The sequence below is a fragment of the Trichosurus vulpecula genome, chromosome 8 (genome assembly GCF_011100635.1).
Source record: "Trichosurus vulpecula isolate mTriVul1 chromosome 8, mTriVul1.pri, whole genome shotgun sequence".
Taxonomy (NCBI): Eukaryota; Metazoa; Chordata; class Mammalia; order Diprotodontia; family Phalangeridae; genus Trichosurus; species Trichosurus vulpecula.
Window position 1 is genome coordinate 170294750 of NC_050580.1, and position 144179 is coordinate 170438928.

Consider the following 144179-nt stretch of genomic DNA (forward strand, 5'->3'; position numbering starts at 1 on the left):
CCTCCCCAAGGGAAAAAAATCATCATAATGATTAATACTTTTACTATTTTTCTTATAAAGAATGACATAACTATGATTTCCAGAAAATTGATGTTTTTGCTATTCAATTGTTTCAGTTTGTCCAACTCTTCATGACCCCATTTGGGATTTTCTTAGCAAAGATACTGGAGTGGTTTGCCATTTCCTTCTCCAACTTATTTTATAGATGAGGAAACCAAGGCAAACAGCATAAAGTGACTTGCCCAGGGTGACACAGCTAGTAAGTGTCTGAAGCCAGATTTGAACTCAGGAAGATGAGTTTTCCTGGTTCCAAGCCACTGCTAGTACATATAGAATGAATAAGTTTAAAGACAGAGATGAAAACTAAGGACCACAAAAGTTTTTTTGTTTTTTTACTTAAGATTCATTTTGTGGTCTCTGGTGGGGTTTGTTGATTTTTTTTTACTATATTGGAGAAAAGAAGGGGATCAAAGAGAGGATATACTGCTGCTTAAGGATGCGCATACTGTTGTAAAGAGAATTCTCATTCAGGTAAGGGATTAGATGGTTCCTCCAACTCCTTCCATATCTGACCTTCTGTGATCCTATAAAACCTCAGCCTGAAAAGGAGAGACGTAAGTACTTCATCATTACAGAAATAATCATTCTTCTTTAACAGCAGAGTGAACTGGAAAGAACTCTGGGACCGAAGTCTAGAGATCTGAATTATAGTCTTGGCTCTGCCACAAACTGAGCTTGAGCAAGTTACGATCTCTCTGGATCTGAGGATGTGTCCCACAGGGATGTTTGACCAAAAGATGATGAAGGTCCCTCCCTGTCCTAACCTTGGATTCTACGGGAATACTAATAATGGCATCAAGGTGAATAGTTAGTCTTGGAGCACCTGACTCTAATCAGTTTGATTTAATTTTGTTCCCTTCATTACCTTTATTTACTGACTTACTTAGTCAGAGGTGTCAGCATATCTGCTATGTGTTGCTGAGAGCCTCCCTTCCCCTGCTATTAGATTAAAATGTGATTGGAAAATATGTAACCAGAGAAATAAAAATATAATAGAACATAGATAATGATAACAAATGGTTTCCTAAGTCAGTATACAGCCCTTGGGGATCTTTATATCCTGGAGTAGTCCCATTGGAGTTGACACCACTACCTTAAATAACTATTGAGGTTGCTCACCCTTTTATCCAATTTTGCATATCTTAGAATTATTGCTGGATGAATATAATAAAAAACTGACTTTTAAGAAGAAGCTTCTTTCTCACTTAATTTTTTAACCTATCTTTGTATGGCCAATTTTCATTTGAAAGGTGTCAGAACTCAAGTTATGGAAGAGATTATAATATAGCATTTGAGACATGGCATTCAATTAATTCTGTTAATGTCCTTTTCTCTGTCAACACCATTCAGTGGTGGTTGCCTGGGTGGGTTCCTCCACTAGGATGGCAAACTTTCTCCAGCCAAGTACCCAAATTCAGAACTTCTCTCCCCATCCTTCCCCTCAGTGAAAATGAACCTATTATCTGCCCTCCTTCCCTAGAAATTGCTCTCACTTGTCACCACAAAGTATCCAGTAAACAATGAGATGTTAGTAGCTGATAAAATATGCCCTCAAAGGGTTACTTAAATTTTAATAGAGAATATTTAAACAGAACCTTCGTGTGTGGAGAGGGGTTGGATGGTAGGTGGTGGTGGAGAAGTACATCCTCCAAGATGATGATCTATTGGTGCCTTCTCATACTGTGCAACATTAAGCCACGTTCATTCAAGCAGCTAGGTGGTACAGTGCTGGGCCTGAAATCAGGAAGAACTGAGTTCAAATCTAGCTTTAGACACTTTCTAGCCATGTGACTAGGGATAATATCACCTACTTTGTAGGGTTATTGTGAGGATAAAATGAGACATTATTTGTAAAGCTCTAGCACAGTGTCTGGTACATAGTAGGAACTATATAAATGTTTATTCCCTTCTCTACTACAAATCCCCCACAGAATGTCCACATGCTTGGAAGCTTCCTCTACATTTCTGAATATTGCATGGGTACCAGTGGAGTACACAGTCTATCCATCATTATCTCTCACTTTCGCTATGTTACCAGCCCACCTTCTTTTCCAAGTGGGAAATTTCTCTGTTAAGATGTTGTTACCTTTCCTCTGAAAATTTTCATTGATTATATGATGTAGCCCACCTACCATACATCTCTCCATTGACCTTTGGGTGGCCTCCAACATTTTTTCTTTATAGGCTGTGGTATTCCATGTTTTGCAATCATATATCATTGACAGAAGAATATTGGTATTAAAAATATGGGCTTTTATTTTAGGGGAAAGCTTGAAAGCACCATGCAGCTTCTTAGAAACAATCCCCATAAGTCAGTCAACCAATGAGCATTTATTAAATGTTTACTATGTGCCAGACACTGCAAAGTGCTGGGTATATAAAGAAAGTTAAAAACAAACAAAAAACCCACAGAGTCTCTACCCATCGGAAGCATAAATTCTAATGAGACAGGCAACATACAAAGAACTATGTACATACAAGATATATACAGTATAAATGGAAGGTGAAGTCAGAAAGAAGCTTTAACAGCAAGCAGTTTTACTAATTGTCTTCTACCTAATCATTTCTGAGCCCAGTTTACTCTCCACCTATAGAGTGTCTGTTACATATATTTTGATGAATCAGCTCTGTAGACTGTCCATCTAATTAACTGTATAATAGATGAGTTTTTGTTTTGAGTGGCTATGGTTCTTATTGTACAAGATTTAATAGACAATTCATCTGAACAAGATATACCAGTCAGCCAGTCTACAAGCATTTATTAAGTGCCTACTATGTACCAAACACTATGCTAAGTGCTAGAGACACAAAAGAGGCAAAAGATGGTACCTGCCCTTGAGAAGCTCACAAACCGCAGAATCATTATAATCCAGATAGACAGGACCTCAGTGGCTATCTAGTATACTCAACAAGTTATCATCTGTCTATCACTTATCATCATCAGCTTTGTATATAGACCTCCAATGATGGGAAACCCCCCTCTTTCCCAAACAGCCATTCTACTTTTATATGGCTTTACTTATTAGGAAGGTTTTCTTTATGTTTTCTGATGCCCGAAAAAAAATCCCACACTAAACTTAACTGTTCCCCTGCCCCTCAAGTAGATAGTTCTGTATCTTCTGGGTCAGACACTATTTACGCTTTTATTCTTCTTGTTCTTAAGCTCCCTTTCAATGCTCATTGTGACGATTCTTTTTTTTTTTGGAAGGGGGAAGGCAAGGCAATTGGGTTAAGTGACTTGCCCAAGATCACACGGCTAGAAAGTGTTAAGTGTCTGAGGCCAGATTTGTACTTAGGTCCTCCATGATTCCAAGGCCGGTGCTCTATTCATTGCACCACCTAGCTGCCCCAATTGTGATTATTTTTTTCTGCTTTTATCTATGTATGAGAGATTAGAGTTCTGGTAACAGCTGATAAGGGACTAAGCATTTACATAGCACCTACTGTATGCCAGGTACTGCACTAAGCACTTTTTACAAATATTAGCTCATTTAATCCTCACAACCGCCCTACGAGGTAGATGCTGTTATTATCCCCGTTTTAAGTTGAGGAAACTGAGACAAACTGAGGTTAGATGACTTGTCCAGCATTACATAGTTAGTAAGCGTCTGAGGCTGGATTTGAACTCAAGTCTTCCTGACTCTTGATTCCACTGTGCCATCTACCCATCTGTGGTAGAACAGATCATTTGGCACTTAAGGAGAAAGCAAAAACACCACTGAGAATAAAAATGAATGTCTGTAGGAAAGGCTTGGCAGTGTCCACGTTTTGTCTACTACATAATTCTGCATAAATTTATCAAAGTAAATATAGGTGGTTATCTGCTATGATCAGTCATTTCCACTCTCGTGTGAATAAGTTTGGGTTCAATATGTTATTTCTCCCAGGAGTATTTGCATTTTACATTTTAACTCTGTGGGATGAAAAGGTTAGTCCTCTGGCTGAAGGAACTCAGGTATCAAGGAGAACCTAGAAGATTGTTTTGGGCCAGGGAAGTAACACTCTCTTTATCTCTGGAATTACATTATGTCTTTTCCTAAGGCTAGACCTGAAAGTTCATTTGCCATATGCTTTTATTATTTATAGTAGGCTAGGAGTCAGAATCATAGAAACACAAAATTTCAGGGTTGTGAGGTACCTCAGTGGCCATCTAATCTAACCTGGACACAAAAAGGAGGGCCACATGACCACATCCAAGAGAAGTGATCATCTAGCTGCTGCTCAAAGACCTCCAGTGAAGAGAAACCACCAGCCCCTGAAGAAGTCCATTCCACTTGTGGATGGTTCCTTTCATTGCCAGGAAGTTTGTCCTAACATCAAGTTTCAAGTTGCTTTTTTTTCAGCTTCCTTTAACTCTACTCCTAGGACCAAAGAAGACAAGCCTAATCTGCCTTCCTCATGACAGCGTGTCATGTCATTTGTTTCTTTTTTATCTGAAAAGAGAATGACCTTTAAACTGAAAATGACAGCTCAAAAAATTACTGACAAGAGCTGATACCCAAGAGAAATAAGGAAGTAGCGACAGAGCACCTAGCTCACCTTGACACATCTAAGTCAGCTGGTCCACGTGAACTTTGTCTTCAGGCTCTGAAAGAAATGCAGATGTAACTGGCAAGCTACCATCAGGGATATTTGAAAGACCGTGGAAAGTGGGGGAAATAACACAGGATTGGAGAAGAGCAAAGGTTGTCCTAAATTTCAAAAAAAAAAAAAGGAAGAGAACAGAGTTCAATCCTACAGAACAAGGATCTTGACTTTAATTTCTTAGAAAACTCTGGAATGGGTCGTTAAAGAGATGGTAAACCTCTAGAAAACGGAAGTGATTACAAAAGGCCAGCATGGCTCCATAGTCGTGACAAAATAACCTCATTTCATTTTTTAACATGATTATTAAGGAGAATGCTGTGGATCTAGCTTACCTCTATTTTAGCAAAGCTTTTGAAAAAAATATCTCATAACGTTTTCATGGAGAAGATAGACAAGCATGGATTAGACAATAATACAATCAGATGGATTCAGAATGGGATGGATGGCTGGACTCAACTCATAATGGGTCAACACCAACAAGGCAGGAGGTCTCCAGTGTGGTACCCCAGGGATCTATATTTGATCATGTGCTATTTAATATTTATGTCATTGACGTGGAAGAAGAAAAAAATGTTGCAGATGACATAAAGCTGGGAGGTATAACCAACACAATGGGTGACAGAGTCAATATTCAAAAGGATCTTGACAGACCAGATCATTGGGCTGAATCCAATAAGATGAAATTCAGTGGAGATAACTGTAAAGTAGTAGCAGTTTCCAATAGGGAAAAGTAGCCTGTGATTCTTGTCTTACCTTCTCTGGTACAAAAGAAAAATCAACTTCACAGGCATAATATGGGGAAAACATGGTCAACAATTGTTTTGAAAAATAGCTGGGGTTTTAGTGGACTGGAAATTCGATGTGAGTCAAGAGTGGAAGGGAAGAAGGGAGGAAGGAAAAAAGGCTGGGTAAGAGTACTAGGGCTTTTCCTTTGAAATCCAGTGGATAATTTTTGTCTGCTTAGCCCCTCCAGGGGTCTAGGATTATGAGTTATGAAAACAACCTGATCCTATTTTCCTACTTCTAGTCCCATTTTATCTTCTCTTGCCCCTCCTATCTATTACCATCTCTTAAGAAAGGTCTTGGTGCATGTGAGAGGCATCCATAAGCCAAGGGAATGTTCACAACATTCAAATATGTCCCTATTTGTTCTGCACTCCGAAAAGTACCACATCAATTTATTCTTGCCTAAAGAATCATTTGCCTGAAATAGAGCTTCCTTGATTGAGTTACTGGGGCCAGGGTTGTGTCTTGGCTGCTTTGACATTTTCAGTTAATTAGTTAATGTATCACCAGCCTTGGCCTATAGAGCTCAGAGCACCCACATGAATTGACCCTTAAGTTATTGTGTAGCTTTGGCGTTCCTCCTCACTAGAGGCAGAATGACTGCATTGAGGACCTTGTAAATATTATTCAAGATTCAGGTAAGGACTGGACTAGATGACCTCTTAAGTCACTCCCTATGTTAAGTTTCAATGGATGTTTCAAAATGATGGTTGGTTTATGAAGTAGTAGCAGTTAGCAATAGGGAAAAGTAGCCTGCGATTCTTCTCTTGCCTTCTCCCAGATTGTATCTCCATTTCTTGATACCTACCTGAGTGTGTGTGTGTGTGTGTGTGTAGCTATTGTAATGGAAAATTATGACAAGGCTAAGACACATCATAAGCAAAGCTGGAATGGGACAAGACAATGTGACTTTTGAGTACAATGAATTCTATGGATAAATAGTAGAATGAACTTTTTGTAGGACAGTCTTAGAGTCTCTTCATCTAGAATATGGTTCTTAACCCTCAAGGATCTATGGATAGATTTCAGGGGGCCTGTAAATTTTGATGAGAGAAAAATTTGCATCTTTATTTTCACTAACATTTAGTTTCCTTTGTAATTTGGTATATTTTATAATTTAAAAAAAACATTATTCTGATTAGGGTTCTGTAGATTTCACCAGACTGACAGAGGGGTCCATGACACAAAAAGAGTGAAGGAGCCTTGATTAAGAATGCTGAAAACATAATTTGTCCTTGCCATCTGAGGTGCTCGTCATCAACCGAATGCAGATTTCCTCTAGAATTAAAAGACCTTTTTGTTTTTATTTTTGTTTTTAATGAAATAAACAGACAGTGGATAGTTAAAATCTGCCTTCTAAACAAAAAGGCAAAATATCTCCCTTTTTAGGATTGGAATGTAAGCAGTTATAGAATTTCAGTATCTGGAATGCCTCAGGATTTACAAGCCAGCTCCCTTCAGCCAGTGTATTATTAAATTATTTACAAGACTGCACTTTTAAATGCTCATTTCTCTTATTGTAGTCTATTACCACATTAAGACTTTTTAATTTTAGAGTGAAGATAGTATTTTGCAAAGTGTAGTTTTCTTAAGTCTTAACCAGTGTTTAGCTTTTAGCACTATAAGTAAGAGACCTTTGGATAAAACCAGACACACAAAAAAATATTCCAGATACTCTTGTTATATTTTAAGCCATAAGTCAGGTAGGTGTGTTTATCCATAGACTCGGTTATCAAGCCCTTAAGAAACACGTATATGCAGATGTTTTTAGGGAATAAATACAGAAGATATAGTCACTACTCTCAAAAACCTTTAATCTGGCAAGACATATATGAAATGAATTGTTCTAAGATAATCAAATCATTAATTTTCATTCATTGAGGTTTGTCAATTGACCTGTTTCAGGGATATTTCAAAGGACCAACAAAAAGGGCCAAGACACTAAATATTATGAGGTTTTTAAAAAAAATCTTTGTCTTCTGCTCCCCAAACAACTTCTTTTCCCTTCCCACGAGGTTTCCAACATTCCAATGAATCTATCATCCCATCAGTATGGGAATTTCCTCCTCTTTTGTCAATCACGACATCATGTAGGCTTATCATGTATAACTATTGTGTATGTCTTTCCATAAATTCACCATAGGTGGTCCACCCAGGGTGCTAAAGGCCTTCCTCATGTTCTCCTCATGTTGGGGGTTGGGGGGCGGATACCAGTGGATCACACAAACTATTGCTGGCTAGCCTTCGAACTTGCTTCGTGATCAGCCTATCTTCATTTTTACTCGTGCATTCTCTTAAATGATATCCCTCACACCACTTCTTCTGAGAAATTACTTGTTCATAATATGTTGTAGCATACACTGTATATGTCTCTCCATTACTCTTTGAGTAATTCGCTGCCTCAGTTTTTAAGAGGATAATTCCATTACTCACAGACATACAACACAACCAAAATAATATCAATACTAAGAAAATGACCTTCTGATTCAGGAGAAAGCTCAGGGTTATTAGAGACTTTCAAATTCCCAAAGGCAATCTGGCCCTCTCTGTTCCTCCTGTTCAATTCCGAGGGTTCTTAACCCTCAAGGATCTATGGATAGATTTCAGGGGGCCTGTAAACTTTGATGAGAACACTTTATTGTCTATTTGTAGTATCTATACAAGGCATATATATTGATGGATGAGCTCTCTAGGTTGCCCCATCCAACTGCATTTAACTTGGTAGAGCAAAACACTATTTTAAAGGTGCTTCCCTATCAAGATAGTCTGCCAAGCATATGTCAAAATTATACAAAATTTCTTGAAAGGTAATAGCAAAGAAAACCTTGTTCTATGACCCTCTGATTATTGGTATCAAGCAAGACATAGAACAGGGAAACGTGCTAGCCAAAGATTTTCAGAAGATCCAATGAGGAGTGCCTGCCAAAGAGGGATTCCCACCATAGATAATGAGTTTTCCAGATTTTCATGTTTTGGATGCCATTGTGCTGACTGCATCAAGCTCTGGGATGTTATAGAACCTCCTAAATGAGAACTGTCATCACCTAAGAGAGTTTGGCCCAAATATCCACAAGGTCTACAACCAACATAAAAATTTTCTAGTTTGCCATGGGACTGTGGAATAGGATGTAGAGAAGTGAATAGTCGCATGCCCTAAGTGCATACCTGAAGCTAGGCAAATCCTGGGTTGTATTTGGATATAAAGTTCACATTAGTACAGATATATTCATCAGTTCTAGCCTAAAGCTGACTTGACAAATCTGACCTAGCCCTGGATCATCCCTATTCTGAAGGACTCAGGGAGAAACTGTGATGACCCCAAGATTGAAATCTAGTCTGGGATGACCAGTCCAGAAGTATGGTTGTATAGAGATTTTTTCAAACCTGTCATAGAGTGGGCCAAAATTCTGAGTCATTCTCAGAAATTATCTGATCTCTTTGGCATTGTTTTGATTCAGGGTTTCTACAACTAAGTCATACCACTCAGAACTACTCTTTTAAAAAAAAAGTGTAATTCTTGAATTCACATAATTCATACTGCTTGTCTTAGGACAAGTTATTTAACTTTTTTATATCTATTTATGTGTCATACTCCCCTACTAGACCATAAACTTAATGAGTTCAGGAGATATGTCTTATCTAAAAATTCTATTCCCTTACTGTCTAGCATAGAGCTCTGTACACGTGTGTTTAACTGAATGTTTCAACAATAGATATTTTTCATCTGCTTTACTCTCCAGTGTAAATGTTTAGGTTGATCTCTTGAATTACTTAGATCTCACTAAGGAAGCTTAGTAGTATTTATGGAATGAGTTCACATTGAATTGCTCTTCTATCAAAGATTTATGGGGAAACATGTCTCCTTTAAATGACATGTTGAAAATCATGTCATCGATTGGAAATCCATTTATTTGAACTTTATACAAGGTATCTTTCACTCTGGGGAAAAAAATCATTGGCAGACAATTATTAGCTTCGCTATTTAACATCTCTTTTGAGGCAAATACTTGGCAAGTCATTGAACAATTGTCTTTGTAGCTTTCATATCTTATATGATTTTGTTGTCTTGTGAAAGACATCTCGTCTGTGGAATGTCATCTCGGTTACATTTTGCTCTAGCTAGTCAAGTACTGTATTTAAATCAGCAAGCAATAAATGGAGAGATTTATATCCTCCTCACCTCTCCATCAGATTGATGCGCACCTTTAAGATACGGACTCCTTTGGAAAAATTTACAAGAGCTTGCCTTTCCACTTTGTGTGTTTTCATTGAAAATTCCTTTAATTCAAGCATAGATAATTTTTATAAATATTTTGTAGAGATCAGAAAGTAAGGGTGTTGGTTGAAAATTTACCCATTTCATTTTTTCAGTAGTATTACAGTTTATGATTTTTGTGATTCTTTGGGAGTTTACTCCTTCAGATAACTCGAGAAGTGATACCTGCTTTCAAGAAATATACATATGTTGTGTGTATGTATATATACTTGTGTCTGTAGGCATACACGTGTGTATATAATATATGTATATACATATATGCGTGTATGTATTTGGTCAGGACTAGCCACCTTCATTTATCTTAAATACCATTTTTACTTCATATAGTAATTAAATACAGAGGCTGGAAGGGACATTAGAGGCAATAGCATCCGACTCCTTTATTTTGCAGATGAGTGAACCAAGCCATAGACATTAATTACTCGCCTAGGGTTACCCAGCTAGTATGTATCTGAGGTAAGATTTAAAAATCATATCTTTCTGATTCCATGTAGAGAGTTCCATCCATTGTGCTGCCCGTGTCAGGGACGCCATCATTGTTGTAGATAGAGTAGATCACCCTGAAAGCACTGACAGATTGTTGAATTCCATTGTACTTTGTTGTCTTTTGCCTTCCCTCGATTACTAATCATAGCTACTGCTTTCCAACTCTCTTCCCAAAGACAATATTTGTAATATATAGACATAAGCTGAGCAAACTTTGACTTCTTTCCTTAATCCCCAATTATGTTTTCTCAGAGTGTCTTTCTATCTTCCTCTTATGTCCACTTTTGTATGAAGTACATGAAAATGGAAGGATCATAGCCACAGAGCTGAAAGGACCTCAGAGCCCGCCTAGAATAACTCTCTCATTTTAAAATTGAGAAAACTGAGTCTCAGAAAGGTTGTGACTTGCCTGAGAAAATATAGGTACTAAGTGGCAGAGCTAGGATGTGAACCTAGTGCATCTGACCTTCAGCTCCTGTGCAGTTTCCATCGTACCACACCACCTTCCAAATTGTCAGTATATTGGATGACCTTAATCATTTTTCCTCTACTTCTTCATCCTCTGCAATGAAGTTGGTGTATAGGCTATAATTATGTTTATGTTGATCTGATTTCTTATGACTATTGTGAATATTGCGTGGCAATTGCACGGCAAGATGATCTAGAATCCCGTGAGGTATTTCTCATTTCTGTTGGGTGAACAACAGAACCAATTCCATTAATTTGTTTATCACCTCTTTACAGAGACCTTTTCAGCTGCTATGATAATATCAATTGAGTAATTACCTATAGACCTGGTCATAGTTAGAAAAGCCTAATGATTTAAGCCAGGTCAAATGACACAAAAGAATTAAAATCAGAGCGTTATTCATTTCATTTCCCAGAAGTCTGTGCATATGAGGTGAGATAGACAATCTAGGTGTACAAGCGTGGTCTTATACATGAACCCTAGAAAATATGATGGACCTGGTATATCAGAACTGTTTGTCAGCCCTGCTTTATATATATATATAATATTTTGATATGACAGAATATAAAATGTATCAAAATAATTTATTATCAGTTTCTAAATAAAATAGCCAGATATTTTCACTCATAGCCAATTAAAGCTGAAGCTACTCAACATTATAAAAATTATAACCTATAATGATAATAATTGGAATAGAAGGCTTATCACTGCAATTTCCTTCTTTCCATTGCTGATGTTTGTCTATGCTTATGCCCACCATGATGATAATTAGCCAACAATATAAATTAATATTTCAAACAGAAGAAAATGAGTCTTCCTTCTATTCTCATGACACATATAGCCTTTTCCACAATGACCTTGTCGAAATGATGTCCCAAATTTTTTTTGTCTAATCTTAAATTTAATTCTGTTGATGGGACTTTCAGGCCAAGAAAGAATCATGCAGTGTTAGAGCTTTGGGCATTGTAGACCATGTAGTCTAAAATCCCTTCGTTTTAAAGATTTAAAAACTGAGCCTTAGGTTAACCTAAGGTTACATAGCTAGATACTGCCTGTTGAATTCTAGTCTCTTGACTCTAAGTTCAGTGTCATTTCAAGTACAGAAAGCTGGAGTCCAGGAAGACAGTTCTTTGGGCAATCATTACTCAAGTAAGGGTTTGTGGTGTCCCTAAAATCATATCATTTAGTTGGTCACATATTCTACTTGCTCTTGGCACTTCTTCCGTAATGGATCTGAGAACTCTATGTGAGACGTTAAAAGTCCTACTTCAGAGGAAAAGATTTTTTTGTTTCTGTAGGCCACCTCTAAGTCTTTTGTGGAAACTGAAGACACATATCGGGTTTTTGTTTTTTGGTTATGTCTTTGTTTTTAAAATAGGTTACTCTTTTCATTCTCAAACTTTGAATCAATGATTACTTCTAAAGTCTAATTTCTTTTATCTGCTGTGATTTCGGCTGAAATATCCAACTTCATTGGCAAGAGTATGTGGCAAAATATTTTTCACATTTTTGTCTTGTTCCCTGTGAGACATCCATTGTAGGAATTGCTGCAGGCTGTCATTTTTGTCTGCCATCCAGTGTTTGCTGGCATGAGTGTTGTGTACTAGACTTAGTGTCTGGTCATAGGGGGGAAAAACATGCAGCTGAGCCAGACCGTTTTGTTATTCCTTTAGAATTAAAAGCATATGAAACAGATGCAACTTAATAAGTTTTTTTTATAAATAACATAAACTTAAATAACTTAAAACAATAACGTTCAAATACAACTTAAGATAAAGTTTAATGCTGGTAACAACAGAAAAAGCATGAGTAACGGTGGGAAGAACAATATTCAAAAAGCCATATGCCCTAAGAGGAATTATACAAAAGATAGATTATGTTACATAAAAAAACCTAATTATGTCTGAATCTTAATTTTTGAGTTTATAATATGCTACTTTGTAGAAAGTGAGATGAAGTACATTGGTATTATTACTGTTATGGTTTTATATACAAGATTGCAAAACAACCTCTAAGAAATACCCTTTTAAATTGAGCAGCATTACTGTTTGTATTCATACATATGAGCATTTTTTTCTATTGGTACAATCTTTATTTTTCAAACTAGGTTTTTGATTTAATACTGCAATTCTAAGAGCATTGATTTTCCTCTGGGTAGAATATAGGGGATTTCAAATTTCTTCACTGGAAAACATCTCAAACCTTGCTCAACTTCCACAGGTAGCATTGACTTGATGATCTGACAAATCATTCCAGCAGCCTCTAAGTCCAACATATTTTACATAACACCCTCTGCTTTTTTAATTATTATAGCAGCCATTTTTAATAAGCAGATAGAGATTTTTTAAATAACAATCATCAGACAATCAAGTCGCAACTTACTCTTAAGGGTAAATTAACTTAAGAAAGAAATGTTACTCTTACTAACATCATGATTGTACAACTTCGTTTAAAATTTTTTACAACTTTTAGTTACTAAATCTGATTTTGTGTATAATTTCAAATCTTTCTTTTAATGCAGTCTCTTAAAATAAACATAAACGTGCAAGTCCAGCTTGTTCAGTTTTTGTTTTTGTTTTTTTTCAGTAGTTTTCCAGCCTTTCTTAGTTACTTTTTACAAGTCTACTTAAAGAAATCTTCCTGCTGGAACTGGTTCCTTACATCCTGTATAGTGTTAGGTGATTGCTATAGGAAGAAAGTGGGCTGTTTTCTGTTCTTTCTTCGTCTTTTTGCCCTTCACAGGGGACCCTTTCTGATTTATTGCAACAAACATTTCTCTTCCACTGTGTGTCCATTTTGCTGAAGCATATGTGTTGTAATGGTTTTCTTGAATGAATTCTCTGAAGTTACAATCTTCGTTGCAGACTTTCTGTTTTAAAAAAAAGTATAATGAGTGCTTTATATAATGAGAAGAGGCATAAGTAGGAGATATCAAGTAGAATGAAAATGCATCAAAACTCATCCTTAAAGGTAAGGAATTCTCATCTGATCTGCAAAAATGATGGTTACTGCCAAGTAAATCAACTCATGAAAGAAGCACTTTTTAAATCATATGACCAAGTTGACTTTTTACTTTTTACCTACACAGCAGATTTTTGAATTTAATGTCTTTTTAAACTAGTAAACAATCAATGATCTGTACTGATTGGGAACATCTAGCAACAGTTCCATGAGAGGGCAACCTATTCTTTACTGTGGTAATGTTTGTTGTAGGGAATAAGGTCACTCCCTTCATCTATCTAGGGAGATTGTTCACAGCTTGCCACCAAGCTTTTTCTTTAGGGAAGATTATCATTCATTATATTCTATATTAGAGGAGTGTTTAGTAGTAGAGTGGATTGCCATCAACCTCATACTACACAATTATATGACTTTTTTCATTCACAAAGCTCTCTGTTGACATTATCGGCAGTGAGTCTATTTCCATTTTGTGGATGAAAAATAGAGGCTCAGAGACCTTGTGACTCAATGTTTCAAAGTCAGCAGGTTGGAGGGCTGGGACTCTAAGTAAGGACTTCTGACTCTGAATTTAGCCCTCTTTTCACTGGATCTCATTGCCTTTCTATAGTTCACATGGTGTAATAGAGCCTTTGCATAGGTCTGTGAGGTCGTTTCTTTAGTAGCTTAGGGCTAACAAATCATTGCTGAGAAATGAACTCATAGATTTAGAGTTGGAAGGGACCCTAAAGGTCAAATGGTCCAACTGCCCACTCCATTTTATAAATGAGGACACTGAGGCCCGGATTGTTTAAGTGACTGTCCAAGGTCACTAAGACAGAAAGTAACTGAGTTAAGATTCAAACCAAAGTTCTTAGACTCCAAATTCAGTGCTCTTTGTACAATTCTATTTTTAGAATTTCTTCACAAGCATTATTAATGTAATAATATATAATTGACAAGTGCAAGTCAAATTTTCCTATATGTAGCCAAAGTAGGATTTTTGTTTGTTTTTCTTTTGTTTTTTTACCAGTGGCTGATGTTATATTTTAGGTTTTCTTTCTTTTTTTGAAAATTCATTGTACTTTTTAATTTTTTTTAATTTATGGAATAAAACAAACATTTCCATAACATAGTACAATAAAAAGATGATTGTACGTGAAACTGCAAGTCTACCATGCACAACTTGCTATTCCTTTCAAATATGCAACAAAATTATCATGTAAATTTCTTTTTTTCTTCCCTCCCTCTTCTCCCCCTACCCTAGAGATGGCTACCATTAGGCACAAATACGTATGTGTATATACATGTGTGTGTGTGTGTGTGTGTGTATGTATGTATGTAAAATTGTTAGGTTTCCAAAGATAACTTGGCAAATGGACAAAGGGCAATCCTTTGAGTCGGGAGTACCTAAGTTCAAATCCTGCCTCTAACACATCCTAGCCATGAACTCAAGGGTAAATTATTTCCTTAACCTCAGTGCCCCAAGCAGCTCTCTGAGATTATAGGATACAAATTAATTGCCTAAAGACACTGAGGTAAGAATTTCCATATGATAGATAAAGTGATTAAATAATAGGTCTGACCAAAAAATGGTTTTACTAGCATGCTCAATTTTTAAAATATTTATCAAAAATAAAACAATAAAAATATACAAAATGGAGAGTGAGAATATCAGCAGCAGGTATAATCATAAAAATTAGATAAGCTGTTTTCTAATAAAATAGCATACATGATTACTGATGTTGTTCATACCTTTGCATAGAGTTTTCCTTCTTTATCCATTGCTAGAAAGTATTCACTTTCCACCCCTTTGATTGCCACTATTCCAACTGCCACTGTTCTGATCTCCATAATATCTGCAATGAATCACAGAAAGATCTGTAAGCTCTTCATTTAGTTCTGCAGTCTAGCCATGAAAGGCTACTTGTTCTTAATCATTTCAGTTTCATTTAAAAGCTGTTAAAATGATTAGGACAGTTTTTATTAAAAACATACCCCCCCACTCCCACACACAAAGAGCCCAATGTAACCCTTGTAATGACACATATGGAGTGCAGACTACTTTATGTTTTCTTCATTTAAAAAGGATACCTGTATACTCACAATTTCAATTATTTTATATCCTTGTTTCTAGAACTGAGTTCCTAAGTTACTGTGATTTTATATGTGTATATGTGTGTAGATACACGTAAATATGTATGTATAAATGTATATACATATAGAGCTAGCATCCCTTACTGTTGAAGTCATGTTAACCTTCAGTATTTTGAAACAATAATTGGAAGCAGAATATATTTGGGGTATATGAAATGGAGTAAAGACGCCAATTAAAGCATTTCTTGAGAAGTTTTCCTTGTCACCTTTTTGGAGTAAAATACACTTAAGGAGGTGCAAATGATGGAAAACAGACCAGAGTTTCTTAAAAAGATAAAGGACTTTTAAAAACCCATAGGAAATTGGCAAGATAGGACACAAAAATAAACACAAATGAATTTTAAAGTATTTTCATATATATTTTATAGCAGTATTCAAGCTATTGAAATTGATTTTATTTGTAGTAAATGTTTCACAGTAGAAACATATGTTGTTGTTTCATGTGTCTTCTACTTTTAACCTTTAATTTTCCCTAAATAGCATAATCCTTAGTAAATATTATATATTTAGTGGCTCAATATATACACACACATATAAATAGATTAAGCTACATGCTGCAATTTTTTTCTGACTCAGAAGTGATGAGAACTTTAAAAAGGTCTAGAACCTAAGAAAACAATTAGATATGATTAGATATGGGGGAAAAGTATATATGAAGGAAATTAAAATGAATTGATGCTATTTAACCTCAAGTAATATTCCAGTAGTCTTAAAGGGTATAGAACTGAAAAATAATTTGGGACTATGTGTACTAAAAGGTCCTAATTTCTAAACTCTCAGAATTTTTAGTACAATAGATAAAGCAAGACAGAGAAGCTCATCAATAAATATTTAAAGTAATTTCAAAAGCACATTGAGGGGAATATGAAAGGTTAAGGTTAGGGCACAAGTAGACAAATTGCAGGACAATATATGACTAAAAATGAGAGTTCAGGGAAAATTAAGTAATAACTTTTATATGTGTGAGATTTATCGATAACTAATGGGTCTTAATTTCTACTCAGGACAAGTAAGGCAAAATTAGTTCTTTCTGTATACAGAGAGATTTAGGCTATACACAAAGATGAAATAAAATTCCGAAAGTGAAATAGCGTTTTGGCCTCTACATTTCTGGAATTTCCTTAAAATAGAATATACTCATTTATTTAGTGATTTAGATATCTTATCTGGGGAAAAGATCCTCTAGCTACCTTCTTGAAGTCATTTCCAAGCTTGTACATTTCTGAAAAACTCTTGACTTTCGCTTTGAGCCCTAGGGAACTCTCCTTCCTGGTTGACTGCCATTCTCCATTCCACTAGAATTAAGATTTGTCCTAGTAATGGAAGGAACTATGTAAATTCCTTAAGGGCATGGATTGTTTCACTTTTGTTTTTGTATCCTCCAATGCCTGGCACATACTAGGTACTAAATAAATGCTTACTGAATTGAATTCTTGTGTGTTCATAGCATCTTCCATGTTCTCATTCAAAACTGGTATAATAGGATCATTGCAATATTAACTAACTTCATACACTAGAAGTCATCATTAATTCTTTTCTTTCCTTCATCCCCATATCAAACTCGTCTCAAGTTCAGCTGACAGCTATTCCCACAACATCTTTCCCATCTGTTCCCTCCTTTTTTCCTCATCATCTCTCATATGGATTATTGTAAATCTCCTAATAGGTTACTCCATTCAATCTCTCTCTTATCTAATCCTTCCTCTGCTGCAGCAAAATAAATTTCTCCAAATAAATACTGCACCATGAAATTTCACTGCTCAAAAACCATCATGACTCCCTATCGCCATTAGAGAATAAAATACAAAGTATTCAACTTGGCTTTTTCAGTGTCACTGGACACATCACCATCTGCCAGGATGCTAAACTTCAAGGGAGAACTTGAACAGTATCTGTCCCGCCTTCCTCCCCTGCTTCCTTTCTCTCCCACCTCCTCTCCCTCCCCCTCATCTACTGGCTCCTTCCATGCTGCCTACAGACACACCCACGTCTCCCCCATCTTTCAATAGTCCTTGTTTGATCCTACCATCCCTTTCTACCTATCATGCTATCTCTCTTTCCCTTCTAGGCTAAAGTCCTTTAAAAAATCTGTATTAAGTGTCTTCACTTCCTCTTCTCTCACTCTCTTTTAAACCCTCTACATCTGGATTTCATCTTCTAAAGTTACCAGTGCTCTCCTAACTACCACACCAAATGACCTTAATCCTGAGCCTCCTTGACCTTTCTCTGCAGAATGTGACAGTCTTGATCTTTTCTCCTTTAGATATTCTCTCCTCTCTAGGTTTCTGTGATAGTACTCTTCCCTGGGTCTCCTTCTACCTGTATTTTTGTTTCTTCTCCGACTCTTTTACTAGTTCTTCATCCACATCATGCCCTCTAACTGTGTGTGGCCTCAAAGGCTCTGTCCTGGACCTCCTTCTCTTTTCATTCTATATTGTCTTACTTGGTGATCTTTTCAGTTCCCATGACTCCAGTTGCCCTTTCTCCCTCCCACTCTCCCCCCTCCCTGTCTCCCACTCTCCCCCCCCTCCCTCTGCCCGTCTCTCTCCTACTCCCCCTCCCTGTGCCAGTCACCCAAGTCTGCAATCTTAGGATCATCCTCAACTCCTCATTCTCACTCATCCCACATATCCAATACATTGTCAAATCTTGTTGTCTCTATCTTTACAACATATTTTGTAGGGATCCCCTTCTCTGCATTCATATACCCACAATTCTAGCCTGGGTCTTCATGATCTCTCTCCTGGACTATTTCAAGGAGCCTTCTAATTGGCCTTCCAGTCTCAAATCTCTCCCCACTCCAACCATCCTTCACTCTGCCATCAAGGTGATTTTTCTGGAAAGTGGCATGACCACATCACACATAGACACCCCCACTTAGCAAGCTTTAGTAGTTCTTTATTACCTTTAGAATAAAATATATAATCCTCTTTTGTCATTTAAAGCTCTTGACAACCTGACCCCTTTCTATCTTTCTGGTCTTCACATATATATATATTCTTTCCAAGTAGTCTATCATCCACTACCACTGCCTCCTTGCTGTTCTTCACACAGAACCCTCCATCTCTGTGCCTTTACAATGGGGGCTCGCATGCCCACAATACTCTGTTGCCTTACCTCACCCTTTTAGTTTCCTTGGCTTCCTTCAAACTTAGCTTAAAGACCTCCTTCTTCAAGAGGACTTTCCAGGTCCCCAGCTGTCACCAATCCACTCTGTATATATCTATATCTACCAAATTATTTACATGTGGTCTCTTCTATTAGAATGTATGCTTCTTGAGGGTAGGGACTATATTTTGCCTTTCCTTGTGTTCCCAGAACTTAGCTTAGTGTCTAGCCATAGTGATTATAAATGCTTGTTGACCGACTTCACCACCTTTCTCCTATATGCCTTTTCAGTCTTTTCACATTACTGTTCTTCATTTTCTCTATGTTCTGGTCAAACTGGATTACTAGCTGCTCCTTGAACTGGATGTGAAAAACCCTTCTTCTGTAGCTCTCCCTCTCTGAATCATTATCTTCCTTCAAGACTCAGCTTAGGTTCCATCTTCTCCATGAAGCCTTGCCTGACCTACCTCCTTCTGCTAGCAATTTCTCAATCTCCTGTTTCAGATGTGATTAAAAAAATATATAGTTCATTTAAAGCTCCTCCCAGACTCATATGGTCCAATGGTGGACCACTACTACATAATGTTACTACACTCTTCTATTGAAGTTATCTGTATCCTCTACATGGAATGGTGTGAAATGTTTCCAAAACATGTTTCTGTACCTTTATAACAACCTTTTACAGCATGAAAATTTATATATGTATGCATATATATATATATATATATATATATACACATGTGTGCGTGTTTGTGTGTTTATAGATGTGTGTGCGTATTTTTTAGAAATAGGCTTGACTTAATGTGTCAATGTTGCATAGTACAGTCGAAAGAGTATCACATTTGGAACCAGATTACCTAAAAGGCTATCTATTCTGTGTGACCTTGGACAAATCCCTTTACCTCTTTGGGCCTTAGTTTATTTATTGATAAAACGGTATCTATAAATATGTGAAGACCTAGGCCTAAAAATCAAATTTAAACTAACACAGGCTTTAAAAAGCTATCAGAAATGTTGCTATTTACATTTAATTTCTCCAAGTTCCTTGAGAGAAAATGTGAACACCTCATTTTTAGAAGAAAAAAAATGGACAATTAGACAAACTGCCAAATTTTCATGCAACATAGGTTGAAGCGAAGTAAGCAGAAAAGGAGAATTTATCTCTGACTGCTAAACCATAATATAGGTCGTAACCTAGTATCTAGATTTGGAATCCAGGAAGACATGAGTTCAAACCCAGACTCAGATACCTACTAATTGTATGACCCTGGGCTAATTATTTATCCTATGTTTACCTTAGTTTCTCAGCTGTAAAATTGGGAATAAAAACACCTAATTTTCCATGTTGTTTTGAAGATCAAATAATATATTTTTAAAACACTTAGCACAGAGCCTGGTACATAATAGGCATTTAATAAATCTTTCCTTTCTTTCTTTCTTTCTTCTTCCCTTTATCCTTTCCTCCCATTTTCTTTCTGTCTTCCTTCCTTCTTTCCTACTCTTATAACATTTAACTAAATCCCAAATTTTAAGAGAAATTAGCTATAACTAGAATGTTCAGAAATTTATCAATTACTAAAAACTCCAGGAGCTAAAGATAAAACAGGATATCTATATCCAATCTTTCTCTGTTTAATTACCACATTTAAAAAGTGCAGAGTCCAAAGAAGAAAGGGGATTCTATTATACACAAACTCTTCTCCCCTACATTCCCACATATTATTGTATGTAAAGTTACTTTATGGATGACTTAGAAAGTTGGATGGTTGCTTCCTTGGAGGAAGTGAAAGGAAGAGGGGAGGAACTTTGAAGGACAGGTGCCCCTTAAAGGATCAACAAACAAACTGTAAAAAAGTTCAATTCTCCTCCTTCTCCCTGTACAGTACGTAATTCACCATTAGTCATTTTTCAATAGAAATAGTAACTACCAGAAGTATAGAGATAAGAAAAAACATTTGTTGGATCTGGTGATTTATCATTCAGCAATTCATTATAACCAGATGAATGAGGTACTATTTCTTTAGGCCTTCCACTGGGATATGAAAATAACTTAATAAATATATGGACCATTTCATTTTAATGGCATTTGCTCTCTTAAGATTTTTACCTTCAAGACTGTAATGCAATTCTACTTAGAAAATTAACATTTTGCATGATTGGAGATTAAAAGATTAAAACGTTATTTTGCCCACCTCCCGTCTTCCTAGAAGATAAAAGCATGGTGAATCCAGAGAGGGGGTATATTCCAAATACAGCCCTGGAGGAGGTTTAAAGGCAAGAGTGAAACAAAAAAACAAAAACAAAAAAAGCTAATCTCACCAAACCTCTATCTCCCTTTATTTGTTATTTACTTTATTTTTAGTTCTCCATCTTGCTTCAGGGCATTAATTTATTTTGTTATAATCTTTAGATTTCAAAGTGAAACTTGATAGTGTTTTCAGTAAATTCCCCCTTTAAAATTGTTGTAGCCCAACGAGCTCACTCAAAAGCACAACTACAGAACTGAGCTTCCAAGGCCCCTTCTCTTGGGAAATGCCACCACAATGAAATCTGACACTCCAAACTTCTGAGTTTCTTATTTTAGCCAAGATGAAAAATGCAGTTTTCCCATAGGCTGGGTTAGTTTATGGATTTCTTTAAAATCCCAGTTCTGTAGTTATATTTTTATACATCTGTTCATTCTACCTTTAAAATGTGGTGAGTATGAGGAGGAAGGGGTGGCCTTACTTTATCTTGTACTCAAATCCAAACCAGGCATCAGATTTCAGTGAAAATGAAAAGCAGATTTTATGATATATCTTTTTGTTAGTAGATTTAGAGGTTTATATCCCTACATAACATTCAGGGACTATGCCAAATGCTGAATATAGTCATTAATAGAATGACATAATACAATGTACTATGTATTTATAATTATATCCAGTTCTTCCCCTTCAATTACCACACTGTACAACTACAGACTTCCAAAGCCATATAGAAAAGAAAACCAATCTTGTGACTCTACAAATGCTGCTGGCCTTATGTCCAGTTGACCATAGAGTTGACCTCACCTTATTTGTCTCATGTACCCCTTTGACAGTCTGATGATACCTGTTAATATCCTCCTTCTCCTGCTGAGTGACCACCTCTCCCACAATACTATTTCAGAAAAACCCAAGTGGTCCCTTGCTCTCTCCTTTCCAATCACAACATTTTTATCAATAAGCTCGTCTGAGTTGCTGTACTGCCCTCTGCTTCTGGAGCCATGAACCATGATTCAGTCAACTCTGCCATTGTTCCTGATGGGGATGTGAGTCAATATGTTGTTATTGTAGTTGTTGTTCAGTCATGTCTGACTCTCTATTACCCCATTTGGTGTTTTCTTGACAAGGATTCTAGAGTGGTTTGCCATTTCTTTCTCCAGCTTATTTTACAAATGAGGAAACCAAGGCAAACAAGGTTAAGTGACTTGCTCAGAGTCACAACCTAATAAGTATCTGAGGCTGGATTTGAACTCCGGTCTTCCCACTCTTGACTGGGAGGTCTGTTCATTGTGCCACCTACCTGCCCCATATGGCAATATAGTCTCCTGTGATCCTACTCAGCATTCCTGTAAGTATTTGGACCAAAATACCCCTCTTAAGTCTCCCGTCCTCTATACATATTGTCTCTCCTCTCCCCCAATAAGAATGTAAATTCTTTGAGAGCAAGGCCTGTTGGTTTTATATTTGTATCCCCAAAGCCTGGCATGAAGTAAGTGTTTAATAAATTTTTTCATTCAAAATATGAAATGTATGATCATTTGTGAATAAACCCATTCATTATTTTGCTGGCCTTCAATAGCACATTGAACTGGTGAGGTAACGTTCCACAGTGATCAAAAAAACAGTGTAGCATCATGGAAAGAACCGTGGAATAGTGGTCAGAAGTCTTGGGTTAGAATTCCAACCCCCATCCATTAATTATGGGTGGTTTTGCACAGCTTCCTTTGCTTCTCATGGTCCCAGTTTTTGCACGTCTAAGTCATAACTAATTTCCCTGGCCTCCTTCAAGCCTCAACTAAAATCCCATCTCTGCAAAAAGCTCTTTCTAAGTCCCCTTAATGTTAGTGTTGGTCAGTCATAGTGTTTATTAAGTGCCTACTGTCTGCTAGGCACTGTGCTAAGCACCAGGGATACAAAGAAAAAGAAAAGACAACCCCTGACCTCTGTTGATTATCTCCAATGAGCAGAGGGAAGGTGATAGCGTTAAGGGGGATTGGAAAGTCTTGTTGCAGAAGGTGGAATTTTAGCCCAGACTTGAAGGAAGGCTGAGAAACCAGGAAATGGAAATGAAGAGAATTCAAAACATAGAGGACAGCTAAAACCTACAGAGAGTCAAGAGATGGAGCTTGTGTGGGAGGAGCAGCAAGACGGTCAGTGTCACTGGGTCACCCTGAATAGAATTGAAAATAATAGATTAGAAAAATTAAATTTGGTAATAAAAACATTTTCACCAGATTTCAGTATTGTCCGATTAATATTGGTTAGGGGTTACTTATGACTATTTGTCTTTAAAATTATTTTAAATAAAATTAAGTTTTTATGATCTATGAGGGCAGCTAGGTGGCTCAGTGAATAGAATACTGAGCCTGGAGTTGGGAAGTTGTTTTTGTTCAGTTGTTCTGGTTGTGTCTAATTCTTCCTGACCCCATTTAGGGTTTTCTTGGCAAAGATACCGAAGTGGTTTGCCATTTCCTTCTCCACCTCATTTTACAGATGAGGAAACTGAGGCAAACAAAGGTAAGTGACTTATCCAGGATCACACAGTTAGTGTCTGAGGCCATATTTGAACTCAGATCTTCCTGACTCTTGGCCAGGTACTCAATCCACTGTGCCATCTAGCTACCCAGGAGTCAGGAAGACCTGAGTTCAAATCTGGCCTCAAACATTTTACTACCTGTGTGACTGGACAAGACACTTAACCTCTATTTGCTTTAGTTTCCTAATATGAAAATGGGGATAATAATTGCACCTACCTCCCAAGGTTGTTGTGAAAAGCTAATGAGATGATATTTGCAAAGCTTTTAGCCCAGCGCTTGGTATATAGTAAGCATTATTTAAAAGTTAGGTATTATATATGTAATATATATTATACATATATAATATATATATTTTATGGCATTAGTATGTTGGATCAGTATAACCCAAAAAAATTTTAAAGCTTTCCATTTAGTAACTTGACCTTGATGCTGCTATTTATTCTAGCTATTTCATTTCATCCATAACCAAACCCACCTGCTCAGCTACATGATGCTAGGGAACTGGATAATGACCAAAAAGATTTCCTTTAAAATGTTTTATGACTTGTTGTCAAGCCTAGAGAGTTCTATGAGAAGGATTATACATTATATATTCAGGAATGAGAAAGGCTATTGATGGTGCTGAGCCAAGATGGTGGCCAGAAAGCAGAGACTTGTGTAAGCTCTCCCCCAAATCCCTCCAAACACTGGTACTCAACAAATTCTAGAGCTGGGGAACCCACAAAATAGCAGAGGGAAACAGGTCTCCAGCCCAGGAGAGCCTGGATGGTCACTGGGAAGGGTCTATCACATGGTGCTGAGAACGGAGGGCAGCCTGGCATGGGCCACGACAGGACAGACCAGACCCAGAATCAGCCAGCTGGAACAGGCCTTGGGGCCATGAAACAGTAAGCTGTGGCAGTTACAAGACTTCTCAACCCACAAATGCCAAAGAGCAGGTTAGGGGGAAACTGGGGGATCGAGTTCAGAGAGGTCTGATCACCGGACCTGGGGGTGGCGGAAGTGGTGCAGTGGTGGCAGTGGCAGCAGCAGGAAACTCCTGAGGCTGCTTCCACAGCTCCAGCTTCAGCTACTTCCCCAGTCCCTGGCTCACAGGGTGGGAGGATTCTAACAGCATATCAGAGCGGGAGTGCAAGGACCACCTTGTGGGCACAAAGGCAGATTCTCTTCCTGTGCCCTGCTTGGATCTGTATTGCGGTCCTAATTGGCGGTTCTTGGGGAAGAAGGAGCACTGCAGTGACAGAGCCTGGGGTGACAGTGGAGTAGAAGTAGCTCTGAAAACAGCAGCACTTGGACCCTAAAGCTTGGGACAAAGTACTCTCTACTCTACAAGCAGTCATATCCTGACAAAAGCCCAAGGGTCAAGTAGCTGACTGGGAACATGAACAGGCAGCGAAAATGAACTCAGACTCAAAAGCAGACTCAAATGCTAGATTCCTTTTTTGGTGACAAAGAAGATCAAAGCACACAGCCAGAAGAAATCAACAAAGTCAAAGAGCCTACATCAAAAGCCTCCAAGAAAAATATGAATATATCAGGCCATGGAAGAGCTCAAAAAGAATTTGGAAAAGTAAGAGAAGAAGAGGAAAAATTGGGACCAGAAATGAGAAATGAGTGATGCAAGAAAACCATGAAAAACAAGTCAATGACTTGCTAAAGGAGACCCAAAAAATACTGAAGAAAATAACACCTTAAAGAACAGACTAACCCAAATGTCAAAAGAGCTCTAAAAAGCCAATAAGGAGAAGAATGCCTTGAAAAGCAGAATTAGCCAAACAGAAAAGGAGGTCCGAAAGACCACTGAAGAAAATAGCACCTTAAAAATTAGATTGGAGCAAGTAGAAGCTAGTGACTTTATGAGAAATCAAGATACTATAAAACAGAACCAAAGAAATGAAAAAATGGAAGACAGAGTAAAATATCTCATTGGAAAAACCACTGACCTGGAGAATAGATCCAGGAAAGATAATTTAAAAATTATTGGGCTACCTGAAAGCCATGATCAAAAAAAAGAGCCTAAACATCATCTTTCAAGAAATTATCAAGGAAAACTGCCCTGATATTCTAGAGCCAGAAGGTAAAATAGAAATTGAAAGAATCCACCAATCACCTCCTGAAAAAGATCCCAAAAAGAAAACTCTGAGGAATATTGTTGCCAAACCAGAGTTTCCAGGTCAAGGAGAAAATACTGTAAGCAGCCAGAAAGAAACAATTTGAGTATTGTGGAAACATAATCAGGATAATACAAGATCTAGCACTTCTACATTAAGGAATCGAAGGGCTTGGAATATGATATTCTGGAGGTCAAGGGAGCTAGGATTAAAAGCAAGAATCACCCAGCAAAACTGAGTATAATGCTTCAAGGCAAAATATAGATTTTCAATAAAACAGAGGACTTTCAAGCTTTCTCAGTGAAAAGACCAGAGCTGAATGGAAATTTTGACTTTCAAATACAAGAAATCAAGAGAAGCATGAAAAGATAAACAAGAAAGAGAAGTCATAAGGGACTTACTAAAGTTGAACTGTTATGTTTACATTCCTACACAGAAAGATGATTTGTGTAATTCATGAGACCTTTCTCAGTATTAGGGGAGTTGAAAGGAACATAGAGGGCACAGATGAGTTGAATATGAAGGGATGATATCTAAAAAAATGAAATAAATTTAAGGGGTGAGTGAGGAATATATTGAGAGAAGGAGAAAGGGAGAGATAAAATGGGGTAAATTATCTCACATAAAAGTGGCAGGAAAAAGCAGTTCTGTTGGAAGGGAAGAGGGGGCAGGTGAGGGGGAATGGGTGAATCTTACTCTCGTCAGATTCAACTTGAGGAGGAAATAACATACGCACTCAATTGGGCATCTTACTCCACAGGAAAGCAAAGGGAAGGGGATAAAAATAAAAGGGGGGATGATAGAAGAGGAGAGGGCAGATAGGGGGAGGAGGTAATCAAAAGCAAACACTTTTGAAAAGGGACAGAGTCAAGGGAGAAAAATGAATAAAGGGGGACAGGATAAGATGGAAGAAAATATAGCTAGCCTTTCACAACATGAACATCATGGAAGTGTTTCACATAATGATACATTTGTGATCTATGTTGAATTGCTTGCCTTCCTAGGGAGGGTGGGTGGGAAGGGAAGAGGGGAGTGAATTTGGAACTCAAAGTTTTAAAAGCAGATGCTTTAAAAAAAAGTTGTTTTTTGCATATAGCTGGGAAACAACATATGCAGGGAATGGGGCATAAAAATCTATCCTGCCCTACAAGAAAGTAAGGGGAAAAGGGATAGGGGTGGGGTGAAAGAAGGGAGGACTGACTGGGGAACAAGGCAATCAGAATATATGCCATCTTGGAAAGGGGGGAGGGTAGAAATGTGGAGAAAATTTGTAACTCAAAATCTTGTGGAAACCAATGTTGAAAACCAAAATATTAAATAAAAATGATAAAATTAAAAAATGCCATTCTTCACATGGCATTCATTTAGAAGTCAACACAGTATGATCTAAAATAGGCTATGTGACTTATTTTGATGATCCCAGTGAGTGAGTAACTTTTAGGACGCTCAGTAGTGCATAAAGCTTAGGCTGGGTATGTCCTCACACATGTTCTATTCACACTTATAGTCATAGCTCACAGTTACACAGGGCTTTAAGATTTTCCAGTTGTTATTCACTGTTAACTTAAGAGAATCGGTAACATTCTACAGGAGGCAGCTAGGGTAGCTCAGTGGATAGAACATTGGGCATGGAGTCAGGAAGATTGGAGTTCCAATCTGGCCTCAGATACTTATTAGTTGTGTGACCCTGGACAAGTCACTTAACCCTGTTTGCCTCAGTTTTCTCATTTGTAAAATGAGCTGGAGGAAATATCTTTTACCAAGAAAACCCCATGAAACAAAGGGTCACAAAGAGTCAGACATGACTGAACAGCAACAAAAACAAAAATGTTCTACAAGGTCAATCTTGAATCTAATTACTTGATGATATTTTATATCTTTGGGATATAATAAAGATCATGCTCATTGAATTCATTACTATGTTAGGAAATATAAACATGAAGATATAAATAAGACTTAAAATTAGAGAAACGGTTATAAATAAATAAGACCATTACAGGTGTTGTGTTTGTCATTCGTTTCTGAAGAGGACCACGTGATGACATGACTTGCAGTTGACTTTGATTTGAGTGAGGGAGGGCTGATTTATAGGTATTACACAGAGAGAGAAAAAATGTATTCGTGTGAAAAGTTATTTTCACAAGTATGCAATGAGGGAGGAAAAACCATAGGATAATAACTAATGTTATTTAGAAAAAAAGCTATCTAACAAAAAGCAATCTTTAATGTTGTGGCATTTTTAAAAGGAGTATTGTATGCAATGACTGTGTTAATCCTATCACTTCACTTAATAATCAGAAATTTAAAGTGTTTTCAAGAAATGAAAGAGAAAATTTTGCAATCATAAGAGCTCTTATAACACAGGGCAGTTTAATTTTCCAGCCTACTATAGAGCTCCTTGCCTAATTTGATGGTGGTGAAAATTCTTTGTCAGTTAGGCATCTTCCCAACTTAATGAGTTTTTCCCCAAAGAGAAAGTTTTCAGAACTTTTTATTTCAGCTAGAGTTTTCTTAAGCTTAAAGCCTAAATATAGAACTTACTGGAAATTTTCAGCTCATACTGAAAAAAAATTACTAGACTTAGCACTAGAAAGCTAACTAGCAATGGGACTTAGAGCGCTTATAGTACTATGTGCCTCATGTTTGGGGGAAAGCACTTTGAAAATTACTACATAAATGTTTTGTGATTATTAGTGAAACAAGTACCCACTATTGCTACTTGGAAGAGGCCTTCTACATGAGCCAGAATAAGGAAGGGAGAATTTTCTCTCATCTGTATATCCTAAAGAATTTCAAATTAAAAAAAGAAACTAGAGCATTGATGAAAATTCAGCAGTCCTCAGTATGTATTGAGTACAAGCCACGTGCTTACTATGGAGGACGCGCAGAAGTATGAGACAAAATCCCTGCCTTTAAGATTACTTTGTGATTTGTCAGACATGATATACGTGTTTGTGTGTGTGTATACACACACGTTACATATATTAAGTGCCAAAGAGTGTTATAGACTATAAGTACCATGGGGAGGTCAGAAGAGGAAAAAAGACACAGATTAGCATGGTCTGGGAGGGTCAGAAAAGTCACGAAGGAGGGAGATGGGATTTGAACAGAGCCTTGAAAGACAGATAAAATTCAGAGAGGCAGAGATAAAGGGGTATAGCATTGTAGGTAGATAGAACCAATGTGTGTTAAGGTGTGGAAATGGCCATGTGGAAGGCACATTTGGGAGACAGTGAACAGATGAGTCAGACTAAAACATAGATTTCATATATGGGAGTAGTAAGAAAAATTGGAAGATGGATTGTGGCCAGGTTGCAGAAAGCCTCAAAGGCCAAGATAAACGATTTCAACTTTACCCTATCAGTAGCAGGGAACTTATGTATGCTTTTGAACAGACAATTTATAAAACGAAATACTCTTAGTAAAGTTAATATTAAAATGGTATGGAGAGTGATGGGCCACTAGCAAACTGTGTAAATCCACCTTTCTTAAACTAGGGCACAATTTGTAAATTGAATAGTGTGTTCATCTTGTAGAATTTACTATCTTGACAAAAGTTTGATTTTCATATGTGATGATACCTCAAATACCAGGACAATTTTTTCCTTGATTTTGCTCAACTGAATTTCGATTATACTGCTAGGCATCTGATCTTTTCATTATAAATTCAGCATCTTTATTGGATTTATATGTTTATTCAAAACCTTTGGTTATCCAAAATGATTTGATTTTTCCCATTCTCTCTCATTGAGGCTTGACTGTACTTTTGTAAAACATGGTGTGGCCATACATCTGTGGGTTTAAATTCCCTTGTAAGCCCTATACATGTGGGTACATATAAATAGATACATGGCACACACATACTCAAATGTGTAATGTACCCCCATAATGTGTAGAGAATTTCTTAATAATTCAACATATCAAGTTACAAAATTTAACTGAATTCTGAGAACTCAATAAGTAAATAGTCTTATTCAGACTATTCATGCTTGGTTACTAACTGAATTTCAATATGGCTTTAATTTTAAAATAAGGCTAAAAATATTTCTTTACAGATGGCAATGATTTTAGTATTCTGACAAAATTGTAAGCATAGCAAAGGATTTTCATATGCAAATACCACATCTTTTGCTATCTAAAATTCAATACCTGACTAATTATGCTAGCTATGATGTAATGCAAAGTTTTTCTATAAATTTTCCCTTATGGCCTGCTATGGTGAATGCAAAGGAACTGCAAATGGAGAGGGGGAATTTCTTTTTGTGATCTATCCTCCCACGCATATCTCACATGTTATACTGCGTTCTTTCCTCCCTATGTGGGAAAGAGAGAGTTTACAAGAATTCCTAAGATGTCTTCAGATCATAGGGTATAATTCTACAGAGAGGGTATAAAATCACTATAAAGTAGACATACAATACAAAAAAAAGAATATCCTTTTTAAATCCCCAAGACTGCAATTTCCTCTCTGGGCCAAAGGGAAAACAATACTAACAAGCTATTGTCTCTACAACTACACATTAGTAGCATAAATATGAAGACAAAATATCGGTAATTTCTATCAACTGACCCTCCCTTGACTAATACCCCTCTCTGGGTCTCTGTTTCCTCAACTCTAAAATGAGGAGGTTGAACTAGATGACCTCTGAGGCCCCTTCCATCTTTGGATGCGTGATCCTGTTATTTAAGGTGGAGCACTGGGTTTTGTTATTTAACATATAGCAATGGGATTCTGAAAATGTAACTCTTCTGGTATCTGTAGAAGGGGAGACAGATGAAATAAGTTTCTTAAAGTTTACCTGGAAAAGAGAAGGGCTGAAAAGAACCTAAATAACTCAACTCAGAACTTATCTGTTACCTCTTCTCTGCAAATTACCTTAATAGTTGAGAAGTCCTCTGGTTTAAAAAAGGGGAGGGAGGAGACTTAGTGGGAAGTTCAGCAGGGGATATGAATTTTCGATAACAGAAGTTTGAGATGGGCCATGGCATTTACATTACTGACAGACTCTAGATAATGACCATTGATTGTGCACATGCCTCATGGTCTTTAGGAAGAACAAAGAACATCAGTATGCTAGAGACAGATACCAAATTTCATTTAAAGTGTAGTACCAACCTCAACAACAGACTTGTAAATTTTCTTCAGGCAGAGAGGAAAAAAGTTAAAAGTGAAATAAGATTTTCTAGATTTTGGAACCACTTAGATTTCTAGCGATTATAAAGTAAGCTATTTCAGAAAGGTCTCTAGGCCATGGGAACAATCTTTGGAGGGGTATATAGAGAAGTGCCTTTAAAAATAATTCTAGTTACCCATGTATGAGGTTAGGATTTCCAAAAGCTCTAGAGTCATAGACATTACCAATGAGACAGCAAGCAAGAGAGCTTTGAAATTACTTCAAGATTGTTTGAAGGTCATAGGAGGTAGGGATCTTAGGAGCTCAGAGAAAGAAGGGCCTTCCTTAAGCCAGGGTCCTCAGTTTCTGAAATAATACCAAAAGGTTATTCTAAAGAGAACCAAACATTTTGGCATCCTTGCTAGCTTGTCTATATTACAAGTCTGAACGCTTGAAAAGTTTTAGGTTAGTGTATTCCAAGGAAATAACTAAAAGTAAGAAGCCAGTCATTGAAGAGGTGGGGGAAAGAATGATGAAGGTCTAGATCTACCCTCATTTAGGTGGAAAACCAGGGATAGGCATTAAGATTTCATGTGATTTTCATGACATCATCCTTCCCATACACCCTCGAGTGTTTCACTCTACTTGTCAATAAATTAGAAAACCTAAAAGAGGGTATGTATTTATTTTTAGGGCAAGCAGAGTAGAGAAAAAGCTGAAAAGCCCCTGTTCATAAGGAGGTCTAGGTAAAAGGAGCCTAAGAGTGAGAGTGAAGAGAAGGTGCTGGTTACTAGGGCAGCTAAAAAGCCAAATTCTGGAGCTTGCAGAGTAATGAAAGTGGGAGGCATAGAAAGCTCTCCCAGGATAAAGAAGCACTTCTAGGTGCTTAACTTCCAGCAGCAAACCCCTGTAGTAGTGCCATAGAAAATATATACCTGCCCTGGCTGGAAAGGAGAATGACTGATATTTCATTCCTGGTCGTATTGCTCAGTTGAAATCTGAAACTAGAAAGAATTATGGGAACAGCCATAGTCCTGCCCCTTACACCTAATTCTACAGCTAGAAAGAACCTTAGGGCTCATCAAGTCTAAATCCCATATTTTGCAAAGGAGGAAACTGAGGCCCAAAGAAGTTAAGCAATTTGCCCAAGATCACATAGCTAGTAGGTCAAAATTTGAACTAAAGTCCCCTTATTTTGAAACCAATGCACTTAACACTCCACAGACCACTCCCTATGGGCGGCAAGGTGGCACAACGAATGGAGCGCTGGTCTTGGAATCTGGACGAGTCGTCCCTATGAGTTCAAATCTGGCCTTAGAAACTTACTAGCTGTGTGACCCTGGGCAAGTCGCTTTACCCTGTTTGCCTCAGTTTCCTCATCTGTAGAATGAGCCGGAGGAGGAAATGGTAAAATATTCCAGTATCTTTGCCAAGAAAACCCCAAAATAGGGTCACAGAGAGCCGGATACAGCTGGAATGACTAAACAACAGCACCAGTAACGCTCTCTGCCCTCTGGGGCCAAGAACAAATCGGATCCTTCGACATCACAACTCTCGAGATACATGGAGACAATCATTATGGCCTGCTATGTCCTTTCTTCTCCAGGTTAGACATTTCCGTTTGCTTCAGTCCTCGCCATGTTTGCAAATCCTCTCTCCACCATGCTCACCCTCTTCTCCGTTCACTCCAGCTCATCTATGTCCTTCCCAGAACTGAACCCAATACCCCAGTGGGGTCTGACCAGGACAGAGTACCGTGGGACTATGCTCCTCCTGCTTTCTGGATGTTATTCTTCTATTAATTCAGTTTAATAGTTGTCAGTGCAGAAGATCCAACATGACAACAGGAATAAGCCATGCTCTGGCATAATTATCCCCCTGTTCTAGGCCTTGGCAAATTTTTCTCCTTTTACATACTGTTTTAAGAAGGCAAACTAAGAATTTACTAAGAAGGCAAACCACACACTTTTCTATTTTCTGTTTATTTTGTTTGCTAATTTTAGCTCTCCTTTCAGGTGTCAAGTCTTCAAGTATAGGGACCATGCTTTTGTTTCTTTGGCATTTCCTATAGTGCCTGTTGTACTCTGCTGTGCATATAGGCCCTTAATAAACTTTTTTTTTTGCAGGGGGGAAGGCAGGGCAATTGGAGTTAAGTGACTTGCCCAAAGTCACACAGCTAGTAAGTGTGTCCAGTGTCTGAGGCCGGATTTGAACTCAGGTCCTCCTGACTCCAGGGCCGGTGCTCTACTCACTGCACCACCTAGCTGTGTCCCTTAATAAACTTTTGTTGAAATAACCTGATTTCCTATTAGGAGATAAAAAATGATAGAGGGTTATCTATTTGTCACTGTGCTTAATGAGCATGTTTTGGGTGACTAAACTTGTTGAAGATAAATAAAACATTCCCAAATGCTTAAATTGTATTTGCCTAAGAATGCTTCAGAAATCCACTGTAAATTCTTACTGTGTTTTATTTGCAGAACCTAAACCACAGCAAAAGAGAAGTGGGGTTTAGAATAAAATGTAATGGCAGCATGTGCAATACAGTAATTATGGGATTTTCTGTGCTAAGGAGAATATACTATCACAATAATAACTCACATTTATGTGGTGATTTCAGATTTAGAGAGCACTTTGCTTATGTGGTACAATTGTTGTCGTCCTCATTTTACTGAGGATCAGAAAGATTAATTGAATTAAGGTGACGTAACTGATAAGTATCAGTGACAGCAATGGAATCCAGCTCCTCTCATTCAAATCTTCTCCTCTTTCCACCATACTCAAAGGAAGGCAATAAGGAACAAGCATTTATTAAGCACTTCATATATGCCAAGAACTTTACAAATATTGTCTCATTTGACCCTTACAACAACCCTACAAGGCTAGACATTATTTTAATCCCCATTTTACAGCTGAGGAAGCTGAGACAAACAAAGGTTAAGTGACTTGCCCAGGGTCACACAGCTAGTAAGTATCTAAGACTGGATTTGAACTCAGGTCTTCCTGACTCCAAGCCCAGTTCTGTTCACTGTGTCATTTAGTTGTCTAAAGAGGTATGCTTAAAATTATGTATCGTTTGAGAGGCAGCAAAACATGGCTCATTGCCAGTCTACTTGAGCACTGTGGTTGGGGGATGCTATGACATCTTTTATTTTAAAATATGATGTTACTGATTGGGATCTGTATGGAAAGATGTAGTTGAAATAATAATATATGAATATGTAAAGAGCTGTGTTTTTTTTGCTAGCACAGAGAACCTCCTGAGTGAGAATTCTAAACAGTCACTTCAGAACTCAGTCATGTATGACAGTGGATAAGCTGCATGAGCCACGCAGAGATTAAGCAATTGTGTAACCAGAGTCACATAGCTAATAAGTGTCAAAGGAAGGATTTGAACCCAAGTCTTCCTGATACCAGTTTCAGCATTCTATTCTATGACAGGCTACCTCCAGAAGAGGACACAGTGATGATGATATAATTAGAGTAATAACAACTTTAACTCAAAATTTTTTAAAAAATAAATGTCAAAAATTTTCTTTACATGTAATGAAGGAAAATAATTATTTAAAAAAAGGTGTTGCACGATTGTACTTGTATAACCTATATCAAATTGCTTTCCATCTCATGGAGGGGTGAGGCGGAAAAGGGAGAGAGAGAATTTAGAAATCAAAATTTTTTAAATGAATGTTAAAATAGTGATAATAATTTTTAGTGAAAAAATAAAGATCAACAATCTTTTCCATACTGAGTACATCAGAAAGTGTTCCTTCAATTAGCATCTCACGCTCTTATCCTCTTGCTGTTGATAATCTTGCCTTCTCATACATATGAGAGTAATAATGATAGCTGGCATTCATATAGCATTTTAACGTTTGAAAAAATTATTTGATCCTCACAACGATCTCTGAATCAAGCACTACAGTTATCATTATCCATATTTTACAAGTAAGGAAACTGAGGAATTGGCCAATTTGTCACTGGTCATACAACTATTTAGTGTCAGAGGCAGGATTTTAACATCGGGTCTGTCTTGACTCCATTTCTGACACTCTTCCTTTTATGCCACACTGCTGGAAGTCCTTAGTCAGAAAGGGAACCCCATTGCTTATAGCTGCACCTGCAAATGGTGTCGCTACCTGCTACCATATCCTAAAAATTCATGGTAATTCCACAGTGGTTGAAGCCGAGTTTCTGGCCATTTTTCAGGTGCTTATTCGGTCTTCCTTGCTTCTGATTGCACTGTGGCTTTCAATGCAACATTGTTTGGCATCCTGCTGCCATCCCCTTCAAACACTGGACTGGCTTATCAGCATTGTGATATAATGAGCATCATTTCAAAGATCATAGACTGGCTACATTGCAGGACTTCATTGTTGATGATCTTGTCAGTAGCAGAGGTGCAGTTAGTGAACCTGATCCGCAAAGTAGATGTGAACTTAGTAGTTTATCTAAGTCTCATGGTTCTAGAGTAGTCTAGAGAGTGCCACTTCTTTATTACATGTATAACATGGTAACATTGGCTGTTTGGGCTAAGTAGATAAATTCCATCATTGATGACTTTGAGTATTGCATAACTAATGAAAATTTTGGGTTCTCTACTGAGAAATAGAATGCACAGTTACATAATTCTGGAATCACAATTACCATTAGCCAAGAGGGACATGACTACTACCAGATAATTGTTGTGTGTTGTTTAGTCGTTTTCCAGTCATGTCTGACTCTGACCTTTTGGGAAGTTTTCTTGGCAAAGATACTGGAGTGGTTTGCTATTCCCTTCTCCAGCTCATTTTACAAATGAGGAAATGGAGGCAAACAGGGGTAAGTGTTCATCGACTTCTAGAGCCATCCCACTGATATAACGCCTTTCAGGTGAAGCCTGGTATGGGGCCATAGTGTTCCTCTGAATTGTCCTTATTCTGTAGCAATGATGTCAAACTCAGATTGAAATGGGGACCACTAAACCATAAGATCCTTGTGGGCCTCATATTGACTCAAAACCACATATTAAGATGCTTCCCATTTGACACTTCTGTTCTGTTGGACTAAACCAATTCCACAGAGTAATTCTCAAGATCAGTAGGGTCTGACACCATGAATGTACTCCAAGAGCATTGTTAGCCAACTATAGACTAGAATTCCTAGATGATTTTTCCATGACTTTTTAAATTAGGTATCTCTTGGCAACATCAAGCATGGATGCACACAAAAGGCTAAGTAACCCAACACACAATAATGCTTTACCCTAATTGATAATGAGAATGAATTAGACAAGACACCATCCCCTTTTATGCATCCAAATATAGGCATTAAAGCCCGAGATCTTGTACTTGCACCTCAGGCTAACCAAACCATGGCAGAGTCAACAAGGACTCTAATGATAAAAAAGAGATTCTTCTGGTACAGCCAGACATTCCACACTATAAGCTTATTCCCTAGGCCTTACCCTATATCAGGAAAACCCCAGGACTGAGACATAGGAATGTCCTCAATCTTAGAAAGGTGATTGCTCCAACAGCCCTGATAAGGAAAGAGAATAGGGCCTTCTACAAACATAAAGTGGGTCTAAGAACTTAACTCCTTTTTTTGGAGGGGGGAAGGCAGAGCAATTGAGGTTAAGTGTCTTGTCCAAGGTCACACAGCTAGTATGTGTGTCTGAGGCCAGATTTGAACTCAGGTCCTCCTGATTCCAGGGCCGGTGCTCTACTCATTGTGCCACCGAGCTGCCCCAGAACTTAACTCTTTAAGGTCTGAAGCTATTTCCAGGAAGAAAGGCTGTTGTTGCAGGGTGCCATAGACCACCTGCAGCTGGAAGTCATTGTTTTATCTCATTGTACTTCTGTACATTGATGATATATGCCCACGTGATGACTCATCTGACCTGGAACTACTAACCAGTACCATACCTTGTTCTTTCCAGATGATGCCTAACAAATTTAACTCACACAGCAATAACTGCACCCTGGGTCCCATCTTAGTTTTTCCTTTGATCACAATCCTTGTCCCATCCTTGATACCTAGCAATAACTAACAGTGGCCAACTATACCCAGGATCAATCTTACTTTCTCCCAGGAACTCTGATGCTTAACTCATCCAAACACTGTTGCCCACTAAACCTTCTTGGGAATAACTTTGTTATGTTGGTGAACCTGTCAGAACAGCCAACGTTGCTTCTACTCATTCATAGTCAAGTTCTTTTAATGACATTTAGTGGATTGGTAAGATCTACAAATAGAATATAAAGATTCGTTTCATCTTAACTTCATTAACAAACAGCTATTTGTCTACATAAAAAGCGTGTACTACAGTAGAGGAAGGGAGAAGATTTGAAATATGGTTTCTGCCCTCAGTGCATATGCATGCTACTTGGAAGAAACAAAATCTATAAGAAGATAATGATACAAGTTAGCATATGTTAAGCAAAAGATATGGACCAAAAAACTAGGAGGAACATAGAGAGGAGAGAGGTCACTGTGGACTGGGGTAATGAGGGAAGTTTTCATGAAGTCTGTCAACAAGCATTTTTGGACTTGAGCTAAACCTGGAAGAAAGGTTAGGACTATATACATAAGAGGAAGGCCAGTCCAGGTCAGACACATACAATGAACAATGATGCAGATATGGGAAGGTGAATGGCATATTCAGGTGATAATAAACTGGATTGGTTGGAACAGAAGAGTCATATAGGACAGTTGATAGGAGATAAAGTTGGAGAGGTAGATAAGAGGAGACAAAATTGTGGAGGGCAATGAATGCCAGGCTAATGGCATTGGACTTTATTCTATAGGTAACAGAAAGCTCGTTGTGGGGTGTAAAGAGCACTGAGCACATTGGATAAGAACCCATTTCCAGGCTCCTTTCCCCTCCCCCCCCCAAGCTTCTAAGATAGGCTCCCTTCTGGTGCGCCACATTTAGCACATTGTGATGCAGTTAGTCCTGTCTTTGGATAACTTTACCCTAAGAAAGTATATACTGTAGCTGCTGAATAACAAATCTAAGACAGAACTTTGGAAGACACCAAAAGAATTGGGAAAGTCATGAAATCGGAGCCAATAACAAAAAAAGGAACACAAACAGATAGATTATGATTGAAACCCAGAAAGTGTAATTCCCATCAAACCAAAATGAAATTCTAAACAGTTCAACATGATTGCATAATTGTGGTATCAAATGTGACTGAAATAGCCTGCAACATGAGAGTTGATCCCACACCACTGTCAACATCAGAAAAGATCATTTACAGCATTAATCAATTGTGGCTCTATAATGTAGTCAAAAACAGTTTAAATGACTTCCCAGGTGGATAAAGGAATCATTGACTATAATTCATTGAAGGACTTTAACAAGAAAAGGTAAAACGGATAGTGTACAATGTTTGGACAGGAAATCAGGATACAGTACAGTGGTGGTAATGTGTTCTTTTTAAAGTATTTAGGTTGCAACAGCTTGTTTCAGTGGGATTAGAACTGTGCCAGAATTTGAAGACAAACTATTAAGTTGTGTAATAAATAGAGTGAGTCCAATGGCACATTACTGAAGAATGTCATGGGAACTTAGCTCAAGTGTACTGTACAGAGTTATATTTCTGTACCACTTTCCTGACCTTGCTTTGTGTCTGAACATGTAAAGTCATTTATAGGCTTCTCTCAAACACGAGGCCTGTTTTTCTCCTTTTTGCCAGGGAGTACACAATTTCTAAATTCAGAAAGAGAGGAGCCCTCTGTTTTCTCTCCCACATTCTTTCCTAAATTCGGAGGTTCTTAGTGCTTGCTGTAAAGGCCCTTGAAATCTTTAGTTCAAACCTTCCATTCTACAAGTGAAGGAGATATCCCTGCCTGATCCACTAGCCTACGAATAGCTGCCCTTTCTAGTAGTTTTCTCTTTAGTTCTGAGAATGGCATTAAAAAAAGCAAACAGGTGATTAAAAGATGTCATGCTCCAAGGACTCTCTCTGTCTCTCCTCTCTCTCTCTCTTCTGTCGCTCCTCTCTCCCCTTTCTCCCCTCTCTCTTTCCCCCCTTTCTCTCCCTTCTCTCCTATCTCTCTCCCTCCCTCCCTCCTCCCCTTCCCCCTCTCCCTCCATATATATGTGTGTATATATGTACATAATTCTGTTATGAAAAGTGAAATGTATTTTCATCCACTAAGAAGTTTTTGCTTTTTCCTTGATGACTAACATTTTTAACAGGGAATAAAATCTTTTAGGCCACCAGTAAACATAAGATTTAATATGCAAATAACACTTAGAAGAAAAAACCCAAATAAATTCACACTAAAGTGTTAAGTGCCTCATGTTTTCTTAAAAGCTGTATTTGAAAGGGAATAAGAGGAAGGTAGATGGGCTTTGAAGTCCTAAAGAAATAAAGTGAGGCCTTAGAGAAAGCTTAAGGGTATCAAAGCCTAATCTATGTCAAATTTTTGCCTAGGCCTGATTTTGGGGATCATAATATATTATATCCGGTACTATTTTTATCTAGTCCACAAAGTATCCTGTTCATCTGGAAACCTACATTAACACATATTCAATATGTGAGAAGTTATAGATAGGCCAATATTTTTTCAAAGGTCATTCAGTCTGTAAAACTTGGCCATTTAGTGGTTTTCTTATGTAACTTTTATTTCTTTTCATTTCATTCTTGCTTTGTCCCTGATTCTATTCTTTGCCACTCAAGGAACAGGGAAACACTAATAATTTGGTTTTTGAAACCAAATGGCTATTGAATATTCCTTCAGGTCAGGTTGGCCAACCATGTCAATACTGGCTAAAGATTGACATATCTTTTTCATGAAGAAGCAATGTAGTCATTAAGTCCATTAGCATTTTTTATGTAGCTACCTTATTGACAAGCTAATAATTACTTCTAATGAAAGATGACAATGTTTGTCCTAGAAATCAAAATGAAAGGAAAAAGAGAAAAGAAACGAACTGGAAAACCTTTTGAGTTTGAGGAAGGACCAATTAAAAATATTTGAACTGATTACCCCTAGGAAGCCTACCTGTGAGTTCATTAGTCAAACAAAAGTAAAAAGTATCATTTAATTCTTCTGCTTCCACTCCTCTATTGCCAAATGTAATCCATCCCTTTCTTTTCATTCTGCCACCATTGCCATTCAGTCCCTCTTCACCTTGTACCTGAATTATATGCATTTAAGCAATCTCCCAACAAATCTTGCCTTCAGTAGCTGCTCACTTCCCTTATCTCCCACTCTTCTTCCTCCAGATCAATTATCTACTCCAACTAAACCAGCCTGTTCATTGTCTAATTCCCTTTCCCCCTCTCCAGACATGCATTCCCACCTTCACACCTTTGCTTGTGACATTCAACCTACTTTGAGTATCCTCCTTTTTATTTTGTCATAACTTTCCTTACAGTCCTAGCCCAGACTTGTCATTTCTCTTTTGAATTCTCATCTGCATCATCTATTTAGTACTTATCACTAGCTTGTATTATTTTACATATTTCTGTATATAGGGTCCTAGATTTAAAATCTGGAAAGAACCTTAAATACCTACAATCTCTCTACTTCATTTTATAGAGAAGGAAACAGTCCCAGGGAGATTAAAGAATTTTACCAAGGTTATAAAGGTTAAATAGCAGGATTTTAGCCTAGGTCCTCTTATTCCAAATCCAGCACTCTCTTCCTTGTAAATACATACACACATAAGTAGCTGTTGTTTAGTTATTTCAGTCAATGTCCAATTTTTCAATTAGGATTTCTTGGCAGAGATACTGGAATGATTTACCATTTCCTTCTCCAGCTCATTTTACAGATGAGGAAATTGAGGCAAACAGGGTGAAGTGATTTGCCCAGGGTCACGGTTAGGAAGTGTCTGAAGCTAGATTTGAACTCAGGAAGATGAGTCTTCCTGACTCCAGGCCAGACACTTTATCCACTGAGACACCTAGATGCCCCTACATATATACATGTACACATATATACATGCACGTACATTATATAATGTCTTCACAGCTGGATTATAAAGCTTCTTGTAAGCAAGGGGTAAATATCATATTCCCTTGTACCCCTAGTAACCAACATTGTGCTTTTCATAAGGTAATATTAATGTTAATAATAATAATTATAGCATTTATATACCACTTTAAGGTTGGCAAAGCACTTTGCAAGTATCTTATTTAATTCTCAAGGCAGCCTTGAGGGGCAGGTGCTGTTATTTTCGTAAGCATTTTACAGATGAGAAACTGAAACAGAGGTTAAGTGACTTGCCCAGAGTCACCTAGCTTAGTAAGTGTCTGAGGTCAGACTTGAACGCAATCCTTCCTAACCCTACGTCCAGTACTCTATCCACTGTGCCACCTAGCTGGGTAGCACTCCAACATTTTTTGATGATGATAAGACAAGGAAACTGAAAACTAACTGATACATCATATGATAAATTAACAAGTAGAGTTATTAGTGGTTACCTCATTAACGAGTCAATATGCTTTTAGGAAAGTAACGGTCAGAAGAAGTAAGACAAGGTGAAATATGTATATTAATCCTCTAAATAATATTTGGCATTTTCAGAGCACGGACTTTTAAAATGACATTGGGTAAGCAATGGTTCGTCCAGTGACTCATCTAAACCGTGCAGCCCTCAATGGTTCTACCACACATGATTACTAATGTATTACAAATATTCCTCACTTTCTTTATATTATGGGTTAGCATTCCCTGATTTTATCTAACGTTTTCTTGAACCTTTTTTAGAATTTTCAAATCTCTGAACCTTCTTTGGATAAGGCTTTTCCATGTAATTCTTGTCTTACAAAATAGAGCTTTGGTTCTTTGTTTTGTAACTAACTCTTTCAAGTTAGTACAGAGTTACACTGAGTTGTAAGAGACCCTGGAGACTGTTTAGCCAACTGTTCCTACAAAGGAGTATTTTCTACCACATCCCTAATAAGTGGCAATCCCAGCTTTCCAAAGAGATCTTTAAAGAGGATCTTCTACCTCCCACCTTCATCCCACCCTGAGGCATATCATTCTCCTTCTGAATAATTCTACTTTCTATAAAGTTCTTATATTGAAAAGACATCTTTCTCCGCAATTTGTTGCCACTGCCTCTGGTTCTGCTCTATGAGGTCAAACAGAATAAGTTTAATTGTCCTTTCTTGTGACAGCCTTTCTAATACTTGAAAATAAGTGTCATGTCCCTCCCCCAAGTCTTTTCTATTGAGTACAAACATCCTCAGTTCCTCTACTATTCATCATAACACGACCTCAAGTCCCATCACCATCTTTTCTCCCCCTATTCTGGGTATTACCCAGCTTGCCAGTGTCCTCCTAAAACCCCCTTCCCCGAATTGATCTCTGGATGTGGTGTGATCAAGAGTACTGCTACTTTTGTTTTTAATAGGATGCCTCTCTTAATGTAGCCTAAGATCCATTAGCTTTTTTTGGCTGCCATCTTTAATTCTTGACTCATGTCTAAGTTTGAAGGCTATGAAAAACTGCAATTCTTTTTCACACAAATGATTTTCCAATCACATCTCCTTCATATCTTATAAAACTGATTATTTTTTAAGCCAAGCATGGGTCTTTACAATTATATCTATTAAATTTCATAGATTTTAGCCCATCTTTCTTAGAATCATAGATTTGGAGTTGGAAGGAACTTTAGAGGCCATTGAGTTCAGCTTTTCCTGCCAAGATCTTTTGGGGGGTCCAGACTATTATCCAGCATGTTAATGATTCCCCTCAATGTTATGGCACCTGCAAAATTGCAAAGAAGGCTACACCCTCATCCAGGTCATTGATTAAAATGCTAAATTGCACAGAGCCAATGACAGATGTCTGGGTAGTAACCCTAGTGTCAAAAACAGAGTTTGATCCCAGATCTCTCTGGATTCCAAAACTAGTCTTCTTTTCATTAAACCACAGTCTTTTTGTTCAAAGAAGAGCATTCTTATATTTCTGTCTTAGTTAAAGCCCATAGTGCAATTTACATAATTTTCATCAAAATAATAATAGCTATAATATATAATGTATATAATAATTACATCTAATATATTATATAATATATATAATATGTAACATATTATAAATTATATGATGAAAATAGTATGTAATATAATGATGATGATGATGATGATGAGAGGAGCTTTAAGGTTTGTAAAACACTATATAAATATTGTCCAAGTTTATCCTCACAACAATCCTAGGAGGTAGATGCCATTATGATCCCAAAATGAAGAAACTGAGGGAGACAAAGGTTGTGACTCACCCAGGGTCTCTTAGATACTAAGTGTTTGAGGCTCAGTCTGAGTCTCCCTACTCCCAGCTCAAGGGCTCTATCCACTGTGCTACCCAGCTTCCTCATGCTGTGACTGGCTTGTGATCTGCACTACTGTGAATGCGTGAAATCATTACATTGGAGAGGTCACAGGTCCATGAAAGCTGGGGCGCTCTAGCTTTAGGATGTCAAGGACTTCTTCGCAGTGTGATGAAACCTGTGGACCCCATCTTGGAATGGTGTTTTTAAATGCATAAAATTAAATATATAGAATTGCAAAGGAAAGAAAAGGTTAGTGAAAAATGAAGATATAACATTTTTCCCATCCAAGTTCATGGAACTTATATACATTAAAACTCACTCGCCTGCTCATATAGCCATATAATATCTTCCTACAGCTTACTCCATTGACCAAAAGAAGGTGCTATGAAATGCAAATTGAAAATTTCATTATGTAACCCATTTTTTCAGATTATTCCTTAAAATGAGAGGAAATTATCTTAACTAGCTAGGTGAAGCAGTTGATAGAGTGATAGACCTGGAATTTAGAGAGCTGAACCTGGAATCAGGGTTCAAATCCAGCCTCATACACTTACTGTGTGACCCAGTTTTCTCATCTGTAAAATGGGTGTATAATAGCACCTACATCACAGGGCTGTTGTGAGGGTCGATTGAGATGATATTTGTGAAGTGCTTTGGTGACTTGGTAAAACACTCTAAAATGGTAGGCATTCGTGATTATTGTTGTCATATGCTTTCCTCCTGCCCCCAAGCCCCGAACCCTAAAGGGTAAGGAGGAGGATGTACCTTTCATATTTCTCCATTCACAGAATGACCCATCCCTTTCTTTTACATCGTCTCTAAGCCAGTTTCTTATCCATTACAGAACATCCTCCCTCCCGCAGTGTTATAGTAAACTTGGTAACTCCATCTTGTTAATAGGCTCGTCTGCGGAACTGTGTCAAAGGCATTTTGCACATCTAAAGAAATTATATCTGACATTTATCTCCTTGAAAAAAGAGATTTCTACTTGAGTAGTCAAGCATGCATGATCTTCCCCTTAGAAAAAAATCATGTGGCTTTTTTTCTAATTGATTCCTCTTACTTACGTGTATATCTGAAATGTGTACTCTGTTTAACACTAAGCCGTAACACTCAACTGAAATGCCTTCAAGGTATGACTTCTCTGCAGGTATCAAAGCATCCTTACTGACTGATTAGTCTGAGATTATGCTATAGGAAGACTATATCTCTACTATCAAAGTATAGAATATTTTAGTTAAATAAAAGCAAATCCAACAGTCCCAGAGAAACATATTAAGACATAAATTTCAAAGCCTCCTTTCCTTTATAAAAAAAAAACCCTAACGACCTATTTTTTGAATCAACACTAAAAGATATTAAACCAGCAGACATTTCGCATAAGTGTTAGAACACAAAATTCATCCACAAATATTCATTAAGGGCTCACTATGTACAGGCCCTATGTAAGACCCAGGAATTCAAGGTCAAAGAATGAAACAATCTTCCCTCATAATGAGTTTCTTATATTCTGCAGATGAAGTATATGGCATAGTCCCTTTTCTCAGCAGACTGAGAATCTTTAGTGAATGTGACACTCAGGAAAAGGCCTCAGAAATCACTTGGTTCAAACACTAAATTTTATAGGTGAGTAAACAGAGGTCATGAAAGATTAAATGAATGATTGACTTAATTTCTCAGAGTCTCATGCAGTTAGTCAGTAACAGACCTGTGACTCAGACCAAACCTTCTAACTCTGAGCTCTCTCTACCACATCACAAATAATAGGAAAAACTATTAATAAAAGATGCTCTAATTCAATCTCAAAGTATAAGACAATGGTAATAAGCACTATGTTCATTACAAAAAGACAGAACTGTAATAGACACTGGTGTTTTGCCATAATAATCAGGGAAGACTTCATAGATAAGGTGGGATTTGAGACCTTAAGGAAAGTGTAGGTGAGCAGATGATTGTGGGCATTCCAAGAGTGCAATGGAACCACCAGGAAAAAAGGGGGATGTGTGTATAAAAATGGGAATGAGCATGGTAATTGACAATAAAGAGATTGTCTTTACTGGATACAACCACTGCTGTGATCTCCATAGTGAAAACTATCTCTACATGTAGTGACATTCAGCTCATGTAATTGAGTTCCAAAATAATCTATAGAGGTAAAAGCTCTTAGACAATATTTGAAATGTACACAATATCAGTATTCCAAAATTATCCTTTTTTATCTAAAAAAGAATATAATTTCTGTGAGTTAATTTGTTTTGATGGGGTTGTTACAGTATAGCAACTATCTCTTCAAACTAAATATGATAAATCGTAATAGGAAAAATGTTCTTAAATAAGTATTGTAAAATGGAAGGTGATCAAGGTAAAGGAGAGCTCTAGACAAAATGTTATAAGAAGTAAGAGGAAGGAGGAAATCACTTTTACTTGGCGGGGAGAGAATGGTATCAAGGAAAACTTCATAAAGGAGGTGACACCCAAAAGTATCCACTATTTACAACACTGTGCTAAGTGTTGGGAAGTGTTTCCACAGGACATCGTTCTCTACTCTCGAGGATCTTAACATCTAGCTATATTTGTTGTTCAGTTGTTTCAGTCATGTCCAACTTTTCATTGCCCAATCTGGGGTTTTCTTGGCAGAGATACTAGAGCGGTTTGCCACTTCCTTCTCCAGCTCATTTTACAGATGAGGAAACTGAGACAAACAGGGTTAAGTGACTTGCCCAGGGTGACCCAGTAAGTGTCTGAGGTCATATTTGAACTCAGGAAGAGAAGTCTTCCTGACTTCAGACTCAGCATTCTGTTCATTGCTCCACTTAGCTGCCCTCCTAGCTGTACAGAGGAGTATTTTTGAAGGTGCTTGTGATGTAGTGAAAAGAATAAATGCTAGATTCGGAGCCAAAGTATGGGTTCAAGTCCTGACTCTGTTACTACTGTGTGGCTTTAGAGAAGTCTACTGAATCTCTCTGAAACTGCTTCCTAGTCTCTAGATTGATAGTACTTAGCTAAAAAAAAGTTATGATGAGGGAAAAAATAAGACAATAATATATAGAGAGAACTTTGCAAAGTGCTATATAAATAAGTGTTACCATTACGGTGATGATTATGCATAGAGATAACATAACTTTGAATGTTAATATCATTCTGTTCAGGACAGAAAACCATGTTGCCAATTTCTGCACGAATGCCTTACAGTTTTTGAACTGCCTTAAAACATTTAATATATAGTGACCAATACCAAGGCTTCTATTTTTATGCTGAATAAAATTAACATAATTTATGCCTAGAATTGAGTTCCGTCCACATCTCCACCTCCCGACATCTTTTTCTTACCTCTAGGCCCAGCTCAAAGGTAAGTTCCTTCATAAAATTTCCCCAATACCTCCCTTTCCCCCAACTAAAAGTGATTTTCCCCCTCTGATTTTTATAACATTTTGTCTAGAGCTCTCCTTTCTCTTTATCACATCACATTTTATGATATTTATTTGTGAACATTTTTAAGCCTTCCTATTATAAGTTCCCTGAGGATCTTTTAAATCTTTGTATCCCTAGGGTCCAGCATAGCACCTTATGTGTAATACGTGCTTAACAAGTGTTTATGGAATTATGAAATACTTATTTTGTGACACGATTGTCACAGGAAGAAAAATCAGTATTTGGTAAAAACTTTCCTCTTGAATGTATGTCTATATGTGAAGAAAATATCCAAATATAGCAAAAGCCTAAATATGGATTCTACAAATCTGGAATTCATGGAAATCTGGGCATGCATCAATCTCCCCATTCCAGAAGTAAGAACAGTATTTCATGTGAATGCATAAACACGCAGGTTAAAAACTGAGATGAAGTACATTTTATTTACCTAAATTCAAGCTGACCCTTCTCTGCTTTTGTGAACATACATAGGGTATCCCAAAAGTCTCAGTGCAGCTTTATACTTTTGATAATAGAAAACTGCACCGGGAGTTTTGGGACAACTTGCATAGATCCAGGTATATTTGCTCATATGTGAAATTGTAAATAAGAAACAATATGATGTAATGGAAAGAGCCCTGCACTTGGAGACATAGGATCATAGATGTAGAGCTGGAAGGGACTTTGGAGGCCATCTAACCCAGATCCCTCGGTTTACAGATGAAGAAACTGAGGCCCAGGGAGGTTAAAAAAGGTCACACAGGTAGTAGTATGAGTCAGATGTAGGATTTGAACCCAAGTCTTCTTCTGATTCCAGAGTCTATGCTCCTCTACCATGATCAAGAAATCATTTATAAAGCATTTATTGAGCATCTGCTACACGCCAGGTACTGCGCTAGATACTGAAGATACAAGACAAAAAGCAATCCCTACTGAGGTTGAGCTTAATATTATGTAAAGATAGATAACTTGTACACATATAGATGTGTACCAGAAGTGTACAAGGTCCTTTTACAGCAATTGTGGAGATCACAAACGGCCTCATGCAAAACATAGTTTAAGGAAGCTAGGAATTCTAAGAGGTAGGGATGAGGAGAGAGGGCATTACAGGCATGGGAAACAGCCAGGGCAAAGGCATGGCAGTGGAAAATGGAACATCATGTGTTAGGAATAAGAAGGCCATTTTAGCTAGACCAAAGAGTATGTGAAAAGTAATGATGTAAAGGGTGTCCCAAAAGTCTTATATAGTTTTAAACTATTAAGGGTTTTGGGACACCCTATATATAACAAGGCAGAAAAGGTAGGATGAGGCTAGGTTGTTAAGAGCCCTAAATACCAAAACAGATGAGTTTGTATTGGATCATGGCAGTAACAGAGAGTTATGGGAGTTTTGTGTGCATGGGAGTGATGGGTCCAACTGAGCTTGACTCCTGGTTCAATCGCTTCATATTGATGTGGTTGTAAGCAAGTCATTTGTCAATCCCATCCAATCATACATCAGGAGATTAAAGCCTACCCAGGTGCCTTGCCTTCTGTCCTGCCTCCTTGCACCCCCATCTGCCCAGACGGAATGCCCAAGCACCTTATGGGCCTAACTACCAGACCCCAACTCTTCCCTCCTAATGGAGTTCAGGCCTGGGGATGAATTGAGTGAGTACAAATTAAACTAACCCAGTATATCTACCTGACTCCAGACCGTGCTATTCCTCCCATCTAGCTCCACACCAGGAAATTAGGACTACTCAGGTGCCAACTTGATGTAATGGATAAAGTGGTAAGAGTCCCAAAGGATCTGAGTTCAAACCCTTCCTCAGATCCTGGCTCTATGACCTTAAATAAGCCAATTGACCTGTTTCAGCCCCAATTCCCTTATCCGAAAAACTGGATAGTAATAGCACCTACCTCTCAGGGTTGTGAGGATCACATGAGATAGCTGAAGAGGTTTTGAAAACCTTAAAGCATCATATAAACATCAGCTAGCTATCATCTTGCCATCTGCCCTGATAAAACATGCGTCTTCTCCCTCTCCATCATTTTATTTTTTGACCCTCTCTGAGCATCAATTCCATGATCCATAAAACTATAAATAATTACAGTTTTTGTGTTTTGTACAAAGAAGCACAAGTTATTATTACATCTCTATGGTTGAGTATAAATACAAATGGAGTTTGGTCCCCTTTCTGGTTATCCTGGGTTGTCCGGGGAGTACAGAAGGAGCTTCAGTAGCTACCAATAAACAGGCATCGCATTCTTCTTTTCATGTTTGCTGCCCACTGTCCAGACACAGAGCCTGACTATGCAGTGAGGTGGAGTGACCTTCACCCTGCTGCCCAAGCTTCAGGAGCAGAACCCTCACAGAAACAAGAAAGAGCAATGACAGAACCAGCAGCATGGTAAGGCATGGATGGGATCTCTGTAGACAAAAACCCCACTTGTAGGTGATGGTCCATGGGAAGCCAAGTGGGGTAGCTAGGTGATGCAGTGGATAAAGCGCTGGTCATAGAGTCAGGAGGACCTGAGTTCAAATCTGGCCTCAGAGACTTACTAGCTGTGTGACCCTGGGTAAGTCACTTTACCCTGTTTGCCTCAATTTCCTCATCTGGAAAATGAACTGGAGAAGGAAATGGTGGCTAGGTGGCTCAGTGGATAGAGTGCTGAGCCTGGAGTCAAAAAGTAGTTGTTGTTCAGTTATTTCAGTCATGTCCAAGTCTTCTTAACCCCATCTCTGCCGAGAAAACCCCAAACGAGGTAACAAAGAGTATTCACACAAGTGAATACAAAAAGAAGGAGGCCAAGTAGCACTTATCTGATGCTAGCTGCCCCCACGGCCTCCAAGCACTCCCTAGACCATGTGGACATATGCCGTGACCTCTACGAATGTCTATAAAAGGAGAGAAAGAAGGATCTCTATATGGCGCAGTATGAGATGGTGGCAGTATTTATATGGTCTATGGTGGTAGTATCAACTCCTGGATTTATCAGCAGTCTCTTAGAATCACCAAGAGTCTTGGAATTATCTAAAATGCCTCCAACTATGGAGCATAACCAGGGGTGTGATGGAAAATGTTTAATAAGCAGCTCTCTGAAAAAAAAACCACGTATGTTGGATACACTTTTAGATTTAATCTACATTATTTATGTTTTCTCTATCACTTTCTTAAATCTAGTCAATCAACAAAGCAATAAATGAAGCCCTACTTTGTAGCACTTGCTGATTTCCTGAGGTGTAAAGTGCTCACATTGAAGATTTAATGTCCATTCTACCCAAACTGTAATCAATTCCTATAATTCTGACTTCACAAATTTGGAATCAAGTTTATTACAAAAAGGATCATAGGATTTAGAGCTGGAAAGGACCTTGGAGATCACACAGTCAAACCTTCTTATTTCATCTTATTTTATGGATACAGAAATTGAGGCCCAAATACGTGAACTGGCTTCTCCAAGATCAAGGCAGTAAGCAACAGTCAGGATTCAAACTCATGTCCTCTGATTTCAGACCCAATGCTCTTCACATGAGCTTTACTGTACATGTAATTGTACTAAAGTTGAGTGCTCTTTAAAGGAACAGTATTTGGACAAAAACAATGAAATGCAGTGCAGGAGGGGGAGAAATATAGGCTAGATAAAAGTGCATGATCAAACGGCTATATTTGAAAAAAGCATTTGCAGCTGTTGATGAAAATTCACTAGCTCGCTGCAAGAAACCTCCTCCAAAGGCAATGAATGCTTGTCAAAGCAAAATAACCAAATCATAAAAAAATCTCGAAAATCAAAATAACATTTCAGACTTTTTGGAAATTATTATATTAATGTAATAATAATTAATGATATTAATATCCATAGAATACCTTAAGGTTTATGAATACTAACCCTGTCATATGTCCCAAGGCCTATTATTAGGAGGGGGAAAGGGCAAATGTTTGTGATTCTTTTCTCAGTTGGGGAGAAAGAGTTCTTTACACCATATGAAAAATGTAGCTTTTGATTATTTCTTCTCTAATTGTCCTCTAAGTTCTAAAAGAGTTGTCACCTGCATCAGTGAAGTCCTTACACTGACAAATCCCCCATCCTTGAACACTGAGAAAGCAGGTTCTTTTAAATAAACCAGATAAATAAAAGGGCCACTGGTATCCCAATGAACAGGATGGGCAACATTTAGAATAAGAGACCTAGAAAACAATTAACTCCTTCATTGTTAAATTTTCACTTATTACATCTCCTTCCCTTAATTTGATTTTCAGTTCCTCAAGGACAGAGATCATATCTCACACTTATCTGTATCCCTTCAAAGCTCAGCACATAGAAGATATCAAATAACAGATTTTTGATTTGATTTTCCTCTGAAGGGGAGGGAGCATGGAGTAGAAGGAAACAGGTTGTTATACTTTTCTTCCATTTCTCCTACTGAGAAGGAAGGAGCAAGTTATATTCTGCTCTGCTCTTCAGCATCACACGCTCTCCTAGTCTGGCCTGCTAGCATAACACACATGACCACACTACTATTCAGTAGTATGACTCCAAAGACCTCAAAAGAAAACCGATGTGTCAGGGGTGTGCTGAAGCCAGATGGAACCACCTCACAAGAGCTATACTTAAATTTTCAGTGTGAGCGTTTTCACCTTGAAAAATCAAATAAGTACCACAAAGCAGGGCTTCACTTGTTTTGTTAATTATCTAAACTTAAGAAAGTGATTGAGAAAATGTCAGTAATGTAGATTAAACTTAAAAGTATATCCAGAATACATTTATTTTAAGAGAGCTGCTTGTTAAACATTTTATGTCACACCCCTGGAATAATAAAACTATAATCCATAAGCAAAGTCAAAGGGATTCATTTTTCATTTCTATTGTCAAAAATACAACGTGGCGGGGGGCATCATATCCAGATGGTGAAATGCATGCAACTGGATAGGCAACCCATCGAGTTAGTCTGTTGCTGCTGCTGATACACATCCAGCATGCTATAAGTACAAGACAACCCATCTACTAATCAATATAGTCTTCACAGGCTTCTGTAGCTTGATCGTCATCCAGCAGCCAAACTTAACTAGGCTGGTCTTTAGAAAACAGACACGTGTAATCTATAGCTTGGTTTGTCTTTGAAGATTCTCAGCATGGAAAAACCTATAAATGCTTTCTAATGGACACTAGAGAAAGAGGGAAGTTTGTAAACACAAATTGCTCTCTTTGACACCAAATTATCTCACTAGTGCTATATGGTTACAAATCCCAGAACACTATGTCCTTGGAAGAAAAAAAGATTACAAATAACATCATTCTAAGGCGATGGAAGGCACGTAGTATAAATAGTCTACAACACAGCATTGAGGCGACTTGCTTCTCCAAGTCCATACACACATAACAGGAGAAGGAGGTTAGCTGGCCATGTAGTGAAAGTGAGAGAGAACTTCCATTGAGGATTTACAGAAAGACAGGAATAGGAATCACTTAGTGTAAGAAGATATGTGGCCTGAATCAGTGGAAAGAAGTACCCAACCCAGGGATAAAACATCTATCCAAGTGTCTGAGTAAAATGTAGCTTTTAACAAATCAGTAATGAAAGAAACTGTTAAAATTACATAGACTAAGAAAGAGTGGGCAAAATATGCCTCTAGGTGGGTACTCATCTTTGAGGGAGATGGGCCTTTATAGAATTCACTTCTTATACTAAATTTCTAAAACAAAAGTATTTTAAAAACTTCAAAGAAATTCACAATAACTGTAACTAATCACACTGCTTTATGAAACATTATCTTGAACTTGATTTTGAGATTTTGTTGCCTGCTACATTTGTACTTCTTATGAAAGTCAGCAAGCATGGGAACATAAAGTTCACCGTGATTTCCATAAAGACAACAGCTTGGCAGTGACACAAAGTGATGTCTAGGCACTTAGTTCATAAACAGTTTCTTCTCGTGAATATTATCTTTAAATGCATACAGTGTGTTGAATCTTATATTGGAAAAGAGGGTACAGGAAAAACTTGGATAAAAAAGAATCCAAATAAGCATTTTAACAATAACTAATTAGAAACACAAGTTAACTATGCTGGAAGTGCATATTTATGAGATTAATGACCTTTATAGATAACTCCAAGCCAAGAAAAAACTTATTTGCTGATTGTGACTATTTAAATATACTATGTTCTTTCTGCATTATTATAGGTATTTCCTAGTTGATGCCATTAGATTGTAAGTTCCTTAAAGGCAGGGAGCATCTTTCCTGTTACTTTAGAAAAAATTACAGAATTTCATAGTTGAAAGTGGCCTGAATGACTCTCATTTACAGCATATTTAACTAGTAGTCATTTAGTCTTTAGTTGAAGACTTTCCACTACTTTCATTCACAGAGGGAACCCACTATTTACTTCTGGAAACAACCCATTCCATTTTATATAGTTGTCATTGTTAAACTATTAGACTAGGGGCAGCGAGGTGGTGCAGTAGGTAGAGTACCATACTTAGAGTCAGAAAGATCTGAGTTCAAATCCGACCTCAGATGCTTACTAGCTTTGTGACCCTGGGCAAGTCACTTAACCCCTATTTGCCTCAGTTCCTCATCTGTAAAATGGGGACACACTGGAGAAGGAAATGGCAGATCATTCCATGTAACAACAATGTTGCTACTTGATGCTACTCTGGCTGTGTAAGGCCATTAACATGAGCACACAGTGGGGCTACTAGCACAGGTTCTTTGATCTGCTTTTCTAAGGAAAGCAACTTTAAGGGGTTTACAATCTCACTTTAATCAAAAATACATATATCATTCACTTAGTTCAGGGGGAAAAGTTAGCACCCTGAACTTCAGAGCAAATACAAACAGAAATTACAAACAGAGAAAATATAAACAAAGAAAATAACACAAATCAACAGACAGACTTCTAGCTGTCTGACCAAAGCTATACATATATAGTTACCAGGGAGAAAAACACCGATATCTGGGTTTTCAAAGCCAGAGTGAGGCTCCTTAAAGGCTACCCAGAGTCTCCACACCAACATTCTTCCAATGAGTGAGCCCCAAACAAAATGCTAACCTCAATATATACACCTCTTAAGGGTTTCACACCTCTCCTGACCTAACTAGCAAAAGAGTGTGGGCCTTCTACAAGCAAAGGCAAGACTCAGTCGAAGGCATTTAATTGCCTGCACTCCAAAACAAAAGACAACAAAAAGTTCCACTTTTCCATTACACTCCAGTATCTTTGCGAAGAAAGGACCAAAGTCCATGGGGTTGCATAGAGTAGTACACAACTGAACAACTGAACAATTGTTATCAGGTTCTTCCTTACATCAACATCTGTAACTTTCATGCATTGCTTCCAGTTCTACTCTCTGGGTATAACAAAAGTCTAATCCCTCTTCCAAGTGACAGACCTTCAATGATACTAAGAGTTCTGTGTTCCTCCTTAGTTCTCTCATCTCCAGGCTAAAAATCCCCAATTCCTGCAACCAGTCTTCATGTGGAATGAGCATGAATTCCCTGTCCCATCATGGTTGTCCTCCTTGGGATGCTCTCCAGTTTGTTAGAATCTTTCCTAAAATGTGGCACCCAGAATTCAATACAATGCTCAAGGTGTAATCTGATCAGAATTACGTAGGGTAGGGTTTTTCAATATTCCTTGAATCTTTGCTTCCCTTAATAAATCCTAAGATCTTTAGCTTTGGTGGCGACCACGTAACACTGTTGTCTCATATGGAGTCAGTCAGTCACTGTGTGCCTACTATGTGCCAGGCACTGTGCTAAGCAAAAGGAATGCAAAGAAAGATAAAAGACAGTCCTTACTCTTGAGAAACTCAGAAGTCAATGGGGGAACCTCCAGATCAGCATAGTGGATAGACTACAGGACACAAAGTCAGGAATACCTGAGTTAAAATCCCATTTCAGATGCTGATTGTGTGACCTTAGGCATCTCATTAAATCTCTCTAGACCTTATTTTTCCAATTTGTGGAGGTCCATTCTTACTCTTAAGTCTATGATCTTTTTCTAGATGAGCTATTGTCTATCCCTGTCCCGACCCCACCTGATATGTCTAAAGTTATTTTTTAAACTCAAAGCATAAAATTTTTCATTTATCCTTTTAAAATTTCATCTTATTTGATTTGTCCCAATGTTCTAGATGTCAAGATTTTTTTGAACCTCAACTCAGTTGTTCCATGCTTTAGCTACCCTTCTTGGCTTGTATCATTTGCAAGTTTGAGAAGTATGCCGTCCCTGCCTTTTTCTTGGTCATTGACCAAAATATGAAGTGACACAGAGCCCAGGACAGATCCCTAGGGCACTCCACTGGAGACCTGCTTGAAGCCATTCAACAAGACCCAAATAGACGTTACTTGATTAGAGTCTAGCCCACGTCACCCCATCTTTTCCACAGGAGTAGCATGAGAGACTTTTTAACAAAGTCTTTGCTAAAGCTTAAGTAAACTATATCTATGTCATTGCCCTAGTCAACCAGTTTAGTTAGGCTGTCAAAAAGCAGTGTGGAGGGGGAGAAAGAGCTACCTATTATGACTTATTGTCGATGAAGCCATGCTCTTTGTAATCAAATGCTTCTTTCTCTAGATGTTCACTAACCACTTCTCTGATAATGCGTTACAATTTCATCACCATTCAAAGTCAAATTCATTGGCCAGCCCTAGAAGACATAGGTTCCATTCTTTTTGATTGCTTTGAAAAATAAGACAACATTTACCCTTTTTCTAAACTGTGATACCATTGATAGCCTGCATAGCACCTAGCATAGCGGCCTTCCATGTCATAAATGAATGGAAGTGGAAGGCTTTAAAGATATTAATATCATTTTTAAGAAAAGCCTATTTAGTAAAGTGGTTTGGGAAAGACAGGTTGAAATTTCTTGATACATCTATTATGTGACATCATAGAATTGTATTACTCAACTAAACTCAAAGAGTTTAATTGAAAAGTGCTATGATTCCTTTCTCAAAAGTGCTACATTTTAACCGACTACTGTCTACTACACAAATTTCTTTAATACCATTCAATTAATAGGCATTAGGTGGTACAATAGAGTCCTGAGCCCACAGTCAGCACTACCCAAGTTCAAAATCTGACCACAGACATTTACTAGCTATGTGACCCTGTTTGCCTCAGTTTTCTCATCTATAAAATGAGCTAGAGAAGGAAATTGCAAACCACTCTAGTATTTTTGCCAAGAAAACCCCAAATGGGGTCACAAAGAGTCACACACTGAAAACAACTGAACATACCCTACTTTTGATGCTCTTAATCATTTTAAAGGCTTTTTCCCCTGACTTTTTAAATGTTTGTATATTCTAGATTACTGAGATTGATGTTAGATAAAAAATGGTGAAGATGAACTGGCACTGGACAGTGCACATCCTCTTGTGAACCTCTATCCATTTGGTTATTAAGTGAAGCAGAAGTTCTAGATAAAACAGGAAAGTCTCAGAACACTGGGGCCCTAGAACCCTATTTTGTCACAGATGTGGCTATATTTTCCATGATATACTTAAAAGATTTTTTTTAAATAGGCATTTTACTGCTTCTTTCTTTCCTTTTTTTGAGGCAATCAGGTTAAGTGATTTGCCTAGGGTCACACAGCTAGTAAGTGTCCAAAACCAGACTTGAACTCGGGTTCTCCTGACTCCAGAGTTAGCATTTTGTTTATTTCTGAAGACAATATGACTTTAGGATGTCCTTTAATATGCCATGTGCCCAGACCAATTATTTTAAATTCCTTTGGGTTCCATATGAATCAGTGGAAAGAGAATTTGCTCTTGACTCAGAGAACCTGTGTTCAAATCTCACTCACTGCCTGTGTGACCTTAAGCAAATCATTTCAGTTCTCTGGGTCTCCATTTCCTCAACTGTAAAATGGAGTTTGAACACATCTTTGATCATTTACCCCAGTAATCTTTTCTCAGCTTGTCTTTAATTTATGGTTCTCTTTGTTTATATTTGTCAATTAATTAATTCCTTTTTGCCTAGTCAGTGGGATGGAGTGGAAAGAATGGGGGTGTTGAGACTGTGATTCTAATCACAGCTCTCTGGTTTGTTTTTAATTCCATTTTTCTATCCCCTCTGCCTGGTGCCTTGAACACTAAAGCAGATTTATAAGTCTTTGGCTTTTGTGGTGTTGGTGTGGTAATGGTATTCTATATGGTTGGACAAGTAACTTTTTATGCTTCAGTTTTCTCATCTGTCAGATAAGAGGATTAGACTAAATGATCTCAGTTTTTTTTTTCATGGCTAAAATTCTGTGATGTAGGAATGCAACGAATTTAGAATCTCATAAAATATATTTATATAATGTTCATTGTGTGTCAGGCACAGTGCTAAGTACCATTGACACAAATTCAAATGCAAGGCAGTCTCTGTCCTCAAGGCGCTCTCACATTCTATTGGAAGAGATAATCTATGGGAGTAGTAGCCAGCAAAGGGATTATGGCCTGGAAAGTGATAAAGTTGGAAGTGGAGCAATGGACAACCAAAGAACCTACCCTTCCCAGAACTAATGGTGGGATAAATTTGTTTACAACTGCATAAGAATAAAAAGCTAGAGTGAGGTGGGGGTTATGCTTTCTAAGGCAGGATAGAAAATGGCCAAGATGGAAAGGAGGCTGCTTGCCCAAGGTATTGCAGAGCTAAGTGTCTTAGCTTTTCCCAGGAATGTTCTTTGGTGGAGTGGCAGCAGAAGTAAGACAGAAAAAAAAAATGAATAAAAGATTCTTGAATAAAAGTACACTATGAGAAAATATCCCAGGCTCTACTAAAAAGACCTTTCTCTGAGATATGATGCCTCAGGAAATTGCATTTCACAGAAATCCTGCAGTAGGACTTGAGTTGGTTGACAACACAAGTTAATTTTAGTCAAGGCTACTTCATCTAGGCACCAAAAAAAAAAAAAAGCCAAGAAAATCTGTGTTTACATTACACTGTCATCAAAAGGTGCTAGACTTCACAGCCAAGTTAAGCAATCAAACTTTAATCAAACCTAACATTTATTTATAAAATTAAACTCTCCTTTAACCTACACTTTTATTTGCAATGGGAAATTTCCTCTTTAATTCCAAAAAGTATTTCTGTGACATTTTTTAAAGAGTCTCTCCTGGTTTTATTTTTCTAGACTGAGTTTATTTAATGTCATCTGTTATTAAAGAAAAACAATATTCCATTATTCAGTATGTTAACATTAGTGAAAAGAGCCCTGCCACTGACCTTAAGGACCATAGGCTCTTTATATCCTGCAGCCAATCCTTCTTTATGTGTTGTCTTCCCAACTGCAATGTGGTGTGGGATGTTTGATAGCAAGACTATCTGACTTCTCTCTTGCAATCTCTAGCCCTTAGAATGAATCTTCCTGTATAGTAAAAGTTTAGTAAATACTTTTTCACTCATTTAAATCTGTGTGTTATACCTCTCTATGCCATCTGCCATATCCAGTACAATCTAAATTCCTTAAGAGACTATTTTATTTTTGTCTGTTTTCCTAATATCTAGCAAAATGCCTCTCTGTCTTCATCTCTCCCTCCTCCTCTCTCTATATGTATATACACATACATACATACAAATTAATTTAATGAATTAAAATATTGTCATTTTGTCATCAAAGAGACAAAGGTGACTTAAAAAAGAGATTAGAACCAAAAATAACCAAGAAAGTATGACTCTAAAATGAAATTTTTGTGAATTTCCCCAACAATTTTTGTCATTTTTCTTTCTTTTCCCTACTGCAAGACTTTTTAGAGTCAATCTTTTTTATGACTCTTAATTTCCATTTATTCTTCTCACCCTCCTTTTGTGCCTACAAAACAATCAAAATTTCCTAGGGGACTAGCAGTGAGATCTGGACAAGCTCAATAGTTAGATCTGATTTTGTTTATGAGACATTTGAAGAAATAACGTTATCAGTTATACCATAGGTCAGAAACTAGGCATCCCTGGCCTATATGCAAACCCTTGATGTGTTGTGGTCAGATGCATACTTACAGTTTAGTAATACTGTTCTTCAGTCCTAGTTGCTGACATCCTAGACCATCACCCACCTAGATCTTTCCCAGTTTTCCCATTATTATCCTAGGAGTCTCACTGACATCTACCTATCACTAGCGGACTCTTTTTCTTCCACTTTTGCTTTCACTCGTGTACCAAGAGGGTAGGTTAAAAATATTATAGATATGTCAAATTCTAATTAACTCCTGCTGGCAAGTCAGTACCCTGCCTATTTTGTCCCATGAATTTTCTCAACTTAGCATAGCAACCTAATCAATAAATATTTATTTATTTATTTATTTATTTATTTATTAACAACTTAATATGTGCCAGAAACTCTGCTAAGTCTGGGGATTTGATGAAATTTCAAAAACTGTCTCTATCTTCAAGGAGCATCCATTCTAATGAAGGAGATCACATACAAAGAAGAAGGCACATGTAACATATGTGTAGAATAAAGGGGCAGCTAGGTGCACAGTGGATAGAATGTCAGGCTTGAAGTCAGGAAGACTCATTTTCTTGAGTTCAAATTCAGCCTTAGACACTTATTTCTTGTGTGACCCTGAGCAAGTCACTTAATCCTGTTTGCCTTAGTTTCTGTGTGTATAAAATGTCTAACAACTCCAGTGTCTTTGCTAAGAAAACCCCAAATGGGATCACAAAGAATAGAACATAACTGAAATGACACAACAACAACAAAGACTGAAGTTGATTTGAAAGGGGAAGGTATTAATAGCACGAGGTACTAGGAAAGGCCTTCTGAAGAAGGCGGGTTTTGAGCATAGTCATGAAAGAAGGCTGGAAGACCAAGAGTTTGAGGTGAGGGGCCAGAACATTCCAGGCATGGGAGAGCAGCCAGTACAAATGATAGAGTATTGGGTCAGAGAAACTGCAAACTGTGTTAGAGAAACTGTGTAGCTGGATTGTAGAATGAGTGGAGGAGCAAAAGGTGTAAGAATATTAGAATGGGAAAGGATTTCAGAAGTCATCTGGTCCAACCCCATCACCATACAGATGAAAAAACTGAAGCCCAGAGAAAAACAACTTGACCCATCAAAGGCACACAGATAATAAACATAATAACTGATAGATTCATATATCCTGAATGCCCCATCCAAGGTTCTTCCCTCCAGAACACATCATCTTCTTCAGTTGTGACTGAATAAATCTAACCAAACCTTCTGGGTCAAGACAATTTCCTTGTTAATATAACTGTATGTTTATAATCATCTAACTCTCTTATAATAAGGGTAATAATAAGGCCTGATCACACTATAAGGATTCAGCTGAAGTAGGATGATGGGTGCTACCTTTTAGCACATAGCTAGATGACTCTAGATTTTAATTAAAAAGATTCCAAAGCGTTTCTTTAGATCCATTCAAGTGCCCAGTTACAATCTTGTCAGCCTTTCCAAAACTGAAATAGCTATTTAACATTTTAGTTATCGAGTGTGACATATATAGCCCCAGGGTTAATTGAGTTGGGTTAGAAATGTGTGCCTTGAAACATGAATTATACCCATGAAACTAAGTAAAAACATTAACAAAAGGAACAGAAAACAGAGTGGAAAAAGACAAAATAACTGGTTGTTTCCGTCTTAAAAATACAGATATGACCCAGTAATGGAAATTCAATGTATAAATGTGTCTATTTATCATAATGATAAATTCTGGGTTCATAATTCCCATTATAGCAGGATCCTTTCCTTTGTAAAAAGATGAAAATCAGGTTGCTTTAAGTATTCAGTTCCTTGGTGTAGAGTCAAGATTGTCGAATTCGGAGTCAGTCGAATTTGAAGATATGGTTTCAAGCCATAGTTTGGACATTCCGTAGTTGGGTAACCATGGAGGATCACAACCTAAATGTTATCATTTTTAAAATAGAAATAAGTAATATTGGCACCAACTGCCTCAGCAGGTTGTTGAGAAGTAAGTGCTTTCTAAATCTTAAAATAATACATAAATAGGATATACTTGATGTCATATAATTAAAAGTTTAAGATTTTTATGGGTGAAGAGGGAACCTAAAGCTCAATTGTTTATAATCAATGACACAGAAAGAGCAATCAGAAATAAAGATTAAAATGTTTGTGAAATTATACTGTGGGGGAAAATGTGATTCACAGAATTATGAAATTTTATGGCTGGGAGATTTCCTCATCTTATAGGTAAGGCAGCACTTTCTCCAAAACTTAAGAGTCTTAGAGAGTCACGCAGCATGTATGTGTTAGAGGTGGGTCTTAAATCTGGGTCTTCTTGGCTCCAAAGCCAACTTTCTATCCTGTAAGACATGCTTCTTCTCTAAAACAGTTATGTGATTTCTCCAAGGTGACAAAACTAATTAATGGCAAGCCAAAAACTCAACTCTTCTTACTGCCTGTCCAATTCTTTTTCCACTATATAACAACAACAACAAAAACTTCATTTCTCACACAATTTTTCATCAATATAGCAATTATACAAAGTTAGAGAAAGCTAGGTTGCTCAGTGATGGAATGGAAGACCTAAGTTCAATTCTGGCTTCAGACACTAACCGTGTGACTCTGTACAAGTCACTTAATCTCTCACAGACTTGCTCCTCATCTGTAAAATAAGGATAATAATAGCACCTACCTCCCAGGATTGTTGTGAAGATAAAATGGAATAATATCTGTAAAGTGTTTAATAAGCCTCAAAGCATTATATAAAGATATATAATTGTTTTTGTTGTTCAGTTGTTTCAGTCATGCCTGACTCTTTGTGACCTTGTTTGGAGTTTTCTTGGCAAAGATACTGGAGTGGTTTGCCATTTCCTTCTCCAGCTCATTTTACAGAAGAGGAAACTGAGGCAAACAGAGTGGAGTGACTTGCCCAGGGTCACATAGCTAGTGAGTATCTAATGCCAGATTTTAATTCTGGAAGATGAGTCTTCCTGACTTTGGGTCTGGTACTCTATCTGCTGTGCCACCTAGCTGCCCCTATATAAAGTTACATAAATGTATACAAAACTGTATGTATATAGTTGATAAATGCTCCCTTTACATGTATATTATACCACGAAAATTCTATGATACTTATTGGGGAATAGCTATTAGTGATTTTGTTAGTTATAATTATATATTCAACTCTCAGCTTGATTGTTCTGTAATTTATTACTGCATTCAACTATTGATTAGAGAGATACTTTGATGTGACAATTATGAATACATTACACAAATCTTATATTTCCTAGCACTGAATGTGCTCAATATTTACACATGACAGTAATCATCAAACCATTGAAGTCTTGCCCCTGAGGACATGATGATCCTTAATAATGGAACCACTAAAGGGACCCTAATTAATTTGCTAATTTTTCCTATTTATGGAAATTAGTTCAAGTGTGTAACTATATTCAATATCACTTCCTTATTATGAAATAAATTTCACACTTGTCCTGATTTCATTTGCCTTTTGTGTTATTCACACCCAAAGTACCAAAAGTCCTTTGAATAAAGATCAAGCTTATTTTCTCTAGGCCCTTGTGGGTGAGAGGCAGTGTGGTACAGGGAAAATAGTAGTGACTTGATAATCAGAGAATTGGGGTTCAAATCCCATCTCTATGACTTAAAGCTTCTATGAGCTTGGGGAAATCCATTCGTTTCCCTGGCCCTCAGTTTCCTCAACTTTAAAATGAAGTGATTGAACTAGAAAGGTCAAGTTCATTTCTAAATTTACGACCCCAAAATGGAAATCCATACTTTTAAATGAAACTTCTCAGTGCCCATGATGGGAGGCTGCCATCCACAATCCCCTTGTGAAACCAGTTGGAATGTCTTCCTGGCAGCTGAGAATCGACAGAATGAACAAAACACTAGCCAGGAAAGCTGGATTCTAGCCTTGGCCCTTCTGTCAAGAAGCTAAATGATATTAAGCAAATCATTTAACCCTTCCAAGTTTTAGTTTCCTAACTTGTAAAATTGAGTCCTAATTGTCCTACTTCACTGTAAGCATATTATAAGCATGTAATTATGAAAGATGATGATAAATTTTAAACTGCTTTAAAGATCAGAAAATACTCTACAAACGCTTGCATTGTTATTGTTATGTAAGTGAAGACTACGCCCTATTTTCTTAGAATGTTAAAGCTAAAAGGGACCTGAAAGATCATTTAGTTCAACCCTGTTCATCTGCTCTGAGTTCAGTTTCCACCACATTACCCAAACTGCTGTTCCTTGACAGTGCCATTGACTCTCACTGCTCATCACTTCTGGTAAGTGGCTTCCAAATCCGTATCTGTAATAGTTGTTGTAGTCGTTGAATCATTTCAATTGTGTCTGACTTTTCATGACCCCGTTTGGGGTTTTCTTGGCAGAGACACTGGAGTAATTTGCCATTTCCTTCTCCAGCTCATTTGACAGATGAGGAAACTGAGGCAAACAGGGTTAAGTGACTTACCTAGGGTCACACAGCTAGTAAGGGTCTGAGGCCAGATTTGAACTCAGGAAGGAGAGTTTTCCTGATTCTCAGCCCAGTGTTCCATTTATTCTGCCACCTAGATGCCCAGTACCTGTAGACCTGACCTCTACTTCTATGTGAAACTTCTCAATCTGCTTCTCCATCTGCCAAAATCTACACCTAGCGGAAGTAGTGGTCATAGTAGGTAGTCTTAGTAGAAGTAGTAGTAGCAGTAGTAGCAGTAGTAGTAGTAGCATCAGTAGTAGTAGTAGCAGTAGTAGTAGTAGTAGTAGTAGTAGTAGTAGTAGTAGTAGCAGTAGCAGCAGCAGCAGCAGCAGCAGCAGCAGCAGCAGCTAAAATGTATGTAAGTGCTTCAAGGGTCTCAAATTTCTTTACGTACATTAATTAGCTTATTTCATTCTCACAAAAACCCTATGACGCAGTAGCTATTATCCCTAACTTAAAGATGAACAAACAGCTCAGTGCCTGGCACAATGTTTATTGGTCATGAGGAGACAGGTCAAGTAATGTTTTTGAGGCCATATAGCCAGTAAGTGTCTAAAATAGGATTAGACTCAGTTCTTCCTAACTCCAGGTCCAGCTTCCTATCCATTATACCACCTAGCAACTGGTACCTCAAACCTAGTAAATCCCAATCTAAGATTATTTTATTTTCCCCTAAATCTCCTTCTGACTTAACTATTTCCATCTCCATCTGTTCAACTAGTCTACCATGTTCTAAACATTGATGTTATCATCTCCTATAGCCAATCAAATATTGCCTTATCAATTCTATTTCTGTCCTATCTCCCAATTTTTGTCGCTTCTCTATTCCCACTGCAAACCCTCTCCCCTACTATAGGCCAACTTGGACTATTACCAGAGTGTAGTAGCTGATTTTTTCAATTATATTCTCTCCTCCATTCAAATCAATCTTCATACTGCTGATAAATTAATCTTCCTTCTACATAGATGTATAATCATATATTTACAGCTGGAAAGACCCCCAGAGCCAATGTCTTCCAATGTCATTTAAAATTTACAAAAGAAGAAACTGAGGCCCAAAGAAATGAAACAACTTGCAGTCCTCTTTCCCCAAAACTTCCCTTCTTCTCAATGAAATAAAATCTGTTCATATTACTCCTCTGCTAAAAAAAAAAGTTCAGTGGCTCTTTACTACTAACCAAGTTAAAGTTTAAGCCCATTTGCCTGACGTGTAAAGCTCTCTACAATATGGCAGTTTATTACCTTCCTAGCCTTGTTTCACACTACTCCCGTATATATGCTCTCTACTTTGGCTAAATAAGACTGCTTTCTGTCCCAAAACATGTCCTGTACTTTCCCGCCTCTGGGCCTTTGCTCGTGCTATTTTTGTGGTCCTGGATTATCCTTCCTCCCTTCTCTTCACCAGCTGACTTCCTATCTATTCTCACCAACTGAAAACAAAAACTCCCTCCTCTATGCACTTACCATGGATCAAATGGTTGTTGATTGGTTGGTTAAAGGTGCTTAATGATTTTTTTAAATAGATGCATAGTAGCATTAAGGGCTTATAACTAACCAACATACACACACACACACACACACACACACACACACACACATTAGCAGTATTTTTTGTACATGGTTGCACTGTTACAAAACACTGACTATGTGAACCAATTGCCCTATTATTTCCTCCAGACTGTAAGGCTGATCCAAGTCATAACACTCTATGTCATATTGCCCTATAGACTGCAAGCTCTATTAAGAAAGGGATCCTGTCTTATCTAGATTTTTTATTTCTCTTAGTGTCCTACACAGTACCCTTGGTATACAACAGGGACCTAATAAATGTTTATTGAACTGACTTAAACCTTCTGGTGCATCAGATGGGGCAACTGAGTACCCAAGAGTACCCAAGTATCCAAAGTAACACAATGAGTTAGTGGTAAAACCAAGAAACCTAGGTCTTCTGATACTCTGCACAGTATTTTTCTCACTATACCATGAAGATCCTAGCACAATTACTATCCCATTTGGTAGAATTTCCAAGACTCCCCTTATATCTCCCAGCCTCATCCAAGGATCAACTAATTTAACCCCTTTTCAGATATGTAACTCCTTATGCTAAAATGATCTTGTGTCCCCTGGATATTTTTTTACTTAAGAAATATTTGCTATATTTGAATTAGAAATATTTTGAAAGCTCCTTTTTTTGAAAGAAATACAGTTTGACATAACTGAGAGTTGGCCTCCAAACCACAGAGACTTGAGTTCAAGTTGCATCTTGGACACATCCTAACTCTATGACCCTGGGCAGGTCACTTAATCCCTTTGTGTTCTAAGCAACTCTCTAAGCCTACAAGTTGGAGAGAAGTGCAAACCTGCATTGGTAGAGAGAGTTTCCTCACATGAGAGTTCGTTGTGTCAATGAAATCAAAGACCCAGACTCTCCCTCTTTAAAAAAAAAAAAGGAATTTTTGTAATGATAATAATATACTACTTTAAGATTTAGAAAGTACTTTAATATATTATTGTAGCCTCACATCTCTGTGAGATTTGCACTATTATTATCCTCACTCTACAGATGAGAAGGCTGAAGCCATAAGGTGTTCAATGACTTACCCAGGGTCATGTGCCTAGTAAAGAGCCAAGGCAAGATTTGAATCCAGGTTTCCTGATTCCAAGTGCTATATACCCTATCCACAAAACTATACTGTTTCCTAGTTGGAAGAGCATTTCTCAAATGATATTTTGTAGAATCCTGGAGTTCTGTGCTACTTGAATGAGAACTGTTTGAGAAATTTGCAATGCCAGAAATATTTTCTCCATCTAAAATGTTTAAGGGCAGCTAGGTGGTGGATAGAGTGCCAAGCCTGGAGTCAGGAAGACCTAAGTTCAAATCCAGCCTCAACACTTACTAGTTGAGTGACCCTAGGCAAGTCAATTAACTCTTTTTCCTCAGTTTCCGCATCTATAAAATGAGCTGGAGAAGGAAATGGCAAGCCACTCCAGTATCTTTGCCAAGAAAACTCCTAAAAGGGGTAATGAGGAGTCAGACATGACTGAAACATCTGAATAACAACAAAAAATTTAAAGAAAATAATTTGTGCATCAAAAGCATTTCTTAAAGCTTTTGTATGAAAATAAACTTAATTTCAATTAATAAGTGAACAAACACTTATTAGATATCTGCTAGGAGCCAGAAACTGTGCTGTGTGTAATACATCTATGTATATGTATACAGATATACAAAGAATAAATATAAAATAAATACAAGGAGTTAAATTCAAGGTAATTATGGTAGTAGCAGGTGAGCAGATAAGAAGAGGCTTTGTATAGACGGTACAGCTTATGGAAAATGAGGGATTCTATAAGGTAATGGATCATATGTCTGTATGCATTAGATATAAAGAAATATAGATGTATGTACATATGTATTCATCTCTACCTACATACTAATTATCTTGACACAAATACTTTGCTCCAGGGGATCCAAGGGCCTCTAAGATTCCTTCTTTTGTTGTTATTGAGTCATGTCCATCTCTCTGTGACCCCATTTAGGGTTTTCTTGTCAGAGATACCAGAGTAGTTTGCCATTTCCTTCTCCAGCTCATTTTTCAGATGGGAAAACTGAGCCAAACAGGGTTAAGTGACTTGCCCAGGGTTACACAGCTAGTAAGTGTCTGAGGCTGGATTTGAACTCATGAAGACGAGACTTCCTGATTCTAAGCCCAGTGCTCTCTCCACTGTGCCACCTAGCTGCCCCAAGGCCCCTTCTAGTTCAGGATTAATTGGGTTTACAGAAATTTGAGTGCAAAGCAGAGGAAATTAAAACCCATTTTCACACAAAAAGGGGCACATAGAGTATATGTGAACATATACATTATAAATATGTTATATTTTGTTATATAATTATAAGTATATATTATGAATATATTAGATAATATAATTACATAATATATGAAAATATATCTATATCTATATGTAATACAATGGAAATAACACTGGTTCTAGAGTTACAGGGCCTATGTCCAAATCCCACCTCAGACCCTTAATACCAATGTGACTTTGGAACAAGTTCCTTGTCCTCCCTGGGTGTTGTCTGTAAAATGAAATGTTTGGGCCATCTGGCCTCTGTGGTCTCTTTCAACTCCCCATTTTTGATCCCACGATCTGTATGCTCTGTATATAGTCTATGTTTTAAGCCCAAAAGTGTTTAACAATCACATTAGTTTGGGTATCACAGAGCTAAAGAATCTTTGGGATATTTTCCTCAGTTCATATCCAGGATCTGGAGTTCCTGTCTCTAAATGTTCTGTATATCTTGTGACCAAATAAAAATTGTGACTGACTAACCACTTATTGATAGAGAATGTACCCCATGCAAAGAGAAAGTACAGTCTGCTTCACTTTGCTTATGTCTAACAAATTTGGAGGGTAGGGGATATTGCTTTTTTGTTTTGTTTTTTACTTATATAAAGGTCACAGAAGTTAGTCTCTTGTGAATGTTAGGATTTTAGTAACAGTGAACCAACCTCCAGGCTTTCCCCTCTGGCCCATAAAACTGATCCAGGTCCTGGCATACGGGTTTGCACTGTAACAAGCGTCAGAATGAAGCCAAATCTGGAGGCATTCAGAATTTCTATTACTTTGATTATTCCTCAGGTTCCTACAACTTTCAATTAATAGATCAACAAGCAATTTATGAGCACCTACTATGTGTCAGGCACTGTGCTAGAAACTGTGGTTATAAATACAAAGAATGAAATAATTTCTATTCACAAGGAATTTATATTCTAATGAGGGCTTTCCCACTCATTTCTTCAGTTCTTTCTCCACCTTTTAAATTTCATATGCAGGTGAGTTCTGCAAAATACAAAGAGATACTGCTACACCAAACTTTTGAAGGTATTGTTGGGCCCATTTGAGACATATGCCTTAATAGTCTCTGCTAGAGCAAGTGTTACAGAATAAGAAAAAGGCCAACACTAAATAAAGCAGAAGGCTTTCTTTTTTCTTTTTAGGGCAGGTATGTAGAATTATGGAATGACCACTTCCAATTTCTCCGGTCTCCACCCCATCGCATCTCTGACATCATTATCTGCTTTTCTTTTTTTCTTTTCTCTTTTTTAATTTTTTTGTTTTTGTTTTCTTTTTTTCTTTTCATTTTTTTAAATTTTTTCCCCTTTTCTTTGTAGACTCTGCTGAGAGAACTTATCCCCTAAAGCTATATGTGAATACAATCTTTACGTTGAGCTTTTTTCCTATAACCTGGAAATTTCTGTTTCAATAATACCTATTACTATCTCAGTTTTTATTTAACTTTTCTTTCCTTGCAGATTACCAAAAATATACTTTGCATAGAGTGTGAGAGAAAATGGACACAAAATACATACACAAACATATATATTTACATGTATATGTACTTAAGACTACTAGTAATCAGGCTGATTTCCATGATCTACACCTGGTACTGGTGAACCCTCTCTCCTTTCCCCTCAGGGACATATGGCTACACTTCCATAAACACACAGCCTCTTGGATAAAGTGCCAATTCTTTAAGGCATCCTGAGAAATTGAGGAGTCTTAGGAAAAGTCTCATGCTTCCGAATTTGATGCAAGCCCACTTTGATAATTCCGTTTTATTGATTTCTCTACAATTAGAACTCTACTTATATCATGGTAAAAGTCCATTGAAATTACATAGTAATTGTTGTTAAAATAGCTCATCATTGACTGACATTAAAATTATTAAAAGTTAGTGTTTAATAACCAAGTTTAGACTTGGAGAGGAGATGAAAAAATGCATCTCCCATCCTTCATTGCAGAAGCACATAACTATGAGTATGGGATATTGAATATGCTCTTGGACATGGTCAGTTTGTCAGTGGCTTTTGCTGAACTTTTTTCTCTTTTTTTTAAACTTTATGACAAGGAATAGGAGGGAGAAATATCTTTGGCAATTAATGTGATGTAACAACAAAAGACATAGTTTTTTTTAAAAGTTGGAGTCTCATTTTTTATTAATTGTTACCTTCACAAGTCTTTCTCTTTGGGATTTTTACAAAAATAATTTTTCTGTTGCTGTTTTGAATATGTCTGGAACAGCATGTTATATTAGGAAGAACAGTAGTCTGTGTTAAGAAAACTGGGCTTTCTTTCTGCCTCTGCCATTAACTAGCTGGATAACCTTCAGCAAGTTCACAGAGCCTCCCAGAACCTCAATTTCCTCTTCCATAAAATGAATACATTGGACTGAAACATCTACATTTCTTACTGCTGTAAAATTCTATTATTTCTGTCCTCTAGCATGCTGCTTCTCACTTTTTTTCCTTTTTTAAGTTATAAAATGTCAGGTTAAAATTGAGTTTGTGTTTAATATCCTTGGTAGGCTAGTGTCTTCTTCAAATCATAGCATCACTTGCATTTTATTCCTTCTGACTGACTCAACATCCCTCTTTGTTTTCCTTTTCTTGTTTGCATATTAGTAGGAGTTCATGAAGAAGCCTTCAAATATCAGAAGGATTGACAGGTGGAAGGGATGTTGTCTTTGTCCTGCTTGACTCTCGGGGATAAGACTAGGAGCAATGAATCTATTTCAGTAGGAGAGATGTCAATTTTGGATTAATTTGAGGAGAAGTTTTCTAACAGTGAGTGCGATCTAAAAATGCTGTGAGCTGCCCTGAGAAGCAATGACTTTCCCCTCCCCCAAGGTCTTCAGGCAGAGGCTGACTGAGCCCTTGTCAAGGATACTCTAGAGGGGCTTCATGCTTCAGGCAAAACTTATATTCAGTGACCTCTGCTATCCTTTCCAAATAAGCAAGTTTGTGACTCTATGCCCCACCTAGTCATGGAGCAGGTACAACAAATCATTTAACTGTCTTAATTGTACTAGGTAGAGGAGGAAATAAATTAAGAGAAAATGCTTTTATACCTTGTTATATCCTACACCAACCTAGAATCAAAGCCTTATCTATTTGAAAATATTTGTGATTTTTTTCAGTGTTTCCGTGACTTTTTCCCTTAGAATTTGGCTAGAAAAGGGAATACAGAAACAGCTTTATAAATAGTAAGGAGTTTGTCTATATATTTTCAATATTGGCTGAAAGTAAGATGTGCTAGAAACCTTACCAGACAAAATGGTAAACATTTACAAGTCCAAATAATCAGAATGGGCAAAGATAAAACTGACCATGTTAACCTTTTCATTTTTAGTTATTCTCCTATTTATCCACCTCATACACATGCTTAGTCACTCTTACACATCATAGTTAACACAAGAAAAATGTAGCACTATTTTTGCAGTGCCCTTTCCCAGTTGATATTCATTTTGACCAGTGTCTAATTCATGCCCTCAGATGTTCCCTCAGGAAGAGACTCACTCATATGAACTCAGAATAATTTCTTTGTCGGAGTCTTCTCTGGCACTTCAACCTAAACTTGTCACGGACAGGCCTTCACTTATCTGAATGAAGCACTAAACTGAAGAGAATTTTTGTCATGAGAAATGAATACTTTATTTAAGTAATTATTAAAGCCATACTGAAACCAGTCAATCATAGTTAAAGCATGCTATAAAACATTGCCAGCTAGTCTTTGGGTCTAGCCATTCAACCAATACCCAGTCTATCTTATTGACCATCATGTAGCCTTCATTTCTTCCCCCTTTCCTCAAGAATATTATGAAAGACTATCAAATAACTTGCTAAAAATCTAGTTAAGTTTTAACTACAGCATTCCCTTCAGTGCTTAGGACAGTGCCTAACACATAGTAATTGCTTAATAAATGATAATTGACTGCCACCTAGGTGACCCTGTCACAAAAAGAATAAAATTAGTCTGGTGTGGCCTATTCTTTATGAAACAATGTTGGCTTTTTGTGATGTAGTCCTTTTCTACATCTGGCTGCCCCTTCTGAACAGCTCCATTGAAGCTGTGGTGATTGTGGCTAACATTGAGGACTAGAAGTGTTAGAGAGAGTCCATGCTTGAGCTCAAGATCAGGTAGCAGTTATTAATGGGTTTTTAACTGCTTAGTTAACTTAGTTATTAACTTGATTCAGATAGCAAGTGATGGTGCAATGGAAGCACCGGTCCTTGCTAGGGTCACTTATGGAATCTACAAACCCTTAACTGTGACCGAAGGAAGTCAAGAAGTTCCCACGAGTGACCACTACTCAAACGATGTCCTGGTTTCCAGTTTGTATCCAATTCAGTACTCAATGGTCTAAGCAGGGTGAGATCCCCAATCTACTTGAATCATGGTTCAAGCCCAGGCCCTGTATTTTCAGTCCTGGGAACATAGTTCTACCAGAGTTTATGTAGGGAGTCAAGATGCAAATGGTAAATAAATCCTTTGCCCACTTGAAGGAGAATAGCACCAGGGAACTAAAAATAAACTGAAACTATACATTTCCAAGCAGTCCTGGGTCCAAATGAATGCTATGTATTGAGGAGGTAGATTTTCTGGAGTTTGGGAGAATGGCAAGCTAGTTGGTAGATCTTTTTATGTTTATTATATATTGTTCTCCAGTTATTACGTACTATTTCTTTGTTTATTGACTTTGGGCTTTTAAATGTAAGTGCTAAATGTAGTGTCCAAACAAGCTTTTCTGCATTTGTAAAGCTGATGCCATTATGCCAAAATCATGTGAATAATGCTCATTGAAATATATGCCAGTGCAAAAAGAGGCATGATTAGTCAGTGAGTGGGTGTGGGCTCAAAGCTAAATCCTAATCAGGATATCCACTTACCCCTTGACAATAAATTGGAGAATTTGGTTTTTTGATTATTGTGTTTGTGTTTTTTTCCATGACCTATGAGTTAATCGTTTCAGGATGTTCCCTAACGAGAAATCTCTCTCTACCAATTCAGATTGGCAACCATTCTGCAACCCAGTCTTAGAGTTGCCTGGGAGCACTGAGAAGTTGAATGACTTACTAAGAGTCACATAGTCAGTATGTGCAAATGATGGGCTTAAAGAATCACAGCTTTGATACAATCTTTCCTACTCTTCTGAAAGAGAGGGTGGAGGGAGGGAGGGAGGTGTGGGACAGAAGATAGTCCAAATTAGATTCAGAATTGCTTGAATATCTGGTTGAATAAGTCATGAATGGTTCAATGTTAGCTTTCCAGAAGGTCTCCTGTGGAGTGCTCCAGCAATCTGTGCTTAACCCTATGCTATTTAATATTTCTTATGAGTTGAACAAAGGTATAGATGGGACACTTATCAGATTTGCACATAACATGAAGCTACAAAGGATAATTAACAAGCTGGATGAGTCAAGATCTGAAAAGATATTAACAGGCTAGAATAGTGATCCTCATCTAATAAGATGAAAATCAATAGAATTAAATATAAAGTATTGTATTTGGGTTTTTTTTTTAAAAAAAATCACAAGTACAAGATGGAAGAAGCATGATTAGATGGCAGTTTGTCTTTTGGAAAAACTTAGGGGTTCAAGTTCAGTGTGAGTCAGTAAAGTGGTGTGACAGCCACAAAAAGCTAATGCAATCCTGAGCTGCATTAAGAGCGATATCACTTCTAGGAATAACAAGGTTATTTTCCATCTGTGCCCTGCCCTGATCAGACCAAGCCTAGATTGTTCTGTTCAGTTCTGAGAGCTACATGTGCTCAGTGGTAAAACAGTAAGCATCCAGAGGAGGGCAGCTGGGATAACAATGAGATGAGCCCATGTCATATGAAGATCATTTAGAGAAACTGGGGATGTTTAGCCTAGAGGAAAGATTTGGAGGAGATATGATTGACAGCTACGTGATACAATGGAGAGTGTGTTGAGCTTGGAATAAGGAAGACCTGAGTTCAGGTTCAGCCACAGGACAGGAACTGTATGATTCTAGGCAAATCACTTAACATTTTTCAGTTTCTCTATCTGTAAAATGAGAATGATGATAGTACCTACCTCACCAGGTTGTTGTGAGAATCAAATGTTATTGAATAGATCAGGGGTGGGGAACCTGCAGCCTGGAGACCACAAGTCTGGCCCTTTGAATCCAAACTTCACAGAACAAATCCCCTTAATAAAAGGATTTGTTCTATAAAACTTGGACTCAGTCAAAAGACTGCACCCAAGGACCTAGAAGGCCACATGTGGCCTCACAGCCACAGGTTCCCCACCCCTGGAATAGAAATATAGATAGATACATATCTATCTATCTATACCTTTTATATATTTATTTTATTTTATATTTATCATGTATTTACATATTATATATAATTTATATATATTTGTTTTTATATTTATATAGAATTTTACATATTCATATATTTACATATGTTTAAAGTGCTATATAAATACTAGATTAATATTACTATGATAACTGTCTTCAAGAATTTGACAAGCCATCATTCATAAAAGAGACTTTTCTTATTTGGCCCCAGAGAACAAAACCAGAAGTAATGTGTGAAATTTCAAAGGGGCAAATTTAGGCCTAATGTCAGGGGGAAAAATACTTCCTAACAATGAAAAGTATTCCTAAGTGGAATGGACTACCTCAGGTAGGCTCCCCCTCATTGGAGGTCTTCAAGCAGAGGCTGGTTGACAATCTGTCAGCCTTTTCAAGATTCCTTTTGGAGTATAAGTTGGTAAGAAGGCAGCATGATACAGTGATACCGTGGGGAAAGCACCAGCTCAGGAATCTGAGGGTCTGATGCTTACTGCCTGTGTCACTTTAGACAAGTCACTTAACCTCCCCGTGGCTCAGTTTCCCCCATCCATAAAAGGAGTAGTTTGGATTAGATGGCCTTTGAAGTCTTTTCCAAATGGGAATTTCTGTGATTCTATGCCCTAGTTAGTGATGGAACAGGCACCACAGGTCCTTTAATGGCTGTAACTGCAGTATTTAGCACTCTCTATGATTTTCTGACCGAGATACCTTCTAAATCTAAGATTCTGTCTAAGCATATTGGAGTCACTGTCAGAAAATCCAGCCACTCAGCCACCAGCCTAGTTCATACCCTCATTGCCTCTTTCCTAGACAATTGCAGTGGCCTATTTGGTCCTCCTACTTCTAGCATCTCACCACTCCAATCTATCCTTTAGTCAGATTGCCAAAGTAATCTTCCTAAAGGATAGGTCTGATCATTCCAGTCCCTGCTCAGTAAACTCCAGTGACCCTCAATTACCTCTATGACCAAACAGAAACTCTTCTGTTTGACATTTGAATCTCTTCACAACCTGGTCCCTCCCAAACTTCCCAGTCTTCTTACAGGTACTCCTTTGCTTGCCCTCCGTAATGCAGCCTACTTGTTATTTGGTGCACGTGGTATTCCTGTTTCATCTCTCCCACACCTGGAGTGCTCTCTCCCTCACCTCTGCCTCTTAGAATCCCTGGTTTACATCAAGACTAAGCTCAAGCACCACTTTCTGCACAAAGCCCTTCCCGATCTCCTAGTGGCTAATGAATGAATTAATGAGGCTTTTATTAAAGTAACAGTTAATATGTGCAAAAGCATTGTGCTAAACACTGAGGAAGCAAAAAGAAAAGACGGTCCTCGCTCACGTACTCCCTGTCCAACCTACCTAGGCTTAATTTAGCATCTATTATGTATATTCTTATCTATTTCCATGTTATCTCCCCCATTAGAATGTAAGCTTCTTCAGATCAGGAATTATTTCCTGTTTGACTCTGTGTCTCCCAGTGCTTGGCCCATAGCACACCCTTAGTAACTACTGATTGGTCTGGTTATTTCCTCCTCCCATTTCTTGTTCTAAGTTACTCTTCATGTGGATTCCTACAGTAGAAATTAAGAATGACTAAGTTGAGAAATAAAGCTTAGTTATTAATTAAATAGTGCCAAATGAACTGAGAGGTAAAATAAGATATCAGAAAAATGAGGAAAATGCTACCACTATATAAAATATTCACATAAAATGGTTCTCTACATTCTTAACTAATACAAACGAAATCTCCGTTGTGCTTTCTACAATTGTGTTCACTATAAACTTTCCTGAACACTAAGAACTTGATTTGTAAATGTTTAATAGTCAATAAGGATTCTCTGTTGGAATCCCTGACTAATACAAGAGACAAAAACATCATTCTTTGATACATCTCCTTTGTTAGAATCATTGGTTTTGGTTTGGGAAATCAAAAAAAAACCCAAAATGTATTTGATAGTTACTAATGCATTTCGCTTACTTTTTTTTAAACAATAGCACCTCAGGATCAAGATTTTGTTAATAAACAGTTAACAATCACTTAACCTCTCTCAACCTCATTTTCTTCATTCATAAAATGATGGGGTTGGATGTTATGGCCTCCAAGGTTTGTTCTAGACCTAAATCTATTCTCCTGGGAATTGCTCTTTTAGTCACAGTGGGTTCTTTTTTCTGATGTGATGCCTATGCCTACTCTTATGAGTGGTTCTTGATAGTTAGCCCATCTTCATGTAGTACAAAGTAGGTCTTCATTAAATTCTGGTGAAATGACCAACTGCAATAGCCAAGATTCACTAGCAAGTTAAATTTCCCTTTTCTTCCTCATTGCCTTAGTCCTAGAATACCTCAAAGCAAGAAGATGCGTGTAATTAAAAAATGTAAACTTTTGTGACTCTACAATGCTGTGGTCAGTGTCACAATGAGGAAAAATTAAAGATTTCACAGATAAAATTATATAAATACATGTTTATGAATAAAATAGGAAATTGTACAGTTTTGAATTTGAGGATAAATTTTTACTCATTGACAAAGTACTTGAAAATGTTAGAAATGTAAAAGGTTGAGCAGGAATTTTGATGGGGAAGTATTCTTCTGGTAATTTTTGTTGGCAAGATAGATTACTGAGATTTCCTATGGAAAATTTAGTGGACTTTCATAAAACACCAGCATTTCAAACCAGTGAATGAATTACTCTCAGTAAAGAGATATGTGTAGAACAAAATGTACAGAGGAAAGCAAGTTAAAACTTGCCTGCAACAGATGGTCAGGTCAAAATAGTGTTTACTGTAATGCAGAAAGATTTCAGAGGGGAAAACATCAACCGTGCAAAGAGGACAAGACGGGGATCTGTCATAGAACATTTATGGCCCATCAACAACAATACCTGCTGATCAGGGTAGGAACTTAGAAGAAACAAGTAATTGCCTGTTAATGTCAGGGTGACAAAAGTAGATGATTCCCAAAGTGCTTCCTGGCTAGTAACCAACCTAGAGGAGTAGTATAAATATATGGTATGAATAGCTTCTATCTGTGAAGTGTTTTAAGGCTAGCGAAACACTTCCCATTTGATCTTCACAACTTTTCTGTGGGGCACTAGAGTATTATATTATTATATAATTATGACATAATTTTATATAATATACTATTTTATAGAGTAGCATTTATTATGTTATAGTGTATATTATTACCCCTTTCTCATAAATAAGGAAACAGGCTGACACAGGTGAAGGGACTTGTCCCATTCATTGGTTTGAAATGTTGTCCTTCAAGGTGTTTTATAAAATCCACTGCTTCTCCATAAGAATTTTTAGCAGGTGTAATGTTAATGAGATTTGAAGATCTTCCCAGCCTATTAATAGGCCTCACGTGGAGCCCATTGGGGGAGGGAAGCTTGCTTATGGAAGGCTCACACCTTTTGCTAACTTCTAATTAGGCACCGAGTCACAAGGATTGTGATGCCCTCTGTCTCTGAGAAAGGGTATATATACTCTGAGGTGAGGTTTTGCTTTGGGGGCTCACTCATTGGAAGAATGCTCCTGTGATTTGGCCAGATGAGACTCTGGGTAGCCTTTAAGGACCCCTCTCTGGCTTCGAAAACCCAGATGTTGGTGCTTCTCTCTAGTAATTATGTATGTATTGCTGTGGTCAGACAGTTGGATCTGACTGTTGATCTGTGCTAATTTTTCAGACAGAAGCTCTGTCTGTTGATTTGCGCTATTTTCTCTGCTTGTAATTTCTGCTTGTAATCTCTGTATTATCTCTGGAGCTGACTTTTCCCCTGAACTAAGTGAATGATATACACATTTAATTAAAGTAAGATTGTTGACCCCTTTAAAGTTGCTTTCCTTTAAAAAAGCAGATCTAAGAACCTCTGCTAACAGCCATCCTGGATATGCCAGCATGGTTGCCTTTACAACAGGTCACACAGCTAGTATGTGACTAAGGTAAGATTTGAACATGGGTCTGCCTGACTCAAAAATCCAGCACACTATTCACTGAATTATTGAACTGCCTCTGACAGCATCATATTAATGACGTGAATTTTCCTAACTTTCTTTGGCAGTGGATTGAATCAATCAAGAAGCAACAAGGATTTCTTAAGTGGCTACTAATTACTGATTTCTGACCTCATCATTCAGTTGAAATTGAACTTGACAGAGTTAACCGAACAATTTCATAATTGCCAAATCTGATGGTCTTTTCTCATTCCTCATCTTTATGGATCTGCTTTATTTGAAACTGTGGACCACCTTCTCCTCTTAGATACTTTCTCTAGAGTTTTATGACATTACTCTCTACTATTTCTCTTTCACTGACTCATCATCCACTTTGTGCCTCCTACTTGTGGTTAGACTCCAAGGTTCTTTACCTACACTTTTTCTCTTGATCACCTCATTGCTTCCCCTTTGTTGATGTTCATAATTGTCACTATAATGAATTTACCCCCAAAAAAATTAGGGAAGTGAGTTAAATTATTATACATGTCTGAGGAGCAAGGCTGGTTATAGAGGATGGGGACCTGAACATGAGACCCCTTGTTTAAATATCATCTATGCAGATGACTCACACATCTCACTGTCTCTCTGTCTGTCTGTGTATGCATATGTATACACACATACCTGTATATACATACACAAATACACACACATATCCACACACATACACACACATTCATTCTCCTGAGCCCCAATCCCATAACACAGACTGCCTACTGGACCTTTCAAACTATATGTCCTGCAGACTTCTTAAACTCATCACATCTAAAGAATACCTCATTGTTTTTCACCTCTCTACCAAATTTCTGTATTTCTTTCAAAGGCACCACCATTCTTCCAGGTTCATAACTTCAAAGTTATCCTTGTCTCTTCACTCTCCATTATCCCATGTATCTTATCAATTGCCAAATCTTGACATTTCTGCCTTTATGGTATCTCCTAAGTGTAAGTATGGTCATGCCACGTGCTACTCAGTAAATTCCTAATGAATTGCCTCTAGGATAAAATAGCAGTTACTTTGTTAGGCTTTTAAAAATAAATTTTATTGATATATTTTGGTTTTGTATCACCTGTATTTCCCAATGTACCCTTTCCTCCTCCTCCTTCCAAAAAGCATTCCCTTACATCAAAGAATAAAGAATAGGGGGGAAAACAGTTCAACTAAAACTAACTAGCATAACAAAAAAGTCTGATATTATATGGTGTGTTGCACATCCATAGATGGAGGGTTGCTTTTTTTCAAACCTTCACACCTTGGTCTCTACCTATTTTCCCAGCTTAATTATACATAACTTGTTTCTGTTCAGTCGTTCTAACTCTTCATGACCCCATGAACTGTCCTCACGTTTTTCTTGGAAAAGATACTAGAATGGCCATTTCCTTCTCCAGGGGCTTAAGGCAAAAGAAGTTAAGTGACTTGCCCAAGATCACACAGCTAGTAACTATCTGAAGCTACATTTAAACTCAGATCTTTCAGACTCCAAGCCCAGTGCCCCATCCACTGAGTCATCTAGCTGTCTCATGTATTACTGTTGTACATCACATAGCTCATCCAACAAGGTTGATAAAAAATATAAAACTAATATTCTTTTCCACCCACCTCTCTCCTTCCCCCCTTTTATCTCTCTATTTCTGTTTCCTGGAGTAGTCAACAATTTTAAAAGCAGCAGAGGAGTTAATTATAAGGACTGAAAAATACTCCATCAGATTTAACCTTAAAGTGATCCCTAGTAACCTTGCAAAGTGAAATTTCCATCATTTGAGGGGGTTGGAAACCAGGCTGCAAATGATTGAAAAGTGAATGGGTAATGAAGTAGAAGCAGTAAGTATAGGTAATTCTTTCTAAGAGACGGTAATGAAAGAAAAATAGAGGTCGATAAATTGAGGGAATGGCAGGTTCAAATAAAGGGTTGTTTTTTGGTTTTTGTGTGTGTGTGTGTGTGTGTGTGTGCGTGAGAGAGAGAGAGTGTGTCAGTGTATCTGTAAGATGAGCATAGTGGTCAGCAGGGAGGCAAAAAAAAGACAGTCGATTAGGGGAAGAAATGAAATGGTGGGGAGAAGGAGAGGGAGAGAAAGAAATATAATCAAAGGGATTAGCTTTTAGAGGAGATATCCCACAGAAAAAAAAACTTTAGTCACTGTAAGATAATCAGTCTCATACTGGATAAATGTTGGTCTGCCTCCAGTATGACTTTTCTTAGACTTCCCTGGACAAGTAAGTCTTCTTTTCAGTTCTGGTTATTTTAGGATGTGATTTTCCTCCACGTATTCTCAAAATAAATATCTCTTCAACTAAAAGTAGTTGAATAAGACATCATGAAGCTTTTTATATTTTCTAGTGGATACCTAAATATTATTCCTTCAGTGTCTTGGAATTACTGATAGTTTAAAAAGGAAAATATATGAAATGCTCTGTATTTGGCTTTCACTTTTCACATCACAGCATGGAGTTTGTCATTATTTCAGTCAGATGTTTTTCTCCAACTGCAGTATCAAGATCTTTTTATAGCAACCTTATTTTACTGGTAGAGAGATGAAATGACTGTCAATAAATATTGGATTGAGTGAAAAGACTATGAGGTTTTAGTCTCACAACAACAACAAACAATTCAAAAAGGAATAAAATGGTGCATATAGTTCTCAAAATCTATTATTTTATGTTTTGATAAAATGATCTGTCCATGAGGCCTTCTCCTCCCTGCTTTGATGTAGTTTGGAGAAATTTGTTTCACTGGTCAAGAGTTTTTTTCAAACTTATTCTAGACCTTTTTCTTACCCCAAAATCATGCTATTTCTCCCTACCTCCTCCTATCCATACCACCATTTCTGTTCCTATCCTTCCTAGTCACTTTGAGTCGTTTTTCAGTTACCTGACTCTTTGTCACCCACTTGGAGTTTTCTGGAGGAAGATACTAGAGTGGTTTGCCATTTCCTTCTCCCAGTTCATTTTACAGATGAAGAAACTGAGGCAAACACGATTAAGTGACTTGCCCAGGGTCACACAGCTAGTAAGTGTCTGAGGTCAGATTTGAACTCAGGAACATTGAACTCAGGATTCTTCCTGAATCCAGGCCCAGCATTCTATCCACTGCACCAACTGGCTTCCCTCCTAGTCATTAGTTTTGATCAATTTGGTCAATTCCTCCACATCCCAGAAGAGATTTGCCTACCCTAATGCTACCTCATTACCCCTGAACACGCCTTCTCCCTAGAATTACTGTTGCTCAGCTGCTGTTGTTCTTAACGTCCGTTCTAGCTCCTCATTACAAGCACCAGTGTTCTAGTGACTTAGCCAGTCCAAAGCCCCTACACACCTGGCTAATGAGATGAGCAACATAGAAAGATACTGGCAGAACTTTGCGGGGGCAGGGGGGTTGGTGAGTGCTAAGGTCTGGGAAATAAAGGATACAGAACTAGGAGAATAAATAGCAAGCAACAGACAGGAGTCTGGGACTGAACAGTACACGTAGCAGTGAAGGAGAGCCACTGTTGTATGTAACTGAATTCTTACAGTCCTGCTAATTGTTTTCCTAACTGTGCTAAGATCTGGGGCTTAGAACCCAGGGTGTGCTGAAGTCAGCTCAAACAAGCAGCACATACTGGCTTACCAGAGCTCGTCGTTAAATTTTCAGGACAAGTATTTACACCTCAAAAATTGGCAGATGATGCAAATCAAAGCTTCAGTGATTGTTTTATCTAGACTTTAAAAAGTGATGGAAAAAATTGTTAATGATGCAGATTAAACTTGAAAGTTTCGTGGTTTTCAGAGAGCTGGTTATTAAATATTTGCCAACCCACCCTTGCTTTGGAACCAAGAATAATGGTTAATCAATCAAATAATCACTGAGCATCTGCTCTGCATAAAGCTTTGAGAGATATAAAGTACAAAAGAACATCCCTGACAAAGGAATTTAAAATATAGGCACATAAATGCAAGGCAGAATTTGATAAGTATGAAAGCAGCAGTACATATACTAAGTGCTAGAGAAAATGGGGGGGGGGGGAGGCAGGTAGGTAGCAAAGCAGAGAGAGCTCCAGCTCTGGTGTTGGGGGACCTGAGTTCACATCTTGCCTCAGATATTTACTAGCTGTGTGACCCTGGGCAAGTCACTTAACCCTGATTGCCTCCAAAAAAGAGGAAGGAGAGAGAGAGACAGAGATACAGAGGGAGTGTGCACAAAGAGATAGATTGAATGGACTAGAGTGATAAGAGAAAACATAATAGATGAAAAAGGAGGAATGCTAAATCTGGGATAGTGGGTAGGAATGGTGCAGATGGAGAGAAAGGAGGAAGGCATCAAAGTGAAGAGCACAGAGCAAAAGCTAGAATGGTGTTCAGGGCACAGGCTGCCTGAAATAGGGGGTATATACACTGGAAAATAGTGGGAGAATAGAGTGGAGGGAGGGGCAGATTCCTTTACACAGCAGTCCAAATAATCTTCCCAAGGCACAGGTCTAAACATGCTCAGGTCTCCCCTTGCTCAAAAAACTTCAGAAGCTCTCTAGTGTTTGTGGAATAAAATGTACACTCCTTAGCTGGATGGTTAAGAGCCTCCACTATCTGACTGCTACCCATCTCTTTAGTCTTGTTTCACAATACTTTCCTTCACACATTCTCTTATAACCAATTTTGACCATTAGTTGTTCCTCAGATTCATTATGCCATCTACTACCTCCATGTATTCACAAAAGTCATCTCTCGGACCTCCTCATCTCCAACTTTCTTAGTCCTCGTCATCCCTCCAGGTTCAGACCAAGTACCATCTTTTTCATGAAGCCTTCCTTTCTTGCCAAATAAAAATATTCTTTTTCTTCAAATTTTCCTACTTTTTTTTGTTCTTGTTTTTGAGTCATTTAAGTTGTGCTGACTCTCCGCGACCCCAGATGAGGTTTTCTTGGCAAAGATGGTGGAGTGGTTTGCCATTTCCTTCTCCAGATCATTTTACAGATAAGGAAACTGAGGTAAACAGAGTTAAGTGACTTACCCAGGATCACAAGCTAATAAGGGTCTGAGGCCAGATTTGAACTCAGGAAGATGAGTCTTCTTGACTCCAAACCCAGGGCTCTATCGGGCCACTTAACTGCTCCTTTCCTAGAATACTTTGTCTTAATGTCTTCTTTGCCCCCAACATGGGTTCATAAGATCATAGATTTAGATCTGAAAATTCCCTTAGAGATCGAGTCCAACCAATTCATTTTACAATTGAAGAAACTTAGATATAGAGAGATTAAATGATTTGACCCTAGTCATATAGCTAGCAAATGTCTGAGGCAGGATTTGAACTCATTCACTCTCCATGTATAGTCTATCTATCTGTACACACACACACACACACACACACACACACACACATCTGAGTACATTGTCTATGCCTTCCCACAGAATGCGATCCTGCCAGGAACTCTGTCATTTCTTTTCTTCTTTTTATCCCTGCACATAGTAGGTACTTAATAAATGTGGACTGAGATTTAATTCAACTAAATTGCATCAGTGCCCAATTGTGTAATTTCTTGAATACGTTCCAAGACCTATTTTCTCTCCTAAGTTGCCAATCCTCCATCTCCCTCTTTTCTCTCTCCTTTTCCCCTGTTCTTGCCTTAAATATGCAAGTAGAGATACAAATATTTTTGGACCATTATGTAGAGCATGTTATTTTCAGAGAACTAAGCCCGAAAACCAAAGTCCTGTGCCATCTACTTATAGCAGGCTTTCTTAGTGATAGCCATCAGGGCATGGTATAGTACAGTGACTTACAAGGCATAAAATAAATAAGGACATTATTCTCTTTTGGGTGGGGGGAGAGTTGTTGACTGGCAGCCAATATGATATAAAAAGCACTTTTACAATATTATCTTGTTTAATCCTCACCTCAACATGGAGAGGCAGGTGCTATTGGTATTCCCATTTGACAGACAAGGAAATTAAGGCTGACAGAAGGGAAGTGATTTGACCAGGGTCACATAGCTAGTAAGTGTGTAAGGCCATATTTGAACTCGGGTCTTCCTGACTCTGATTCTAGCCCTACATCCGTTGCACCACCTAGCTGCCTCTAAGTGTATGGAGAAAGCACAAGATTATAACCAAATCATGGGAAAATAGAGAGCTGGATTTGGAGTCAAAGGAGTCACATGCAAATCCTGGTTATGGTGCTGTGGACTCAAGGACATCTTTGAGCCTCAGTTTCCTTTTCTGTTGTCGATGTTGTCCAGTTGTTTCAGATGGGGACAACTCTTTGTGTCCCCATTTTGTGTTTTTTTGGCAAGGATACTGGAGTAGTTCATCATTTCCTTCTCTAGCTCATTTTACTGATGAGGAAACTGAGGCAAGCAGGGTTAAGTGACTTATCTAGGATCACACAGCTGCCAAGTGTCTGAGGCCAGATTTGAACTCAGGAAAATGAGTCTTTCTGACTGCAGACCCTGTGCTGTATCCGCTGCACCACCAAAATGCAGATGATAATAGCACCTACCTCCCAGGTAGGAAGATCGAATGAGGTAAGATTTGTAGTGAGGAATGAATGAGATAGTATTTGTAAAGTGCTTTGCAAACCTTAAAGCACTACGCAGGTGTACCTTGTTTTATCGTGCTTCACTTTATTGCACTTTGCAGATAAATGTGTTTTTTACAAACTGAAGATTTGTAATGACCTTGTGTCAAGCAAGTCTAACGGAGCCTTTTTTTCCAAGCGTATGTGCTTACATCATCTCTGTGAACCATTCTGGAAATTCTCACAATATTCCCAACTTTTTCATCATTATTATTATTATATCTCTTGTGGTAATCTGTGATCAATGTTACTTTGTACTTTGATGTTACTACTGTAATCGTTTTGGAGCACCATGAACTGCGCCCATATAAGAATTCAAACTTAATTGATAAATGCTGTTGTGTCTGTTCTGGTTGCTCCACTGACTGCCTTTGGCCATCTCTGTCCCTCCTCTTGGGCCTCCCTGCTCCCTGAGATCCAGCAATATTGAAATTGGTCCAATTAGTAACCCGACAACAGCCTCTAAGAGTTCAAGTGAAAGGAAGAGTCAATCAAAGTGGCAGACTTCATTGTCTTATTTTAAGAAATTGCCAGAGTACATCCCCCCCAACTTTTACCCTGATCTCTCATCAGCCATCAACATGGAGGCAAGACCCTCTACCAGCGAAAGATTACAACTCACTTGAAGGCTTAGCTGATGGTTAGCCTTTTAGCCATAAAGTATTTTTAAATTAAGTTATGTATGTTGTTTTTTAGATACAATGCTATTGCATGCTTAATAGACTACGGTATGGTGTAAACATAACTTTTGTATGCACTGGGAAACCAAAGAATTCATGTGACTTGCTTTATTGCAATATTCACTTTGTTGTGGTAGTCTGTAACCAAACCCACAATATCTCTAAGGTGTACCTGTATAAATGCTGGCAATTATTATTATGGGGATAAACTCTTGCGATCTCTCTAGTTCCATGACCCGATCATTTTGTGAATGGTGGAACAACTGCAAATAGTCGAGTAAAATCTTAAGGCTACATACTAAAATATAACTTCAAACAATTCCAAAAAATTGTTGAAAAACAAAATAATGAAGTAGCTAAGTTTGACACAGGTCACCAGTAACATACAGAAAGGGAAAATGGTTTGGCTCTATTTGCACAAATGTGTCAAGGAGAATAGGAATTGTAACAGTTGCCAATAGCAGCAGAGTTCACAAATGCCACCTTTAGCTGAAAATCAAAGCAGGGTTTTGGTCTATCAAACAACTGTTATTCGTAAGTTGGCTTTTTCAATCACATTCCTGCACTAGAAACTGTCACTGCAGCAGCATTTTAGATAGAGAAAGAGAGAGATGGATAGATAGGTATACAAATATTCACATAGAGATATACATATTCCCATATATGTATATGTATATATTGTATATATGTATGTGTATGTATATACACAGAGATACATGTGTATCTGAGTGTTTCTATGCATATACACACATATGGTTTTATTGTGTTATATATGACATCAATTAATGAAATGTTTCTGTATAAATAATGTATCGAAAGAAAAATTGAAAGGAATAATATTCGTGTGTGTATGTGTGTACATATCCACTGCAGCACACCTACCTACCTCTAGATGTATGGAGAATGCACAAGATTATAACCAAATCGTGGGAAAAGAGAAAAAGAGCTGGATTTGGAGTCAAAGGACTTGTGTGTAAATCCTGACTGTGCCGATGACAATACATACATGCATTGTGCGTGTATATATATAATATGTAACTATATATGTATAATGTGTGCATGTACAATTTCCTTTTTTTAAATGTGTGTATGTGATTTTTTTAATGCTCAAACTGACCCAAGGAAATTAGAATTAGGAATACATATCCTTTCTAACTTAACTATTTCTACCAAATATTCCAGAAAAGGAAAAAGTTTTATTACGAATTGAATAACCTACTTATTTGGGTTTTTTTAAACTTTTATTGGATTAGAAATAAGCCAGGGAAAATTCATTCATTGACTCTTTTACCCTCTTGGTTAAAATTTTACTTAGATATGCCATTTTCCTCTCACTTTAAATGTGTTTGTGAAAGAATATGTGTTATAAGCTTCAAAGTTATCTTTTATGGCAATGAAACTAACTGAGGTTCCAAACATTTTCAGTTTGAAAGTTGTAATTAATTGAAGTGCATGCTGTATTTGAAGCCTCATCTGAATGATTCTAACTCTCCATTTCACAAGCTCTGTATAGTGACAATGGGGGCTGAGGGGAGGAGAGGGGGCAGGGAGAGGGAATGTATTAAGAGTGAAAGTTACAATTAACACTAAACTAGTCAATGATAAATTAGAATGTCTCAGCCTGCGGATGGGATATGTAGCATGGAATGCCTTATAATAAGTTGTTGCAGCTAGTTGTTGTGATGGCAAGAGAATTCACAACTGGAATGAAGAAATATAATAAGGAATCCTTGGTGAAAGATCCTAAAGAAAAAAAATGATCTTTATACTACATCCCATTTCCCTCTTCTCTAAGGAGAAATTTCTCTATATTCACTCTCACTTTCTTCATTCTGCTCCTGTCTCTCCTCCTTGCCAAGACCATCTTCTCATCCTGTATCCTTAATCTCACCCTAATCTATGTCCCCAAGAACATTGTTCCTTCCTCCGTCATCTTGAGCATCATCAATCCAAGAGAAAACTCTAAGATAGCTAAGCAATTATTAACATATTGCATCAAAACCCTTGTCTGCTGGAGTGGAGTAACAAAGCTATGTAAATGTTAAAATCCTGTATAAATGAGAATTATTAGTATTGAATATTGTTGTTATTCAGGTTAGAATTATAAAACTATTAAAGATCTCTTAGTTCAACCTTTTCATTTTATTGATGAGAAAATTGGAGCCCAGAATAAATATAATTTGGAATAAGGTCACATAGAAAGCAAAGCCAGAAAAAGAATTCCAGTCTTCTCACTTCTGGCAATTTGTCCTATCCACTACTGAAATAAGTAGGTTGTTCTTGCTGTACATCAGTATAGATAATGTAGTTTGCTCTGATTTAGGATGAATTAACAATGAATGTAGTGAATTTTTAAAAAATACTCTAGTGACTAAAAGAATGCAACCACCTAAACCTGCCAAGGGAGTGATTTTGGTAGGTACTGGCCTGAATCTTTCTAGACAGGTCAATAGATGACTAGTATTTTTATGTTCAGCTTTCAGAAAAATAAGAAGCAAGAAAGCCAGGCAATGTGTCCAGGATTCAATTTGTCCAGGTTTAACCAGTGCTGCAAGAGAGCAAGAATTCCAAATATTCTACCTTAACACTGTCTGGTTATATTCTTTTTCTTTCTTTTGACCCTTTTTTTATTGTCAGAATCCTTTGTTTTAAGAAGGCCTCTTCCAAAGAGGATTAGAAAATAAGTTAATGATGGACAAAAGACAGAACCAATTTGCTGATCAACTCTTTATCAATTTGTTCCTTAATAGTTTTTGTTAGAATAAATGGTCTCCTTTTTACTTTATTTTTGTGTTCTTTTTGGATTTGGGCACCTATTGAGAAGTGAATTGTCTGGCCTTCTTCCTAAGACAGACCAGACAGACCTATCCACTGAATTTTTAAATCATTTTGGTGGTAATTATATGGAAATTTAATAATGAGTATGAGTACAAATGATTTTTAATGCGTGTGTCAGGAAGGTGTAGAAATATAACCTAACTGCACCTTATAAGCAAAATTAATTTAAAGCATCTGAGCCAACTTTAGGACAAATGCATGAAAATTTTGTAAAAAGGGGACTGGCATAAAATTTTTGTCATTTAATAATAAGACTGGGACTACTTATAAAAGAATTATGGGAAAACAAGAGTGAGAATCATGTAAGTTGAGAAGGCAAATACCTACACCAATTAATTTTTTTTGTAATTCTTCAGATGCGATTTATCCCACCCAATGCTTCAAAGAGCTATTTAGCTTTAAATACCTCTGGTGCGCTACTATCTCAGGAAGTGAAATAGAGTGGTCTCTATCCTGGAATCAGGAAGACCTAATTTCAAATCCGGCCTGTCTTGTACTAGTTGTATGACCCTGGTCAAGTTACTTAACTTCTGTCTTCCTCAGTTTCCTCAGCTCTAAAATGGGGAAATAATAGTTGTGAGGATCAAATGTAATAATATTTTTAAGTGCTTAGCAGAGTGCTTGGCAATTAGTAGGCACTTAATACGCCTTTGTTTCCTTTCTTCCTTCTTAGCTGTAGTTCATTTAACTATAGTCATTATACCCTGACTTTTTCAAGAAAAGAAGAAATATGATTGGAAACCATTCTTCCCACTCTATTCTCACCTCCCCTATGACATTTTAACTTCCTTGTGCATAATTATTAGTAATATATGGGATACTAAAGGCAAAATTGAGAAGTAAGAGCATATTTTAATACATAATTATAGAAATTTGGTTGAGTAACCACACATTGAACTCATTGAGTCTCATTGAGTTGCCACAGAATTCTGGATAGTGAATGAGTTGACTGCCCAAACGTTTCCTGAAATAACCAAACTGTATATGGAATGTTGGAGTTCTGGATGTAATCACTTAAGTTACTAGCTAATTCTGTACACAAATATTGTGTAATTACACTGAACACAAGAATAGGAGGCACAACTGGCTTCAGAGAAATCTGAAACTACGATCTACACCAAAGTTACTTCTCATTTTGGCCCTTTGATTCCATAGTCAATTTCTAGCTGTGCTATCCAAGGACTTTTTGTGAAAGAGAGTGAAAGTTGCCTTTAATAATGTTGATCTTGAAGGTTAGTTAAGCATTTAATAAGTGTCAGGAAAAATGATTAATAATGGTGATTCTTTAGCAGAAAATATATGTACACATCTGACTGATGTAAATCATAGTTATGAAAAAGATGGAAACAAAAATTGAGAAAGAGAGAATTAGAGATCCTGGTGCTCTATATCCACTGTACCATCTACTCTCCAGAACATAGCATAAGGGTGAGCTCTCCATGAGTCAACAGACAACTCCTCCTTAGAATTCTAGCCACTGAGCCCTATCTTTTTAGTAGTAGCCCTTAGACCCAAAATATAACCTCACCACATTTCTTGTGGTGAAAACCTTTGGTTCATGAAAGTCTTTTTGTCTTCCATAATTTCCTTTTAAGTCTCCCAAGGAGGAATCATGCCATAATCCATTATCAATTAGTACATTAACAATCAGGAATTTATTGATATCAGTCTGAACCAGAATAGGATAGGCACCTAGACAGATAGGGTGGGGTAGAACACCAAAACAAATGTTGTCTACAGCAGAGATTTCCCCTAGTGACAATTATTGATCCCCAAACTTGAAGACACAATCAATTTGAAATTACCTTGAAGAATATGGAACAGCATGGCTTTTCCCAGTGAGATTAGCTTTTCATTTATAACAGAGAATCAACCAACCAGAAAGCATTTATTAAGTGCCTTCTAGGTGCCAGGCCACAGTGCTAGGCACTGGGGATACAAAGATGAAATAAAACAATCCTGCCTTCAAGGAGCATACAAGGGGAAGGTAACAGATGTTCATTGCCTTGATTTCAGCCAAACTTCTAGTATCATTCTATGTGAAATTTCTTTAACAAACTACGAAAGTCCATTCTTCCCCTTGCTGTTGACTTGAAGTGTACACCCAAAAGATCATTAGTAATGATTCAACTTGGACTTGAAGTGGGGAGAAGGAGGCATGTTAAGCAGTTTGCTTCAAGGAACAGTCCTATGTCTATTGCTCTTCAAAACCTTTATTGAGGATGTGTGACAAAGAATTGAGAATATCCTCATTTTATTTGTTGCTGTTATTGAGTTGTTTCAGTCGTGTCCAACTCTTCATGACCCAGTTTGGAGTTTTCTGGACAAAGATACTGGAGTGTTTGCCATTTCCTTCTCTAACTCATTTTACAGGTGAGGAAACTGAGACAAACGGGGCCAAATGACTTGCTCAGAGTCACACGGCAAGTGTCTGAGGCCAGATTTGAACTCAGGAAGATGATTCTTCCTGACTCCAGGTCCAGCACTCTGTTCACTGTGCCACCTAGCTGTGTGCTTATTTTATTTACAGATGATCTAAAATTCAGTGGAGGAAGTTGGTACTCAACATGATCGAGAGGAAAAAAATATAAGATGATGATTCAATGAATGGCCCTACAAAAAAAAGGATGAATTCATCCCAGATGATCTTCTTCTCTCTATACTCTGTTCTCTCTATCTTGGAGATCTCACCAGCTTCCATGGGTTCAAATACCAGCTTGTGCAAATTACTAAATAAAAATTATATATATATATGCATACACACAAGCATATACATACATATATATCCCTATTCATATCACTCATCCTATAGTATATATTAATATATTTAATATATATTAATATATATTTAATATATATATATATTAAACACAACATGTCCAAACCAGAACTCGTTATCTTTTCCCCCAAACCCTCCCTTCTTTCTGACTTCTCTATATCACCATCTTTCCAAAGACCAAGGTTCACATTTTCAGTGTCATCTATTACTTGCCTCTCCTTCCCCTACTCTTGAGGACATCACCATCCTTCCAATGACCCAGGTGCACATTTTCAGTGTCATCTGTTACTTGCCTCTCCTTCCCCTATCCTCTCTACCATATCCAAGCAGCTGCCAAGTATTGTCATTTCTGTATCCACAGCATCTTTCACATTCGTACCCTTCTTTTCATTCACATGGCTACCATCCTCATTGAAGAGACTCTCATCACATCCAGCCTGTACTATTGCAATCTCCTTGTAATAGGTCTCTCTATCTCTAGTTTCTCCAATCCATTCTCCACACCAGCACCAAAGTAATACTCCTAAAACACAGGTATCTGCATGTGACTTCCCTCATCCAGAATTTCTCTTCCCCAGGCCTCTGGGCCAAAATTCAAAACCCCTTCATTGGACATTTAAAGTTCTTCCCAATTATGCTCCAGACTACCTTTCTTAGATTATCATGCAGTATTTTCCTTTATTCTCCCCATGTTCCAGCAAAATTAGTCTATATAACATTTCCCGTATATTACATCTCTCATCTCCACACCTTTATACAAGATAGAAATGCACTGCCTCCTCCCCACCAAATAGATTCCCCAATGTCACATAAGACTCAGATCAAATGTCACCTCTTTCACAGGACCTATCCTAATCTGTCCCAGTTAGTTGCTAGTGCCCTTTCCCCTGTGAATTACTTTATAGAGTATAAGTTTTCTATTTACTTATCTATGTTTATGTTTTCCCCCAAAAGACTGTAAAATCTTTGAGGGAAGGAACTGTTTGGAACAGTGCCTAGCACTAAAGTCTTATCGAATGAATGGGTGAAAGGGATACACATAGAAGCAAACAATGATCCCAACACAGAATGACATAATATTGACTTGGGACAAGAACATAACAGAAAAACCTGTTGTCCATAGTTGATCACAAACTGAATGTAAGTCATCAAGGCAGCACCCTGATAAAAAAAAAAACCAACATGACTATGTATCAAGGGATATGAGTACTAAAAGTCTGGAAGCAGTCCTTCCTTCATAATAGTCAAGCCCTTATTATATATGGTGTCCAGTGTAAGTGAAGAAAATTGAAAAGATTAAAAGAAGTGATGAAAAGTATTAAAGATATGAAACATCTATGTCTATAGACGTAAATCAGTAAAAAATTCACTTTTCTAGAATCAGATTGATGCCTCAAAATTCTTTTCAGCTCTCTGGTGGCTAGGTGGCACAGTGTTGGTACTAGGAGTCAGAAGACTCGAGTTTAAATTTGGCCTCTGGCACTTCCTAGCTATGTAACCCTGGGCAAGTCATTTAATTTCTCTCAGCCTCAGTTTCTTCATCTGTAAAATGGGGGTGATAATAATAGCACCTACCTCTCAGGGTTACTGTGGGGAATCAAATAAAACAATATATGTAAAGCTATTCACATTCCTTAAAGCATTATATAAATTCAAGATATGATGATGATGATGATGGTGGTGGAGATGTTATATGAATTTATATGAATCATTAAAGCTGTTCGTATTTTTAGTCTCTGTAGAGTTTTGTGTCATCAGTGTCCAAAGGTTTATTATCTCTAGAAAGCAAAATTCCTACTTTTTTGTGCCCTATATTCTTCAGTTTCAAAGATTCCCTTCCTCTTCCAGTGTTCTGGGTTTGGACAAACTGTTAAATGTTTGTCCCATTTGTGCCTGAAGGGATTTTGCCATCATATTCCTCTTTATAGATTGGAGAGTACTAACCATTAGTTGCCCCTTTTGAGATCTTCTCAAAACAGTATTATTTCTAACTCAAAGCATAATAGTTAGAAGTATTAGGGGCATTGGGTACAAGGACTAAATACACAGATAAGATCATTCCTCAAGAATTCAGACTGATGCTTATACTCAGCAGAACACCTGGAAGGCATACTTAGGATGGGGTCCAAGAACTTTTTTAATTAAAAAAAAAAACTTTATTACTGTATGTCATTATAATTGATTTTGTTAGTAATCCTGTGCATTTTAAAACATCATTCTGAGAAGGGGCCCATAGGCTTCACCAGACTGCCAAAGAGTTCAGTGTCACAAGAAAGATGAAGAATTCATGCTTGAAGGCATATTTATAAAACCCCAGGCTGTGGATGAGAATGTTGGGTGGAAATGGAAAAGATTCACTGCTTTGTCCTAGTAAAGAATGTGTTTCCTGGCCCATAAGAAGAGCAATATAGAAATAGATTGTTGACCTTGGGTCATTCACCAACAGTCTTACTGGACTTCTTATAGTCAAGTTCTTATTTTAAAAAATGATAACTCTATTTCAATATAATTGATTTCCTTTGTAATCCCTTGTATTTTATTTTATTCATTTAAAAACATCTTTCTGAAGAGTCATTATATATATATATATATATAAAATTAGGGAAGAATAGTGCATTTATCACTTGGGAAGGAAATTGTGGCTTGCTATTATTGTAATTTATCAAAACTCTACATGATTATCATTAATGCGAATGAAACAACCACAACTTTTGTAGACACTAATTCTTAGAAAAGAAAAAGGATTTTCCCCCAGTCATACACATTGTTTGGCGTAAAATTATTCTAATTGTTTATTAGTGCTTGTCTACATGGCAACAAGTAAAATGAAGATAGAAATAGTTTTGTTCACCAAATGATGGCCATAGGGGATCATCATAACCATGTCCTATTGAGAATTTCAGAAACTACCCTTCAGCCTCCTTGGGTCCCTGGATTTCTAGGGATAATTCAAGCCTGAAATGACCCTCCTACTATCTATGTACTCATGTTACCTCCTAATGCAAGTTGGGATTCCGTATAACCAACTTATACACTTTAGCACAAGTATTTAGTCAAGAATCACTCTCCTACAACATTGATTCAGACCAATTCTTAGGCAACAGTAGAACCAAACCCCTAACTGAATGGAAATTCGTCATAATCTAGGCTTATACAATAGTTAGAATTTTGGGGAAACTTATTGGGTAAGGTCGTATACAAATTGGTCCCACCTCATTTCCTCAACATTAGTTACTCATCCTGTGAAGAGATAAAATGGAAAATGTGATATCTTTGATTAAAACATAGTAAATATGCTTTTAAAATCTGTGAAACATTATTTCTTTCATCTTCCCTTAGCCTTAAAAGATAAATGAGTTTCCATAATAATCCTGAATAGTAAACAAAGGTTACTAAAAGCTCAATGCTCCCTACAGAGTTGACTAATAGAAATATACCTTCCATCCAAGAAACAACTATATAAATCAACTACCCTAATCCCCTCTAAGCTTTGTCCCTACAGTCTTAAGCTCAATCCAGTATTCCCAGAGTTCATGTTTTTTTTTAATTACCTGATCCTCTCCCACTGTCACAGCGGCTAACAAGGAAATTTTGGCTCTGGCCCTTTTCCCTATGCCTATTAAGAATAGGTCCTGGAACTGACGTTTTGTGATTTCCCACTATCTTAAGACCTTGTCACTATTAATTATACAAAGCCATAGTCACTATAAATTTAAAAATCCATTTTCCCTCTCCCCGCCTTTTCCTGAAGGTCCAAGAACTGATGTTCTGTGAGATTCCAACATATTTAATGTTTAAGTGCTTGCTGTATGAAGGCATGATCACTAGAAATTCAAAAATCTATTTATTGTTCCGTCTACTTCTCTGTTTCTATGACTCTCTATGTCTTCTGTCTCTTTTTCTGTCTCTGACTCTCTGTGTCTTCCTCTATCTCTCACTGTCTCATCTTTTTCTCTTCTTCTCTCTCCCCACCTCTCTCTTCTTTCTTCTCCCTGCCTCTTCCTCCCTCCATCTTATCTCTTTCTTCTTCACCCTTCCCTTACACACAATTAAACTCCTTTGATTTTAAAAGGTTTTGAGGTACCCTAGACTCTTCCCTTTAATGTGATTACATTGACTCCTCCACAGAGGAGCTAACCTGAATACAGAAAAATCACTATACTTTGACTACAGCTAGCTCTTACTCACTATTTTTCAGCCATAGCCTTTGTTAAGATGGTATCACTGACTAAATATGGTAATGCTATACCAAGGCATCAGTGTTGAATTCGTTTTCATCTGTCCTCATTCTTTATATGAGAAGAAGTACTAACAACAGTTTCCCTCCCAAAAAACGAGACCCCCATGAGAACCCACGCATTAGGATGCTTCAGGTATTTCCATGAGGGACCATTCCCTCCATATCTGCAATATACTCCTTCCTTAGTTATACCTTTCAGACTCCTTATCTTCCATCACCATAAGTCATCTCACATGCCATCTCCTCCAATGAACTTCTCTTGATCCCCGTCTACCCCAGAAGAAAATGACCGATCTCTTTCTCCTCACATTATTCCTACAGCATTTTGTTTGGATCTCTTTTGCCCCCATTACTCTCCTTGTTAATGTACTATCTGTTTATGGGTGGTATCCCAACAAGCAAAAGGTAAGCCTCTTGAGAGCAGAAACTTCTATTTTACATTTTATATCCATAGCATCAAGCACAGATTTTTAGCACATAGTAAGAGCTTCATAAGTGTTTGAATTAAACTGAATGTTTTTATGTCCCCACTCACACAATAAGAGAAGGAAGATGAGACTTCCTGTTGGCATGCCTTGAGAGAAATCTCCAAAGCCAATAGGATCATAGGATTTAGAGTTTCAAGGGACTTTAGAGATCATATGATCCAATCCCCTCACTTTATGAATAATGAAACTGAGGCCTGGGTCAAAATAGAGTTAAATAATAAAAGATATTTGTGGTGGCTATTTTACGTAGCTTCCCAGTTCTTATGAAATATAAAAGATGATTATTTTCCAGTATCACTGGTTTATAGGAAAACTGAAAATACCACAGGGAAAATAGAAGTTTGCAGGAAAGCACCCTTGATTTAGCTGGAGCTGCTGGATTATATTGGAAACAAATAGCTCACATAATCAAAGGTCTGCCTTTTCTTCCTGCCCATTGGTTTTTACTTTGGGAAACAAGAAAGTGGGAGTGGGGGAGCTCTCCTGAAGAAATCTTAGGAATCCAAACCCCCCCCCACCAGTACTGAGCTAGGGGTACTCTTTACCTAATTCATTGAAATTGCATTGCTAGCATAGAGCTAAAGGAATTAGGAACCAACCTTTGTAATAAACAAACAAGCAAATAAATAAATGACATTATGGTCATTTTCCTGCCTGATTCCAACTTTGCACGCAAGCTATATCTCTAGTTTAATGCTCTTTTCATCATCCGCAGGACTGTCTACCAAGAGTTCTTAATTTTTTTGTGTGTATTGTGGATGCTTTTGGCAGTTTGATGAGGCTTGATACTACTGAAGTTTGTTACCTACATTTATAATTGAAGGAAGTGTTCAATTTTAACTAGAGGTTAGTAAAAATGAAGTTGTAAATTTTCCCCCATTAAAATTTATGGGCCCTCTGGAATCTATCCATAGACTCCTGGTTAAGAGCCCCTGCTCTAGACTAATTGTTCCCATCCTTTCCATTGTCATCTGAGTAGGATTTTCTTCCCCTTAGAGGGCTACCTGTGAACCTCAGGGAAGAACAGAGGTGTCCATAGGTGAGTCAGGGCACCAGGATCTTAGTCTTAATGGTTCAAGATTCACAGTTCTTTCAGTTATCACCACCTTCTCCATGAACAATCTAGAAAGCATGAGAGGGCATTGACTTTCTAAGTTAATGGGTCCTGGACAGCTCAGGCAAAGATCTACAAGGGTAGAGGTGGATAAGCTAATGGGGACAAAAAAAAATAGAAGAAGAAAATATGAGGAAAATAGGGTATAGGAAATTTGTAAAGTGAAAAATAGTAAAATGGTATGGGAAAACTAGAAACTTTCCAAGATCTACCACATATAATAATGTCTTTCTATTTGACCTACTTTGGGGACATTGCAATGCGGCTGCTTCCCCCCTCCTATATTTCCTCGCATTTACAACGAATATACCTTATAGGTACCAGGTTATTTACATGTTGTCTCTTTCCTTAGAATATGTTCTTTGAGACAAGGAACTGTGTTTATACTTTTTTTGTATCCCTTGTCCTTAGCACAGTGTCAGGCACATAGTAAGCATTTAATAAATGCTTTGTTGACTGGCTGACTAGTAAGAAACTGCCTTAGCAAGTGACTACAGAGGAGCAGCAGGCTAGAACTATCTACCTACTGAATCAATTCCAGTGATTGAGATTCAATAGGCATGTCCTAGTGGCCTACCTTTAAAAATTATTAGTATTACTTTTGCCTTTAAAAAAAATCTGTTGTGACTTTTCTTTCCTTCTACAGTAAATCATTTGCTAGGATTAGGTTGGAAAGTAAGAGAGCTTACATCTTCCATGTTTAGCAATTGAAAATTATATTTACTGGTCTCTAGCAGAGGTTACTCTTGAGCAGGATCCTACCCAAAGAATTGTTGACTAATTGAGTTCCTCAAGTTTTCTCTGCCAAGTCCTATCCAACAACACCATTGTGTTCCACGCCCCACCCCCGTCCAATTCTTAGGCCACATCCCATCACAGTGGAACTGTCCAAAACTATTGCCAAATTGCTGGCTGCTCCTCAGAAGGCCCATCCCTTCTCTCACTACAGAACTTATGGTGTTCAATTATTACTAAGTGAGGGATACTTCCTCTCCGAGCTGTGGTGTGTGGCAATTAAACATTTCTGCTGTTTTAAAGGGGCCAACAATATTGACCATTGGGGGAGGAGGAGCAGACTCCCTTGTAATTGGATGCTGAAAACAAGAAAATTATCTGGGATGATCTGGATTGTCTGTCTCATTCGTCCCTCAAAGCTGCTGTGAGCCTCCCAATGCACTGCTTCTGCTGGTTCTCACTTGGCACCTCAATTCCCCTACTGAAATAGCAGTGTTATTTCTGTCAGGTGCAGAGTGATCTCCTCTGGCTGCTGGTGGCCAGCCCTGCTTGCAGTCCCCTCTACCCCCCTCACCCCAGAAAAGATCTCAGACACTAGCAACAGAATACCAGCTGTAAACAGGTTCTTTGCTATGGCTATTAATATTTATCCTGCTTCTAAGGAAGTGACTGGTTCTTTAGTTTGGGGCATGAGTTTTAAAGATCCATTTTGCTCTTATAACTCTGTTTCAAGTAGACCCAGGTTAATGTTCTATCTTTCTATAGCCAGCATAACAATTAAGCCTGGAGTAGCCAGGGAGGATATGATCCGAGACTTCCTAGCCCTCGATATAAGTAAGAGGCAACCCTTTTTTTGCATCTATCTCTGAGACTGACTCTCTAGCATCTTTCCTGCCTGGCAGTGGCAACCTGACTACCTTCTCCTTGGCCCTTAGGAAGCCCTTTGTTCAAATAAATAAATAATATGTTCTGTTATGATTCTATTTTATAATCTTTTCAAAAAAATTTATTTTCACTTGCATGGTACCATCTCCCTCATTTGTCTATTCCATGTCCAAGATTCTGAATTTAAACAAAACATTTAAGAAATTGGTCTCTACTTAAAACCCAATACAGCCACAGGTAGGGAAGAATCTGAAGTCAGATCATGGGATCCTAAGTATAGAGTATAGGGACCTCGGAAACCATCTAGATTCTAGATCAAGCCCCTCATTTTGCAAATAAGGTTGTTGAAACCCAAGCAGATTAAGTGACTAGCTCAAAGTCTCTCTGGTAGGGAGCAGCAAAGGTGGGAATAAAACCCAGCTCCTCTGACGTCAAATCCAGTACTCTTTCCTCTGTCCCATGTTGTTGTTGATCATTGTTTCAATCATGTCCAATTCTTCATGACCCCATTTTGGGGTTTTCTTGGCCAGAGACAGTAGAGTGGTTTGCCATTCCCTTCTCCCTTCTAAAAAGGACATGAGCAGCCCAAGGTAGCTCAGTTTCAATTCGTTATAAAATCTGAAACATACTGGCTTCAGTGTCAGGAGGACTTGGGTTTACCTTGGATACCGACTGGCTGTGTAATCCCAGGAAAATCGCATAACTGCTAAGTGTTCCCATGCAGCTCTCTAACACTGGAAATTACAGGATAGTTGTAGATCTGCATCAGAAGAGGCAGAGCCCAAAGAACTTCCCCACTCTAGTGAAATTACAAGTTCAGACCCTGCCCCATTTCCCCTGAACACACACACACACACACACACACACACACACACACACACACAAATGTGAGAGCATCAATCCCAAAATCTCTTCTGGGGATATCCTTGTCATGAGTCTGACTTCCTGTAATAATAATTCTCCTACAATGCGCTCTACTCGCACTAATCCTTAGTTTACCAATCCCTCATAAACCTGATTCCTATGTATTTGTTTCTCTGCTGCCTCAACTAGTGAAGTGACCACTTTATCAAAAACCTAGTCATATCCGTCAGCATCATCTGTTCCTTTAGTTCAGGTATATCGTGGTGGTAGAAAAAGACTCTTTTTAATGATTGAGAGAGTAATAATTCTGTTTCACAAAGTTGGTAGTTTTGTTGGCAACCAGAATGTTCTGTGAAATTTAACTACCTCAGATAGGCAGGTTGACAGAATGTGTAACAATCTTCAAGGAAAAAAGTATCTGAACCCATTAGGACATTTTAGAGATTACAAATCAAGTCACTGACATTAATATTTGACACTATGGTAGACCATTCCCTCTGTTGATTATCTCCAATTTGTCCTGCACATATCTTATTTGTATTTAGTTGTTTGTATATTATCTCCCCCCATGGACTGGAAGCTCCTCAAGGGCAGGAACTGTTTTGGCCTTTCTTTCTATCCCAAGCACTTGATGAAGTACCTGGCATACAGTAGGTGCTTAACAAATGCTTATTGACTGTCTGATTGATGCTGTTATTAACTCTGTTTTTCAACTTGCTGGTTTTCCTAGTTTGCTTTCAACCTCCTGTTGATAAAAGGGGAGCTACAGCAGTGGTCAGTAATCATCATTAAATTGCTGTTTCCATATTTTCTGTTTTTCTGTGGAATGTTCTGACAGCAAAGCAGTTTGAAGATATGCTCACCATTTTGAATCTAGTCAATGCAGAGAGGTAAGGTGCTCCAACTCAATAACTATCAACCTGTACCTTTTGTGTTCAGAAAAGAGCAAAAATGCAAGTAAATTCTTCCATCTCTCATGTGGTAGCTAATGGTGGTCAAGATCCTTATCTTAGCCCAGCATTTCCTAGCAATCATTTTTTGTCCATTCTGTCCAACTCAGGTAGAATGCTTCTTTCTACCCAACACCAGTTTCCTGTAGCAGCAAGGTACTTCATCTTCTTGTGATTATATGGAAGCCTATAGTTTGTTCCAAGATACCGGGGGGCACCTACATGGTACAGTAGATAAAGCATTGAACCTGGAGTCGAGGGGACCTGACTTCAAATCTAGCTTCAGATAGTATGACCCTGAGCAAATCACCTAACCTCTGTTTACCTCAGCTTCCTCATCTCCAAAATGGAAGTAAGTAATAGCACCTACCTTCCAGGGTTGTGAACTTAAGAAGAGATGCTATTTCTGAAGTGTTTTGCAAGGCTTAAAACCCTATACAAATACTAGCTATTATTATTATTAAAGAAAGAAGCCTAAGTATGAAAAATGACAGCATTTCTTAGGTTCTGATAATTGTTTAAAAAAATGATAAACAGCTAAAAGCAAAGAATTTGCCAGAAGATTCCAGCATGGTTTGTACCCTTTCCTGGAAAGTTTACCTTCTGAAGAAAGGTTTTCACTCTCTACATAGGAAATAGCTTATAGGATCAACATAAATCTTAGTATCAAAATTTATCTAGGGTATATTATGCCATTTCATATATAAAGGTCTCATAACATTCTAATTTCTTTTTTTAAACTATAGAATAACAGTTTAAAGGAAAAATGGACTACCAAACTGGTATTAATTTTTTGACTATTCAGAGTTCATCCCAACTGTGTTGAGTCCAAATCACAGAGTTTGTCTCAAGGACTGTACATTTGGGCTTAGAGTTTTAAGATAATCCAAGTGGGTCCAAATTTTCATTTTGTTCCAAATATAATACAATTGCATTCTGAATTGAATGATAAATAATGCAACTAGATTAGCAAAGTGCCATTTTAAAATGCACGCTATTCCTTTTACACTGAACTTTATGCTTCCTTTTCCTCATCTCTTCTCTTTTTTTATTTTCCAATGCAACTAGTTAAATGTTATTCAGAATCATAACAAGAACATAGGGGCACTTACTGTATGACCCTTAAGGTCCCTTCCAGGTCAATTAAATCCCTCTCACTGCCACATTAAATTGGTTTTGACAGTTTATCTTGTCATCAAAAATGTTAAGCTCCGAAAGAGATTTCAGGTATCATCTAATCCAACCCCTTCAGTTTACAAATGAGGAAATTGAGACCCAGAGAAACTTCCTAATTTGCCTAAGATCACACAGCTGATAGGGAAGTAAAGATTAGACCTCTTGCCATCTTTTCTTTCATTATATTCACATTCAATTTTTCAATCAATGTGAGTGATAAATATCTAATAGATGCTTTTGAAAAAAATGTACATACATGTAAAGATAAATTTGGGTCCAAATTTTAGCAAAATCAGAATTCACATGTATAATTATATATTTCTTCTGAGCATAAGGCAGCATAAATTTATATATGTTATGATACTATTTGTGAGTGAATACTCAGTTATCTCATTTGTAAAATGAAAATTTGTCGAATGAGGTGAGGTGTAGGCATACACATACCCCTATGTGGAAAGTTAGATAGATATATACATGCATGTATATATAGATAAATTTTGAAAACAACTTAAGACCTGAAAGGAACCTTCAGGATAAACTAGTAAAAAAAAAAGTCTCATTTTACAAATGAGGAAACTGAATCCAAGAAAGTATTGCACAAGCTAGTTAGTAACAGAAATGGAAGTATAACCCAGGTTTCCCAAAAGTCAGTATGCTCTCTCCCACCCTGCACTTAGTTAAATATATGACATTTCAGTAGCTTCTAGATTAGATAATTGCAGTAGATTCTCTGGTTTTTCTCATGAGTGGAAATCTACAAAAAAAAATTCCCAGAATGAATTTTGAACTAATCAAGATTTATTACCACTAGGGGCTTCTTCAGGGACTAAAATAATACAATTAGTGAAATCAGAGGGGATGATGATTAAATCCTGAGTGATAATAGAGAAACCATTAAAGTGACCCTATAGTAAATACAAAAACTTACGTAACTGTACTTTATTTGGGGGAATAGCATAATAAAAAGCATATTTTATCATTATTTTGATGTGATCATTTTCATTGGAACTTAGTACACACAGTGCCAAGATGAAATACAATTGCAGCATCTGCTTTTTAGTGCTGCAAACAAATAAAGTCTAGTTTTTCTTAGTAATTTTATCCCCTAATTGTTTCTCTTCCAAAGCATTTTATATATTATTTGAGGAAAGTAGTACTTTCACTCTATTAAAGAGTAAGATCTTTTCTGTCATTAAGTGAATTAACATAATCAGCAATAGAATTTCAAAATATAAAAAAGAATTTGTAATTTGGATTCTTTAAATGGAAAATGGTGGGGGAGGGATGGAAGACCTTTCAATCATGAACATTAACGCCTCTTTAACTTTAGATATCTTTTTCTTGAAATATTTTACATTCATATATACATAGGATGAAATAGAATTCATGCAATGAAGACTTCAAATAAACAAAATGTAGAGAAGAATCAGCCTGTGGTTTTTGGCCAGTAGACAGCAACCTAATATATACCGATAACAATATGAACTGATGAAAAAAAAAAGATTCTTCTTTATTACATAACTGTAAACTGTTGCTATTGAGATTATAGCCTAAGTACTCAGAATCATAAAATAGATTGTTTAAAAACTGAAATGCTAGTAAGTTGTTTTTCAGTAATCATTTAATGAGCACTTCATACTATGCTAGACTTCTATTAACTAGAAAATATTAAATCATTTCTGTGTGAATGGTTCCACTTAGATTTTGTTTGACTTTCATGAGCACTTTGAGAATAAGACATGTAGTTTTATGTTTTCCAGTTGGCTCAGTTTACCAGCTAGGATGATTACATCAGTAGATCTATACTACACCAAGGAGATATTTATATTGACACAATCCAAACACCCAAATATTAAATAATTGAGAAAGGCTTGTTTAGATTAATGTGAGAGAAGGAAAAAAAAGAAAATTGAGGATTCATCTGAGTTGCTGAAAATTTACCCCTTCATATATTTTCAAGGCTTATAAAGAATAGGTTTTAAAAAAAAAAAAAAGAAGCATACTTACTATAATTAGTTTGTTTGTCTTGTGTCCCTTTTACTTTTCCTCGTTTATCAATCCTCAGATACCACTGTGTTCGACAGAAAAGTCTTCTCACTCTTACATCCCCTCCTTCCATGTAATCATAGCTTCTAGTGTGTCGCTCAGGGCTGGAGCAGTTCACATTTGTAGCCATTTGCTCTGGAGTCATGTCATTGCAAGCGAAAGCTATGGTGCCCACTAGACAGATAATGTGAAAGCATGATGTGTAGAGCAGAGTTGGCAGGATCCATGTCAGTATCCATTTGTGCATTATAGTGCAGTGCCCTGGGTGTTCAGGAATACCATAATGAAAATTCAATCTCAAGTTGGACCGTTGCTCCTAGGTCATTGACCTCCTTCTACCTTGGCAGTGAATGGTGGATCTACTTAATTGAGATTGGTGGTTCTTTCCAAATGACGATCCTTATCCTTTTAGTCACTGATATGAGGAGGATGGCTCCTTTAGTACCTTTCAGATGTGATATCCTTCAAAAAACAGGTTGTAGTAAGCTCAGTTGTCGGGACCTGCTTTGCTACTTGAATCCTCTGTTTGTATTGAAAGCAATAAAAAGGAAGGGGAGGAAGGAGTGAAAAGTTGTATATATAAATCTCAGTAGACAATTTTGTTTATTAGTTGGTATGGTTTAACTTAAAAAGACTGAATCACACAAACAGAACTTCCAAAGAGGACGTCAATCTCTTAAATTGACTGTCTATACATCTTATGTTAGTATATACATACACACACAGACACATTCCTTATTATACTGTTCATTTCCATTTGCTATTTTCTAATAGCATTTGCATTTAAGGCTATTGCTTTAAATAAACTTCTCAACTTATTCTTAGCTAAGTGCAAATGCTTCTACATTTCTTTATTTCATGCTTTCACTTTTGTGGTTAACCAATTATTTTCTACAGAACTGCCCACATTTGTCTGGTTTTAAATGTCAGGACAGCTCTGGAGAGCTTCAACCTTATCTTTACATAAGCTATATGCAGGGTAATTGCTATAGATCTTAACAGCATGCCTAGAAAATCTGTTAACTCTACTTCTCCCTTCTAATTCTGAACAAAAAGAGAAAAAGACATTAACTATTAGAAAATCTTAAACATTATTTTAAAGGACAAATAACAATAACTTACTTGTTTCTCTTGATAACAGCTGGATATATAAGTATTCCATTTCTGCTGCCTGCCTTTTGCAACATGAGACTCTCTACTGTAGCTAAAAACTATTTCTCAGCTGAGAGACTCCAGCAGAATCATAATTGTTTCCATAAATCAACACGCAAGAGGATTTTCTCTGTGTGTGCGCGCGCGTGTGTGTGTGCGTGCTCGTGTGTGTGTAGAGTCTGTTATTCAGTGCTTTTCGATAAATACCTTTGCTGACCTCATTGGAAGCAATTAAAACTTAACCAGTGAGCTGTTAGTTGAATGCACCAGCAAGAATAAAAGGAGACTTGTGTAGTGTCCAACGGTCATCAGAGGGAGCTATGAACATAGTTTATACTGAAATCTCAAAGTTGGTACTTACTTTCTAGAAACAAATTGCTCTGATTCTTATGAAAAGGATGAGGCAGAGAAAAAAGGAAAAACAGAAAGGATCTCTCTTTAAAGCAATTCAACACGTGATTTATGTTCTCCGACTAAAAATGTTCTTTTTCTCATACATGCAGGGGTTGCTTTATTTGTTAGCCTATCTTCCCACAGTTTCATGTGTACATGCTGTACTTCTGCCCCTGGGCTGTCAGACTTAAATTATTGGGTTATATTAGCCAACTTAGAACGGCTATATAATTTACATTACATGTGACATAAACATGTATTATTCTCATGTGAAGGCTATTAGTCATTTTATATGAGCCAATTCTAATAGATTAATTTTTATATTTGAAATGAATGAACTGGATGTTAGGAGACTTAGGATATATCATCCCAGGTCTATCTCTAACTTTATGAGCTTGGGAAACTGGGCTTCAGTTTCCTCAACTATAAAATAAGGGAATTGGATTAGATTATCTCCCAAAGGTCTCTTCCCGCTCTAAAATTTGATAACTGTATGACATAATTCATTTTAGTACAGGCAAGAGAAAACATAGCTGGCTTTAAAAATTCTTCTTGGAAAATAATAATAGGTTGTACAGATTAGATACTCATATGAAGTCATCTACCTACAAAAAAGTAGCACAGTACATTAATGGTAGCATGTAAAAATGCAAGGGTTATAAATATGTGATTGACAGAAAAATAAATTCTACTTCCTAGCATGAGTCATTTCCTCCTTTGACTTCCTTGGCCAAGTCATATATTGACATACACAAGTGTTTCATTAGCCCTCTCCTGCAAGATATTATAATTGTCACTCTGAGTCAATATTTTGATAAATTCAAATTCCCTTCCATAAGTTAACATGCTCCCCTCCCAGTAACCTCTCTTGTATTTGAAATGCTCTACATTACCACCAGGTGGTGCATGTGGACCAAAGAGAAAAAGGCCATTTACTTCCATTGGATTTAAATTAATATCTGAGTGTATGTATGTTGAGGTGGGGGGAGAAGTGTCTATGAGAGAGAAGGATGTTTGTGAGTATGGGGCGGGGAGGGAGAGAAGGAAGAAAAATTTCTAATTTCCTAATTGTTTGAAAGGCACAAAAAAGAACAAGTTTTTAATATCTTAGAGCAGAGGATCCCTTACAGACCATGTGATTGCAGCTTAAGAGATAGAGAGATGGATAGATAACTATATGTTATAATATATGGATCTACTAAAAATGTTCTCCAAAAAAAAGCCAAAAATAAAATATTTTGTGTTAAGGCATACAGCCAGATGCGTCATATCCATTTCCCATAGGAAGGTGAAATTGACAACAACTCCTGCCAGAGTTAAAGCTCGTAATATTGGTTATTTTTTCCAAAGAATTCTAAATACACAGAGCAAAATAACATCATTCATAAACTAAGAAATCCACCTATCTCCTATTCACTACACCAAAGACTTTGCATGGGGAAAAACAGGTCCATTACAGTAATTGTTCACCTAAACAGTATTACCTTCTAAAATGTTACTGTAAAACTTTACCGCATCCCTATATAATTCCCAAACTGAAAATAAATGGGCTTCAACTTTCCTTTTGAGGAAGCCCCCATGCCAGCCATGCTTATTCCAAACCTGGTTTAGCCTGTGACTCCCCAGATTTCTGCTGGATCTCATCCCAGGTGTGTAACTCCTGCCCCTCACTCACCTAACGTTCCTCACAGCTTTTCAGCAACTTTTTATGAGTTTTCTTCCCCCATTAGAATGTAAACTCCTTGAGAGCAGGGACTGCCCTACATTTTTCCTTGTATTCCTAGTGCTTAGCACAGTGCCTGGCATAGAGTAAGTACTTAATAAATCCTTTATTTATAAAAAAATAATCTATGCATTTTAAATGCATATGTTGCCATTCTATATAGGAGAGGAAGCGTGGCATAGTGGATTAGAAGGCTGGCCTTGCAGTTAGAAAGATGTAACATCAAATTTATACATACTCTCTGTGTGACCACAAGGAAGTCATTTCTTCTCCCAGTGCCCCAGCAATCCCCTGAAACTATAAATTGTAGTTGAGTGGTCAGTCACCATCAATGGAGGATTTTTTTTCCACACTAAGATTCTCCCACGTTGATTAAATCACAAGCCCTAATACCCCCAAAATGTAAACGTTAGACTTGAAACAACAAAAAGGGGTTGATTTCTACACAGGTACTGCCAAGGATCTGAATCCTTGGTTTGTCAAAAGCTTAACAGAGAATGATTTCTTCAGGGGAGCCCACAGCTATGTCACTTGCATCACAGTGTTGGCTCGGAAGCCTATTTCCAGCCAGAAATGGTGACTCTGAGATGACTAGAGTTAGCTTAGGATATCCTTCCTATGTGGAAACTTCTAAAGCTGGAAAGTCATTGGTGGTTTGTGAGTATGGGGAATCTTTGTACAATCCTCATCTGATCATCACAACATCCCTGGGAGCTAGATGCTATTCTTATCCATTTTTTACAGATGAGAAAACTGAGGGAAATAGAAGTTAAATGATTCAGGGTCACACAGCTGGTGAGTGTCTTAAGACAAATTTGAATTTAGGTCTTCCTGACACCAAACTCAATGCTCTAGCCACTGTGCCATCTAGGACGCCTTATGAAATCTACTGTATAAGCTGAAGGCAAAGAAATTTTGAAGCATTGCCTTCAATCTGTATGGCTCAGACAGTTTGAGCAAGCTATGATTTAGGCTTAGGATTTCCTCAGTTTCCTCATCTGTAAGATGGAAAAGGATGCATTAAGTGTTCTGACCTTCTATGACTGTAACTTTTGTAGATGCCTCTTTCTGTTGGTTGTAACATTTTCTGATTTCTGTTTCCACAAAAAGCAATGGTAATAGTCAGGAGACCTTCCAGAAGAAAACTATGGTCATTTTTTTCTAGTTCAATTCTGAGGACAAGCTATTTGAATGAAAACTACAAGGAAACTACTTTCAATGAGAGGCATGAAAATGTAGACAGTTACTACATCAGTGGTTCTCCGCCTGGTTTTACTTAAGAAACTTTTATGGTGCCCTTTGTTGTGGGGGAGTAAATGATAGACAGTATCTTTTGGTCAGTAATGTAATTAATGAAAGCAGTTTTACTGAATGCTGCATTTCCACCTCGTATCTCATTTATGATTACTTCCAATACAAACAATAGAAAGGAATATTGTTAAATGCTAGACTCAGTTTATATATTCATATATGAAGGTTGTTGTTGATCAGTCCTTTCAGCCATGCCTAACTCTTCAAGACTCCTTGAGGTGGGGGCTGGCTCTGTTCTTAGCAGAGATACTGGAGTCATTTGCCATTTCCCTCCCTAATTATAATTCATTTTACAGATGAGAAACTGAGACAGAGCTAAGTGATTTGCCCGGGGTCACACAGAATGGAACCAGGTCTTCCTGATTCCAGGCCCTGCACTCTGTCCACAGTGCCTAGCTGCCCTTCTCATGTATGGTAGACATGTGTGTGTGTGTGTGTGTGTATGTGTGTATACAGCTCTTTACTTCTTAAAAAAATGTATACTTCCCCAAAGCTGTATTAATTGCTTCTGATTTTACTAAATCTCAGTGTGTTTCCTTCAACTTTTCTTAGAGTAAAGCATTTTTTTGCCACTTCTTCAGAGCAAAAGATGTTATTTCACCCTAATGGCAAAAATCAGTGGTTAAGTACAGTATAATGGAAATAGCCAGATCTGAAGTGGGAGTCAGAAAAGCTTTGGGTCCTGATTTCTTCAGTTACCATCTGTGTGACCAGGGGCAAATCATTTCAACTCTCTGAACCTTACTTTTCTCATCTATAAACTAGGAATGATGACCCCCTACCTGCCCTCACAGAGACAACAACTTGTACAGGAAAACAGTTTGCAATCTGAAAGCCCTCACCAAATATGAGTTATTGTTATTAGAACAATATGGAAGTCTTCACTAAAGACCTCCTCTGATGCCTCATTGTGGCATGGAGTTGACCCAGTTCTTCAAGTTGGAACCTGCCAACAGACCAGCAATAATGCCATCTAAGGCTATATTTTGCTCTACCAAATAAAATGTTTTCTTATAATCAACAAACAATGGCCACAGAGGAATCCACTCTCTGGAAATTTTGTAACTGTGAGGATGTGGTCAACTTTAGAAAATCTGCAAAAGCCTAACTGTTCCCTGAAAATGTTTTCGTCAAAAGATATACACAGAGCATGTACCTTACAGACAATTTTCATTTTATTAAGATGAAAAAATAGGCAAAATGGCTTGAAAATTTTCTGATGTTATTCAGTCATCTTTTTGGCACCATCCATTCCTTTTTCCTACTCTTTTTAGAAACTCGCTCTTCTTCAACGTTTGTTGCTTTGTCTTTAAAAGTATGTGACCTCCAGCACAACTTCTGCTGTATTTTCTCAGGCATCAATGATATTTCATGATCTTACCTTCTTAGGTTCCACTTCCATGTCCTCAGAGTCAAGCACGTTGAGCACTGAGTCATTAGAAAACAAATGTAACTACTTCATTCTTATCGGCGATGAGAGTATGTATATTACTATAAAACATTAGAAAATCTGTTCCATTTCACATGTGTTTGTTGTTCTTCCTTCCGTTTCATATGTAAGTACACTCAGAATGGCCCAGCTTTCTTGGGTTTGCTGCCAAGATTTCAGTATTTATTAGTTTTTCCTCCCTTTTCTATATTCTGTGATGGAACGTAAATTTATTTCATGTTATCTACTAGAGTATCAGAATACAAAGATCTCCCATTTAGAATAGCCATAGTTTATATTTGTAAATGTTCTAAAAGCTATTATTCTTTGTCCTTTTGACTCCTTTCCACCTCTCTGTCACCATCACTGTGTAAAATAACAGAGACTGCACAGGTTCGAGGACCATTATCTATTATTTTCTGTTTTACAAGGTATATCAACAATCAAATAATTCTTCATCCAATGATCAATCCAGTAGAAATGACCCTCGTTGTACTTAGCTAGTCTTGTCTTAGAACAGCAAAGTCTGTCACTGAAACCATACTCAAAACAGTTACAGCTTGGTGGACTCTTCCAGAACTTGGATTCTACCAGCATAGTCTTTAAGAACCTAGAATTCCTTCCATATAAGAGAAGCATTGAACTAGGTCATTTGTAGCATACATTCTGCCAGGTAAAGGGGGAGACACAATGATGACACGTAAGACATAGTCTCTGCCCTTAAGACTTTACAACCTATCAGGGACAATAAGATAACTAAAATACAAAAAACTATCACACAATTTGGAATATGAGAAATGAATAATAAAGCTACAAACAAGAGTTAGAAATCGACTTCTGTGTGGTTTGGGGGGTGGGAATGATCACAACATACTCAGCGGAAAAGGTAGAATTTAAGCTGGACTTTAAAGAATTTTCGACAGATAGATATGAAGAAACAGGAGAAGAGGCAGAGCTAACATGGCAGAGTAGCAGGAAGAAATTTAACCTAGCTCCCCACAATAACTCCCCCACAAAGATCTAAAATATGTACCAAACCAAGTTCTGCTTGCAAAATCCAAGAAAAGAAATTACAAGTCAGTTTTCCAGCCCCAGGTTGGCATGGAGAGACAGAAACAGAGGTCTATGGATGGCATCTAGCCAGGAGTACGTGGAATGGAGCTTTCCAGTGTAGCAATTGAAAGAGGATGTGGACAATAAAAGGTCCCCAGTGCAAACAAAGGGGCCAAACTTTTTGCAGGATGAAGGAACAGGTGGCAACAGGCAGCACTGCCACAGCGTACCCAGTTCTGGATCCCAGATACAGAGCAGACTGAAGAGGGGACCTGCTCAAAGCAAGTGAAGATCCAGAGTAAAGAGCCATCGGAAGCCCTAAGCTGAGTACTAAGGGAGAAACAAGTTCAAAAGCAAGCAGCAGTTGTGTTGTCTTGAACCCAGGAGCCAAGCAGCATCTCAGTTCCAGGCTCCAGGCCAGCCTAAAAGGGGAATAACTAGGGTGGCAAAACAGGTACATCAGTACATTGTTGATGGAGCTGTGAACTGGCGCAGATAATCTGGAAAGCAAGTTAGAACTATGTCCAAAAAGGTACGAAATGGTGCATACCCTGTGACCCAGTGATACCAGTCCTGGAAGTCTATACCCCAAAGAGATCAAAGAAAGATGGAAAAGACCCATATGTACAAAAAACCCAGTATTTATAAGCAGCTCTTTTTGCAGTGACCAAGAATTAGGAATTGAAGGAGTGTCTATCAGTTGGGTGATGGCTGAACAAATAATAGTATATGAATAATGAAATACTATCGTGTAGTAAGAAAAGATGAAGAAAAAGATTTCAGTGAAAACTGGAATGATTTGTATGAATTTATGCAAAGTTAAGCAAGCAGAGCCAGTAGACAAGTTATATAACAACAATATTGTAAGATCAAACAATTTTGCGGAGACTGATCAATGCAATGCCCAACAATGATTTTGGAGGACTTATGAGGAAATGTACTACTGTGTGGGATGGATTTTACAAATCCAAGAATTAAAAACAGAGGCATCTCAAGGTGAAAGTAGAAAGGAAAATTTATTACGATCCCGCGGGAAAGGGCAACCCGGACATCAAAAGGACTGGGGGTCCTCTCAGTGTCAGAGCGCACTGGACACAGAAAATTGGAGTGTTTATATAGGTCCCTAACCGCAATTCCCCCTCCCAACCTCCTTCCTCTCAGCTTGCAGACGTAAGCTTTGAGGGTACAATCTGGACGCGATAAATCTATCCCAAGGACAATGGCAAGGAACAAACAGTATGGTTATTTTTGACAAGCAGGTGACGAACATGAACTTCCCACCATTCTTGTTTCATTCTACTATCAACCTCAAGGTAGTAAATCTGTCTTAATGACAATGACAATGACGATTGAACAAACAGTTCGGTTATCGGTAACAGGCAGGAATTAGTTGTTAGTTACCTCATTTTCACATCTGTGGCTATGACAGATATCCCCAGTACCCTTACAACTTGTCTCCCATCATTCATACCTAACTGGTCTTGCATGTCTACATTGCACCTGGCTTTCCGGCTTTTCATTCATTTTTCTGCTGAGCTGAGGGTCCCTTATCCTGGGGTCAGTACACAGGGGGTGAGCATCCTGTGTCCTATCCTTACTTTCAGAGGATTTTATGGTTGCTGACTTATTCACCTCAACCCTTCTTTCTTTCAGGCCTCTCACCATTAGATAAATACACAGGATGCGAGCATCCTGTGTCCTGTTCTTAACCTCGGGGGCCTTACAGTCACTAGTTTAGTTTATGGAGGGGAAAACATCTAAGTAGAGAAATGGCTTTACAGAAAGGAAAATATCTAAGTAGAGAAATGGGACTCACTATCCTACTTATTTCTATTTATCTAATTTGTTCCTTTTTATGAGAGGTCTTCACTCGTCCCACACACTACCCATTTCCAGAGAGTGGGGATGAATCTAGAGTGCAGACTGACATGATCTTTGACATGGATCAATTCACTCTTGCTTCCTCAGTGGGAGAAGGTGAAAAGATATATGGTAAAAAAAAGATTTTTGTTGATTGATAAAAAATGTAATTTTCTTTAAAAAGAGAGTGAATTTCTAATATAAGGTACAATGTAAGCAAAAACATTAAGGCAGACAAATACAGGATGCATTCAGGGGATGGTAGTTAGTCCATTTTAGCTGGATTATAACATGTATGGGAGATAAGACTGGAAAGGCAGGTTGGGGTCAGAATAAGAAGAAGTTTAAAGGTCAAAGAAAGGAGTCTGACCTTTTAACAATAAGCATTGCTCAGTCATTATAGGTTTTTGAGTTCTGGAGTGACATGCTCAAGCCTGTACGTTAGAAATGCTAACCTGATTGCAGCATTGTGTATTAAAAATACAGATAAATTAGAAGTCAGGTGGTTAGGAAGCTATCAAAATAGACATGCAAGAGGTACTGAGGGCCTGAACTAGGGGAGCAGTGATTGGAATGGAAAGTAAGAGGTGATCCAGAGGTATTGGAGATACTGTAAAGGTAGAATCAGTTTGGCAACTGATTGTATATGGTGTTGGGGAAGGGAAGGATGATGGAGAGGCAGGAACTAAAGATAATAACAAGTTTTTTAGCCTCTATGACTATGAGTACAATGAAGCCATTGACTAAAAGCCTAAGTCCATGAGAAAAGCAGGTGTGGCAGCAAAAGAGTTTGCTTTTAAGCCCGTTGAGCTTAAAGAGCCAAGATGTCTGAGGGGAAATATGCCTGTAGGCTGCTGCAAATGCAATCAGGGATAGTTAAAACCTTACAGAAGAACAAGATCACCAAGGGTAGAAGGTAGAGAGGGGGGAGGATGAATGAATCAAGTCAACAAGGATTTATTAAGTGCCTACTATGTGCCAAGCACTGTGGATACAAAGAAAGGCACAAAACAGCCCCTGCCCATAAGGAGCTCACAATCTCATAGAGGATACAAGATATAAGACTTTTCAGCTGCAAGTCAAACAGAAAAGTCCCATGATTCTTAGGGTACAGCAACAAAGCAAATGGTAATGCATTCTTCTTTAATCCTTTCTACTGATAAAAATCATATACCTCTATGACATTGAACCATTTGACAATACCAGGGACTTTGGTGGTGAAAACTTTCCCTTCTGGTTCTTTGGTAGCTTTTGTTACATCTTTAGAGGGTGCTTCCCCAGAGGATGCCTGTAGGATTTAGGATAGAAATAGGATAGGTGATCTGGGGTGTGCTGCCATGGCTAGAGCTCTTGGGTTTATATCCACACCAGGGGCAGTTGGTCAGCAGTTAGTGTTGGTGGTGAAGAAGGTAGGCACCTTCCCCTCAAGACTGCTCTCTTCAATGATTGCTGTGAAGGGCCTAGGCTAGAAGCAAGATAGATAGAAGGCAGGGTTAAAATGAAGGGGGAGCTGCCTTCACAAAGTTCTTGGTTTCAGAGAGGAAGCTTAAGTACTTCTAATAGAAGAGGCCTTGGGAAATGCCTGTTATTAAATGGATTAGAGGCAGAATAAGGGCCAAGAAATGTGACAAAAATAGAGAAGTAAGAAGAAACCAAAAGAGTGAAGTTAATGGAAGCCAAGGGAAGAGAGAGTATCCCTACAGACCTGATGGGGCCACAGTACAACCAAGTACTGAACTTGGAGTCAGAAACACCTAAGTTCAAATCCTTCCTCAGATACTTATGACCCTGGGCAGGTCATGTAACCTCTGTCATCTTCCTCAATTTCCACATCTGTAAAATGGGTACCTGCCTCACAGTGTTGCTTTGAGGATCGAATGACATAACCTATGTAAGCACTTAGCAAACTTTTAAACGCTACACAAAGAAGACAGAGACTAAAGGGGAAAAGTTACTGGATTTGGTGATTAAGGAGGTTAACGGTGACCTTCCAGAGACAATTTTCAGTAGAATAAATCAGGAAAGAAACAAAATCATAAGCACTTAGAGAATGAGTGGGTGGCAAGAGGGTAGAGATAGCAAAGGCAGATTGTTGTTGATAGAAACTTAGCTGTTGACAGAAACTGGGGAAGAGGTGGTTTAGCAGCTGGAGATGAGTATAAAGGTAAAGCTTTATTTGAAATAGGGAAGACCTGAGGGTTTTTGTAAGGCAGGGGGGAAAGATTCAAGGGTGAAGGAGAATTTAAAGATGTAGGAGAGAAAAGAAGACTGATGGGTTGAGATGCCTGAAGGAGACAGGGAGGGATGGGCTCAAGAGCAGAGGTAGAAGGCTTAACCTTGTCCAAAAAGTGGAGCTTCTCCCTCTGAGACGGAAGACCTGTGAAAACACAGACAAGTGTGGAAATAGGAAGGAGGGCAACTGAGGGAGCTTACTTTTTTAGTCTTAATATTTTTAGTAAAGTAGAAGGTGACTTCTACTAAAAACAAGCAAAGAGATCTGGTTCTTGAAAAAAGAAAGAAAAGTTTGGAAGAGGTGACATGGGGAATAAAACAAAGAGCAAATAACATTAATGAAAGGGTTACCAAGTAGCAGCAAGGAATCATCTGAAAATTATCAACATGAATTTTTAATGTATTAAATTAATTCTTTCATTATTTCTTATGGCAGCATTCAGAAGCTTGGAAGTGGGAGCAGAGAAACTATAGATAGAGACAAACCAGAGCTGGAGATTAGTAAAGTAGAGATGACAGAAAGGCAAAGGACTAAGGCAAGGGTTCTTAACCTGGGGTCTGCAAACCTGAATTTTTTCTTATATTTTAATAAGTTTCAATATAGTTGGTTTCCTTTGTAATCCTGTGTATTTTATTTTATACATTTAAAAACATTATTCTAAGAAAGTTTCACCAGACTGCCAAAAGGATCCATGACACAAAAATAGTTAAGAATTCTTCCTTAGCTAGGGGATGTTGATGAGCACATCACTGGAATCATTGACATGCATTTTTCCCATAGTTCCTATTGTTAGTGGCCTCTTGTGCTATGTGTGTATGGAAGTTGCCATGCTTGTCGTAAGCCAGAGAAAAGAGAAAGGAAAGGGTGACTGGGCTTTATGTTACCCTGAAAATTACGTGATGAACCCAACCTCTTTAAAACCCTCTGGTTTTCTGGCTCTTCAGCCATGGCCTTAATCCAAACATCAAGATTCCATGGCACCACGAAGCTACAGAAAAGGGCCAGTTGAGTGCAATGGGGCAGATTTGTAGTCAGAGGATTCAGATATGCAATTTTTTGCCTTGGTAACCTTGGACAACTCACATCTCTGGGCCTCAGTCTCCTCATATGTAAAATGGATAGCCAAGGCTAGATTGTCTCTAAGGTCCTATATTTCTAAAAGTCAGTGATCCCAAATGCACATACAACACATATTTTGGGCCAAGCCATCTAAAGTTGTAGTTGGTCAGTATCAGTTACTCAGCTTCTTAAGAATTAATTACTAAGGGAGCCTTGAATCTAGGTAGGAGGAATGCAAAGGTCCACCATTTTTGCCTTGCTGTGGACATAAATGCCACTCAGGTAGCCTGGTTTGCTGGTAGAGAAGAGAGTTGTTAAAATTAATGATAGAGGAAAGTAGCTCTTTCCAAATCTTTTGTTTAGATAAATGCAATTTCTACCTAATCACTGTCTGCAATGAAAGATTTTTTGCATTTGAAAATAAAAGTGATACAACCAAGTACTGAACTTGGAGTCAGGAACACCTAAGTTCAAATCCTTCCTCAGATAGGGCAGGTCATGTAACCTCTGTCATCCTCCTCAATTTCCACATCTGTAAAATGGGTACCTGTCTCACAGCGTTACTTTGAGGATCAAATGACATAACCTATGTAAGCACTTAGCAAACTTTTAAATGCTATGCAAATACTAGCTATTACTAGCTTCCTGTTATAACTACAAGTATAAAATATAACGTGGTTTGCCTAAGTTCCAATTGAAGATCCTTTCATTTAAACAAAGAATCAGTAATATGTTAACCTATTTCCCTTGATATTTATTTTCAAGTGTTTTTCTGAAAAATCTTTCATAAATCCCTTAAAGAGAGCAACTTTAATATTCATCTTCGTGCCCTCAATGCCTAATAGGGTCCTATAAATGGTCAGTGATTAATGAGCACTCGTTGAATTTGGCTGAATAGTTGTTAGTTCTTTTACAGTCTCTGAAAATTCTTTCTTTTAACTCACCTTGTTACTTTTGCTTCAGATCACAGTGTGTTGTATTTAGAGGCCTTCCAGAGGCTCCCTCCTTGAAATGTAGAAATCTAGGAGTTGCTTAGATGTGTCCATTATAGGAAGACAATATTTAGAGGAAGAAACTGTTCATTTTATAACAGAACACAGATTTTTTTTTCAATGTAACTTTGTAGTCACCCTAAAGTACTTCTCACTCCAAAGGCACTCCTTGACCTTTGATGGATCCTGTGGGTGGTATGATCCGTGCATCTGTGTGTATAGTATTGTGTTAGGTGTAGTTACTAGCTTCTTGTTTTTCAGTCATTTCAGTTGTATCTGATTCTTCATGACTCCATTTGGAGTTTTCTTGGCAGAGATACTGGAGTGGTTTGCCATTTCCTTCTCCAGTTCATTGTACAGATGATGAAACTGAGGCAAACAGGGTTAAGTGACTTGCTCAGGGTCACACAGCTAGTAAGTGTCTGAAGCTGGATTTAAAGTCAGTTCTGACTCCAGGCCTGGTGCTTTTTCCACCTCACTACCTAGCTGTCCTAGTTATTAGAATAGATTTTAAAAGTTACTAGCATAGATTTTAAATTAAATTTGCATTTAATTCAATTAAAAAGTAGTTTAAGTACCTCACCAATTATAAACTTAATCAGAGCTATTTCCTATAACTTTTCATAATTATATATGACATCCTCTTTTTATTTTCCTGTTTTACCCACAACCACAAGAAAAATCATCCTTCCTAAAACAAACTGGCTAAGCTGACTTTTAATATATTTTAATTCTTAATTCGCCTTTCATCAAGGAGAAAACTCAGCTGTAAATCTTGTAATGTCAATTTCATGTTGACTTGCTTATTTCAAATTAAGGCCACTTCTCTAAGTCCAAGAGAACAATCAACTAACTTTTTCCCTCAACCACTTTAAAGCACATCTTACCTCAAATGGCCCATTTTAACATGTGAAGGCTCTATTTTCCTGAATTCTTGATTAGAATCAAATTCATCCAAGTACTACCTTAAGAAAAGTTTCACAAAATCCTTTTTAAATTTCTATTCCTCTTTCAGTCGAAGGGGGGTTCACTGACATATTGTAATGAAGGAATATCAAAAGTTATAGAGAAAATAAAATAAGCCAATTCATATTACTTTGTAGCTTTTGCTTGGCATAAACAATAAAGCCAGAAAAATTAATTCAATTATACATATTTTAGTAAATAACTGTCAGAAATTCACAACCCTGGGGTTGCTGTCAACTTCCTTTATTTGTTAAATATGGTTACTGCACATATTTAAATGGAACTGTGATCTCGTCAGTTCCCCACAGGGATACAGATTACAGCTCATGCAGGATGAGTCTTGTCCATGTTCTCCCCAAAGTTTACCAATGAGGGTTCACCCAGTGCCCAGGGTGAAGGTCTCCCTTGCTTTCTCATGATAATCCAAGGATACCATGGGAGCACACCACGATCTGGTCAACAGTAATTCTTTCCTCTTGCTATGTGATCAACCCATCTTCTTTTTACTTATATATTTCTTTGGTGACATTCTTTATTCTATTTCTCTTTTGTTGTTCCATACTTAAAATGTTCAGAGCCTCTTCTCCCTTGTCCTTTAGGTGAGTCTCCATTTCAGTCCTCCAGAGACTGTAGTATTCCATACTTTGGAGCCTATGCAAGAATACTGTTTTAAAAGATGGACCTTTGTCTTGGGAAGAAGCTTAGAGTTATTAGAAGAACTCTGCAATTTCCCCCAAACAATCCGGCACATTCTCATGGACCCAAAACCTTGTCCACTTGCATTTGGTGTCCATCCAAGATATACAGGGTATCCCCAAGGTATCTGCAGTTTTAAGTGTAATTAAAATAAAACACTAAGCCTCTGAGGACACCCTGTATATGGATGCACTCTATAGATTGTTCGTCTAACTGCATGTCGTTTTACAGGAAGCATTCTTAATCTATTTGATTTTCCTTTTGTGGATGATTAGGTCAGACTCTTTGGAAGGATTATGGACCTCATCCAAGAGACTTTATAGTGTTCTGGGGCTTGATGCAGTTCACAAACAGGAACATCTAAAGGACTTCATTGTCTATAGGGACTTGAACTCTCCCTGGGATCTTTTCCTTGAATGAAGGAATGAATGAAAAAGTATTTATTCAGAACTTATATGTGCCAAACATTGTGTCGAGTGCTTGGGATACAAACAAAAAATGAAAATAGTCCTTGAGTCAAGAAGCTTGAGATACATGGGAGTGGTAGCAAAGAAGAACATTTTTGGAACATGTTTTAGAAAATTATAGGGATGATGGGGAGAGCCATAGGAGGAATCTATTGACATGCTCCTTCTAGAAGCAATGACAGAGTTGATTTTATTATGGTTCAAGAACTGAAAAGGCTTGTGGGGAAGGCCAAGAAGATTTAAGATATGTGCCTAGTGGCAAGGTAGTTGGTGAAAAAATGGCTGGGGAATAAAATGAAACCTGGTTAGTGCCGGGTCTGGATGTCCTCAGCAATGAAGGCAATCACTAATTAGGACATGTTTTATACATGACCTGATGTTAATGATCAAAGAGTCTTTGAATAAGATTATCTTTGTTGCTATGGTTTGGTTTTGTTTTTTAGGAAATCTTGCATAATCTTGGAATATACACAAGACACCTCATTAGATACAAGTCTTCAAGGAGACTTTTTTTTATCAAATTGAATTCTGTTTTATATTTAATAATTACTAAGCAGTTGTGTTCTCCACATTTTTAGTCAGTTTTATGATGGTAAATATGTGGTTTGCCATAGAATATTGCTTTCAAAACCCTCCAGTTCCCTTCTAAAACTTTTATGAAGTACGTCCTTAAGACATACATAGACTATTCTCACTAAAAAAAATGTATGTAAATGGGAAAGTAGGGACATAAGTAGATCTCTATTGACCTTTTTAATAATATCTGAGATTTTTTCCACCCTTCTAGATACCTTGAAAATCAGTCTCGCAACACCCTCAAAATTGTGTCACCTCTAGCACAGACCTCCTCTCTGTCCGGTTATTCTAGTCCAGCTGCTTTTCCCATTTTTGTTCTCCTCAGTGGCATTTGAATTATCTCTGTGAGCATGTCTGGGGCTGTGATGTTAGCATTCATATGTGATAGATCATAGAGCTACTAACCTTGATGGTGAAAGAGTTAACAACAAAAAAATATCTTGATATATCTTTTCCAGATTTAGTTTGTGTTTTGACTTCCTATTTCATCCTTAAAAGCCTTCTGAATAATTTTGCTGAGTTGGGTGTTAAGTCAAGTGTTCTTTAAACTAGTTTTTCCTTTCACTGATGCTCTTTGTTTTATAAGGTGATATTGCTTATAATGTTTCAACATTCTTAACAACTAGAAGGTTTAACAAATGAGTTTATATTCTAAGCCAATATTTTCCTTTGCTTCCATGTCTTTACACTTGACAAGCAAGTCAAGTTTTTTGTGTGTGTTTTTTAAGGTACATTGAAAATTCTTTTGGTCTCTTTGTTATGACAGTTTAATTACTCAACAAGCATTAATTAGGTGCCTACTACATGCCATGCACTGTGCAAAAGTCTTTGCCACTGAGAAGCTTAAGTTCTGTCAGAGGAAATAACATGTATCTGCATTTTGGGGAAGAGAGACTAGCAACTAAGGAAATCAGGAAAGGCCTCATATGAGAGATAGCATTTGAGCTGAGGCTTGAAGGAAGAGGCCTTGAGGCCAAGAGGTCAAAGTGAGGAGGGAGAAAGTACTTTTCCAGTTGTAGGAGACAGGCAAAAGATGGAAAGATATCCATTAGGAATTGTAGGAAGGCCAATTTGGCTAGACCAAAGCACATGTGAAGATTGAGTACTGTATGATAAGCTTGAAAAAGCCATTGAACTTTAGTTTGTATGAAATTTCTGTAAATGATGTTAATGTCCTTTCCTCCAACTTGTTTAGATAGGTAACATTTGACTTGTTTTCGTTTCGTGCCTTATCTTTTTCTCATTTTAATTCTTCTTCCCAGACTTCTATTAATGTTGATGTAGTCTGTAACAGGTCAGTGATCTACCACTACACAAATGGCTTATTCAGGAATGACTCACGCCTTAGTCACAAGTCTCTTTTTAATCTGTTAAATATAATTGAATTCATTTTTGGGATGTTATTCGATGCTCACTTCATTTAGTGCTTTCTGATTCTTTTCTATAAAGAACGTTTCCATGTTGCTTAGTCATGAAGCTTCTGTGTATCATATAAGTCTTTGGACTCTCTCATTCCTTATTTCGGAATCATATTTCCCAACATACTTTTTACTATCCTTGCCCATTCCCCACTTTTGCATTGAAATTGCTAAGTATCAAATTTCATTTAATTTGGTGTATATGAATGAAATATTAATAGAATTTATATTCATATTCATTCTCTACAACAGACGTTGGTGCATAGAGGTACAGTTATTTTCCAGGTGGTCTTTTTGCAGTAACTTGCCATGAGCAAGATGGTTCACTGTTCCATGAAATCATCTTTCTTGCTATTTTTGGATGAATGATAAAACCCAACTGTCCTGCTCCTTTATTTGCTGCTTAAAGAGATCCTGTGGGGAAAAAAAGAAATCCTGTGAACTACCCTTATATTTAGATGTAATTTCTTTCTTCTCCTCTGAACTCCTCCTCTTTCTGTTAAGAAGCTAGCTGCTCCAGGTTGTGTTTGTCCCTCATTTTCGAAGAGGACCATGACATTAGGGAATGATGACATGACTTGCAGTTGACTTTAATTTGAGGGAGGGCTGTGAAAGGTCACCAGCCTCACTTTCTCCTCTAGGGCCATATGGATCCAGTGACCAGATATTCATCAGAATGACTGGAGATGACCCCAGATGCAAAGGGAGACCCTGGCCCTTTTAGGCTAAGGCCTTTTCATGTACTCACCCAGAGTGAGGTGATGCCCATTCAGTGAATAGGCCCCTTTAAGAAATGAGTCAAGGGATGGCCCCTTTAATTAGAGAAAAAAAAGGAAAAATATCAAACTGGGAAGGGAAGACCCTCAGGCAGGAGGGCCCAAAATACAGCCATTAAGTGGAGCTTGGGAAGGGACCTATTGTGGTCCAACCAATGAGCTTCAGAGTGAACTGGGTTTAAGGTTTTGTGAAAGAAAGAAACCCAGTTCACTCTGAAGCTGCTCCATTGACACTCTGGAGAACCTTCTAGCCTGAGGCTTCCCTCTGCTGATGAGCATCTCCCTTTAGCTCCTACAATGTTAAGGACTCCAGTCAAGCTTCACCTCATTCAGTCTCTCACAAAACTCTTCCTTCTCTTACCTTTGCACATTGCCCTTACTCCCTCCCTACTTTCCAGCTCCCCCTTCATATGTCGTTTTCTCTCATTAGTATGTAAGGTCCTTTAGGACTATCTTGCCTGCTTGTATTTGTTATTTGTATCCCCAGAATTTAGCCCAGTGCCTAACACACTGTAAGTGCTTGATGAGACTGTCTATTGTCTGGTTTTCTTTCTAGCAAGGATGTCAAGATGGATTAAGATATAGTTCCACTAGTAGTATGATTCCCCCATTGGTCATGGGAGGAGAAGTATTAACAGTTAAATTATGTTTATGCATAGTCTTCTGACTTGTGTGGTTCTTACCACACTCAGTCCCATTTTTGCAGCACTCTGCCACTATCATTACAGAAGTGGAAAGGGGCCACACAGGACTGAGAGCTATTTTGTATTTTTATTTCTATTGTGGTTTATTGTGTTATACATACACACACACACAAGCACATGTATATGTGTGTATGTATATGTGGCAACATACACATACATATAAATATATACACATGTGTATGTGTACATATGTGTGTATACATTTATGTATATGTGTGTATGTATATGTATATCTGTGTATATAAGTATATGTGTGTGTGCATTTGTGTATCTATATGTATGTGTTTGTATGTGTGTATTCTATATATACAATTAAATAATCTATACTTATATCATGTATGTATCTATGTATTTGTGCTTACATAATATATATTTGAATATAAGTATATGTACAAGTACACACACGTATATGCATCTTGCTATTTCTATTTACGCAATGTCTCTTTAATTTGACCTCCTTCTCTCTACTCACACAGCCATCACCCGAGTTCAGACTCGTATCCCCTGTCATCTAGATCAGGGCTGTTGAACCTTAGGTTTTTATTGAAACAATAGACAATTTATTTTGATTTGACATTTTAGTGAGAGCTCTGTGGTAGCTCGGCTTCGTTTACTAAAGCATTTAAGTAAATTTCTATGCTTGTAGGCAGGCCACATAAATCACACTGCAGCTACATGTGGCCTGCCGGCCGCATTTTGAACAGCCCTGACCTAGATCATTGCAATGGGAAGGGTATAAGCACTTATATAATATCTCCAATGGACAAGGTATTGTGCCAAGCATTTTTTTTTTACAAATATCCCATTTGAACTTGCATTCACTTTATATTTTTTCTGCATGTATTTATTTCCTGCATCCTTTTGTATGTATATATTTTCCCCCTAAAGCTATATATTTAAATGCAGGAATTATTTCACTTTTTTTTTGTCTTTGTATCCCCTAGTATTACATATAGTAGATGTTTAATAAATGCTTACTGGTTAACTGATTGATTTCCCATTGGGCCAAACTAGATTCATTATTAAGTCAATATTGCCCAGGAAAGTATCCAATATTTTCTTTACTTCAAAAAGAAGAGTCTTGGTACCATGCAGACACGAACTTAACTGCTTTCATTTGTTATTTGGGGAAAAGGGTAAATTACTATTTCATGTGAGATGCCAAATCCAATTAGTTGATAGTAAAGTTTCTTAATATTTTATTAAATGTGTTGACAAAGTCAAGAATATTATATTTTGTTTAATTTTATGATTACATACAAATCAGGTCAGAACTAGAGGTACCCAAGGAAATGTTTCATCTTGTAAAAATGTTCTCTTTTTGATGTTCCTTGGGCAGGCCTACTGCATGGCTCCCTTGTCCCCAGTAGTCACTCATTAACTCTATCCCTGTTATTCTCCTCATTCACTTTTTTTAACGGCTATTCCCACTCTAGTTTTGTCTACATTCTCCTTTAGGTCAACCCCACTACCCACATCCAGAAGCCTCATCCCTTGGCCTGATATATAATGCCCTAGAACTCAACTTCACCTCCCTCCTCATTTCCCATCATTGCTTAGAGCATTAGGAGAGGGATACACAGGTACCTCCCCTTCTGGCTCCTATGGGAACATGGGAAGTAGTACAAAAGGCAGGATGACAAGAACACCAGATTTGGATTCAGAAGACCTGGCTTTGAATCCTAAGTCTGCCATTTACTGTGTGACCTTGGCCACTTGGTTTTCTGGTCCTGAGTTTACTTCTCTGTAAAATGAGGGGATTGGATCCAGTAACCTCTAAAGGCCCTTGCATCTCTAATCTATGATACATGTACCTAAGTCTGTATCATGTGAGGATGTTCTTTGCAGACAGGTGGACCTGATCAAAGACAATCAAGAGAGGGCATCCACTGGGTAAAATGTGCCCCAAAAATCAAATTGGTATGCTTTGTCCGTATAAATCTTCAGGCATGTAAACACTATCCTTGATCTTGGAATGTTTCCATAACCATGAGCATTTTTAAACCAACTGTATATAAAATAGAAACCCTGAGTCATATGTGCAAAATTGTGGCATGGCTATGACTCAACTGTATAAATAGTTGGTTTATAGATGTCATACAACTCTCCATATCTCTGGGTTTGCTAAAACATCTCATAGGATTTAATCTTTTGTTTAAAAGAATGCTTGGTGAATTTGTCATTAAAAAACAAAATCTCTCAAATCATTTAATCTTCAGGAAGATTCTCTAGTTGATAACATGATGACGATGAGCCCTCTTTTTTCCATTTGGACCATTTCTGTAGAATGAAAGCATGTCCTATGAGTCATCCCTCAGTTCCTCGATTCTCCCTGACTTAATGCTCATTTGGAGCCAGTGGCCTGTAGTCAGCTGCTGAGTCTGAGAGGCCTTGACCACTCAGAGGGTGGCATAAGAAAGCATTGTAACAGGGCTAATTAGAGAGTGTTGCTCGATTCCCAGGAGACCACCAAAAGAACACACGGCCCCTGAATAATTAGTCTCATTATATAATTTACTTTAATTTGTCTTTCTTTGGTTCCGTATTCATCGTCTACGCAGAAAAAAGAAGTGAAAAAAAGAACTGTTGAACGTCAGTGTCTTAATAGCTAAATTGGCAGAACTTTTAATTCAGTAGCTTTAAAACCCTGACTTGTCAACAGATGGTGGGGAGGAAGTGACAAGAGAAGGAAGAAGAATGAGAAGGGTAGAGGGAAAGCTGGGTAGACTTTCATCTTCAGCGCAGAAACGAAAGGAGAAGGAAAAGTCTGATTCACGTCAGTAATGTTTTCTTCTATTTTCCTCTTAACTTGACTGACTTCCGTCACGGTCTTTACAAGTTTCATTTCCAGCTCTTGTGGGGATCAATCTCTTTATAAAATACCTATGGACCTGCACTTCATTCCTGCCCTCCCCACTGCGGTCCTCATAGGCTTCTGAAAATCTTCTGACAATCAGAAATAGACGTTCACTCAATAAATATTTGAGTGATTGAGTATTTACCGTGTTTAGCGTAATCGTGCCAGATGTTGGAGATGTCTGCCCTCTAGGAACTAGAAACAGAAGGAGAGAAAACGCCAACGCCCGCGAATATTCGGTGTCTTCACATTATAGTGTTTAATTACACACCAAAATGAATGGTAAAGAAAATGAAGAGAACAATGGAGAATGGAGATTTCACAGAGTAGAATTGTGAAGGATGGGTAAAATCTGGATAGCAAGGTGGGGAGAAAGGCCTTTCGGGGCGGGGGGCGGGGGGGGGGGTGGAACAAATCTCCACCTTTCTAGGTTTCATTCAGCTTCTTCATCTGTGTAATGAACCATCCCTGGGTTGCAGGGGTGGGGAACCTGCGGCCTCGAGGCCACATGTGGCCCTCTAGGTCCTCAAGTGCTGCCTTTTGACAGAATTCAAATTTCACAGAACAAATCCCCTTAATAAAAGTATTTGTTCCATACATCTTGGACCCAGTCAAAAGGCCGCACCCAAGGACATGTGGCGTGGCGGCCTCAGGTTCCCTACCCCATGAGCACAGAAGGCCCTTCAAGCTTTGTGATCCTATATGAACGTATGAGTCAGGAAGGAGTAGTTGTGCATTTGAAACCTGGGAGGATAAAAAAAAACCTATTGATAATAGTAAGAGACTCATCTACTCCCCTTTCTCTTCCTCCACATTCATTAGCCATCAAGTTCAGCTGATTCTACTTTCTCAATATCTCTTCCATCCATTCCTCAATTTTTTAACTGTTTTCTTCTTAATTTTCTATACCCCCATGTTTACCTACCCACCCTTTGATCCCTAAAACTGGATGTGATCTCTCTCACCTCTGAACTCCAACTGCAACTTATATCTCTCTTGATGGTACTTAACATTGTAATATGTTGTTGTTGTTGAGTCTTTTTGGTCATGTCCAACTCTTCATTGACCCCATTTGGGGTTTTCTTGGCAAAAATATTGGAGTAGTTTCTCCAGCTCATTTTATAGATGAGGACCTGAGGCAAACAGAGTTAAGTGACTTGCCCAGGGTCATACAGCTAGTATCTGAAGCCAAATTTGTACTTGGGAAGATAAGTCTTCCTGACTCCAGGTCCAGCACTTTATCTACTATGTCATCTAGCTGCCTCAACTTTGTAATATATGTTATGGTTGCTTCTATATGTTTACCATCCCCTCTATTAAATTATAAATTCCAAGAGGGCCAGTAGATTTTATAATCTAAATTTGCATTAAATTTTATGATCTGTCAACTTGTGACTCTCCATATTGCATATGGATGTCCTTTGCAGACAAGTGGACCTAATTGGGGCATCCACTGGGTACAAAAAGTAATCAAATTAGTATGCTTTGTTCACGTAAATCCCCCATCATGTAAACAACATCCTTGCTTTGAAATGTTTCCACAACCATAAGCATTTTTAAATCAACTGTATATAAAATACAAACCCTGAGTCATATGTGTAAAATTATGGCAAGGCTATGACTCAACTATATAAGTAGTTGGTTTATAGTTGTCATATTCCATTAGATTGAAAGCCTCTTGAGGGCAGCAACCGTCTTTTGCCTCTTCTGGTATCCCCAGCACTTAGCACAGTGCCTGGCACATAGGCACTCAATAAATATTTATGGATTGATTATGTCTTGCTTTCATTATCCTCACAGTATGTAGCCTGCTGGACCAACTACCAGGCTACCACAGCAGGGATTACTTCCCAGGATAATGACGGTGGGTACTGAGCTGGAAGCGTAGCTATTTCCAGGGTTCTTTGGTTCAAAGTCCTGGGTGCTTCCATCAGGGTCTGAGGGGAGATGGTGGTCCAGGTGGTGGTGATGGTTTGACTGATCTGTTCCACACTGCCTCTTATCTCTCCATTAAGATGCCTTACTGCTTGAAATACTATAGAAATGTGAGCTGTTATCATTAGAGTAGTAAAACAACTATGACAACTGAGCCAAAATGTTACAGAAAGTAAAAGAAAACTGTACGAGTGGAGAGTGGGAATTGGCACCCCAGAGTTCCCCAAGTCTCTGAGGTAATACCCCAGAGGGAGCAATTGTACTGCATTTATTAGAAGAATCAATTATTAACTGTTTCATTGATTTTAGACTGCATTTTTGCAGTAAATTTGAGGGGCAGTTATTTTAATGAACATGATTAAAAACATCAAAAGGGCTAGGATTTCATTATGTGGATACTTTCTCCTCTGTCAGGTAGGTGGTACAGTGGATAGCATGCTGGGCCTGAAGTCAGGAAGACTCATCTTCCTGAGTTCCAATCTGACCTCAGACACTTCCTAGTTTTGTGACCCTGGGCAAGTCATTTAACCATGTTTGTCTCAGTTTCCTCATCTGTAAAATGAGATGGAGGAAGAAATTGCAAACCAATTCATTATCTTTGCCAAGAAAACCCAAAACAGGGTCATAGAGTCGGACATGACTGAAGAACAACTGAAACTTTCTTCACTAACATGGATCACAGCCCATCCATGCCTTATTTGATGGTCTGCCATGAGATGCACAACTGAAAATATTCGTTCCCTATCATTGACACATTAAAACGATCAATGTGACTTGAATAAGGATAAATGTAAAAGATGGCTTACTTGTGATGAGCCTTTCCACAAAATGTAACAGTTTGGTGTATGTAACACCACTCTCACTCTAGCATGGTAGGTCTTCCACAGCCATCTGCAAAGCACGAGAGGACTTCAGTAGATTCAATTAACATGGAGCCTGAACATTTCATAAGGCTGATTGAGAAAACTTTGGCACTGATGGGAAAAAGATCAAAACATAAAATGACTTCATATTAAAACTATAACTTTTAATAGTAAAAACTTTCATTTCTATTTAATTTAATTAAGCAAGTACTTAGGAGTACCTACTAGATGTCCTGTAATGTGGCCAATATTAAACCCCACCACCACCCCTGTACTCTAAATTATGTTTCTCCTGATCACAGAGCACTCAACTCTCTGTTGCCTAAACCCTCTCATATTTCAGTCTCCACCTCAGTTTATGCCCCACTGAAGAAAAAAAAAGAAATTATCAACATTAGCTGCTGGCAAAGGCACTCTCATCAAATAGCAGTTAGTCCTAAAAGCTTCAGTTAGAGACAAGGAGGAACTGTTACTGCACACTGCAATAAATGTGCTGTCTCCTCCATGATGAACTCAGAAGAAGTGAAGGGAGGAGGCATGAATGTTCTCTCCTTATTTAATCATTCAGATAAGGGGGCGTTCATGTATTTGGGCAATTGTTTATGTGGAGTCCCAAAGCTGGGAGCCACCAAGGAATGACAGGCACAGCAAGTCTATTTCTCATGTGGACAAATAATGAGAAATAAGGTTGGCCCTAGAGGCAGCATGGTGAAATGTATAGCTGACCTTGGAGTCAGGAGGACCTAAGTTCAAGTCCCACCTTGGACACATACTGGCTATGTGGCTTTAGGCAAATTACTTAAACTTTCAGGGATCTAGCCCAGTAGTGTCAAACTCAAACACAAACAAAGGCCCCACTAAACTATACAGAAGAATCTCTGTAGGCCACATATTGACTTGGAAAACATCTTATTAACATTGTCTTTAATTAATTATTCTTTTACTTATTTTGTTACCTATTTCCCAATCATAGGTTCAGGCTTCACTTAGGAGTGCTGTGGGATGCATGTGGCCCACCACCATGTGCCAAATCAGACACCAACTCATTCTACATTCACTTGGAACAATATTAGACAGCCTGGGGTGGGGGTGGGGAACCTGTGACCTCGAGGCCACATAGGGCCATCTAGGTCCTCAATCCAGGATTCATTTAAAGGGCCACACTTGAGGACCTAGAGGGCCACCCTTGCCTGGCATCATTTCCCCAGCTGGATTACACAATAATCACAACAGACATTGGCTGAATGCTTACTACGTGTCAGACGCTGGGCTAAGCGCTGGTAATAAAAATAAAAACAAAAAGACAGTTCTTGCCCCCAAAGAGCTCCCATTCAAATGAAGGAAGACAACACATACAAGAGAGCCGAAGATCAGGAGGAGAGGAGAGAAGGCATGGATATGGAACGAGAACAGAGCTAGGAGTAAGAAAGTGAGCATGAGTGGTGACTTGGGCACTTGTTCAAAACAGAGGGTGCAGGAGGAACTGACCAATGAGAAGTGGATGCAGAGGCAGAGTCCTGATAAAGAAGACTGCTTGGAGCTTGGTGAAGTCTAGAGAGGAGAGGAACCAAGATAGGAGTGAAAGTAATGTTGTTAGCTAATCATTAAGCAGTAGTGAGTGCTATTGTAATGACAACAGAAATCTATTATCCCAGAGTTTGCAATAAATATCATACTCTTTTCATCAGAGAAAAACCAGTCTGTCTATAAACAGGCCCACCATCAATTTTCCCACTATAGTCTATTATTTCTCAGCTAAAATTTCCTGTACCTTTCATCCTTAGGTAGGGGGCCATACCATGAATGTTTCAAGAAACTATTTGGTCTGTGCTCTATTGTCATCACCAAGGTGCCTGATGACTTTATAGACCAACAAAACAGCTGCAACAAAGAATTATCCTATACAAGCTCTCTCATTGTGTTGGCGGTCTTTCCACTGCCCTTACTATAATTTCTCAGAGCATTTAGGAGTATAACTCCTGCTGACAGGTCTTTACAATTTACAAAGCTCTTTCCTAAAGAAACTGGGAGGGGGGGGTGTTGTAATGCAAGTATTATTAAAACCATTTTACCAGTGGTGGGTTTCAAATAAATTAACAACGGGTTCTCCACAGAACTGAGCCAAGGCACCACCGTGGGCACTCATGTGGCAGGCATAGGCCCCACCCCCACTAACAACCAGTTCACCAAACTCAACCTAAAATTAGGTACCAGTTCTACCGAACCAGTGTGAACCAGCTGAGTCACACCACTGCATTATACATCTGAGCAAAGTGGTGAAGTAATTTTCTCAAGGTTCTGTTCTTTCCAGTGTGACACATACTACCTTTGCTAGCAAAGCTTTACTGCAAGGGCCTGGAATAGGTGCAGGGGAAGCTGGAGTCACAAGAACTGAGTTTAAGTCTCAGCTCTGCTACTTAACTACAGGTGTGACCTTACCTGTGTCTGACCCTTTACTTAATTTCTCTAGGTCTCAGTTTCCTCATCTGTAAAAGAAAGGGGTTGTTATAAAAGATTTCTGAGATCCCTTCCTGCACTAAATTTTCGGTCTGGTGATGTTATGATCAACAAGTTATAACTATCTCTAGCAACTCTGCTATAGTGAAGTCCTAAGATTTCCCCAGAAACGGGGTAGCTAAGTCACCAAATGAAATACTTCGCTTTTACCCTTCAAGATAATCTCAATTGCCTTCTGAGTTAGAGTGACACAAAGAGGTTCAGCTTTGGTGTTAGCAGACCCAGATGTCTTTTTCCAAGATGTCTAAACTAATGTTTAACCAGTCCTTTCCCAACTTGTTCTTGTGAAGTTGATTTTTTTAACCCAGATATAAGACTTTTTAAATATTGATCCCTATTCAGTTTCATCTTATTAGCTCTAGCCTAATTTTTTTGGATCTTGACCATCACCCAATACTTTAACTACTTTTCCCAGCTTTGTGTCATATGCAGCATGCCATTTGTGCCTTTGTCCACTAATACAAAAACATTAAACAACATAACTGTGTGGACTATGTAATGGACTATAAATCCATTAAATTAAAATAGTATTCATTTTTCCTATTCTTAGGGAATAAGTTTATAAATACATATACAAACTAGGGCACACATGATTCTTGGGGATGTATACATATGATTATAGAACAGAGGAGAGAAACAAGAAATGATACCATTCTACAGGAAGGTAAAGGATTATGGTTTCAGTAAAGGCCATTATATGGACTTCAGAAAAACCTGGAAAGACTTATATGAACTGATGCTGATTTAGGAGAGCAGAACCAGGAGAATATTGTACACTGTTACAGCCATATTATACAATGACTAACTTTGATAGACTTGGCTCTTCTCATCAATCCAGAGAAAGAATTATGGAGTCTGAATGCAGATTGAAGCATACTATTTGCTCTCTCTCCTTTCTGTTTTGTTTTGTTTTCTTCTTTCTCGTGATTCATTACATTGGTTATAATTCTTCTTTACAACATGACTAATGTGATAGTATGTTTAATATGAATGTATATGTAGAGCCTATGTCAGATTGCATGCCATCTTGGGAAGGGGAGAAGGGAGAAAATTTAAAACTCAAAAGCTTGTAGAACTGAATGTTCTAAACTAAAAATAAATTAATTAAAATTAAAAATAAAGTGATAAGACTATAAAAAAAGAAAAGGCCATTATATTTGTCAGTTTAGAGATCATTGGTAATTTTGGAAACAGCAGTTTCATTGGATGGCAAGATCTTCAACAGGATAAAAAGAAAAGCAGAGGACTTGAGAAAAGAGGACGATTTAGAGATGAACTGCTTCACCAAAAGGTAAGGATGGGGAAGGGAAGAGATCATAGTCAGTATAGGAGTGATGACCCAGGAAAGAAGTAAGCGGTAGAAGGATCTGAAGTAACAGTGAGGAAAAAGAACAGGGATAAGACAATCCAAAAAAGAGAGAGAAGTGGAATAATAACAAATTATTTTCCAGAATGGTTGTGCCCATTCACTACTCAACCATCATTAAGTGTTTTCCCACAGCCCCTCTGACATTTATTGTTTCCCTTTTTTAGTCTTCTTTGCCAACCTGATGAGTATGATATTGAGCTTCAGAATTGCTTTCACTTGCATTTCTCTATTATGGATTTGGAGCATTTTTCTTCATATGGCTACAGATTTCCTGGGTTTATTGCATTAAGAACCTTATTCAAGTCCTTCAAATCCTTTATCAATTAGAGAGTAGCTCTTAATCTTATAAATTTAATTTAGTTCTTTCATATTTTGGAAATGAAGCCTTTGTCAAAGAAACTTGTTACAAAGATAATTTTTGTCCCAGTTAACTGCTTTACTTCTCATTTGAGCTTTATTGAATTTATTTCTGCAAAATATTTCAAACTTTATGTGATCAAAATTTGCCATTTTATCTTCTATAATCTTCTCCATCTCTTGTTTTGTCATAGAATCTTCATTTATTCATAGATCTGAAGGGTAATTTCTTCCATGTTTCTCTAATTTGTTTATTATGTGACCTTTTCTATCTTGGCTTATATCCATTTAGATGGTTTCATTTTCCTCATTGGTAGGATGTGGGAATTTGACTACATTATCTTTTTTAAAAAATAAATTATATTACTAGAATTCATCCCAGGATCCTTTCTACCTCCCTTCTGCTCCCAAGACCTGTCCCATGTAACAATATTTTCTTAAAAAGAGAAGAAAAAATTAGCAAATCCAACTAACACATAGAAAAGTCTGAAAATATACATAGTTTACCATAGTTGTAAACTTCCCACCTTTTCAAAGAAATGGAATGGAAGTGTTTTCACATTTAGCTTTTTTGGGACTGTGGTCATTCTTTGTAATTTTGAAACACTCACTATTGGTTGTTTCGTAGTAATTGTGTCCATTTATGTTTTTGAATTCATGTACATTAATTTCCTGGCTGTGATTGTTTTACTCTGCATTAGATTGGTAAAAAATTTCCCTGTTTCTCTGTATTCATCATATTTGTCATTTCTTACAGTACAGTAATATTCCATTATCTTCATGTGCCATGATTTGTTCAGCCATTCCCCAACTGATGAATATTTATTTCATTTCCAATTCTTTGCTACCACAAAAAGTGCTGCAATAAATATTTTGGTGTATAGGGGAACTTTTTCTTATCATTGTTCTTTTTGAGGTAAAAATCTAGCAGTAGGATCTCTAGGTCCAAGGACATAAGCATTTTAATCACTTTATTTGTATATTCCACATTGCATTCCAAAACAGTTGTACTAATTCATAGCTCTACCAACAATGAACTACCGTGTCCATCTTTCCACAGTCCCTCTAATATTGATTATTTCCATCTTTTGTCATCATGGCCAATTTGTTAGATCTAAGGTGTAACCTCAAGATTATTTTGATTTGTATTAATCTTATTGTTAATTATTTGGAGCATTATTTCAAATGTTGTTAATCGTTTGACAATTTCATGAGAACTGTTTGTTCATATCCTTTTACCACTTATCTATTTATCTATTTGGTAAAAATACATATATATGTATATGTATACATATATGTGTAAACATATATATTGTGTATAAGTATATACATTCATATAATGTCTATGTACCTTGAATTCCAAACTCTTATATGAGAAACTTGATGAAAATATTTTTGTCCATTCAATTGTTTAAATTATTATCATAGAAGCATTGATTTTATTTATGCAGAAGATTTTTAGCTTCTCATAACGAAAGTTATTTTATCTTTTGTAGTCACCTCTATCCATTGCTTTATTATGAATACATCATCTACCATATAGCTGTGAAAACCATATATTTTGGTTCTCTAATTCTAATTTTTTGTGATATAATCTTAAGATCACATATCCATTTAGAATTTATTAAGGAATACATCATAAGATGCTGATCTAAGCTTAATTTCTGGCAGATAGCTTTCCAGTTTTCCCAGAAGTTTGGGATTTTTAAAATTAAGTAGGGAGTTTTTTCTTAAGTCATTTACATTTTTTGATTTATGATAACACTCAGTTATTGAGTTCCATTTTTTCTGTTTCTCTTTTGTCTAATCTGCCATTGATCTACTTTTTTATTTTTAGCCAGTACCAGATGGTTATGATGATGGCTGCTTTATGATAGAGTGAGATCTTGAAGCTCTATCCCCTCTTCACCCCCTACTTTTTTATTTTATTATTTCCCCTGATAGTCTAGATCTTTTGTTTCTCCATATGACTTTTCTTATTTTATATAACATTAAAACTATAAATTAACTTTGGTCCCTTTTGTCATTTTTATTATATGGGAACAATCAAACCATGAGCATTGGCTGTTTCTCCAGCTATTTAAGTTATTCTTTATTTCTTTAAAGAATGTTTTGTATCTGAATATGTACAAGACTTTTGTGTGTTTGGTTAGATTGGTTCCTAGATATTTTATACATTTTGTAGTTATTTAGAGTAGAATTTCCATTTATATTGTTGCTTCCTGGATTTGGTTTCCTTTATATAGAAATGCTATTGATTTTTATGGGTTGATTTTGTATTTCTAGAACCATATAAATAATGGTCATAAAAGTGGACATCCTTGCTTCATTCCTGTTATATTTCTGCTTTATTATGAAAACTTCTAGTGTATCTCCATTCCATTTGATGATTGCTTTTGGTTTTAGGTACTTTTAAGATATCAAAAAAGTTCCCTTTGTGCTTATACTTTATATGAATTTTAGCATGAATGAGCATTGCATTTTGTCAAAGCATTTCCATATTAATTCAGATAATATATGATTTTAAATGCTTTTATTTTAATAAAATTATTATATTAACCATCTTTTCATTCCTTGTAAAAATTAAATTTGCTTGTAACAAATTGCTATAGTCTTAATGACAACGTGTTATTTAAAAATTTTGAATCAATAGTCATTAATGATTGTGATTTATGATTCTCTTTCTGTGCTTTATTTTTGCCTGGTTTAACTATCAGGACTATATTTGTTTTATCCAAGGAGTCTGCTAGAGTGCTTTCTTTCTCAATTTTTCAGACTAATTCATATAGTATTGGTACTAATTGTTTTTTAAAAGTTTGACAGAATTCTCCTTCAGGAACAGGAAGAGGTTCCCCTGCCCTACTACGGTTTGGTACATCCTTACAGCTACTTTTTTCCTTTTCTGAGATTGGATTATCTAAGATCTCTATTAGACCTTCTGTTAGTTTGGATATTTTATATGTTCGAAGTTATTCATCTATTTCTTTTGTGTTTTCAGAGTCATTAGCGTATAACTCTGCATGTTGGTTCTGCTAATGTTTTATTTCTTCTAGTTTTGCTGTTATTCCACCTTGTTCATTTGCTTTTTGTTGATTTCTTTTTCTGTCCTCTCCTTTTTAATCAGGTTGGCAAAAGGTTTATCAAGTTTGTTAATCTTGTAAAAGAAATAGCTTTTAGTTCTGTTTATCATTAGTGTTCTGTTTATCATTAGTTTCCAGTTTATCTATTTCTCCTCTATTCTTCATCATCTCCTCTTTTATACATGTTTTGAGTTCACTTGTTGGCTTTCTAACTTCTAAAATTCATTTTCAGCTCATTAATCCTCTCCTTTTCTATTTTGTTAATATATGTTTGTAGGGATATAATTTTTCCCCTGAGTGTTGCTTTAACTGCATCCCAAAAATGTTGATATATTGTTTCATCATTATAATTTTCTTTTATATTATAATTGTTTCTATGATTTGTTCTTTGACCCCACACTTTAATTGGTCTACATTATCTAAAGCCTCTTTTTGGCCCTAATATTCTATGATTTCTCATTATTCTCTTTTTTCCTTTAAAAAAAATAATCCAAATAGGATTTATATTTGAACATAATGTACATCTTAACGGTCAAGTTATTTTAATGAAGTGATAACCATTTCTTAGGAAGACCTTAGTACATTTTAAAAATGATTTATTATAAACTTAATATTACACATCAGTGCAGCCAATTAAACTTTCTTTGCAACTATTTACATTTAAATAAATGAATTTCAACACAGAAAATGTCATAACAACTTCCCAGTCACTCCCTCTTACTCACCACTCAGATTCTGTTTGTCCATTCATTCCAAATTAACTTTTCTTCTTATATGGTCATAGTTAGTGAGTTCTCTATTCTTCTGGTTCACTGGTTTCTTCACTTTGCATTATTTCCTAGAGGTCTTTCCATATTTTTTATATTTCTCATATTTGCCTCTTTTAATTACATTATAATATTCCATTATATTCATCTACCACAATTTATTTAACCATTGCCCTTTGTTGGACTTTTAGATTGTTTTCAATTCTTGACATTTAGAAATAATGCTATTATAAAAATATTTTTACCACTGCTATCAATCTACCTACTCTACTACAAATTGTTTAGAAGAACCAACTTTACCCAACTCATTCTAAGTCCATCCCCATTCTACCAGCTACCACTTGTCTGACTTCAGGAAAGCCTTTTAAAGTCCTTGAGCCTCCCCAGCTTCTTCATCTGTGAAATGAGGTAGTAGGGTGAGAGTACTTCAAAAGGCTCTTTCAACTCCACAGTCTTAAATGATTTGCCTGTGACCACACAGCTGATAAATGTATGAGGTGGGGTATGAACCCAAGACTCAGAACTCCAAGCTCAGCCCTTAATCCACTGTAGCACATTACATTTAGGAGTAAAGTAGGACATACACTTGAAGATGGATAACAGAGAAGGGAAACCATGAATAAAAAGATAGAAGATACGCAACTGAAATTTTTCAGCCTAAAGAACATAAGGCTGCAAAGTGACTGCCTAATAAACTCAAAGGCCAGCAGCATTTCCTATATTTCTATTGATTTGTCTCCCCCCATAGCAATGTGGTGGGTGCAAAATAAGCACTCAATAAATCCTTGATGAATTGAATTGATCAAAAGGCTGTTAATTCATCTCTCTTCACAACTGTGAGGAATTAGAGCATTTCTCCACAGAAACCACTGAGTCCTCTAAACTAAATAGACATAATTAGCACCAAAGAGAATGATTGTGAAAGAAAATAAATTAATGGAGAAACAATATTGGTCTCTTCTTTTTCTATGCTTTTTTCTTAAAGCCACCTATTCAGGCTCAACCTTATCATGTCAAAAAAAATGCCTCATTTTCCTTCTCTGCTCCATTAAAAAAGTTAAGTAAACTTTATAATAGTAGCTCACATTTATATAGAGCTTTATGGTTTACAAAGCATTATAACTCATTATCTCAGTGGATCCCACAGTAACTCTAAAAGGTAAATAGTGCAAATAATATTATTTTCATTTTATAGATAAGAAAAGCTGAAGTCCATTGGGGTTAAGCAATATACCTAATGTCAAACAGCAGTATGTTTCAGAATTAGGACTTGAACCCACATCCTCTGACCTTCCCCTACACCCCCAACCTCATGTTCTTCCCATTCCTCTATGCTAACTCCAGTATCCAATCCAAATCAAGTTGTTTTATTTCTTTATTTGGTTTTTTTTTTACCGTTTTTTCATTCTTCAGTCTGTTCCCCTGAGACACAAGTGAATATCTGTCTAAACCATCTGAAATTAGAGGGCAGATCTATAGTCTATGTAAAATTTCTACCTCAGGCCTTTCCGACCTTCCACTCTGCCATGAAGGGATGGTCTTTGAAGCTCCAGGAATGGGAAGCTAGAAGCCAAGCTGAAGGAGAAAGCTGGAGTTAGGAGTAATAGGATGAACAGAAGGAATATTCATTTTCCTAAGAAAGAAAACAAGGATCTTTGGTAGGAAAAGTTTTGTCTAGCAATAAAGACAGGGCATCTCATAAATGTTATCGCAATTTTAATCCATTAAGACTTAAGCTAAATTGCATGCATTAAAATTTTAGCTTTAATAGCTTTAAACTGCATTAAGATTTTTGGGACACCCTGTATTTGATGCTGACTAGTGCCATTAAACAGCAATTTTGATGTCGTTGTGTCTTACTTTATTATAGTTTTTAAACAATAGCACTTTTCACATTTACTAAGAGTCTTGGGCTCTCAGAGTCAGGCTCTTAAGAGGGTAATTCTGCAGTTTCAAGGCTATAATTTGGGGAAAATAAGAAGTTACATGACATAATAGAAAGTATATTGGATTAAGAAGACACCAGATTGTAGTCCCAGATCTCCCACTTATCAGTCGCCAGACCTTGGGTAAGTCACTTAACCTCTGAGCCTCAGTTTTCTCATCTGTAAAACACAAGGGTTGGGCTAGATAATTTCTCAGGCTCTTTCCCACTCTCACAGTGATCTCAGCAAAAGACAAAATTGTCATAGGTTTTATAGAGCCATAAATGTGACTAAAGATGCACTAATATAACTTCCTGTTCCATCATATTTATATCAAAAGAGATTAAGTTACTACCACTAAACTTGACAATCTTAGGTTACTCTGACACAAATATGTCTTGAAATGATCATGTTGACTAGATGCCACAGAATATAGACAGTGAGTGCCAATTTGGTAGTTCCAGTAAACACCAATCATCAATTAACAGCCCCTCTGCATATCAACAAGCATTTATTAAGGACTGGCTATGGGCTAGGCTATTTAAGGAATAAAAATACAAAGGAATAAAATAGGGATATAGATAGATATACACATATGTAAAAATATGTGTATGTGTATATATTTATATATCATACATATATGTATATATGTGTATGTGTATATATGTGTGTGTGTATGTATATATCTGTTTGTGTATGTAGATATAAATAGTCAAGGAAGACAAGGAAGGAGGAGGGGATCTAGAAAGCTCATCCAGGATGTGTATTATCTTTCAACATGCATTTTACTACAGCCTGAGCCTCAGGGTTTCACTCAGGACCAGGAGTGTCCTAGAAATTTTACTGCCAATGTGAATCATTTCCCTGTCTGGGAGACTCCAGGGAACAGAAAGCAGTTCCTGTGTTCCTCTTTTGGGAGGAACAGGAAAGGCCTCTTACAGAAGGTAAGATTTGAGCAGGCTTCAAGGTAGGCAGGGAAGTCTTAAGCAAATGAGTGACACTGTCAAACCAGCCCTTGGAAGATCACTTTGGGTTGGAGTAGGGAGAAAGAAGTACTAATACCGTGTAAGATTGCTTTCCCTTTACAGTGTGTATATGTGTATATATATAGTTGTACATAGTTGTTTGTGTGTTGTCTCACCATTAAACTGCAAAATCCTTGAGGGCTGGGAATATTTTTACATTTCTTTATATCCCCAGAGCTTAGTGTAGGGCCTGGCACATAGCAAACACTTAATAAATGCTCATTGACTGACTGGAGAGTTCCAGGTGCCTTAATGGTAATTACTGGAGGTCTTCCTTAGGCCAGCCTGACATTTTTAAATCACTTGGCATACATCAAGTAATTTGTAAAGGTGAAAGTCTTAGGAAATGGGAGACAGTTTGTCCTACATTTTGCTAGGCATTTTCCTGTTGTAGGATTGTTCAGGTGAGTGACTTTTCAAAAATGCATCAAAAGCATATTCCAAATAATTCAATTTTTAAAAAAATTATTAATTTGAAATATCTGTATTTCTTAAGTATGAAATAATTATTAGTAACAACTCAGTTTCATGTAACATTTTAGAGTTTGCAAAGGTTTCTTTGCAGCCAGTCTGTAAGATAGATATTAAAAGTGCTCTTATTATACCTGTTTCACAAATGAGGAAATTGAGACTCAGGTTAAGTGATGATCCAGGTCATATAACTAATAAGTGTCAGAGCCAGGAGTTCCTGGGTCTCCTGACTCCAAGGCCTAAGCTTGTTTCCACTATGTCACACTGCCTCTAATGAATTGCTTATTGGTTAATTCTAAAATCATTTGTAGAATTGGGCTTAATAATAGTAATAGCTGATTTAATAGTTCATATTTATATGATGTTTCAAGAAGGACCACTCAGATCAGAAAAACTCATGTTAGGAGAGGTCCTCAAAACCTAGTTATTCACATCAACGTAATAATGTCTAACAGTTTGATTTGGTTCCCAGGGACTAAAGTAGGTAGATACATACATACATACATAGATGTATGTGTATACCATAAACGAACATATTTGAAGTGCATACCATTTAATTAAGTCAGTATCAGAGAGAAGAGAGGGCACAAATGACATGTTCTACTTGGGAGGCTTGTTCCCAGGGGCAAGTGATCTTCCTTAAATATGGATTTTATCATGTCACTCCCTACTTAGCCCCAGTGACTCCCTTTTGCCTCCAGACTAAAATATAACCTCCTCTGCTAGCCTTTTAATGTCCTTCACAGCCCAGCGTCAATCTATCTCTCTAACCTCATCATATGTTGTTCCCTGTCCTACGCTCTACAGTCTAGCCAAACTAGTCTTTTCTGTGTTTATCACCCAAGACTCCATTGCCCCTCTCCATCCTTTTACACTGGCCATCTTCTTGTTTGGAATGTACTCTTTCCTCACTTTTGCTTCATAAAATCATTTCCTTCAAGAAACAGTTAAAGCACCACCTTTATATAATCTTTTCTGATCCTCCTAACTGCAAGTGCTTTCTCTCCCTATCTTGTGTTTAACCATATTAAATTCATTTTTATTTATTCTGCACATAGTCTGTATGTTTATTTTGTACACCCTTCAATATGTACATATTGGCCAATAGAACATAAGTTCCTTGAGAAGAGGAGGAGTAAAAAAGTAGCTAAAAGTAGTAATAATAATGATTGCTGTAAATTTTAATATATAGTAAGATCTCATTTGTCAACAGTTCTCAGTCCTTTTGAGTTTCACTATATCCTTTAGTTGCTCAGGCAGTCATTCAAAGACCAAATAACTGAAAGGTTGGAGATTCTTCATTTCTAGGTGTCAGGATCACTTTATGATGTTACCCCAGAATCAGTCTGTCCCAGACCACATAGATCTGTGTCCCTACCTCTAAAAAACAGGAATCTGGAAGGATCTTCCAAATTTAATTACCACTAAGAATTAAATTACTACTAAAATTAAGCAGTAGAGACAATTTTAAAAGAATATTGAAATAGGATTTTTTAAATGTTGCTCTATGTTATTTGTGGATAAGTTTAATAATAGCATGCGTTGCATGTCCTTGTTTTTCTTTTAAAAAATAGTTTTTGGCAAACAGAACACAGTAGGACCATTTTCAAAACATTGTTGCAGACAGTCCCAGAGCCATAGCCACAGCATGGTATTTGGGACACTTTCCCATTTAGGGATGTCCAGACCTCAGTTCAAAATTCCCTCTACCCACTCTTTTTATCTGCCTCCATAAATTTTCCATTGTCCCATTAGTGCCAAAAGTGTGCAGAAGAACCTGACTCCACATCCTTGTTTAACCTAAAATACAAATACCTTCAATAAAAATCTAAAATTGTCATATTCCCCTGATCCTAGTAACAGGTTCCACTTTTTTTTTCAAAATAGACTTTAAAATCTAATAATGGTCATTTCAAATCACTAAAAAGAAAAAAATAAAATTATGGTGGAAAGCAGAGAAGAAATGCATTTCTTGCTTCTCTGCTTATTATTATTTGAATGAAAGATTTTGGTCTTATTTTGCTTTTTTTTTCTTTTGACCTTATACTCCTATTATATAGAAAGCATGGTGTAGTGGATACAGTTGTGAATTTGGAGTCAAGAACTGAGCTGAAATCCAACCTGTGACACTAAGACACAAGGCAAGTCAGGCAATTCTATAATACACCAAGAGCTCTCGCCCCTAATAAAATAATAAATATTTCACATATACTTTTACTTTAGTAAGTACTAGGGAAAAAATTCCTATTTAGCAATATTAATCTCACAATTATTTCAATAAGAGTGAAATAATAGATTTTAAATATCAGAAATATTTGTATGGAAATTAAAACACTATAGTAGCCCTAACAACACACAAATTGTATTGAAGACTAGGTTTGTGCCTACACAATACCAAAACAAGCGTAAAGGGGGTGGGGAAAGAAGTTGGTCATCCCAGCTATTTGTTATAATGTAGATTTGTGTCAAGATAAATTTTCTGCTTTTCAGTTGGTCAATTTCAATGACATCTTGTAAATGTCACTTTGGTTCTCAATCCTAGGCATATTAGAAGCCATAAAAAATAGTAGAATTTAATAAATTTGAACTTGTTAAGAGGAAAGACACACACACACACACACACACACACACACACACACACACACGCTTTATCTCTCTCTCGATCTCTCTCAATCTCTCTCTCTCTCTCATATAGATAGATAGATAAATAGATTATTTTTAAACCTGAATTACAACGTAGCATCCCCATCAGCTCACTTCCCACTGATATGAACAGCACTTGATGTGAGCACTTAATGAATGCTTGTTGACTGGCTGGGTAACTTACTTCTCCCCTCAGGGGTCTAAAGATTACCCTAAAGGTTGGGAGAGGCGCACTTTCCTGTTGCTGTTCACTAGTCCCTATCTGGTGTTCTCTTCATTAATTAGCAAGCCTGTATTAATTAGCTTTTTTTAACAGGGTATTAAAGAGGTGATGGGATTTTTTAAAGTTTCTTAAAATTCCCCCCAAAGTCAAAGTATACCTTCTCCTGCAATGACATGTGGGATGTATGAGGAAGCAAATATGGAGACTACGTATGGCAAAAGGGATGCCACAACTCCTAGTTATCCATTCTTTTCTCCTTTCATGAAGTCTTCATGAATTCCCTTGTCAAGAACTGAAACGCCCTTTCCTTGTGTGTAGTTTGTCCTCAACTGGTCTCTAACTTCACATAAAGGCACTGCCATCAGTCACCATTGGAATTCAATAATTGCCTCAGTTTCATTGGTCGTATTCCATGTTCCCCTTACACGAGGATATGTTTGGAGAACACTAGTTTTATTATTTAATTACTATACTGTACATTTGCATAATAAAACTAGGCTAAGGTGGTCTTGTCTGTCTTCACTGGATAAGAATTATTTATAACTGGCTTATCAATTTGTTCACAGTAGATTATTTCAGAAGCCTCCCTGGGTGATTGAAAAGTTTGTTCTCTCCAATATTTTAAACTTTCTTCAGGAGATGTTGTTTGTGCTATTACTTGACATGATCATTGAAGTTTTGAGTTTATTTAGGGTTATTTCAAAGTCTGCAAAGTTTCCATCCAGCCTCTCTCCAAATGAATACAAATTCTGAATTAGTGAAATCCAAATAAATGAAGTTTGATTGTGCCTTCATTTCTCATATCAATGGATCTGTAATCACACTGATATAGGTATTACCTCTACAATGCAGATCCTAACCCTAACGTTCTTTATCTTCTCATCTTTGACCTTTTGTCCATGTTCTAAAGGGAATTTACCCAACATTTTGGAAGCCAGTCTCTAGTTCTCTTGACTTTGTAGAGATACCAATAGAGCATGCAGGTTCTCCATCACTTATCTCTTGCTCTTACTATATAGTCAGCCAATAACCTCTTCTAGTCATATAGCTCTCTTATGATATAATTTATACCCTTTCTGGTAGTCAACATGAGATAGTATATAGGATATTGAACTTGGAGACAGGAAGACCTGGGTTCAAATCCTTCCTCAGATACCTAATAGGTGGGCAGATCATTTAACCTACCTGTACCTCAGTTTCATCATTAAATGAAGGAGGTGGACTCTATGGCCACTTTCAGCTTCAAATCTATGATATTATGATACTATGGGATTCTTCATTAATAATATATTATAGCCTGCTTACACCCACCATGTTTCCATCCTTGGTCCTTTTGGTGACTCATACCATTAATTCCTCATTTTTATCTTTAAAAGTTTGCTCATCTGGGGATGACAGAGCCAAGATGGTGGCAGGAAAGCAGAGACTCCCTTAAGCGCACCCCCAAATCCCTCCAAACACTTCTAAAAAATGGCTCTGAACAAATTCTAGGGCTACAGAACCCACGAAATAACATAGGGAACCAGGTCTCCAGCCCAAGACAGCCTGGATGGTCTCTTGGAAAGGTCTATCTCACCATGCTGGGAGCAGAGTGCAGCCCAGCATGGGCTGTGCCAGGACAGACCAGGTGCTGAGGAGATTAGGCAAAGCAGGCCCTAGGGCCATGAATCACCGAGCTATACCAGTTACCAGACTTCTCAACCCACAAACACCAAAGACAACTTAGCAGGTCAGTGGGAAAAGTTCTGGATTAGGGGAAGACAAGTGCATGGTTGGCCCCAGCCCCAGGGGCAGCAGAGGTGGTGCAGCACAGCGGATGCACAAGCAAGAAGTTCCTGCAGCTGCCTCCAGACCTCCAGTTGCAGTTGCTTCCAGCCCCAGGCCTGGTTTGAGGAATCAAGCAGCAGATTAGAGCAGAAGTGCAGGGAGCACTTTGCTGGTGCAGAGGCAAGGTTCTCTTGCTTTTCCCTGCTTGGGTCTGGGTCGAGGTCCTGGTTGGCAGTTCTTGGGGAAGGAGGAGCACTGGTGTGGCAGAGCTTGCCATGTAGAAGTAGCTCTGGAAACAGCAGTGCTTGGATCCTAAAGCTTAGGACAAAGCACTCACCATTCTGAAGCCAGTCATACCCTGACAAAAGCCTCAAGAGCCAAGTAGTTGGCTGGGAACATGGCCAGGCAGCTAAAAAGGACTCGGACTATTGAATCTTTCCTTGGTGACAAAGAAGATCAAAACATACAGCCAGAAGAAGCTAGCAAAGTCAAAGGGCCCACATCAAAAGCCTTCAAGAAAAATATGAATCAGTCTCAGGACACGGAAGAGCTCAAAAAGTATTTGGAAGGGCAAGTAAGAGAAGTAAAGGAAAAATTGGGAAGAGAAATGAGAGTGATGCAAGAAAATCATGAAAAACAAGTCAATGACTTCCTAAAGGAGACACAAAAAAATACTGAAGAAAATAACACCTTAAAAAATAGACTAGCCCAAATGGCAACGGTCCAAAAGACCACTGAAGAAATACTACCTTAAAAATTAGAATGGAGCAAGTGGAAGCTAGTGACTTTATGAGAAATCAAGAAATTATAAAACAGAACCAAAAGAATGAAAAAAATGGAAGACAGTGTAAAATATCTCATTGGAAAAACCACTGACCTAGAAAACAGATCTAAGAGAGAGAACTTAAAAATTATTGGACTACCTGAAAGCCATGATCAAAAAAAGAACCTAGACATCATCTTTCAAGAAATTATCAAGGAAAACTGCCCTTATATTCTAGAACCAGAGGGTAAAATAGAAGTTGAAAGAATCCACTGATCACCTCTTGAAAAAGATCCCAACAAGAAAACTCCTAGGAATATTATAGCCAAATTCCAGAGTTCCCAGGTCAAGGAGAAAAT

At 37.5% G+C, this 144179-nt stretch overlaps 1 protein-coding gene across 1 annotated transcript; it reads right to left on the reverse strand.

Moving 5' to 3' along the window:
- Positions 1 to 12872: 12872 nt before the first annotated feature.
- On the reverse strand, positions 12873 to 103699 carry FGF7 (fibroblast growth factor 7). The gene is made up of 4 exons (XM_036734407.1): positions 103573 to 103699; positions 102412 to 102972; positions 15357 to 15460; positions 12873 to 13533 (listed from the first exon to the last, which is right to left on the reverse strand). The coding sequence occupies exons 2-4, from the start codon at positions 102695 to 102697 to the stop codon at positions 13339 to 13341; spliced, it is 585 nt and encodes a 194-aa protein (XP_036590302.1). The 5' UTR covers positions 102698 to 102972; positions 103573 to 103699; the 3' UTR covers positions 12873 to 13338.
- Between the last annotated feature and the right edge of the window lie 40480 nt (positions 103700 to 144179).

What these genes read in the sequence shown, in the direction of transcription:
- FGF7 (XM_036734407.1), bottom strand. Translation starts at nt 102,697, where the DNA reads ATGCACAAATGGATACTGACATGGATCCTGCCAACTCTGCTCTACACA. An exon ending in AGACAAACAAACTAATTATA is followed by an intron (nt 15,461 to 102,411) that starts GTAAGTATGCTT and finishes GATTCATTGCAG; the next exon opens with ATATTATGGAGATCAGAACA. An exon ending in AAGGAAAACTCTATGCAAAG is followed by an intron (nt 13,534 to 15,356) that starts GTATGAACAACA and finishes TTTTTAAAACAG; the next exon opens with AAAGTCTGCAACGAAGATTG.